The sequence below is a fragment of the Adiantum capillus-veneris genome, chromosome 8 (assembly GCF_014529385.1).
Source record: "Adiantum capillus-veneris isolate H3 chromosome 8, ASM1452938v2, whole genome shotgun sequence".
Lineage (NCBI taxonomy): Eukaryota > Viridiplantae > Streptophyta > Polypodiopsida > Polypodiales > Pteridaceae > Adiantum > Adiantum capillus-veneris.
Window position 1 is genome coordinate 131,142,938 of NC_140938.1, and position 144,179 is coordinate 131,287,116.

Sequence of the window (144,179 nt, forward strand, 5' to 3'; positions counted from 1 at the left end):
AGGCACCATTCATAGGAACTTGAGCAAGCTTTATTTGTGGTTTAATAGTAATAACAACCTTTGTCCCCATTCCTACCCGCAAATAGGCTCAACCATGGGTGCATTGCTCACCTGTTGCCTCCAGCTCGACAACATTGCAAGGTCCGTTATCTGCATCCAATTCTCCATGCGTATGCATTTGCTTGGTCCAACACATAAAGCCTACGACTTTCGTTTCTTATAATTTTTGGAGAGACCACAATGCCAACTCTCCACCATACTTTTGTATGGCATTTCTGCATGACGTGCATTGTATAATTAACATTTTCACTTTGTGACGTTTAACTATTCACATAGGTTTTATGTAGCTTGACACAAACATTTGTTCTCCGGCTTGGACAATTGGACAACACCCGTACACGATTATCAGGTTGGTAGTGCAATTTAATTTTTATAGTATGTTGATAGTTTTTGTATTTTTTGAGCGTCGATGCTTCTTCTAATTTTAGTTCAGCTACATGTTTTCCTCACTAGTACATGCTCAATCTCTATTATCATATCTATAGATGCATCTAATATATTAAATAGCTGCATACTTCTTTTCTCATAGTTGGGCAATTCAACCTATGTATTGCAATACTCAATGCACTCTGTACATATTTACTTTGTTTCTAGGTGTCCTTGTTTGGCAAAGCATTTGCAGGCCAACATGCTCCTCTGCATAACCATTCTTTAGCATGAGGACAACCCTTTATCCCAGCGTTTTCCTTCTCATATATGTTTTGCACGTGGTTCTATAATAGACAACCAAGACAACTATCTCTCTCTCTCTCTCTCTCTCTCTCTCTCTCTCTCTCTCTCTCTCTCTCATAACAGGTCTTGAGTTCAACTCTCACTCGTCGGATAGATCTTAAAGGTCTCTTGGGATAGTTTCCTACGACGTTAAAATTCTCTTCTTCTTCTTCTTCTTCTCTCTCTCTCTCTCTCTCTCTCACACACACACACACACACACACACAAGGACACTACCCTTGATTTAGAGTAAGATGGGTCCCCGGTCTAAAGACTAAATGGCCAATATTACCAGGATGAATGGAAATCTGGAAACAACTACCAAAGTAGGTCAAGGTTTAAGCATAATGATTAAGCTGCAACTCTTTGCTCAATTCAATCACCCCCTTTAGTAGCCCTTTGTTGTATACTTGACCTTATGGAACACAACTTGCTTCTTTCCAATGCTCATCAAGTCCCAAGCTAAGCTATTGTTGTTGCCTATCAAATGGTTCTACTCATCCGCTCGTGTTCCATAACAAAAGCTGATGTGATAGCAATCACAACCAACTAAGCAAGTAACCAACTGCACTCCAAAATCTATCAGAACACACATTGACGGTGTTAGTAAAGAAAAGCAATGCCGAATCCCGATTTTCAACCATAAATTCCCTCTTAAATTGAGGTGTCATTTAGTGACGAGGCCGCCCTCATGACTAAAGAACACGGGGTCTTAAATGACTCCCCAGTGATGGGATCCACATAGGAGAAGTCCAGGCACAAAAGCAAAGAAGCACGATGCCGTCCGATCTGGAAAAAGTAAACTCGAGCAAAATTTGTCGGGCAAGCATAAGTAAATGTAAACACATTCACTTTTCAATGAAATGCTCACGCGCCATGATACCCGTCTGAGTTCGAATTTTGGGGGGGGGGAGAGGGGACTTGCCGCCCATTTTTTTTTCATACCGTTTGATCTCCTCGAGATCAACGCCCTCGACTGTCCGCTGTCGATCCCATGACGCGTCTTCACTAAAGACCCAGGCTAGGCGACGTGTGTGTGTGTCAGCATTGACGGGTGGCACTTCAAAATAAGAAAATGTGAGGCGGCGACTTACACAAGTGCCAAGGTGGCGTTCGCTGCTGAAGGCCTGAAGCTTCCTGCGCCTCGGTTCTATCTGCGCGTTCAGCTCCAATGGCCTCCTGCATGTTAGCTTTAGGGTTCTTGATGAAGCTTCTGTTTGCTGCAAGCGTCTCTGCATCATCATATTTGCGATTGCAGCACAAGTATACTGAGCTTGCCGGCTCTTCCAAACACGGCCCCATGACAAGTTCTCACTTCGAACACGTGCACTCCCATGATGTCCTGCGGCAACGCCGCCATCTTCTTGGAGCCACCGCCTTTCCTCTTGGAGGTTCTGCAGACCCCACGACAGCAGGGTATAATGATCAGGTTTTCTCTGTTGGTGCATTACGAAGTTTGATTGGTGCTTGCATAGGTATGTGTGTAGCAATGTGTATGTTTGTAGATTGACCTTGACACCTCCCACTTTTATAGATGTACCCTTGCTCGTGCGTGTGTGTGTGTGGTCTAGATCTAGGTTAATGATCACTTGTCATTCCAGGACCATTTTGACGGTTGGATGATATCCCTGGACCTGTGTTTGATGATTATAGAGAATGCTTGGATGATATTCCTCAATCCATTCTGCAAAGTTTGTGTGAACTAATTGTTCATATGTATAATGCTTGCATAAACTGCATCAAGGACCTGTTTGCATGCCATCTTAGTAAGCATACATGCTGAATAACTAGTGACTATTGTCATGCTTTCGTAAGTATATATAAATTACTTTTCCCTAAGAGAGGGGCATGTAGTAACTTGATGACGTGGGGTGGTCACTGATGCGCACATCCTGTGGGCTCCACATACGTGGCCCTCTGCAAGGACAATTTTATGAACAACGGGTTGTATGTACTAGGGATGGTTGTTGAGGTGGTGGCAAAGCAGCAATGCAAATGCTTTTTTAGCCTCTACTTAAAACAAATTTGAACTCTATGGCCCTTTTGCGTCATTATGATGAGTTCTGACTGAAATCTGATGGTCATGCTGTGTGCAACCAGAAGATATGCATCTACTTAAGTGCCTGGACATGCACGGTCTGCAAACAAACTCACAAAAGTGCCATAACACTTCCTAATCTTGGTTGACTGAACTGAACTGAACCGAACCCATGTCATGAAGTAGCTTGTCCACGTACATAGAGGGTTAGATGTGCACGTGACATCCCCTCCTTTTCAAAGTAAGGTACAGTACCAAACTGTATGGGGTTGAGGGAGATCGCCAATAGCGGTTGGAATTCTGGAAAGGACTCTTCGCCGGCCACTCTGATGCGTGGTTCATGTGATACTTGAACTTCATAAAGGTCTGCAACGCTTGCTTCTTTGGGCCGCGTCGAAAGCGACAAAGTCTTCTGTGGCTCCTTTAATGCTTCAACTTCGTCTATAGTCATGCGTCTACCTTCTTCAAGAATCTCCGAGAATGAAAATTCCTGAAACCACTTTAACATAAAAACATGAACATACCCATTCCATGTAAAGTGACTGGAAAAATTCTAGTCTTTTGAAAAGACTGTGCATGCAATGTAGATGAACATATAGATGGAGTGCCAAACCGTTCATCAAACACACGCACACAATGGGGTCGAATCGTGACTTTTTGATCTAAATCTATCAAGTGTGGCAATCGGACCAGTGCTAATGGAAGACGGACGGGTAGTAGCTTATGAAAGCCGGAGAAGACTATGCAAGTCTATGAGAAAGCACTCTGGGCGTGATTCATGCGCTTTCTAGTTGGAAGCACTACCTTTTAGGTGCTGTTTTTGTTGTCTAAATAGACCATCAGATCTTGCGATACTTCTTGACACAGTCAAAGCTATTTGAAAAGCATATGCGATGGGCAAACATTCTTTCTATGTTCCACTTCTAGATTATGCACGTGGAAGGCAAGAAGAATGTTGTGGCTGATGCGTTATCAAGAAAGCCACAAATTTCAGCTGTGTCAATTCCTTATCATCATGAACTTGATGACATGAAGGAACAATATGCTACCGATGAAGATTTTGCAAGGATTTTTGAACAATTGCAAGAGGGGCAACATCATGAGCACTAACTCCTCAGAGATGATTTTATGATGATGCATGACAGACTTTGTGTCACTAGACCATTGCGACAAAGTCATGGAAGAGAGTTATGTCTCACCGTTTGCAAGGCATCTTGGTATTGATGTGACAGTTAAAGCGGTAGAGACGTTCTTCTGTTGGCCTACCTTGAGGAGAGATCCTTTGTGCGAGCACGCATGATTTGCCAAAAGTTCAGGTTTGACAGGCAAAAGGCACCAAGGTTGCTACAACCACTGCTGATTCCGGATAAGCCATGGAAAAGCGCTATAGACTTTATCTTTGATCTTCCAAGAACCCCAACAAGGAATGATAGTATATGGACTATTATCTGCAGCTTCAACAAGTAGGCCCGTTTTATCCTTGTTAGGAAGAGGATAAAATCTAATCAGATGGAACGCTTGTTCATGTACAATGTGTGTAAATACCATGATATGCCACAATTTGATTGTCAGTGATCGTGATCCTTGCATGACAAGTTTGTTATGGAGAGGATTGTTTGAGAACATGGGCACTACACTCAAGTTCTCGTCTTTCTTTCATCCACAAATTGATGGGCAGGCAGAAGAGGCTATTTCTATTGTCTTGGATTTGTTGAAATGCTATGTGTTAGATAATAAGGGCAAGTGGAAACAGTATTTGCCTATGCTTGAGTATGCGTACAATAATACGGTGCATTTGTCGACTGGCAAGGCACCTCTCGAGATTGTTGAAGGTGGCAAAAAAGTTCCTCCCATTTTAAGATCTCGATATGTTGAGAACATGGATGAAATGTACAAGAAAATTAAAGTTGCCTTGGAAAATACTCGGGCAAAACAGAAAAAGGCTGCTGATCGTCACCGTCGTGAATTACTGTTATCACCTGGTGATTGGGTTCTATTAAGGTTCGAAAATGCAAGGTTAAAGAAGATGAAGGGCAAGGAACGGCTGTTTCCTAAGCTCAGCACGTGTTGCTATGCGCCTTTTCAAGTGCTTGACAAGATCAACGATGTGGCTTACAGGCTGAAATTGCCTGATGCGTGGAAGATTCATAATGCGTTTCACGTGAGTCTTCTAAGACCCTTCGTGGGTGATGTGCCAGAAGATATGCTAGATGAGGATCAACCAGAAGTTGAGGAACTTGATGAGATCCTGGTACCTGAGCAAGTTTTGGCACATAAGGACATAAAAGTTAAAAGGACAGGTTGCAAGACGCTAGGATGGAAGAGCATGAACTGCCAGAGTAACCAAATGTTTTACAGCTTTACCTTGAAGCCTTTGGGTTACAGCCTACGTATGCCCCAACCCAACGTGTGCAAAGGAGGGGTAATGATAGAGCTAGCACATCAAATGTACATATGAATTCGGTGTAATAGATGGAAATGACAAAAGTATGAAGGTCTCATTAAGTCATTTGTATCTATGTGTTACCTCCTTTTCTTGTGGATACATGCGACGATAAAAGAGTGCTAACAACAGAAGATCATCAGTGGCGTGTATTTATGGTGTGCAATCGAAAACGTTTGCAATTTCAAGAGGGGAGTATGTCACGAGGACGTGGCAACTGCTAACCTTAGTTGTTGGTTTCTTTCCAATGATTTTTGTTTAATTTTTGAGACCCTCTTTTTGAAGTTGCAAATGGTCCGACATTGTTGGCCAATGTGAACGGTAGTTTCACCCGCAGACGGGAAGTTGGTCGGCATTGGAATTCGTATAGTAAAAGGATGTCTAGGCTCAGTTCAAGATCATGTAGGTCGCCCCGTCGCACTCAGCAAGTTGGTGGATACTAGGAAGTGAACTCAATAAAGGCATAGTGCCAAGGTGTTTAAAGTATAAAGAAATATCGAAAGGGGCACCGATTTTGGGGCCTGGTTGTCGGAGTTTGCTCGGAGCATTCTAGCTTCCGAGCTGTGTGTGTGCTTTAAGTGTTAATTCCCGTCACAGGTTACCTTTCCAAAGTGCTCTCTGTGTGTGTCTAAATTAATGAATTTCGGGTGAAAGTCAAAGTCCACCGCCCTACGGGCCGGTTTCACACACTGACCCATTGCCCTTTGTGAGTTGGTTCACACCGACCTTTGTGGACCTATGCAGACGCCTTTCCTCGGCAAGGCTCTCTATTTCATTTGGTTGGTGGATGATTTTAGCCGCTTTACTTGATAATACTCGCTACAGCACAAGTATGAGGCATTTGGCCTCTTCAAGAATTGGCGTTCTCATATGGAGAAGGAAAGCAATCAAGTGTTAAGGACTATTTGATTGGACATAGACGGGCAATTTACCGCCAAAGCTTTCATTCAGTTTTGTGCGGACAATGGCATCAAGCGAGGGCTTGCGAATACTAGACCACCTTCAAAGAATAAAGTTGTGGAGTGGAAGAATAGGACAGTGGTAGAAATGGTATGGACCATGGGTGAGCATCAAGACTTGCTAGAGTCTTTATGGACAGACAGTTGCGATGGCAGTTTTGTACCATAAACCCATCTCCAACCTCTTCAGTTCCTGGGAAAGACCCCGTACAAAGCCTATTTTGGTAAGAAGTGCGACGTCTCCCAAGTCTAGGAGAATATATTTTTTCGGCTACAACCCTCTTCCCGAGGGATATTGATTCTATGGTCTAGAGAGGAAGGATGTTGTACTAAGCTGTGATGTTGTCTTCGACGAGTTCTTACCTTCAAAGGGGGCTACCTCTCCCAAGGCTTCCATGATGACCCTTGATTTGCCGATACTTGGAGACCCATATTTGGTTTTACCTCTTGATAAACCGAGTTCTCATCATAGTGCAGAGGTAGAGCCATATATACCAGTAGATCCTCCTTTGGGGAGCAAGTCAGACAAGTACCGAAGTGGCTATTGGAGACTTTGCGACATTCAGAAACGCAAATTCTCGACTCGATTGGCGTAAAGCTAGTACTACGTGACGGTCTCAGCGACTTCGACTTGCTGAGGCAGATGGGACTTTATTTCAGGTGAACTATGCTTTGATGTCGACTCTGATCAAGGACAAAGATCGTTTGACAGTTGAGGAGGGGATTTCACAACCGAATTGGAAGTTGGCCATGCAAAAAGAACTTGATTCCATAAAAAAGAACAACACTTGGGAGATTATTCCGCCGCCTGCCAAGCGGAAGGTGATTGGTGTCAAATGGGTCTACAGGACCAAGTACAAATGTGTTCTTTGGACAAGCACAAGGCAAGACTAGCTGCCAAGGGCTACTCTTAGAAACCTGTTGTGGACTATGACAAGACCTTTGCACTGACTGCATGGCAACCATTCGAATAGTTTTTTCCCTTTCTGCCTTATTCGGATGGCCGGTTTTCCTAATGAATGTTGTTTCGGCATTTCTCAATGATGACTTAGAGGAGGAAGTGTTTGTGGAGCAACCTCCAGGGTTCGAGGATCCACACTCCCTGTTGATATCTTCACCAAGCCTCTTCCACAGCCTTCATTATCCTCACATGCCAGCTCCCTTGGACGTGTTTCCCGTCATAGAGTTGAGAGGGGTGTTAGAGTTCAGATTTTTGTCTAGTGGTGGCTCGAGCATCTCCCAAGAGAAGATTAGAGAGTTAGGGCTGTTTTGTGGATGTGCGCGGCCATATTTGAGGGAGACGTTCTTGTTCTGTTAGACTTACACCATTCTGCTGCTTCATATAGGTCTAGGGCATACTTGTACGGCTAGTATGTCTCTGGGTTGGCCACCCATAGTATGGGTTGTACCTGGTCCGCCCGCCCGAGTATGGGGCTGGCTGTCCACCTTGTCCTGGTGCCCTCATATATATTACTTTTCTTGTTGGGTCGTCGGAGATTTTATTTGGCATTGCCCTACCTCCCCTTGGGCACCTATTTATGGGGGCAGGGGGGTACCCACCTCCCTCTCATCTGGTTATTGTGTATTGGGTCTTCTACTCATGGTAGTAATGGGGGGCTGATCGCCCCCTCTTCACCATATCTTGCATTTGTGGTCTCTCTCTCTCTCTCTCTCTCTCTCTCTCTCTCTCTCTCTCTCTCTCTCTCTCTCTCATGGTAGATTGGTTATGCCATTTCCCTCTTGAATAACAGGTCTTGAGTTCAACTCCTCGTCAGCTAGATCTTTGAGGTCTCTTGGGATAGTTTCCTACGAGTTAAAACTGTCTTCTTCTCGGGAGTATGTGTGTGCGCACTAATAAAAAGAGGAAAATGGTATAACCTTTCTATCACCCAAGTGTGGTAGATTGGTTATGCCATTTCCCTCTTGAATAACAGGATTTGAGTTCAACTCCTCGTCGGCTAGATCTTTAAGGTCTCTTGGGATAGTTTCCTACGATGTTAAAACTCTCCTCTCTCGGGTGTGTGTGTGTGTGCGCGCATGTGCGCTAATAAAAAGAGGAAAATGGTATAAACTTTTTATCACCGAAGTGTGGTAGATTGGTTATGCCATTTCCCTCTTGAATAACAGGTCTTTGAGTTAACTTCTCGTCGGCTAGATCTTTAAGGTCTCTTGGGATAGTTTCCTACGACGTTAAAACTCTCTTCTCGGGTGTGTGGGTTGGGGGGGGGGGGGGGGGCGTGTACTAATAAAAAGAGGAAAATGGTATAACCTAGATTGGTTATGCCATTTCCCTCTTGAATAACAGGTCTTGAGTTCAACTCCTCGTCGGCTAGATCTTTAAGGTCTCTTGGGATAGTTTCCTACGACGTTAAAACTCTCCGTCTCTCTCTCTCTCTCTCTCTCTCTCTCTCTCTCTCTCTCTCTCACGCTTCCGCACACGCGCACTCACATGTTCTTGGGGATGCACTCCATGGTGTTGCTCACCCGGTAGGTTGGCATGAGGTGGGACCCCCGTTCCTAGGGGTTTCGGGGTCAGAGTCTCGAGTGTTTTGCAGTTCTGCTACTAAATATGTGTGTCGGGTTACATTAGTGAGTTTACATATTTATTAGCATTTTTTGCCATTTATTAGGATCGTGGGGTTTAGCAGTAGGTAGGGCAATTTGCAACCCATCCCCTTGTACTTTTGGCATGTTGAGTGCAAAGATCCAGCGTTTTGGGCTACACCCTCTCTCTAGGGGTTCGGTGTTTCTCTCCATCTCTCTCTCTCTCTCTCTCTCTCTGTCTACCGTTCTCCTCTTGCGATCTCCCTCTCTCTTGCTAGCGCTTTCCTTGCCTTATAGTATGTACACCCTCTCGGTGTGTCATTGCTTGTAGTGAGTTCCCATGCCTGTTTGGTGGGTAGTATGTGCTAGGAGGAGCTTGAGTACGAGAAGATCCATCACGATAGATCCGAGCTCTGTTGGCTCTCCGGTTCAGCGAGGAGTTTTGCTCGCGCTTGCAGACAAGTTCATCACCTGATGCACCCTTTTCTGTTGCACCTTTGACACAGATTTCAGCCCTGGCCTTGTCGTGAGTGTGCAGATCCAAGTCAAATCAGTCCAGTTTTTTCAGTTATCAGCCCTCATCCTCGCAGATTCAAACATCTACTTTAAGATCTCATCAACATCTCAACATCTAGGACCAAATGTATCAGCATTTGTGCAATCTAAAGGAAATACCTCTCTAGCAATGGAGAGGGGGGCCCTTGGAGGGGGGTTTGGGACCCCATGTGATGTTAGTCTTCTCTCTATGACTCACAAAATCTTCACTCACATATCATTCTCTCGTCTCTCTAGTCTTTGTACATCTCTCATGAAGGATAAGGAACCTTGAGTACGCACTTAGAACTCATCCTGAGAATTCACCATCAATCACTGCTGCTACACATTACATTGGTATCAGAGTAGATTCTACGGCATCGTTGTTGCCATGGTTCAAATAAACAAGCACGGCACTAGTTTTTGAAGTTCAAGGATAGTGGAACCTACGAGGTAGTGTGGGTCGTGGAAGTTTTCTTCATAGATTATGTAATAGAATTGGACACTCGAAGCCAAAGATCTACTGCAACACTTGAGAAACTGCAAATAACTGTGCAAAACTTGGAGAGAGAGAGAGAGAGAGAGAGAGAGAGAGAGAGAGAGAGAGAGATGCCGCGGCGTAGTTCGCGCCTAGAGGCATTGGCTCCAAAGATTGGCGCCCCTTCTCGGTATTTCTTTACTGTTAAGCTTCACATAGTACAATGTCTGAGGGTCCTCCTCTTAGTGCTCCCAAACCCTAGGCACACTTCTAAAGGCCCCCGGTTAACTCAAAAGCAATCACATGAAACCTACAATTCTAAAAGCTATAGGACCAAATGCTGGCACTTAAAAAAGCTCAGTGCAATTTGCAGAATCTTGTACGGCCTGCAATGTCAGCAACGCGTTTTGCGGAACGTCCGTATAATCCAGCCACCTCAGCATGTCCACACGATTTAAGTGTTGTTATTTTAAAAACAGCGTTTAGGCCCCTCAACCAAATCCTGTAAGTTGGTAGGGTTAGGTTTTTCCGTTTTGGGCCTCTCAACCGAAACTTGTAAGCCAACTTCTTCTGCTTCTTTTCACTAGGGTTTTTGGTCCTCTCGCCCATATTTTGTGACATACCCCCCTCTTGAAAGAATTGTAATCGCCTTTGATTACGCCTGCAAAACAAACATAGGACAAAAAATAGTTCAGTAGACAGTGATTCTAAGTACGGACGTACTAGATGTCACAAACTGCTGACGTGCCAAACCTTGAAGAAGAGAGCCAACTTGCAGATGCCGGCCGAGGGGCCTAAACCCTAAGAGAACAAGTAATAGAAGAAGTTCTACCAACTTATGGGGACCCCGTCCGATGGGGCCCCGAGTGACATAAAGGATTTAAATAAAGCTGGACTCTCAAGACTTGCGCAAACTGATGACGTGGCAGATTTTCGAAAATTGCACTGACATGATGACGTGGCAGGTTGTACGGAATTCCGCGTTTTGCGCTGGTTGATGACGTGGCAAGATTTTCGTAAATTGAGCTGACAGCTTTTTGGCTTTGCTTTTGGACCAGATGCTTTTGAGTTTGAAGGCTTTTTACTTTAAACTGCTTTTGGGGCCTAGGGCCTTTAAATATGAGGTTAGGGCTCATTCTCTGGCATGCTTCCTGGAGAAGGTGCAGAGTCTGGAGTACCGGCTTGTACTGTGTTGATGCAATGTAAAGAAATACCGAAAGGGGCGCCAAGGTTTGGGGCCAATACTCTCTGGGATGGAATTCCGCCACTCCGTGTCGCGTGTGGTCTCTTTCTTTCAGTTCAGTTGTTATTAAAGTGCTAAAAGTCTGTTCAGTCTGTTCTTTTCTATTGGCACGTGGTGCCCGTCTTGTGACAGTGGTATCAGAGCATCAGACGTGTGCGTTTCTGAAAGCATACAGGTCCTACAAAAGAGCAGATAGCTATTGGAATTTTACGAATTTTATTTGAGGTATCTTCGCCCTCCAACCTGGACTTATTAGCCACTCCTACCCTTACGTCATCGCGCATCGGGCGTGCTCCTGTCTTCACTGCTCATGTCTTACAGGGCATAAGCCATTAAGATCACTTGCAAGAGAAGAATCCAAGATTTGTTTCGAGTTGTTGTTTTTCTCAGAGGCAGTGCCACACAGATGTTGATATCTATAGCTGCCAAGCAGCACACTTCCAAGGACTTGGCAAGCTTTCGAGAAAATTTTGCTAGAAGCTATATGGTTTCTGACATTTCCCCATCTTCCTTCGGAGTGCAACTTCTGGCAGAGTGGGGTATCCTGAAATGCTTGCCATGGAAACCCTAGCAGATTATAACTTGAAATTTCTCGACATCTCCCAGTAGATGTCTCTTCACGAGCTTCACGAGCAGATGATCTTGGAGGTCCAGTGCGATTGCTATCTTGGGACTACCATCGCCGCCAAACAAACACTATTTGTCCAAGAGCCGATGGACCATGCTTTGCTCGGCTACGACCTTATGGAATAAACCTAACCCTAATTTTTTTGGTGCAAGTTTCAAGATGGAAAGTCATCGACTTTTCGAGCTCGACTGATGTAGAGATTGCTTTTTAAGTTTGAAATCTGTTTGAGAACTTGTTTGGTGATCCTGTTTGGAATTTGTTTGAAATGGATGGTATCTGTTTTGAACCTGTCTTGGTGCTGATTTGAATTGTTTGACTCTGGTTTTAATACTGGTTTCAATGACTGGTGGTTTTACTCCTGGGTGGAGTAGTGAGAAATTATGTTTGAGAATGCTTGTTCATACTCATGGCCCGGACTCTTGTGGTTATTTGCCGGGGAAGTATTGAATGATTGAAAAGTGTTTTTTTTAAACTCATGGCCCGGACCCTTGTGGTTATTAACGGGGGGAGTATTGTTGTTGTGACTCCAGACCCGGACCTGGATGGTTATGTGGGAGGAGTATTAAGAAGTCTGAGCAGTGGTTACTCTCAGCACCTCCAAACGACGCAGGCTGCGGTCTGGGGGGCATTGGTTGTAAAAGGCCTCTATATCACCCGGCCCGGACCTTTTTAGGTTATGCGGGTTGAGTGATGAGGGAGTCGTTGAATATCTCCCGGCCCGGACCTTGTTAGGTTATGCGGGAGGTGTCACCAGTGTGTGACTACTATCTATCCTTTTTGTTGATTTCTTTCTTATTATCTATTTATTTTCACTTTTTGGAAACACCCCTCGGGAAATCTAACTGCCCTGCATTGCATAGCTAGTGTGGAACTGTCCAGAGGGAGTCCAAGCCTGAGGGCAAGAGAGCACTAAGGTTGGACAAGGACTATGGTTAGCCAAAGTGGGATCATTGACTAGCCAAAGTGGAATCCTTTGCTACAGAGGCTACATTTCACTTCTGGATGTGGCCGCAGTGTACAAAGAGGGTCGGATGACCTAGAAAGATACAATGGCAGCATCTCCTAAAAATTAGGGAACTGCTATTTTGGGACCTGAAAATGTCTTCGCGTCATTACGTGCAGTTTGACATGGGGATCATTTTGTTACTCTGTGGCCAAGTCAACAGAGGCTGCAGGTGAGATATTTTTAGACCCGAGGGTCTAAAGCGAGAAAATGCACAAATGAGTGACACTTGGCACTCTGAGGCCAGTTTACTACTTATAGAGAAGGCAAAAACGTGATTTATAGTTGGGAGGCTCATTTTGCAAGTCTCTGTCACAGGTTAAGAGCTATGGAGTGCTTGCTTTCCCTCTTATGCACAGTGCGGTGCCAGGAGTGATGCCCTGCACGCTACGCACTGCCCTCTCTCTCCCCTTTGGCAGTATGTTATGCCCCTCTAGTGGGCTCTTCATTTGACCAATGTACAGTTGTGTGGGTTCATGCGCGATTGCCGAGGCAAGAGCCTCTTGCACAGGTACTGGATTAGCTAGCGGCTAATCCCCCCGCAGGTACAGGTGAATTCGGAGAGGTTTCACGCCAGAAATCTCGTCCGATTCAAAGGGCAAGTAGCCCTACAGGTGCGGGAGCTCGAGGACTTGCTAGGGATGCGACCGGCACGCGGAACGGAGCCCGAAACAGTGAATTACAGCCTGCTGTGTATTTTTGCAGGTTTAGGGTTTTGGCCCTAAACGGACCCTAATACCCCCAGGAGGTTCGGGGACGCAAGGGGACCGCTGTACAGGCGATCTGGCGCATTTTCAGGGCTGAAAACAGAGAATTCAGCGTGCTGCAGATTCTCGCCAGGTTTTGCAAAGTGCCCGTATGCGTCGGGAAAGTCAGTCAATGCGTGGGAATACTGACCGTGAAGGGTTCTAGTACAGTTATGTTGCCGAAATCGGGCTGGAACAGAGGAAATTCAGCCGAGTTTGTGCGGGGCAGCTTGTAGGAACCACAGCGTTTATTCCCTCTTTTGAACAATAAAGAAATACCGAAAGGGGCGCCTAAGTTAGGGGCCAATCTGGTGTCCGTCTACTCATACAGGTGCAATCTAGCAGCCTGTATCCCTCTCCCCTTTATTGTGTCTTGAAAGTACAGGTAAAATAGACGACTAATAATGGGTGAAAGCTAAATCAAGGTTTAAAGTAAAGTCTACCGCCCTTTTTGGATTGAACAGGCCGGTTTCATGGTTCCATCGACGGGATTAAATCACTTTTTTTCATAGAAGTGAGCCTTGGTCAGTTTTGGACTTGAAGACACAGGGAATCATAGACCAGACACAGGGAATTGCAATTATGGCTGACAGACCAGATGATGTGACTGAAGAGGTTTCCTCTTCACAGGGTCAACAGACACATGAAGTGGGTGAGTCCTCAAGACCACCACAGACTGATGATGATATATTCAGGACCCAGTTGGCTACTGCTGTGGCTATGTTTACACAAGTAATGCAGAATCCGAGGTTTTTAGTCTTTCTGCAACCTCCGGTTCCGTCTCAGCAAGTTGGGTCACTGGATCATATTCAAAAGCCTGTTAAGGCTCGAACACAGGTGATTCATACCGCACAGTCAATGGAAACACCTGTACACTTGACGGAGAACATGCAGTCTCCACAACGTATGCCTAAGGTGCAAGAACAGGTGGCTGAGATGCCAGTCTTTCAAGCTGTACCAATTCAGCCCGCCACCTTTCAACCGCCTATAGCTGGTTCTAATGGGCAGGGAAGCAACTTACAGGCTATGCAACAAGTCTTCCCACCACCTTCAGTACACCTTGGCTATTTTGGAGGTGGATCCGTATTCCAAAGCATGGCTGGTCATGCACCTGGAAATCAGTTTTATACGCTAGGAACAGCGTTTGCGGGTGCTCAAACGATGATGCCTAACCCCATGTACAGTGTCATGGGTATGCAACCAGGGTTTCAAAGCACTCAGGGACAATTTGGGATGCCACAAGCAAATTTTGGTATGGCTGGAATTACAAATCAGCAGCCAAATATGGCGTTTCCAAGTCAAGTTAATAGCGGCCAAGGAACACAGATGAACTCTAATAGTGTTCCCATGTTTCAGTCACTTCCATATGACAATTTAACGCCGCTGGAGAGGCCAACTCCGTACAAAGAAGGTGGCAAAGGTGTGTCATTCACGACCTTTACAGGGTTTGATGACAGGAAGAAGGCTCTTTCATTCCTCCAGCAGTTTGACAAGGCCTATGCAGGGGGAAACTTTACAGAGGCTTCAAAGGTCCGCAAGGCAGCCACTTTCTTGATAGGGAATGCGGGACAATGGTGGACAACTTTATTGCTTCAAGGGCAAGCTCCGTCCACATGGATTTACTTCAAGCAGATTTTTGCAGTAGCATGGTTATCTGATGACTTTGAAGCAGATGTCATGACAGAATGGCACCGGCTTAATGCTGCCACTTGCAGAAATCTGGATGATTACAATCGGAAGTTTTGGAAAGCTCTACTTCCAGTAACTTCCTATAGGTTTGTGCCATTGACAGAACAGATTGAAAAATACTGTTGTGGCCTACCCAAAGGATTGAGAAAATACTGCACGAAGACAAAAGTCACTACTTTGACGCAGCTCATCGAGGTAGCAAACACTGGCAATGGTTTGCTCAAGGGAGAAGATTGTGAATTTAACACTGGCGTCAAGGCAGGATCAGGCAAGAAAAATTCAGCCAAGAAGCACGTTCCCAATGAGGCTCCTAAAGGGACTCAGGAGTCGGCCAATGCAGGGAAAGACAAAGCTACGGCTGAATCAGAAAAAGGACCAGCAAAGAAATGGAAAAGACGTTTTCCTCGCAAGTCAGAAGAGCAAAAGAAGGTCCTGAGGACAGAGAACAAATGCTTTATATGTGAGCAGCCTGGCCACATTGCTTACAACTGTCCTACAAAGAAAAGGCCAGCTGATTCTGAAGACAAGGAAGACAAGAAAGGAAAGAAGCCCATGGCTGGTCTAGTGCCAGATATGGTGGGCGACAAGCCAAATTCAGATGCAAGTGAGCTTTGCAGAGCATGGGGAAAGGTTAGGGATCAAACAGTGCTTATCTTCTTTGATCCAGGTGCCAAAGCCAACTTTATTTCCCCAGAATTGGCTTCAAAGTTGGGAATCAGACCTGAAGAGATGGGGTATACAGCAGAGGCAGGTTTGGCATGTCCTGGCCATACAGAGGCTGTGACACCCATCATTGGAAAGTTGCGTCTACATATCCAGTCCTATGTAGATGCTGAAGAATTTTACATCATGCCACTGGACGGATGTGATGTGTTGTTAGGTATTCCTTGGTTGTTTCGTGTACAGGGAATCATGGATGCCTACAACAAAAAGATCACTGTACAGAGCAGGGGAAAGACTCACATTCTGGATGTAAAGCTTAAAGGGGAGTCTATTCCTACTGTATCAGCTTCTGCTATTACTTCTGTAATGAAAAAGCATCTTTCTGCGTACTTGGTTTTTGCACGTGAAGTGTCAGATTGTGATGAATCAAATTTATCTGTGCTAGATAAAGAAAGGTCAATGTTTTTACAACAGTATAGTGACTGTTTTTCCGATTCATTACCGTCTCAATTACCGCCAGAGAGACCCGAGGACCATGCGATAGATTTGGTGCCAGGCTGTAGCCCACCAAATAAGCCTCCGTATAGGGTTAGTGCGGCTCAGCAGAAAGAGATAATGGGCCAAGTACAGGAGCTGTTAGAAAAGGGGCTGATTCAGCCCAGTTCATCTCCATTCTGTTCTCCAGTGTTGTTGGTGCAGAAAAAGGATGGCTCATGGCGTATGTGCATCGACTACCGTGCACTAAACAAGAATACCATCAAGAATAGGTTTCCTATACCTAGAATTGATGATATTATGGACAAATTAGAAGGAGCAGCTATGTTTAGCAGGATAGATCTAAAGAGTGGGTATCATCAGATCCGCATTAGATCAGAGGATGTGCACAAGACTGCTTTTAGAACAACGTTTGGCCTTTACGAATTTTTAGTGATGCCCTTTGGTCTCACAAACGCTCCTGCTACGTTTAATAGGATGATGGACAGAATTTTCCGTCCACACCAGCAGTTTGTTGGTACATTCTTTGATGACATGATAGTCTATTCAAAGAATGAAGAGGAGCATAGGCATCACTTGGCCATTGTGTTCAAAGAGCTACGCAGTCATAGGTTGCTCATCAATGCAAAGAAAAGTGAGTTTTTTCTGGAAGAGATTCACTTTCTGGGACACATTGTCTCAAAGGATGGTGTCAGAATGGATCCTGCAAAAGTCGAAGCGATCAAGTCATGGCCAAATTTGAAGACGGTGCATGATGTCCGAAGCTTTTTGGGACTATGCTCCTATTACAGAAGGTTTATCCGAAATTTCGCTGAGATTGCTTCACCTTTACATGCTCTTCAAAAGAAGGCAGTCACCTTTAGATGGACACAAAAAGAGATTTCAGCTTTTAATCTCTTAAAGGAAAAGATGACTTCAGATCCAGTCATTGTGTTGCCAGATCTTAGGAAGTCATTTGTGGTCCAGTGTGACGCCTGCGGTAGTAGCATTGGTGCTGTGCTAATGCAAGATGGCAGGGTAGTAGCCTATGAGAGCAGAATTTTGCAAGGGCCAGAGATGACCATGCAGGTCTATGAGAAAGAGTTACTGGCTGTGATTCATGCGCTCTTAAGTTGGAAACACTACCTGCTAGGTGCAGACTTTGTTGTCCAAACGGACCATCAGACCTTGCGATACTTCTTGACACAGACAAAGTTATCTGAGAAGCATATGCGATGGGCAAATATCTTGTCCATGTTCCATTTTCAGATTGTGCATGTGGAAGGCAAGAAGAACGTTGTGGCCGATGCCTTGTCAAGGAAGCCACAAATTTCAGCTGTGTCGATTCCTTATCATCATGAACTTGATGATATGAGAGAACAGTATGCAAATGATGAAGATTTTGCAAGGGTCTTCGAGCAGCTAATGGATGGACAACGTCATGAACACTATCTTCTTAAAGACGGGTTCATGATGATGCATGGCAGATTGTGTGTCACAAAGCCATTGCGACGCAAAGTTATGGAAGAGAGTCATGTCCCACCGTATGCAGGGCATCGTGGTATCGATGCTACAGTTAAAGCGGTTGAGACATTCTTCTATTGGCCTACATTGAGAAGAGATGTGGATGCCTTTGTGCGAGAATGCCTAATATGCCAAAAGGTCAAGTTTGACAGGCAAAAGGCACCAGGGTTATTGCAACCACTACCTATTCCAGATAAACCATGGGAAAGTATTGCTATGGATTTTATCTTTGATCTTCCGAGAACGCAGACAGGAAACGATGGTATTTGGACCATTATTTGCAGATTCAGCAAACAGGCTCATTTTATTCCTGTCAGGAAGAAGATAAAGCCAGATCAGATGGCACGCTTGTTTATGAGCAATATTTTCAAGTATCATGGCATGCCACAGTCGATTGTTAGCGACCGTGATCCACGCATGACAAGTTTGTTCTGGAGAGGTTTGTTTGAGAATATGGGCACCACGCTCAAATTCTCTTCGTCATTTCATCCTCAAACAGATGGGCAGTCAGAAGAGGCAAATTCTACTGTCCTAGATCTGCTGAAGTGCTATGTGTCAGAGCATAAAGGAAAGTGGGAGCAGTATTTGCCATTGGTGGAGTATGCATACAATAATACAGTGCATTCATGAACTGGCAAGGCACCCTTTGAGATAGTTGAAGGTGGCAAGAAAGTTCCTCCCATACTGCATACAAAGGACAAGATATTTGAAGCAGACAAGTATGTTCAGGACATGGATGAAATGTACCAGAAGGTCAAAGTGGCCTTAGAAAGGACTCAGGCAAAGCAAAAGAAAGCAGCTGATCGTCACCGTCGTGAAGTGGTATATTCACTTGGTGATTGGGTGCTTTTACGCTTTGAAAAGGCAAGGTTAAAGAAGATGAAGGGCAAGGAAAGACTGTTTCCAAAGCTCAGCATGCGTTATTATGGGCCTTTTCAAGTATGTGACATAATCAGTGATGTTGCATATAGGCTGAAATTGCCTGACAGTTGGAAGATGGTTCCAACTGTATGTCACCAGTGTGTGACTACTATCTATCCTTTTTGTTGATTTCTTTCTTATTATCTATTTACTTTCACTTTTTGGAAACACCCCTCGGGAAATCTAACTGCCCTGCATTGCATAGCTAGTGTGGAACTGTCCAGAGGGAGTCCGGGCCTGAGGGCAAGAGAGCACTAAGGTTGGACAAGGACTATGGTTAGCCAAGTGGGGTCATTGACTAGCCAAAGTGGAATCCTTTGCTACAGAGGCTACATTTCAGTTCTGGATGTGGCCGCAGTGTACAAAGAGGGTCGGATGACCTAGAAAGATACAATGGCAGCATCTCCTAAAAATTAGGGAACTGCTATTTTGGGACCTGAAAATGTCTTCGCGTCATTACGTGCAGTTTGACATGGGGATCATTTTGTTACTCTGTGGCCAAGTCAACAGAGGCTGCAGGTGAGATATTTTTAGACCCGAGGGTCTAAAGCGAGAAAATGCACAAATGAGTGACACTTGGCACTCTGAGGCCAGTTTACTACTTATAGAGAAGGCAAAAACGTGATTTATAGTTGGGAGGCTCATTTTGCAAGTCTCTGTCACAGGTTAAGAGCTATGGAGTGCTTGCTTTCCCTCTTATGCACAGTGCGGTGCCAGGAGTGATGCCCTGCACGCTACGCACTGCCCTCTCTCTCCCCTTTGGCAGTATGTTATGCCCCTCTAGTGGGCTCTTCATTTGACCAATGTACAGTTGTGTGGGTTCATGCGCGATTGCCGAGGCAAGAGCCTCTTGCACAGGTACTGGATTAGCTAGCGGCTAATCCCCCCGCAGGTACAGGTGAATTCGGAGAGGTTTCACGCCAGAAATCTCGTCCGATTCAAAGGGCAAGTAGCCCTACAGGTGCGGGAGCTCGAGGACTTGCTAGGGATGCGACCGGCACGCGGAACGGAGCCCGAAACAGTGAATTACAGCCTGCTGTGTATTTTTGCAGGTTTAGGGTTTTGGCCCTAAACGGACCCTAATACCCCCAGGAGGTTCGGGGACGCAAGGGGACCGCTGTACAGGCGATCTGGCGCATTTTCAGGGCTGAAAACAGAGAATTCAGCGTGCTGCAGATTCTCGCCAGGTTTTGCAAAGTGCCCGTATGCGTCGGGAAAGTCAGTCAATGCGTGGGAATACTGACCGTGAAGGGTTCTAGTACAGTTATGTTGCCGAAATCGGGCTGGAACAGAGGAAATTCAGCCGAGTTTGTGCGGGGCAGCTTGTAGGAACCACAGCGTTTATTCCCTCTTTTGAACAATAAAGAAATACCGAAAGGGGCGCCTAAGTTAGGGGCCAATCTGGTGTCCGTCTACTCATACAGGTGCAATCTAGCAGCCTGTATCCCTCTCCCCTTTATTGTGTCTTGAAAGTACAGGTAAAATAGACGACTAATAATGGGTGAAAGCTAAATCAAGGTTTAAAGTAAAGTCTACCGCCCTTTTTGGATTGAACAGGCCGGTTTCAGGAGGAGTGTTCATCGGCGGCTTTATGTTTCTATGTCTTGTAACATGCATATGTGAGCATTTGTCTTGCATTGTGATGTGCCAACCATTGAATATTCCTAATTGGATGAGATTGCTTGGGTATGTAATTCTAGTGCTGCGTACATCAAGACACCCGTGGAAGATCAATACGGTCTGGGTGTGATGGCTAATTTTACTACGCCGGAATATCAAGAGTTTCGATTTGGACGAAAGGAGAAGCTAACTCCTTGATCAAAAGAGCCGAAAGGAGAAGCCAACTCCTTAACAAAAAGAGAAAACCGATTGTCCCTCTGAATGACCCTCCTTGAGTTGTTTTGCAGATATGCTGTAATCGTGGACGATTACTCTCTCTCAAGAAGGGGAGATGTCACAAACTGCTGACGTGTCAAAGCCCTGAAGAAGGGAGCCAACTTGCAGATGCCGGCCGAGGGGCTTAAACCTTAAGAAGAACAAGTAACAGAAGAAGAAGTCCTACCAACTTATGAGGACCCCGTCCGATGGGGCCCCAAGTGACATAAAGGATTAAAATAAAGCAGGATCCACACACACAGACACAAAAGGTTGGCGTAGCAGCTGATGACGTGGCAGATGTACGGAAATTTCGGAAATTGCACTGACATGATGACTTGGCAGATTGTACGGATTTCCGCGTTCTGCGCTAAGTGCTGTATGGAATTTTGTGATTTACGTTGGCAGCTTTTTGGCTTTGCTTGTGGACCATATGCATTTGAGTTTGAAGGCTTTTTTACTGTAAGTTGTTTTTGGGGCGTAGGGCCTTTAAATACGAGGCCATGGGCTCATTCTCGGGCATGCTTTCTGGAGAAGGTGCAGAGTCTGAAGTACCGGCTTGTACAGAGTTCAAGTAGTATAAAGAAATACCAAAATGGGCGCCAAGGTTTGGGGCCAATACTCTCTAGGGTGGATTCTGCCACTCCGTGTCGCGTGCTCTCTCTTTCTCTCTCTCTCTCTCTCTCTCTCTCTCTCTCTCTCTCAGTTTAGTTGTAATAGACTTGGACACTCCAAGTCAAGAATCTACCGCGACACCACAAATAATCACTTCAAAACAGTTCGTTGTTCACAATTGATTCGACATTGGGCCGGCGGAGTTCCGTGCTTAGAGATATTGGCCCCAAAGACTGGCGCCCCTTTCGGTATTTCTTTTTGTATCAATCTGTGTTCAAAGTACAAGAGTGTCGTTGGGACTCACTCGCAGGCTCTGTATCCAGATGCTTTGAGAAGTGAGAGCCCAATCTACTTATTTAAAGAGTTTACAAGGGATGCTAAAAGCAGAGACCAAAAAGCTTCAAAAGCTGAAATCAAAAGCCTTGTAAAAATAAAGCAAAAGCTTCCTGCCTCTCACAAGCTCTCTCTTTCTCTCTCTCTCTCAGTCTCGGAAAAATAAAGCGAATAAAAGAGCTCTCTCTCTCTCTCTCTCTCTCTCTCTCTCTCTCTCTCTCTCTCTCTCTCTCTCTCTCTCTCTCTCTCTCTCTCTCTCTCTCTCCCCCCAATTGCGGAGCAAAAAGCATGCCCAAAAGCTGTGCAAGGCTGCCGCAAATTGCGCCGCCTTTTACGGGCTGCCACGTCAGCAGTATGGCGGCTGTCCGTACGGATCCTGCCATGTCAGCATTTGACTGCAATTTTCGGGAGCTGCCCTTGACCAAGGGAGTGTGTGTGTGTTAGGGTTACACCACGTCACACCTCTTGAAAGCATTGTAATCTCCCTCAATTACGCCTGCAAAACAGACATAAGCCATAAACTGTCTTAGCAAACACTGACTGTTAGTACCGACGCACTAGGAACACACATGTAGCACATGTACCAATCGACATTCATGTCACATGACATCACAAGACATTACTTTGACATTACAGGACATCACATGACAAATCACATTCAACATTCATTTGGATCTTAGACCATGATTTATTGGCAATGCAGTTAGCAATTGCATCTAGATCCACTCAGGACCTCATAGATGCCCGATTGACTAACCCCTACTGCAACCATGTCTATTCGAGATCATTCTTACCAAAATGCTGCAGTCATTTCGTCTATCAGTTCCTGCACTTATAAACAAGTCAAGAACAAATCAGTTTCATATTCGGGAATTCCATTTCATAAAGTCATTACAGTAGAATACTATCAGCTCTCAGTATCCCTGAAGCTCATGGAGACATCAGTGAATCTAGTATTAAAATTTCGTGGCATCTGTTGACAAATGAGTGGAGTAACTCCTCTCTTGTGCATACCCACTGCACCAGATTTCCGGCCAAGCTGAATTCGGGGCTCCAATTGGAATAGACTATGCTAAACCAAAAGCTTCAAGGTAAAGTTTTACAATTTGAGGAGTATCTGCTAGGTCCTCCTCCATCCACTTCGCATCCAATGCAAGATAGTTCTTGAATTTAACCAAAAACCGCCTCATTACTTTACCCTTAATCTTTCTGTCCTTATGTGCCAAAATCTGTTCAGGAACTCATTTTCTTCCTGTCACGTGACACATCCAACCCTATGTGTCCGTGGACAAGCTACAGTATGATCAGGGTTCAGTCAGTTCAGTCAGTTTAGATTAGAAGTGATCTGACACTTTTGTGAGTCTATTCATAGACCGTGCATGCCCAATCACTTAGTGTAGATGCGTATCCTCTGGTTGCACACAGCATGATCATCAGTATTCCCATTAGATTCCATCAGGGGAATTTTCCAGTGCATTTAGCTTTTTTTCATAATTTTGACGTTTTTCACTTATTAATTTAAGTGACTTTCCAACAAAAGTAGGTAGGGCAATTTTGCTAAGTTTGTATATAAGCAAACTAGAGCTAGCACTATTTGGCAGAAGAGGCAACATGAGCCAAGCTTAGCAGGCAACTTCTCAAGCAAGACCTTGGTGGATTTTCCCTCCAAGCAAGACCACCTCTCATCCCTAGTGTTTTCCAGAACCACAAATCGCCTCCCCTTTTGGCTGGCGTTTTTCAGCATGCAGCGATTTTCAGCCATAAGAAAACCTGCAAATTCAGCCTTAAAAGAGTAGCAGATTCAGCCCAAAGATCATCGGTTATCAGCCCTACAGTAGACGCAGTTTTTCAGCCTTAAAGACAGCAGGAACCAGCGTTTTCCGAAGCGTTTTCAAGCAGGCCAGATTTCAGCCCATAGCGTTTTTGGACAGCAGATAAAAGATTGCAGATTTCAGCCCTAGTGTCGTCGTCGTCATCACGGTCATCATCGCCGACATAGCCTAGACTTGCATGAGTCTCATGCATACCATTTGGACCAGATTGTGCAATCATAAGTAGACCACTCTCGCCGACGAGAGTGGGGCCTTCGGAGGAGGGTTTTACGTCTCTGGTGTCGTATCTCTCTTCTCTCTCTATCTCTGAGTCTCATACACTTGCACGCACAGTGTCCATTCACTTTGTTTGTAATCATTGCACTCTCTCATTAAGAACGGAAGGCTCTCCCTTCCATAGGAACAAAAGGAACCTTGAGCACAGTTCGGAGCACTCATCTTGAGCAAAGCGCAAACATTCATTCCGCTGCACCTAACACTTCCACTTCGGGTTGCTCATCAGGCTCCCTATCTTCGCGCACATCACCTCTAAAAGGCCGTAGGAGACTTAATTTCTGTTCAAAGTACAAGTGTGTAGCTGGGACTCACTCTCAGACTCTGCATCTAGATGCTCTGAGAAGTGAGAGCCCAATCTACTTATTTAAAGAGTTACAAGGGATGCTAAAAGCAGAGCCCAAAAAGCTTCAAAAACTGAAATCAAAAGCCTTGTAAAAATGAAGCAAAAGCTTCCTGCCTCTCACAAGCTCTCTCTCTCTCTCTCTCTCTGTGAAAAATAAAGCAAACAAAAGAGCTCTCTCTCTCTCTCTCTCTCTCTCTCTCTCTCTCTCTCTCTCTCTCTCTCTCTCTCTCTCTCTCTCTCCCCCCAATTGCGTAGCAAAAAGCATGCCCAAAAGCTGGCAAGGCTGCCGCAAATTGCGGCGCTTTTTACGGGCTGCCATGTCAGCAGTACGGCGGTTGTCCGTACGGATCCTGCCACGTCAGCATTTGGCAGCAATTTTCGGGAGCTGCCCTTGACGAAGGGAGTGTGTGTGTGTTTTAGGGTTATGCCACGTCACAGTTTGTGACATCAATTGTTATTGAAATGCTAAAAGTCTGTTCAGTCTGTTCTTTTCTATCGGCACGTGGTGCCCGTTTTGTGACATTCGATGGTGTGTTGCAGGGGATCAAATCAATCGTATGATCTTGATTGAGATCACTTCGGAGGTAGCTTGTCATGAGACTGTGACAACCACTAACTTTAGTTGTTGGTCTCTTCCCTTGATTTTTATTCAATTTTTGGGACCCTCTTGTTGAAGCCACAAATGGTTGGAAATCGTATGGCTAGTGTGAAATGGCCGATGGCGGAGAGTTTCACCCGCAGCAGTGAAGGCGAGGTCGCCACTAGATGGTTGGAAAAGGGTGGCTAGGCTCAATTAATGTCATTTAGGCCGCATGCGACACTTTATTAGTTGGTGGGTACTAGGAAATTAACTCAAAAGAGCATGAGGGACACTTGGCGGCCCAGAGCAATCTGCCAGACACACTAGCAAGGAGGGGGCACCCAAAATTGATGAAGGCAAGAGAGGGGGACTGATTTTGATCATTGACTATTGTGTGTGTGAGTAGTTGGTGCAAGTGATCACAGCTTTAATGCAAAGCTTGCCTTCTCCTCTTGTCTCTCGTGCACCTCTCCCCGGTTTCAATACAGAATCATGATGCCGAGCTTAAGAGATATTCATGTGTGTGTACAGTTCTATTGCTTCATGCGCGATTGCCGAGGTAGGAGCCTCTTCCATAGGTACAAGATTAGCCGACTGCCCCAGTAGGTACAGGTTGTTCTGAAGAGATTTCTCGCGAGTAATCTCGTCCAAATCAAAGTGCAAGTAGCCCTACAAGTGCGGGAACTTGAGGGCTTGCTACGGATGCGACCGGCACATGAAATAGAGCCTAAAACAGAATATTACAACTTGCTGTAATTTTCTGCAGGTTTAGGGTTTCGACCCTTCAGATGCCAAAAAGTGCCACGAGCTTCGGGGAAGCTAGGGAACTGTGGAATAGGTGTTCTGGTGCATTTTAGAGGCCCAAAACAGAGATTTCAGCTTGCTGTATTGTCTCGCGAGGTTTGTCAAAGTGCTCTAATGCGCGTGGGAAGTCACCTAGTGCATGGGGATTTTGTCACGATGACGTGGCAATTGTTAACTATGTCACGAGGACGTGGCAATTGCTAACTTTAGTTGTTGTTTTCTTTTTAATGGGTTTTGTTTTGAGACCCTCTTTTTGAAGTAGCAAACGGTCGGACATTGTATGGCCAATGTGAACGGTAGCTTCACCCGCAGACGAGAAGTGGTCGACACTGGAATTCGTATAGTAAGAGGATGTCTAGGCTCAGACCAAGATCATATAGGTCCCCCCGTCGCACTTAGCAAGTTGGTGGATACTAGGAAGTGAACTCAATAAAGGCATAAAGTCAGGGTTGGACTACCAGTAGAAAATATCCGACAGTTGGGCCACATTGCATTTTTGTATGCGGTTCCAATGAGGATAGATGGTCAGATGACCACAGGGAGCCCAACGGAATCATTTCCTAAAATTTAGGGAACTGCTATTTTGGGCCGCGAAATGTGTTCGTGTCATTACCTCCGGTAAGACTAGGGGAACACTTTACAACTCTGTCGCGAAGTCAATTGGGCGACCAGTCGGGAAATTTTTAGGCGGCAACCCCGAAACGGGCAAAAGCTTGTAAATGCGCCAAGTGTCACTTTTTCATGAACTTGCCTCATGCAGAAAAAAGGGCGCTGATTTTTAAGCTGGGAGAGGCTTCATTTGGGTTTTTGTCACAGGTTAAGAGCTATGGAGTGCTTTCTTTCCTTCCCATGTACAGTGTGTGTTGGGTTCAAGCCCTTATTGGTCAAGCCCGTGAGAACAAGTCTCAAGGCATGCAGGTATAGACCATTAGTTAGTTGAGTTTGCATGTGGAAAAGGTGAGGTAGGCATCATCTTGCAAAAGCTATGTAAAGACTCTTTTTATTAATAGAATTGAGCAGAGAGTAGCGTGTGATTTTTGCTCTGCATATTGTGTCGAATCCTTTTCTCTCGTCCCTCTTCTTGCTCTGCACACTTTGCACCATCATGGTTCCCTAGCACAAGCTACAACAACTGGTATCAGAGTCCTACTGGGCCTCGGCGCTCGACAAGCAAACCTCGACAAGCTCGCGGGTACAATTGCTTAACAGCAGGAAGGAAGCACAGTCGACTTGCAGAAAACTGGACAAGCCCGGCATCAATGAGGTCGCCCTGGCCTTGTGATGAGTTTTCGTCACACTCATGCTTGCTAAAACTCCCTACAGCGTCTGCCTTGAAGAAATCCGCCATCGCGCTGTTCTTTTGCTGCAGAAAATTGATTTTTTTATTATCGAAGATTATCACAATATTTCGATTCACATTTCATTGACCACTTAATTTGGTTCTAAGGGTTTACATAGTCGGGATTCCCACCCTTGCAAAATCCATTGTGCTACACTGCTTACAAGCTGTGCTCGGTGTTCGGTTATGGTTTGCTCAAGCATTCGATCATGTTGATGACGACTTCAAAACAATAAATTGATATACAGTATAAGTCATATCTTAAAGCTTCGACACCTTTGCTTCGAAACTTTGAAAGTTGATTGGAATTTCTGCTACAAGTTAAATCTGACCGAACCTTTACCTTCTTTTCTTTTAAAGATCTCAACATGGCATCAAAAGTCGACAAGTTCAATGGATCCGGCTTCCACACTTGGCAGATCAAAGTTAAAGGCTATTTGATGCGCAAAAACTTATGGAACATGGTCAAGCCTCTCGCAGCTGACGAATCTGGAACATCCGCTGCAGTTACAAGGGCATTATCGGTTGAGCTACAAAGGAAAGACGAACAAGTTTTTGGTATTATCCTAACCTCCTTAGAAGACAATTTTATTCATTATTTGGACGATGTTGATTCTTCAAGTGTTGCCTGGATAGAGTTAGAGAAGCTTTTCGGTGCCAAAGCTAAGTATTCAAAAATGAGTTTAAAAATGGAATTATATTCCATCCGCATGCGTGAAGATGAAAACATTGCAGCTTTAGCCAATAGATTGAAGAGTATTAGAACTCAGCTTGTTTATGTTGAAGCTTCAGTACCAGAAGAAGATCTCATAGCCATTTTGTTAAAAAGTTTGACTGACAAATTTCATCATATTGTTACTGTTTTAAAAGAGAAAGATCCGCTTCCCTCCTTGGATGGTATCATTAATTCATTGCAGGAAGAAGAACGCAGGGTACCTAGTACCAATTCTACTATCATTCCCAGTGCATATGCAGTCACTAAATGTGCTGCTACAGCAACATCATCTCGACCATTCAATGGAACCAGAACTTGTGCCATTTGTGGGCACAACAATCATCAGGCGAAAGACTGTTTCAGGAAAAATCCTTGTGTTCACTGTGGTAAAACAAATCATCCGTCAAATAAGTGCTTTCAAAAGGGTAAAACTCAAATTCATGTGGTTGAGGGAGACACTGAATCTCCAATATATTCTGTTGATGAGGAAATTTATTAGATCTAACTCTTTTCATGTTGTTTAGTCAAAATAAATTGTATGGGTTATAGACACTGCCACAAAGATAAGTGGTAAGACCTCCCAATTTTTATCAGTTCTCAGCCATTTTTGTTGTACTCTCATGAGGTTACTGGGTACACCTTAAACCCAAGGTTTGGCAGTGAACCAAAAACTCCATTTTTGGTAGCTACATATTTGGCCTACACCCTATCTGTTCAAGGGGGGGTTACTGATCTAGCACCAGGTTATGGATACATCAGAAATCCTTGGTTGTGAGAAAACCTAAAACTCACGGTTGACGAGTACACCAAAAACTCGAGGTATCGTGAGTTGCTTGTCCAGTTCGGGCTTGAGGGAGGGATTGTTGGGTTCAAGCCCTTATTGGTCAGCTTATTGGTCAGCCCGTGAGAACAAGGCTCAAGGCATGCAGGTATAGACCATTAGTTAGTTGAGTTTGCATGTGGAAAAGGTGAGGCAGGCATCATCTTGCAAAAGCTATGTAAAGACTCCTTTTATTAATAGAACTGAGCAGAGTAGCGTGTGATTTTTTCTCTGCATATTGTGTCGACTCCTTCTCTCTTGTCCCTCTTCTTGCTCTGCACACTCTGCACCATCATGGTTCCCTAGCACAAGCTACAACAGTGTGGTGCTAGGAGTGATGCCCTGCACACTACACATTGCTCTCTCCCTCTCCCTATGTGCAGTTATGTGATGCCCCACAAGAGGGCTCTTCATTTGACTGATGTACAACTGTGTGGGTTCATGCTTTTGTGCTGAGGCAAGAGCCTCCTTGAGCAGGAACAGGGGTAGCTAGCTGCTACTCCAAAGCAGGCACCGGTGAGGGTCATAACCTCACCGTACAGGTGCAAATTCAGCGCTGTGTAGGCGCAGAAAATTGACCGTTTTTCAGCCATACGGACGCCAGAACCCTTGGGAATCGTGCCCCATTGGCAGAGGACAGCTAGGGGACTGTTTGGGGCTGAAAACAGGGCAAAAACCAGTAAATACAGCGAGCTGAATTTACTGTTTTTGGGCAGGAATCAGAGGGTTTACACCAGCGCAAGTGCGAGCGCAAGTGAGATCCAGCAGGGGAATTGATTTCGCGCAAGTTTTGGGATTGTTATGTTGCCGAAATTTGGCCAAATCAGGTAGCAGGTAAAGGATTCCAAGGACTCTACTTTGTAATTTACCCTCTCAAAGAATAAAGAAATACCGAAAGGGGCGCCAATTTTGGGGCCTATAGGTTGTTAGCGTCTGCTCAGGGCATTCTAGCTACCGAGCCGTGTGTGTATTCAAGTGTTAATTCCCGTCGCAGGTTCTCTTTGCAAAGTGCTATGTGTGTGTGTCTAAAGTAAAGAATTTCGGGTGAAAGCCAATGCCTACTGTTCCACGGGTCAGTTTCAAGGTTCCGTTGCCGGGACATGAATCACTTTTTTCTCAAGAGTGAGCCTCGGTTTATTTAGGTAAAGACAGAGTGTAGGAACGCGGGATTACACTATGGCCGACAAAGGGAAGGGCATTATGGAAGAGGGTTCCTCTTCAAAGGACAGATAGGAAATCCCTATGGTTTTCGAGATTGGCGAGAGCTCATGGCCACGTTAGTTTGTACCTCCTGTCAATGTGAATGTCCCTCCATTAGTACAAGGCTTTATGACTGGGCAACTTGAGGATGATGCGTTCAGGACTCGGTTAGTTGCCGCGGTGAATGTCTTTTCGCAGCTGGTGCAGAACCCAAGGTTTATGGAGTTCTTGCAAGTGCCACCAGTGCAACAACAATATGTGCAACCTACGCCGCGTACGGAGCTTGTTGAGGCTCAATCCAGGTACTTCATGCGGCTCAGGAGGATAGGGAACACTCGTATGTTGCTGAGTCAGGAGCTCCAAAATAGGTTCCTCCCGTGCTTGAACAAGTGACTAGAACGCCTATTCCACAGGTTATGCTAGTTCAGCGTGCCACCTTTCAGAGCCAGCATGCTGTCTTGAATGAACAGGGAACTGGATACCAGGCTATGCACCCAGTTTTTCCACCACCCATGGTACATCCTGGGTATTTCGGGGGTGGATCAGTGTTCCAAAGTATGGCTGGTTATGCGCCTGGAAGTCGGCCGTACATGCCAGGAACAGTGTTTGGGGGTATGCAAGGCATCATGCCAAACCCCATGTATGGTAGTATCGGCATGTAGTAGGGTTCTCACAGCAACCACGGCCAGTTTGGGGTGCCACAGGGTCATTTTGGCATGGCTGGTTATTCTGGACAGCAGCGCACCTCTGACGCAAAATGTGAATGGCCAAGATGTGCCGATCATGCCTACTACAGTGCCCATGTTGGAGACCATTCCTTATGACAACTTGGAGGCACTAGAGAAGCCGAAACCTTACAAAGAAGGTGGTCCAACGGTAAAGTTCAGTACCTTTAGTGGTTTCGAGGATAATACAAAGGCTCTCACTTTCCTCCAGCAATTTGATACAGCTTATGTAGGAGGGAATTTTACAGAGGCCTCGAAAGTTAGGAAAGTTGCCACTTTCTTAAAGGACAATGTGCTCACATGGTGGACAACATTGTTAATGCAAGGACAGGCACCCGCCACTTGGGTTTACTTCAAGCAAATGTTTGCTTCTACTTGGCTGTCAAATGAATTTGAAGCCGACGTCATGACAGATTGGCAGCAGCTTACTTCAACGTCGTGCAAGAGCTTGCTGGAGTACAATAGGAGGTTTTGTAAAGCGTTACTCTCCGTGACCTCCTACAGATCTGTGCCATTGACAGAGCAGATAGAGAAGTATTGTTGTGGGCTGCCTAAAGGGCTTCGCGATTACTGTACAAAGAACAGAGTGGCTACCCTCACTCAGCTTATGGAAGTTGTGAACACTGGTCTTGCCTTGTTGATATGAGAGGACAATGGATTTCTGAGCAAATGACAAAGGTGGGCAGCAAAATAAAAATTCAGTGAAGAAGCCCTTTGTGAAAACGGCTCCTGATGCGTCACAGGGGTCAGAAAAGGCCACCAAAGACAAGGATTCAGCCGGCACTTCTGGAGCACAAGCAAAGAAACAAAAAAGGAGGCCTTTTGTGCGCAATTCGCTCGAGGAAAAGAAGGTCCTAATGGCTGAAAACAAATGCTTTATATGCGAGCAGCTTGGTCACTTTGCTACCAATTGTCCACAAAGGAAAAGACCAGCTGATTCAGATGATAAAGAAGACCAGAAAGGCAAGAGCCTAAACCCACGGCAGGTTTAGTGCCAGACATGGTGGGTGACAGGCCCAGTATAGATGCCAGTGAGTTATGCAGGGCATGGGGTAAAGTTAGGGATCAGATGATGGCACTCATCTTCTTTGATCCAGGCGCCAAAGCCAACTTTATCTCACCAGAGTTAGCTATGAAGTTGGGCATCAGAGCTGAAGAGATGGGATACACAGCAGAGGTAGGGTTGGCATGTCCTCGCCACTCAGAGTGTGTTACTCCCATTATTGGAAAGTTGCGTTTGCATATCTAGTCATATGTGGACACAGAAGAGTTCTACATCATGCCGCTGGAAGGATGTGATGCCTTGTTGGGGATCCCGTGGATGTTCTGAGTGCATGGAGTCTTGGATGCCTACAACAAAAAGATCACTGTACAAAGCAAAACTCACATCTTGGATGTAATGCTAAAAGGAGAGTCAGTCCCTATTGTATTTGCTTTTGCTATTACTTCTGTAATAAAGAATCATTCTTTCTGTGTACTTGATTTTTGCACGTGATGTCTCTGATAGTGATTAGTCAAATTTATCTGTGTTAGATAATGAAAGGTCAGCATTTTGCAAAAGTTTAGTGACTGTTTTTCTGATTCATTACCGTCGCAATTGCCGCCAGAGAGACTTGAGGACCATCGGATAGATTTGGTGCCAGGGTGTAGCCCACCAAATAGACCTCCCCACTGGGTTAGTGCGGCGCAGCAGAAAGAGATTATGGGCCAGGTTGAGGAGGAGTTAGAGAAGGGGCTGATTCAGCCTAGTTCTTCACCCTTTTGCTCCCCAGTGCTCCTAGTGCAGAAGAAGGATGGCTCATGGCGCATGTTTATTGATTACCCTGCGTTGAATAAGAATACCATCAAGAATAGGTTTCCTATTCCTCGAATTGATGATATTCTCGATCGTTTAGAGGGTGCTGCAATTTTCAGCAAGATAGACCTTAAGAGTGGGTACCATCAGATTCGTATAAGGCCAGAGGATGTGCACAAGACTGCGTTTAGAACGACATTTGGTCTTTATGAGTTCCTAGTGATGCTGTTTGGGCTAACAAGTGCTCCTGCCACGTTCAACAGAATGATGGACAGGATTTTCTGCTCACATCAACAGTTTGTTGGGACGTTCTTCGATGACATGATAGTGTATTCGAAGAATGAAGAGGAGCATAGGCGTCACTTGACCATTGTGTTCGAAGAGCTGCGTAGTCACAGGTTACTTGTCAATCCTAAGAAAATTGAATTCTTCTTGGAAGAGATCCACTTTCTTGGCCACATAGTCTTAAAGGATGGTGTTAGAATGGATCCCGCAAAGGTTGAAGCTATCAAAACACGGCCAGACTTGAATACGATGTCAGAAGCTTCTTGGGATTGTGTTGCTACTATAGAAAGTTTATCAGAAATTTTGCAGAGATAGCATCGCCTCTTTACGCTTTGCGAAAGAAAGAGGTCACTTTCAGATGGACCCAAAAAGAGATTTCAGCTTTTAGTCTCTTAAAGGAAAAGTTGACTTCAGATTCAATAATTGTTTTGCCAGATCTCAGGAAGTCATTTGTGGTCCAGTGTGACGCGTGTGGCAGTAGCATCGGAGCAGTGCTAATGCAAGATGGACGGGTAGTAGCTTATGAAAGCAAAATTTTGCAAGGGCCAGAGAGGACTATGCAAGTCTATGAGAAAGAGCTCTTGGCCCTGATTCATGCGCTTTCTAGCTGGAAGCACTACCTTTTAGGTGCTGACTTTGTTGTTCAAACAGATCATCAGACCTTGCGATACTTCTTGACACAGTCAAAGTTATCCGAAAAGCATATGCGATAGGCAAACATTCTTTCCATGTTCCACTTCCAGATTATGCATGTGGAAGGCAAGAAGAATGTTGTGGCTGACGCGTTATCAAGGAAGCCACAAATTTCAGCTCTGTCAATTCCTTATCATCATGAGCTAGATGACATGAAGGAACAGTATACTGCTGATGAAGATTTTGCAAGGATCTTTGAACAGTTACAAGAGGGGCAACATCACGAGCACTACCTCCTCAGAGATGGTTTTATGATGATGCATGGCAGACTTTGTGTCACTAGGCCACTGCGACATAAGGTCATGGTAGAGAGTCAGTCCCACCGTCTGCAGGGCATCGTGGCATTGATGCGACAGTTAAAGCGGTAGAGACATTCTTCTATTGGCCTACCTTGAGAAGAGATGTGGATGCCTTTGTGCGAGCAGGCATAGTTTGCCAAAAGGTCAAGTTTGACAGGCAAAAGACACCAGGATTGTTACAACCACTGCCGATTCCGGATAAGCCATGGGAAAGCATTGCTATGGACTTTATCTTTGATCTTCCAAGAACGCCAATAGGGAATGATGGTATATGGACCATTATCTGCAGGTTCAGCAAGCAAGCCCATTTTATCCCTGTCAGGAAGAAGATAAATCTGGTCAGATGGCACGCTTGTTCATGTACAATGTGTTTAAGTACCATGGTTTGCCACAATCGATTATCAGTGATCGTGATCCTTACATGACAAGTTTGTTCTGGAGAGAATTGTTTTGAGAACATGGGCACTATGCTCAAGTTCTCGTCTTCGTTTCATCCACAAATTGATGGACAGTCAGAAGAGGCTAATTCTACTGTCTTAGATCTGCTCAAATGCTATGTGTCAGATAATAAGGGCAAGTGGGAACAGTATTTGCCTATGCTTGAGTGTGCGTACAATAATACGGTGCATTCCTCTACTGGCAAGGCACCTTTTGAGATTGTTGAAGGCGGCAAAAAGGTTCCTCCCATTTTGCATACAAAGGACAAGATCTTTGAGGTAGATCGATATGTTGAGAACATGGATGAGATGTATAAGAAAATTAAAGTTGCCTTGGAGAAGACTCAGGCAAAGCAGAAAAAGGTTGCTGATCGTCTTCGTCGTGAATTGCTGTTATCACCTTGTGATTGGGGTCTGCTAAGGTTCGAAAAGGCAAGGTTAAAGAAGATGAAGGGCAAGGAACGGCTGTTTCCTAAGCTCAGTGTGCGTTACTATGGGCCTTTTCAAGTGCTTGACAAGATCAACGAGGTGGCTTACAGGCTGAAATTGCCAGATGCGTGGAAGATTCATAATGCGTTTCACGTGAGTCTTCTAAGACCCTTCATGGGTGATGTGCCAGAAGATATGCTAGATGAGGATGAGCCAGAAGTTGAGGAACTTGATGAGATCCTGGTACCTGAGCAAGTTTTGGCACATAAGGACAGAAAAGTTAAAGGATAAGTTGCAAGACGTTATTTGGTGAAGTTCAAGAACTATCCGTCTATGGATGCACAGTGGATGGAAGAGGATGAACTGTCAGAGTCACCAAATGTATTGCAGCTTTACCTTGAAGCCTTTGGGTTACAACCTACTTATGCTCCAACCCAACGTGTGCAAAGGAGGGGTAATGATAGAGCTAACACATCAAATGTACATATGAATTTAGTGTAATAGATGGAAATGATAAAAGTATGAAGGTCTCATTAAGTCATTTGTATCTATGTGTTACGACCTTGCTTGCGGATACATGCGATGATAAAAGAGTGTTAATAGCACAAGATCATCAGTGGCATGTATTTATGATATGCAATCGAGGACGTTTGCGATTTCAAGAGGGGGGTATGTCACGAGGACGTGGCAGTTGTTAACTATATCACGAGGACGTGGCAACTGCTAACTTTAGTTGTTGGTTTCTTTCCAATGGGTTTTGTTTTATTTTTGAGACCCTCTTTTTGTAGTAGCAAATGTTCGGACATTGTATGGCCAATGTGAACGGTAGCTTCACCCGCAGAGGATAGATGGAACGGCACTGGAATTCGTATAGTAAGAGGATGTCTAAGCTCAGAGCAAGATCATATTGGTCCCCTCGTCGCATTTAGCAAGTTGGTGGATACTAGGAAGTGAACTCAATAAAGGCATAAAGTCAAGGTGGGACTACCAGCAAAAAATATCCGACAGTTGGGCCACATTGCATTTTTGTATGCGGTCCCAATGAGGATAGATGGTCAAATGACCACAGGGAGCCCAACGGAATCATTTCCTAAAATTAAGGGAATTGCTATTTCGGGCCGCGAAATGTGTTCGCGTCATTACCTCTGGTATGACTAGGGGAACACTTTACAACTCTGCCGCGAAGTTAACTGGCAACCAGTCGGGAGATTTTTAGGCGGCAACCCCGAAACAGGCAAAAGCTTGTAAATGCGCCAAGTGTCACTTTTTCATGAACTTGCCTCATGCAGAAAAAAGGGTGCTGATTTTTAAGCTGGAAGAGGCTTCATTTGGGTTTTTGTCATAGGTTAAGAGCTATGGAGTGCTTTCTTTCCCTCCCATGTACAGTGTAGTGCTAGGAGTGATCCCCTGCACACTACACATTGCTCTCTCTTCCCCCTACGTGCAGTTATGTGATGCCCCACAAGGGGGCTCTTCATTTGACTGATGTACAGCTGTGTGGGTTCATGCTTTTGTGCTGAGGCAAGAGCCTCCTTGAGCAGGAATAGTGGTAGCTAGCTGCTGCTCCAAAGCAGGCACCGGTGAGGGTCATAACCTCACCGTATAGGTGCAAATTCAGCGCTGTGTATGCGCAGAAAATTGACTGTTTTTCAGCCATGCGGACGCCAGAACCCTTGGGAATCGTGTCCCATTGGAAGAGGACAACTAGGGGACTGTTTGGGGCTGAAAATAGGGCAAAAACCAGTAAACACAACGAGCTGAATTTACTGTTTTTGGTCAGGAATCAGAGGGTTTACTCTAGCGCAAGTGAGATCCAGCAGGGGAATTGATTTCGCGCAAGTTTTGGGGCTGTTATGTTACCAAAATTTGGCCAAATCAGGTAGTATCTAGCGGGATACAGGTAAAGGATTCCCTTGGCATTGGAATTCGTATAGTAAGAGGATGTCTAGGCTCAGTGCAAGGTCATGTAGGTCCCCTCCTTTAACATAGGGGCAAAACTCATGTTTTGGATGTAAAGCTCAAAGGGGAGTCTGTCCCTACTGTATCTGCTTTTGTTATCACTTCTATAATAAAGAATCATCTTTCTGTGTACTTGATTTTTGCACGTGATGTCTTAGATAATGATTAGTCAAATTTATCTATGCTAGATAAAGAAAGGGTCAACTTTTTTGCAAAAGTTTAGTGACTATTTTTCTGATTCATTATCGTCGTAATTGCCGCCAAAGAGACCTGAGGACCATCGGATAGTGCTAGGGTGTAGCCCACCAAATAGACCTCCCTACAGGGTTAGCGCGGCGCAACAGAAAGAGATTATGGGCAAGGTTGAGGAGTTATTAGAGAAGGGGCTGATTCAGCCTAAGTTTTTACCCTTTTGCTTCCCAGTGCTCCTAGTGTAGAAAAAGGATGGCTCATGGCGCATGTGTATTGATTACCCTGCGTTGAATAAGAATATAATCAAGAATAGGTTTCCTATTCCTAGAATTGATGATATTCTCGATCGTTTAGAGGGTGCTGCAATTTTCAGCAGGATAGACCTTAAGAGTGGGTACCATCAGATTCGTATAAGGCCAGAGAATGTGCACAAGACTGCGTTCGGAACGACATTTGGTCTTTATGAGTTTCTAGTGATCCCGTTTGGGCTAGCAAATGCTGTTGCCACGTCAACAGAATAATGGACTGGATATTCCGCTCGTATCAATAGTTTGTTGGGACGTTCTTCTATGACATGATAGTCTATTCGAAGAATGAAGAGGAGCATAGGTGTCACTTGACCATTGTGTTTGAAGAGCTGCGCAGTCACAGGCTACTTGTCAATCCTAAGAAAAGTGAATTCTTCCTCGAAGAGATCCACTTTCTTAGGCCACATAGTCTCAAAGGATGGTGTTAGAATGGATCCCGCAAAGGTTGAAGCTATCAAAACATGGCTAGACTTGAAGACTGTGCACGAAGCTTCTTGGGATTGTGTTGCTACTATAGAAGGTTTATCAGAAATTTTACAGAGATAACATCACCTCTTTACGCTTTGCAAAAGAAAGAGGTCACTTTCAGATGGACCCAAAAAGAGATTTCAGCTTTTAGTCTTTTAAAGGAAAAGTTGACTTTAGATTCAGTAATTGTTTTGCCAGATTTCAGGAAGATCTTAGGAAGTCATTTGTGGTCCAGTGTGACCTGTGTGGCAGTAGCATTGGAGCAGTGCTAATGCAGGACGGACGGGTAGTAGCTTATGAAAGCCGAATTTTGCAAGGGCCAGAGAAGACTGTGCAAGTCTATGAGAAAGAGCTCTTGGCCGTGATTCATGCGCTTTCTAGCTGGAAGCACTACCTCTTAGGTGCTGATTTTGTTGTCCAAACAGACCATCAGACCTTTCGATACTTCTTGACACAGTCAAAGTTATCCGAAAAGCATATGCGATGGGCAAACATTCTTCCTATGTTCCACATCCAGATTATGCATGTGGAAGGCAAGAAAAATGTTGTGGCTGATGCGTTAGCCACAAATTTCAGTTGTGTCAATTTTTTATCATCTTTAGTTGGATGACATGAAGGAACGGTATCCTACTGATGAAGATTTTGCAAGGATCTTTGAACAGTCGCGAGAGGGGCAACATCATGAGCACTACCTCCTCAGAGATGGTTTTATGATGATGCATGGCAGACTGTGTGACTAGGCCATTGCGACATAAGGTCATGGAAGAGAGTCACGTCCCAACGTATGCAGCACATCGTGGTATTGATGCGACAGTTAAAACGGTAGACATTGTTCTATTGGTTTACCTTGAGGAGAGAGGTGGATGCCTTTGTGCGAGCATGCATAATTTGCCAAAAGGTCAAGTTTGACAGGCAAAAGGCACAAGGGTTGCTACAACCACTGCCGATTTCTGATAAGCCATGGGAAAGCATTGCTATGGACTTTATCTTTGATCAAGAACGCCAACAGGGAATGATGGTATATGGACCATTATCTGCAGGTCAGCAAGCAGGCCCATTTTATCCCTGTCAGGAAGAAAATTAAAATCTGATCAGATGGCACGCTTGTTCATGTACAATGTGTTTAAGTACCATGGTATGCCACAATCGATTATCAATGATCATGATCCTCGCATGACAAGTTTGTTATGGAGAGGATTGTTTGAGAACATGGGCACTACGCTCAAGTTCTCGTGTTTGTTTCATCCACAAATTGATGGGCAGTCAGAAGAGGCTAATTCTGTTGTCTTGGATCTGCTGAAATGTTATGGATAATAAGGGCAAGTGGGAACTATATTTGCCTATGCTTGAGTATGCGTACAATAATACGGTGCATTCGTTGACTGGCAAGGCACCTTTCGAGATTGTTGAAGGTGGCAAAAAAGTTCCTCCCATTTTGCATACAAGGAGAAGACTCGAGCAAAACAAAAAAAGGTTGCTGATCGTCACCGTCGTAAATTGCTGTTATCACTTGTGATTGGGTTCTGTTAAGGTTCGAAAAGGCAATGTTAAAGAAAATGAAGGGCAAGGAATGTCTGTTTCCTAAGCTCAGTAAGCGTTACTATGGGCCTTTTCAAGTGCTTGACAAGATCAGCGATGTGGGTTACAGGCTGAAATTACCTGATGCATGGAAGATTCATAATGCGTTTCGCGTGAGTCTTCTAAGACCCTTCGTGGGTGATGTGCTAGATGAGGATCAGTCAGAAGTTGAGGAACTTGATGAGATCGTGCTACCTGAGCAAGTTTTGGCACATAAGTACAGAAAAGTTAAACGACAGGTTGCAAGACGCTATTTGGTGAAGTTCAAGAACTATCCGCCTATGGATCCAAAGTGGATGGAAGAGCATGAACTCTCAGAGTCACCGAATGTATTGCAGCTTTACCTTGAAGCCTTTGGGTTACAGCCTACGTATACCCCAACCCAACGTGTGTAAAGGAGGGGTAATGATAGAGCTAGCACATCAAATGTACATATGAATTCAATGTTATAGATGGAAATGACAAAAGTATGAAGGTCTCATCAAGTCATTTGTATCTATGTGTTACGACCTTTCTTGTGGATACATGCGATGATAAAAGAGTGCTAACAACCCAAGATCATCAGTGGCATGTATTTATGGTATGCAATCGAGGATAAAAGAGTGCTAACAACCCAAGATCATCAGTGGCATGTATTTATGGTATGCAATCGAGGACGTTTGTGATTTCAAGAGGGGGGTATGTCACGAGGACGTGACAGTTCTTAACTATGTCACAAGGACATGGCAACTGCTAACCTTAGTTGTTGGTTTCTTTCTAATGATTTTTGTTTTATTTTTGAGACCCTCTTTTTGAAGTTGCAAATGGTCGGACATTGTTTGGCCAATGTGAACGGTAGTTTCACCCGCAGACAGGAAGTTGGTCGGCACTGGAATTCGTATAGTAAGAGGATGTCTAGGCTCAGTGCAAGGTCGTGTAGGTCCCCCCGTCGCACTTAGCAAGTTGGTGGATTTTAGGAAGTGAACTCAATAAAGGCATAATGTCAAGGTGGGATCACCAACAGAAAGTATCCGACAGTTGGGCCACATTGCACTTTTGGATGCGGTCCCAATGAGGATAGATGGTCAGATGACCAGTGGGAGCCCAACGGAAGCATCTCCTAAAAATTAGGGATTGCTATTTTGGGCCGCATGCCTTCGGACTGACAAGGGGAACATTTTACAACTCTGTCACGAAGTCAACTGGGCAACCAGTTGGGAGATTTTTAGGCGGCAACCCTGAAACGAGAAAAAGCTTGTAATCGCGCCAAGTGGCACAATTCTGTGCACTTGCCTGATACAAAAAAATTGGTGGTGAATTTAGAGAGAGAAGGCTCATTTGCAAGCTTCCTGTCATAGTGAGGTTGGCTACTGTGGCAGCATTTGTTTTCTCTCACTGACTCCATGAGGATCATCTCATGGAATGTCCAGGGATTAGGAGGGCCCTAGTTTTAGCATCAAGAGGGGTCGGCTGTGTCAGGAGCTTCAAAGATGCCTTGTGGGTGGTGAGATTGACATTCTTATGCTACAGGAGTATCATCTTTGTGAAAGCCGCATTCGACAATGTGGTCAGATTTTGTGTGGTCGCTATGAGACGTTTTGGTCAGCTGCATTTGGACTTGAAGGCCTCCAGGGAGGGGTATGTATGACTATTGCGGACTCTTTGTAGCAAGCCATTGTGGGCAGAGGGATTATTGTGCCAGGCAGGGCTCAGTAGATCTCTATGCAGTTTCAAGGTTGCCTTGTGGGCTTCCTGAATATCTATGCGCTCAATGTGGTGAGTGCACGTGTAGAGTTTTGGTCTCATATTGTTGAGTCTCTGCCGCAGGCAAATCAATGGTGCATTGGGGGTGACTTCAACATGTTGAAGGACCCTTCTGACAGGATTGGAGGTAGCCATGCTACTATGCATGGAGTTGAGTTGGCAGCTTGGGAGAGGTTTTGTATGATTGTGGGTTTCAGATGTGTGGCTGCATTCTAGCTTTGTGAGGCCCCTAGACAGCTTGGCCCTCTCTCGTTCGGACCGCAGAGTGGGAGGAGTGAATCTATCTCGGATAGATCGCTTCTATACTAGTGACCACTTCTGTGACTTGGGTGGGACAGCCTGCATTCTGCCTGGGACTTCTTTTTCGGACCATACACTAGTGATCCTCACAGTGACAGATAGACAGGAGGGAGAGCACGATGCTATGTATCCTTGAGAGGGTTTTGCAGGACTCTCCTGTTCACAGAGTGGCCTTTGGACTTGCTCAACTTAGTCGGCTTTTTCTTCAGGAGTCCATGGCCCGCCTGGTTGCAGCGACAGAGGAGCAGCAGCGCCTCTGATGGGGCGTTGCTTCCTTGCAGAGGATGTAGGAACAACATCCAGACAGTCCTTGGTTGGAGGAGCAGTTTCAACAGGCTCTTTAGGAGCTTGCCAGCACAGAGGAGAGGCGCCATGAGTTTGCCTTCCATCGACAGGCATCTCAGTGGACCAAGGTAGGTGACAGAGTGACGGGTTTTCTTTGAGGCAGTGGGACCTCGACATATGCATGCCAGGGTCAGCCAGTTGAGGAGGCCTGACGGGTTAGTTGCTACAGAGCCTGAGGACATGCGAGCAGTTTTGCTACTGACTTCTACCGTGACCTGCTATTAGCAGAGCCTTAGTCAGAGCGTCAGGATGCATGCAGAGAGCAGGCTTGGGCACAGATGCCTTATCTTGTGACTGAGGAGATGTGACAGAGGCTTGAGCTGCCTCTTTAGCTAGAGGAGATCCACGTGGTCCTCTGAGCACTTCCCAACAATCAACAATTGTTAAACATTGAGTGTTCCTTGAATGATGAGCTCTCCACAACCGACTCGACATCCTTCTTTCTTCGGTTCTTAAAACTCTTGTTGTTTTAATTTTATTGGGGACACCCATCCTCTTTTTCTGCATGGAAGCATGGTAACCACCCCTTTATCCGATTTTCTTGAGTTAGCACCATGTGGGAAGGACCCCTTTATTTCAAGCAATTGTGCTCAGCGCTATTAGTGGGAAGGGGGTCTTACCCTCAATTAGAAGGGGAGGGTCTCAAGGGCGCCCCATGTGAACATGGTTGTACGGGTGCGAACCACAAATGTTGCTGATGACCATACACCAAAGTCTTGGGTTCTTAAGTTCACAAGGAACTTGGATTCTTGTGATTCTTGGGTTCTTGAGTTCTTGAGGTTCTTGAGGTTCTTCTTTTACTTGCAGTCTGTGCTAGAGAGAATCTTCTCTTACCCGAGCTCTACCCTTTCCTGCGGGTGCACCCCTTGGCGGCCTTGCGCTCACACCAAGGTTTCTTTTTCCCACCTCACGTCGATTGGCCGGCCGCTAAGTGAACGGTCCGCTCTCAATGAGTGAAAAGAGACACAAGGGGAGGCTGGACAAGCCCTTCTTTCTTGGGTTTCTTGTCACTCTTCAAAAACACAATTAGGAATCGACACGCCCAAGTGGACTTGGGTTACGTGCGACCGCAACAAGCAAAAAAAAAATATTGTGGTTCTTTCCTTGAGTGATACAGAACACTGCCAAAGCTTTGATACCAACGTAAGGTGCAGCAGAAGTGAATGTTGAACTTTGCTCAAGATGAGTGCTCCGAACTGTGCTCAAGGGTTCCTTTTAATTACGCAAGGGAGAGCCTTCCGTTCCTTTAGTTAGTGAGAGAGTGCAAATGATCACAAACAAAGTGGTAAACACTGAATGAAGGTGGTGAGACTGAGAGAGAGAAGAATACGTCACCAGAATGTTGTCAAACCGTCCTCCAAAGGCCCCACTCTCTATGGCGAGAGGGGTCTACTATTGATTGCACAAATTTTTACAATGCAATGGACTTGCCGATGATGACGGCGGCGGCAAGACGGGCTGAAAACTGAAAACGCTAGGGGCTGAATTCTGCAAATCTTGTATCTGCTGAATTTTGACTGTGTTGGTGACGACGGCGATGACGACGACATGATGATGATGCGCTGAAAATGCAGATGCTGAAATCTGCGAATAGCGGGCTGAATCTGCAAACGCTGGCTGATCTAACCGTGCGGAGAGGATCTGCTGCGGGAAGGTGAGATCGGCGAGGTTTGGGGGCTGCGGTACGGAGGCTAACTGCTGAAAACTGAAAACCTGATGCAAATCTGGGATGTGTCTTCAAGGAACTGCAAACGCTAGGGCTGATTTGCAACTCCAAAAATGCTAGAGCTGATGGGACATCTGCTGCAAAAATGCTATGGATTTTGCTGTCGCCAGGCTGATCTACAAGTTGCAAAACGCTGGGGCTGATCTGCACTTGAAGGAAAACGCTGGTCTTTGGTGGCTTATGTCCTCTTGCCGGTCTTGCTAAGAAGGTGCTCTTCAGATGGTGTTTGCTGCATCTTCTGCTAGAAAGTGCTAGCGCTAGCTTTTTATATATAGATCCTTAGCCAGATTTCCCTACCTAGTTTCCCAACAAAGTCACTTAGTAATAATAAGTGAAAATTGGCTAAAATAGGGACAATAGGTTTCTTGTATTGTAAAATGCTCCTGATAGATTCTGATGGCACTGTTGATGATCATACTGTATGTAACCAGAGGATATGCATCTACTCTAAGTGCTTGGAGATGCACGGTCTACGAAAAGACTCACAAAAGTGCCAGAACACTTTCTACGCTAAGCTATCTAAACCCTTGTCATGAAGTAGCTTGTTCACATGCACATAGGGTTAGATGTGCACATGACATCAACCATAGGGGGAGACTCTCCTAATGAAAAATAGCCTATGTATAATGAGGGCTAAATCAAGAGATGGGAGGAGGGAAAAGCCACACAGGTGGATGGTAGTGCCATTTGGGCTCACCCTAGACCATGGCAAAGAAAGACCCAAGGCACTAGAGTCACAAGAACGCCTCTCTGTGCTCCCGCATGCAGTCGGGGCTGCCTTGAAGTCTCTCGAGCTGACCCCTAAGAGTATGGATCGACTTTAGCCAAAAGTCACGAACAGTCTCTGCTGGTGGGACAATGTCACAAGACGGGCATTACGTGCCAATAGAAAAGAACAGACTTTGGGCACTTCAATAACAACTAACTGAAAGAGATGACACAGGACACAGAGTGGTGGAATTCCACCCTAGAGAGTGTTGACCCCAAACCTTCGCGCTCCTTTCGGTATTTCTTTATATTGATTCAACACAGTACAGGCCGGTACTCCACGCTTTGCACCTTCTCCGAGAGAGCCCTAGCCTCATATTTAAAGGCCCTAGTCCCAAAAGCACTTTACATGAAAAGCCTTAAACTCAAAAGCATTTGGTACAAAAAGCAATCAGCGTGATTTACGAAAATTCGTACAGTTCTGCCACGTCAGCATAGCCAGCGCAATTTGCGAAAATTCGTACACCTTGCCAGGTCAGCAACGCAAAGTCCGAAAATCCGTACAAGTCGTCAATGTGAATTTCGAGAATCCGTACAACTGCCATGTCATCTTCTCCGTGCATGTGTGTGTGTGGGCTTCCTTTATTTTAATGTCTTTTTGTCACGGAGTGGGTCCCATAAATTGGTAGGACTTCTTCTTCTTCAGTTGCTTCTTCTTAGTGTTTAGGCCCCTCGGCCGTGATCTGTAGGTTGGCTCCGTTCTTCAGCGGCTTGACTCGTCAGCAGTTTGTGACATCCCCCCTTCTTGAAAAGACAATAATCGTCCGTGATTACAACATATTTGCAAAAACAACTCAATTTAGCTCAAAAAAACTTCCGACGGACATTTCGAGGGATAATCGGTTTGCTCTTTTTTTGTTAAGGAGTTGGCTTCTCCTTTCGTCTAGATTAGAATTCTTAATATTCCGGCGTAGTAAAATTAGCCATCACACCCAGACCGCACTGTATCTTCCATGGGTGTCTCGATGCACTAAAATTACATACGCAGACAATCTCATCCAATTAGGAATATTTAGTAGTTGGCACATCATAATGCAACACAAATGCTCACATATGCATGTTACAGAACATAGAAACATAAAGTTGCTGATGAACACTCCTCCCGAAAATCTAAAAAGGTCCCGGCCATGAGATATAGAGGCCTTTTACAACCAAACGCCCCCCAGACCGCAGCCTGCGTTGTTTGGAGGTGGTGAGAGTAACCACTGCTCAGACTTCTTAATACTCCTCCCGCATAACCATCCAGGTCCGGGCCATGAGTAACAACAACAATACTACCCCCGTAAATAACCACAAGGGTCGGGGCCATGAGTAAAAACAACACTTTTCAATTCATTCAATACCCCCCCCCCCTCGGCAAATAACCACAAGGGTCCGGGCCATGAGTATGAACAAGCATTCTCAAACATCATTTCTCAGTACTCCACCCGGGAGTAAAATCACCAAGGAAAAACAGGTCACTTACGGAAATGGCACGATGTATGGTCAGAAGTCAAGCTTTGCCGCATTCTTTTTGGCTTTAGGCCATCATGTCTGCCACTTATGTACTAAACAGGTGTCCTATGAAAGCTTTGCAGTCTATTACTCCATATGAAGCATGGCATGATAGAAAGCCTTCTATTGAGCACATGCCTGTTTTTGGTTGTTTGGCATATGCTTTGGTGCCACAAACACAACGCAAAAAATTGGATGATAAGACTGTTAAATGTGTTTTTGTTGGTTATAGTGCTGAAAGCAAAGGTTACAGGTTGTATCATCCACAAACAAAGCGTATTCTGGTTTCACCGGATGTTGTGTTTGTGGAAGATTCTGTTCAGCCCTTGCTGTCGTGGACTAACGACAGTAATGTAAGCTCACAGGACATTTATGACTATTTATTGCCTCTCTTTGGTGGTGGAAGTTCGAATGTAAATTCCAATGAGACATGTGTACAGCTTATGGGGGTTTCTGAAAATGTTATAGATCAGCCAATTACTGATGTAGATGTACATGATGTACTTGATGAGGAAAGGGTTGAAAATGAGCAGGCTAGAGGTATGCCAAAATGGCTGGTGCACACTTTGCGTAACAGTAAATTGGATGCACCTTTGTCTAGTTGTACTCGTTCAAGCTCTCGTCATGCATCTCATGCATCAGATTGTTATGCTTTGGCCGTGTCTACCTTACATGATGAAGCACAAAATTCAAAAAATTGGATGGTTGCCATGCAATCAGAATATGATGCACTTATAGAAAATGGCACATGGACTTTATGTGATTTGCCTCCTGGCAAAAAGGCCATTGGTACAAAGTGGGTTTACAAGTTGAAATGCAAGCAGAATGGTGAGGTTGATCGCCATAAGGCTCTACTTGTTGCAAAAGGCTATACGCAGCAGAAAGGCATAGATTATAAAGAAACTTTTACTCGCACTTGTCGTATGACTACTGTTCGTTTTCTATGTGCATTGGCAGCTCATTTTGGTTGGGATGTACATCAATCAGACATTGTTACTGCTTTCTTGGATGGTGGCATATTTGAGGAAGCTTATGTAACACAGCCTCGCGGTTTTGTCAAGAAAGGACAAGAGGATAAGGTGTGCAAATGTAACAAAGCTTTGTATAAGTTGAAGCAATCTTCTCGTGCTTGGTATGAGAAGGTTGACACTCATTCGGTCAAACGAGGCTTTCGTAATAGTCCAACAAAAATCACATTATATGTAAAGCGTGAGGGTGATGTACTTCTCATTGTGGTTATTTATGTAGATGGTTTGCTGATCACTGGACCAAATGAGAGACATATTACTGAATTTAAGGCTGATTTGAATGCTACTTTCAAGATGAAAGATTTGGGGCTGTTGCATCATTGATTGGGTCTACAATTTAAGAAGTGTGATGGTGATATTGCCTTGTGTCAGAAAAGTTACATAGAGACATTGTTATGTAAGTTTGGACTTGAGGATTGTAAACCTATTGCCACTCCCATGGAAACAGGTTTGAAATTGAGTCTTCATGATGCTGGTGATCCTGCAGATGTCACTCTTAATCAAATTGTTGTTGGATGCCTCATTTATCTATGCAACACGAGGCCGGATATTCAGTTTGCAGTCTCACAGGCCAGCAGATTTATGCATAGCCCATGGTCTAAGCATTGGCAGGCTGTCAAGAGGACTTTTCGCTACTTGAGTGGCACTTTACATCTTGGCTTGTTTTATCCCAAGGGTGGATCATTGCCGCCAGACTTACATGCTTTTTCGGACTCAGATTGGGCTGGTTGTGTTGACACGTGAGTGTCCACAAGTGGTTTTTGTTTCATGCTTGGCAGTTCATGTATATCATGGTTAGCCAGAAGCAACGTACTGTGGCCACTTCTAGTTGTGAGGTTGAGTACAGGGCACTCTTCACAGCTACGGTTGAGTGTGTATGGCTCAGACGCCTTATGGCTGATCTGGGTGTTGGACAAGACACTGCCAACACTATCTACACTGAGAGTCAGAGCGCATTGGCAGTTGCGAGGAACCCAGTTCTTTCATGCTCGCACTAAGCACATTGAGGTGCATTACCACTATGTCAGGGAGAGGCTCTCAGTAGGAGAGATCAACTTGGCTTATGTACCAACACAGGACAACCTTGCAGATCTTTTCACAAAGGCGTTGTCTTGTGAGAAGTTCGAAGCTTTTCGTAAAGCTTTGGGCTTACTCCACTTTGTGGACTGATCATGTCCTCGGGGCATGGCACTTCCCTTTACTCATGTGCCAGCTCTCGTTGACTGCATCACTTCAGGGTGGATTTGATACCATATACATGTGGTAGTGATGTGTGTGAACACACTAGGACCGTTGGGGCATTTTTTCCCTCTTTAGGAAGTTTTTTCCCCCCGTGCATTGTATATACGCCCATCACTCTAGGGCTATCTATCTTTCCATAGCACACTAAGTAAAACACTCTCTATTGTGTGCCTTGAGCTTCCTTCGTCTTGTCCAAGCTGTGTGTGTTTTCCTGCAACCCTAATTCCAACAAGAACGTCGTTCAATTCAAAGGGTAAGTGACCCTACAGGTGCGGGAGCTCGAGGCTACTCATAGGAGTGATCGGCACGCGAATCGAAGCGGAAAACAGAGAATTACAGCTTGCTGTAATTTTTTGCAGGTTTAGGGTTTTGGCCAGTTTTGAGGCCTGTTGGTCCAAGAGCTTCGGGGAAGCTAGGGAATCACCGAACAAGCGTTTTGGTGCAAATTGGAGGCCAAAAACAGAGATTTCAGTTGCTGTAATTTCTCGCCACGTTTTGTAAAGTGCTCTAAAGTGTGTGGAAAGTCATTATTTACTTGGGATTTTGTCCGTGGAGACTTGTACTATGGTTATGCTACCGAAATCGGGTTAGAGTAGGGGAATTTCAGCCTACTAAAAGTGGGATAGCTTGTAGAAGTTTATAGGTTTTTGTCAAGTGCAATAAGATTAAAGCAATACCGAAAGGGGCGCCAATCTTTGGGGCGAATAGGGTGTCGTTTTCTACCTGGGAGCGCTCTAACTACCAAGTCGTGAAGTGTTGAATTCTAGTTATAGGTTTATCTGTGAAGTTTCTTTGTGTTGTAAAGTACAATAAAGTTAAGAGATATAGATCTGGTGAAAGCCAAAGTCGACCGCCCTTTAGTGAGTCTACGGGCCGGTTTCTACCCCTCGTAGAAACTGGGGTCCACCTAGCCCCTTCACATTCCATGAGACAATCCTCATGGGGTCAATGAGAGAAAACCAATGCTGCCCAGTAGCCAATCTCGCAATCTTCGAGGCAGGCTTGAATGAATGGGGAGTAATGCGCATTTGAGTGACCTTGAGATAGCCGTGTTTGGAGTGTCTTGTGTGACCCATACCCAAGGGAGGCGTACAAGCCGTAGAGCTACATCCTGTGTCCAAGTCCTCATGAACATATACATAACAGGGTGCACTCTCAGTGTTTGCAAAGAAGTACAGCACAAAGTGTCTACATCGTGCTGCATTTGGTGGTGTCATAGAGAACTTGGCCAACGGCCACAGAGTCTATATAAACTCAGTCACCCCCAAGCCTCCCGTGGTGCGAGAACTTTAAAAATTAAACATGGAGCCAGTCCATCACTGTATGCATAGTCCACTTTGTTTGATCCCTGCCACACAATGGGAAGGAAAAATCAACCACTGAGTATAGGGCCTCTGCACCTTTTTCTGCCAAAAATAGAACATGTACTCTAAAAGAAGCCGCCTCGTGGTCAGGAGAAAGAGTTACCGAGAAAACGTGTGAAGTTGTCGTCAAAGAAGTCCAAGCGGCGGTGGCGGATGTCAAAACTAGTCAGCATGCATGGGACTTCCGCAAAGGGCGACGTCTGCACCAAGAGGGGTATATGCAAGTAGGGGTGCTGGCATGCTGCTCTTGCACCAGGATGCTCGTGGAAATGCACTGTGAAGAGACCTTCAAGTTCCGAAGAGTGGCCTGTCCCCCTTGGGCTGGCGGCGGGGCATGGGAAGGGTCAGGAGACGGGGTGGAAGGACTAGCGAGAGGGACGGGAGAGGCGGATGGAGGAGGTGAAGGTAGAGGCGGAGAAGTGGAGATGGTAGGCAGGAGGAGGAGGAGGGGTAGGTAGTAGAGAAGTTAAGGTGGGAGGGGCATCCGCCAGCTCATCCTGCTGTAGCGGGTCAAAATGGTTCCCCACTGCTGTGGGCTTGTGCAAGTCGACCAAGAGGGGCGCCAGAATGACGCTCTTGTTCCTGACACGACGGCCATGATTTTGCTGCCAGCCCTCACCTGTCTATGAACCTGTTTCAGAAGAGGTAGGGTCTGTGTTGAGGGTCGAGTCCTCCTCCGTGGACAGGCCTTCGCAAGATGGCCCGTGTGTTGCAAATGAAACACTAATTCGGGAGCCCCAAATACTCCATGCTCTGACGGAGCCAACCACCACTCACCCCATGTAGTGAAACTACCTTCGGGAGTGCGTGGGTGTCTCGAACGAGAACCCGTACTGTAGGTATGCCTTCTGCCCTGGCAGCAACTGAAGCTGCCATGCGCAGTGTCTCCAAAATGGTCCCTATCTCGGAGCCTATCCTAGAAAGTAACGGGAGGTACTCTCTCGTTAGGCCGGGGAAACATACCAAAATGGGCAAGTCTGCTTCCTCAACAAGAACATCGGTAACCGGATCGAAACCATGGCGCCACTGTTGAAAATGAGGCTTGCTTGCTCGGATGGCTAGGTGGTTCATTGCGATGACCTTGGATTGCAGTACTGTTCACTGTGCGAAAGAGTCAGAGAGAGAGAGAGATGCATTTATCACGGTGTTATTGTTTCTGCATGCAATGACTTTGCCGTTGTCTGTCATAGAAACTACTAATAGAGACTTCATTCCAGGTTGTATTTTACGGAGCTCCAAATCGGAACGCCAGCAGCGTCGTACTTTGCACAAGTGGATACAGGAAGTGATGTGTTGTGGCTTGGGTGTGCTTCTTGTAGAAATTGTCCCACAAAGTCTAATTTAGGGGTACGTATTTTAGGAATTCATGACATTATTGTTTTCGCTGCAGGGTCTGGAATGCTTTTTTTGTGAGACCTTTGGGCATATTTGTATATTGTTGCAGGTTAAACTGAGGCCTTATGATCCATCAGATTCAGAGACCAGTTCTGAGCTTTCCTGTACAGCAAGCTTGTGTACAACCAGATGTGTAGCTGGAAACCCCTGTTTGTATCAGTTGGCATATGGGGATGGAAGTACTTCCGAAGGCTATCTTGTTCAAGATGTTCTAGAACTACCAAGTCTAAAAAATCTCACAGTCAGTGCAGATAGTGCCAACCTTGTATTTGGGTCAGTACATTAAGATTTCACATATGTTGTTCTGCCATCCATGTTGAAGTTTGTTGATTCAGAAATAGAGAAGGGCTTGCAAGTGAAAATGCAGTCCCGTTTTTGAAGCTTAACTGTTCGTGATGTGAATGATGTTTGGTCTCTGTAAGGAATCTTAGACAACGACCCAAGCCACACTATATACTCACCACCAATACATCGCTGTACAATTTGTAATTTTCTTCCACTTCAGATTGCTCTAAGCTTGAAGTGGACTTCCTTAGTTCATGCTCCATGATTCCATCTCTTTTCATATGTAAGAATATCCCCTTGTGGATTCTAAAGATTTGGTGAGAGTTGGCAGACATAATAGTGGACACTGACCGAACCTTGGGGTCACTTATGGTCAAAAGAAGTAGAAGAAACAGTAGGAAGCCCAAGTGCCATATCTGATCCCATCAGCCCGGTGTTTTGGCATTCCACAGCAAGTCATGATCTGGCAGCCCAGGGAAACCACCTCTCTAGCCTCCCAGCGGAAAAGGTTTCGTTCAAGACCTCAGCCAATATAGGCGATCGTTCCACTGTCATTTGGTCGCAGTGAAGCGGCTGATCCAGTCAACATCATCTGCATTTTTGGGAGCTACAGGCCCTACAGTTTATAGATCGGAGGGAATGGAAGTCAGAAAAGTTTTAAATGTTCTTCCGAATGAAATATGCTAGCACTTCAAAGATAGATGGTAGATGATTGCAGAGGATTGAAGCGCACTGGCTGCAATGTGACCAGTCTCTCCTCAAGTGTAGCTTGTCCCTTGGTTGTACCACTCTGCCTTCTGTTCCAGTGTCAAATTAGGCTCAAAAGACCGCTTCCGGTTCAGAAACTTATTAATTTTCTTTTTGATCGTCTTGGACTCCTCATCTACAAAATTCAATGATCCCATGAGCAAATGGTAGCCATCCTATGCATGGGCCACTAACCTTGTAGCCTTCTCCTTCAAGCAATAATTCTGCAACTCCTTGCTCCATCTGCTCCTCAAGTGGGACATTTTGAAGTAAAGCCACTGGTAGAAAGTGTCCCAAAACCTGGTCATAAGCTAGAAGAGTGTTGATCTTCTTTATTCATAGGTGGTTCCAAGCTATGAGAATCTTTGCCTTGTAAGCAGGTATTGACCATATCGACGAAACAATCGTTTGAACCCACCCAAGTGTATGGTTGCTATCCATGAAGCAGTAAAGTCGACCTCCACTGCTGTGCATTCCCATTTAGAAAAAGAGGCAGCTTTTCTAACCTTGGAAGCTTTAGTGAAGCTGCGTTCAAAGAAAGCTGTATCAAATGGTTGTATAAAAGCTAAACCTTCATTTGCATCTTGAGGCTGTGAAAAGGTATCAAACTTTACATGCTTGCCTCCTTCCTTGAAATCTTTCTGGGCCTCCCAAGGTGTCAACTGTTCGTATATATGGTGGCATAAGATAGTTGCCATTAGTCCCAAAAGTCATGTTGGCGGCATCCCTCCATCATGTGTCCCAGTCATCCTTTTGTGGGATATCCATAAGGGTTTCCAAACATGCTTTGCATGGTTCTGTACATCCCTCCCATGGGCCCTGGCATCCCCACTCCATAGTTGCCAAACATCCTTGTGACGTAAGGCCCAAAAGCATCTACACCCACGCCGTAGGGTCCATACGCATCAACACCAGCTTCATATGGCCCATATGCACTGGTAGCCATTCCAGGGTAACTCTTGGCCTCCATAGCTGAGAGGGTTGGATTCCTCTTCAAAAAGCAGAGAAAAGGAGATGCTACTTGCATATGCCGCCACTGCATCATTTGCTGCTGCAATCTGCAGGTGTTCTTGAATCTCCTGTAATCACCCATCAATCGGATGACTCATAAAAACACAAATAAAGGCTTGAAAGAACTTAAATGATGACAATGTTTTCTTGTAGACGATAACGAGAGCGGTGGAGTTCCGTTCCAGAGAATATTGGCCTTCAAGTCCAGCACCCCTGGACCCTCAAGTCCAGCACCCCTGGAGGCATTTCTTTATCATTTGATCAAGAGAATTGTGCGACCATGCATCTCTGCCTTGCACTGGCACTAAGGCCTCTTCTTTATAGGCACTTGGCCTTGCCAAGAGCAATGAAAAACTATTTTGAATACAGCTGTTGCTTTTACATCCAAAAGCTTGATAGCCAACTACTGAATTTACCGACTCTCCCAGAAGCTGCCAACACGTGAAAACCGCCATGTCATCACTGTTCGTACGTTGCGGTGTAAATTGGCCTAAGCTGAGATGATGATGATGATGTATTTACGTCCTCGGGGGGCCAGAATGACCCATGGGACCCAAAATCTCATATATGAGACTCCCCCCTTTCCATGTGAAGGAGGGGGCGTGTCATGATTGTGTGGTGATCTTGTTTGTGAGTGCGGTGTGATGTTCTAGCACGTTGGCAAGATAGATGCCTAGTGCTACTGGAGAGCGATGTGTTCTTGAGAGAAGCTCCTCAAATGTAGTACATCCTTGAATAAGTTGAGGAAAGTCGACCGGAATGTGCGCATATGTTGGACATTCAAGGGTTACATAGTTGCATTAAGTGCATCTACTCATGTTTGCATCAATATTCAGCCATCCTCCCGTTTCACTTTTGAGCATGTGTGATCTTGTCCGCATCAAGGTGATGGCCCGTCTCGCACGGTAGGACATGGGTGTCCTGATATGTATTTGGGTTTCCCCGGTTTTGTATTCTTCCCAGTATCGTGTATTTATGTGCTTGCAATAGTATTCAAACTTGGACCTGTGCATTGCATTCTTCCATTTGCTATGAAGGGCCTCAAGTAATTGTAGTTCAAAATTTAGTTCGTGCTCACGCTCGGTACCTTCCTCTACATGCATGTCCACATATGCTCCCACATTCCAGTTAGAGAACCATTTCCTGATGTCCTCAACAAGGCTAGAGGTGAGAAACTTGCTTTGTGGTTCTTTTGCGGCTTACATCCTACCTCCCATGCAATGTGAGGCAAACGGTTATTAGGCATCAACTTCACCTTCAAGAGATATCTATGCATTCTTTGCAAAGCAAGCATTTCCAATGGTCTTTGTCTAGTCTCCAATAGCATCACTGAGTATGGTGTTGTGGTTTTTATCCCCATATGTCTACATAAGAACTTTTTCCGAATTTTCTCAATGTCATTCCATGTGCTGGCCGAAATACTTGGTCCCCATACCTCTACCCCATACAATAGTATTTGGACCACACGCGCATTGAAAGCCATGGACTTTATTTCCCACCTTCTAGTGACGCTTTGTTTGCACATGTTTTCAAACTCGTAATACCTTGCTTGTCTTGCTTCAATTCTTGTTTTTGCACATTGCCCCCATCTATGATTTGAAGGTATAATGATGCCCAGGAGTGCAAGTTTCTTGCCCTAGTGGAACTATGGTAAAATCTAATAGGTAGGTTTTCTTTTTGTTTTGTTTTCTTTCAGCTTGCAATTTCTACTCTGTTATATGTGTGTGTGTGTGTGTAGAGGTGGTTTAGCATGCTCTGTTTTCTTCATACTCTATCAACCGACTTTGGGGTCGGTGAGTGCTTATGGGTGTGTGTGTGGGTGGGTGTGTAGGTGTGAGTGAAGTTTGAATTTAGAGTATGTTTCTCTTGTTGGAAAGCTTGGTTTCTTATTTGCTGTTATCTTCCCTTGTGTTCTTGATCCTCGGAATAGGGAGTCTGTTCTTGACGGTGATTTTGTTGAGAGCTCTATAGTCAATCAACTTTCTCCAAGATCCATCTTTCTTAAGAACCATTAACACAGACAAAGAGAATGGTGGAGTATTGGGCTTGATAAAACCCTTCTCAAGAAGCTCTTTCAGTTGGTTCATAATTTTTTCATTTTGGGCTCGATTGACTCGGTAATGTGTCCGGTTCAATGTTGTGTTGCCTGGAATTGAATCAATCGTGTGATCTTTAGGACGCAGAGGAGGTTAACTCTCTTGGTAAGCCTTCAGAGAAACAATGAGCCCGAGCTTGTAGAAAATCTTGTCCTTCCTTCTGTAGGTCAGACATACTTGACCTTTGTCATTCAACTCTTTCAAGAAGATTGAGTAAACAAAAAAACTGAATTTCATTAATTTAGAAATGGCGGAAGCCGATACAAGTGGAACGGACTCGCCCTTGAGTTTTACATCAAGTACAGATCTTTACTCTTCTCATTCTTCAAGATAGCTTTTCTTGCCATATAGTCTAGCACTACGCAGTTCTTGTGGAACCAAGTGATTCCTAAGAGAACGTCACTCCCTTCCAAAGGCAGGATGTAGAAGTCCTCGTGCCCTAAATAGCCCTGACAATGCAACCGTAGTTTGCCAATGATAAGTATAATGGCAATATCTTGTCCGCGTGCTGCTAAAACTACCTCTGCCGATGGTCCTATTTCCTCTGGCGTAATTCCAAGTCGAGCCGCCAATTCGGTTGAGATGAACTTGGTCTTGGCTCCTAGGACCAATGAAGAAAATAAGGACTTCCTGGTCTCGCACTTTGCCCCACACTCTGTAAAGTTCTGTACTCTCGTCCATCTGATCAGGGTCAGTCCCCACAAAGTTTGCTACTAGTCTTGCTTTCGTCTTCCCTTTCCTTGCGCGCTCTTCTGTTACTTTGGAACTCTTTGGCTTGTCCTCTGGCTGTCCTCTAGGTGCCTTGTGTGAACACCGGGCCAACACATGCCCCTGTTCTCCACAACCGTAACAATTCCTCTCCTTGAAGTACTTAGCTTGCTGCCAACACATGCCCCTATTCTCCACAATCGTAGTACTCAGCTCACTGCTCTGCTGACAAGTAAGGGTGTGAACGTTTCTTTTTTTGAAGCTTTCCCCTTCTGTTACCGTTGTTCGAATTCTGTCCGTTCCGCGCTGTCAAAAGTTGATCAGTAGGATACGTAAGAGTACCCGCGTGCATTGCAAACCTTTGTTTGGCGCCACTAGTTGTTGCACGGACTTGGACTCTTGCAGCAAAGAATAGTCATGTATCTCTTTAGGTAGACCACAATAAAATCGCTCAATTTTCTGTTTAAAAGTGATCTTTTTAAAAGAGGAGGCCGGTAGAATAGTGTTTGGTAGTAAATGTCCAATGTGTCTTCCTTGGTCATTCGCAGATGATTCCAAGCGGTGATCATATCACGTTCGTACTCTTGAGTGAGCCATGAAGAGGTAAAAATGCGCTTGAACCAGTAGCCATTTCATTGATGCTTCCCATCGTAGCAGTAAGGTAGACCGCCATCTTTGCACGTTTCCCTTCAGATAAAATGTTGGCCTCTTGACCTTGGAGTGCCTTGATTACCGTCCTCAAGAGTAGGCTATGTCGAACTGTTGGATGAAAGCGAGGACCTTTTGGGTATCTCGAAAACCCGAAAAAGTGTCAAATTTTAATGCTTGCCCACCCTCCTTGAAATATTTTGTCTTGTTGCCTCATCGAGAAAATCATATCGATTGGCCGTGTAAAAATACTTCCTCTTTGTAGAAAACGTTTGCTCATTGGAGTCCAAACTTTGAGAGAAAGATGAATCCTCATCCGATTCGTCAAAATGCTTACGAGATGTCCGGTGGGGTTTGCTCTTCTTTGCCTTCTTCTTGCTTTTGCTATGCCGCTGAGTCTTTCTCCTCTTCCTGCTCTTTCTGTCCTCACCACTAGACTCAGAGGAAGAACTGTTTGAGCTCTCAGAAGAGGATGAGGATGAACTGGAAACACCCTCAAAGTGCACACACTTCTTTGTCTTTCGTGCATTCTCAAAAGTAGATTTCCGAACCAAGTAGCCAAGATAGTGTGCTGCTCGATTCTGTCACGTCGGTTGCTTCTTGGTCTTCATGAGTCGACTGATTTGCCTTTCTATTGCTTCATCAAATTCACCCCCCGAGTACACCCTCTGAGTAGGTGTTGCCAATATAGGTGTTTTCTTTAGAGCTGACTTCAAAGGTGAACGGATGGCCGTACGCCATTGGAAATGCATTTTGTCAATCAAGTGCTTGATCAAAAATCTCGCATACTGAGGATCTTTTGAATACTCGAGCATCTACTAGGCATAGGCATTGACCTGCTGTTGACGCTGCATCCCCATTCGTTCATACTCTGTGGGTAGAGGTGGCCCATACTCCCCTTCCAAGTCTGCAGAAGGTGGCCGGCGTCCGTTTGAATCTTTAGTGCTATCCCTCGAACCTGAGTGGTCAGGTGCAATAGCTTCCTCCTGACGGGATTCGTCAACTGAATCCATATGTGCCGTGATAAAAGGGACCGGATTCTCCACAGAAGGCAAAATCGACTGCGCTATGATACCACTGTAATAGAATTGTGTACCCTAAGCCGAGAATCTGATGCAACATAAGTGAGAGAAATTGAAAACAACTTAACAAACTGAACAAAAGTGAGAGGAAGACGACATGGCACAATGAAGTTCCGCGCCTAGAGAGATTGGCCCCAAAGATTGACGCCCCTTTTGGTATTTCTTTATTATTGAGGCTTCATAAAGTACAATGTCCAAGGGTCCTTGTCTCTACCGCGCTACACAGCGTACAATTGGCAAGAGAAGAGACCGTGGCACTTTATTTATAGGCCCCAGGCCTTCAAAAGCAGTGTACATGAAAAGCTTCAAGTCTAAAAGCATCTCGTTCCAAAACCTAGCGCCAAAAGCTACCAGTGCAAATCGCAAGAATCCGTGTAGGTGCCACGTCAGCAGCTGACGCATTTGCGGGATGTCTGTACAATGATACCATGTCAGCAGTTCTTACACAAATTGGGATCCTTGCTTTATTTTAGGGTTCTTGTGTCCCTTGAACCCCATTGGACATGACTGCCTAAGTTGGAACAAGTTATACAACTGAATTTCATTTTTGGCCTTTGGAATTGGTTTTGCAAGTTGTTGTAACTTGATCTGCATCTCTCACTAGGGTTTGGACCTCCCTTGGTCCGGAGTGCGTTCAATCGTCCATGCCACGTCATCACTTTGTGACAACATGATCCAATGAGCCATTCCCCACGTCAATCGGATTGTCGAGTGGGCACATGTGCGAGAGTTTCACCTAGAAACTTACCCCCCCACCAAACTTATTAATAAATCATTTTTATGATTTATTTGTTGGGTTTGGTGGACGGTTTTCCGGTTAATAAACTACAAATCTCACCCAGGAAGGAGCCAAGGGAGCTAGCGTTTTCTATCAGAATTGCCTAGCGCTAGCATCAGAGCAAATCCGCCCCTAGTGTTTTGCCTACAAATCAGCCAGCGTTTTCTGCAAGTCGCCATTAGCCTCTGCATTTTGCAGATTTCAGCCTAGCGCTGCCTTTTCCCCTGCAATCAGCCCTAGCATTCTCAGTTTTCAGCCCTTCCCTCACCGGATCGGCGTGGATCTGTGATCGCTAGCCATCTTCGTTGCGGTCCGGTACTTTGGTAGCCCATCGAGCCTCCTCTCGGCCCTTCCCTCTCTGGCATCGAGTGCTCCATTGCTGTCCATCATTGCCGTCATCGAGATCTGCGTTTTCAGCCTTGCTTTACACGACAGAATTGTTGCGTTTTACGTGCGAGATCTGCGTTTATTTTTTTCCGAGAAAAAGATCCATTAGTTAATAAAGCTTCCCATAGGGCTACAAACCACCACTACTAGAGAGGGCTACATCAAAAGCATGGGGAGACTCTCCCAGTTAGTAAACAAAATATGTACATTGAGGCTAAATCACAAAATGGGAGGAGGAAAGAGCCACACAGGTGGCCGATAGTGCCATTGGGGCACACCTGGACCATGGTGAAGAAGGGCCCTGGGTGCTAGAGTCGTAGGAAAGCCTGTTTGCGCTCCCGCATGCGGTCGGAGTTGCGCTGAAGTCTCTCAAACTGACCCCTAAGAGGATGGATCAACTCCAACCAAAAGTCACGAACAATCTTTGCCGGTGGGACAAGGCGAGCCTCGAAGGTGCGGAAGCAACGAGCCCGCCAAATGAGCCAGAGTCTCAGGCTAAGACAAGCTCCCAACACACTTCTCTCTCACTGCACCACTCCGGGGGTAAGCTCTGTGTGGCAGGTGAAGTGTAGGTCGACCCTTTTGGAGCACTATCATCCTGTTGGTGGAGGCTAGCTCAAAATGGAGCGCAGGGCTCGTGAGGGTGGACTAGGATGCAACACCCCAAGTGTATTATCGCGTCGTGGAAAGAGTTGGCATTAATCGAAGAACCCGAAGCCAAACTCGCTGTGCCATGCAGGAGTCCCACAAGCAGTGACACTGACTCTCCAAAGGATGGTCACAAATTGCACAGGCTGCCAAAAAGCCATTGTGTACTAGCCAACTCCACATTGGTGTAGCTCTCTGTGCAACTAGCCACTAGAACAAATTGACTCGCCTTGGCTATCTGGAGTCCCACAACGGCTCCCGAAAACCAGCTGTGAGTTCCTCCGCCTGCCAATGAAGTGCTGCAGCCTCTCTTTCTGCTATCAGTATGTGGCGCCCCAGTCGAACAATGTACTAAAAGAAGGGGATCCCACGGTGATCGTCTGAAGAGAAGGGGTCTCTCGAAAACCACTCTCCAGGGTCCCACTGCACTCGTGTCAAAGGGCAGCTCTCCCAAGCCCAAAGCCTCCAATGGCTTGTCGCAAGATCTGTTGGGTCAGGATCTGTGACACAGGTCCTCCCACAGATGCTTACTACTGAAAATAGCACTCTGTAACCTGTGGAGTCTCTATTGAGACTCTGTGTAGTTGACCCTCGCCTTGGATCTCAAAGAACATGGGCGGTACGAACTCCGACCAAGCACGAACTGCGATGAGGAGCTCCAATAGCGTGAAGGCCCCTATCTATCTAGGAGCTGCTGGCTATAGGGGTGAGCCACTCAGCTGGCAAAGCCTCTGTAATGTCGTGGCCCATGCTCTGCACTTCTCTCATGCCCCGTAGCTGGATGCTCTGTACCTCCTCAGGCAAACCTCGAAACTAAAGCCAGTCGCCTAGTGTGTGGGTTGGGCCCTCTGCCATGGGACCCCAAGAAACATGAGGCCTACTACCAACCAAGTGGCCTTTGTGAGTGCTAACTATGGGGTTCCAAACAAGGGGTTGTCTCAAGCCCACCTCAGTGCAATTGGGTTGGTGCTACTCCATGCCACTCTGTAGCTGCTCCCAAAAGCGAAGCAGACTCGTAGCAAATCGATCCTGTAGTCTCCTGCTCAGACCAACTCTACGCATCTTTGTAATGATCCACATGATGGAAGGGCTTCAAGGGCGTCCTGCATGAGGCACTCGAGCTCTAAGTCGTTGAAGCAACAACTCCTTTCAAGGCTCTGTCACGAGGACATGGCAACTGCTAACCTTAGTTGTTGGTTTCTTTCCAATGGTTATTGTTGAGACCCTTGTTTTGAAGTAGCAAACGGTCGGACATTGTATGGCCAATGTGAACGGTAGTTTCACCCGCACACGAGAAGTGGTCGGCACTGGAATTTGTATAGTAAGAGGATGTCTAGGCTCAGAGCAAGATCATATAGGTCCCCTCGTCGCACTTAGCAAGTTGGTGGATACTAGGAAGTGAATTCAATAAAGGCATAAAGTCAAGGTGGGATCACCAACAGAAAGTATTCGACAATTGGGCCACTTGCACTTTTGGATGCAGTCCCAATGAGGATAGATAGTCAGATGACCAGTGGGAGCCCAACGGAGGCATCTCCTAAAAATTAGGGAACTGCTATTTTGGGCCGTGAAATGTATTCGCGTCATTACCTTCGGTATGACCAGGGGAACATTTTATTACTCTGTTGCAAAGTCAATTGATGCACCAGTTGAGAGATTTTGAATCAAGAAGCCCAATGCGGGGAATTTGTATGTATGAGTGCCAAGTGGCACTTTTTGGTCAATTTACCAAGTCTGGGAGAACAGAACTCGTAACTGACTTTTTGGAGCAGTTTTGGAGGTTGATAACGGTGATTTTCAGCCATTTCTCTCCTTTTTTGAGCTTCCCATGACTTTACCTAGGATCAAGGAGCTCATTTTCAGCATTGGAAGGCATCAAATGCGTGTTTACAGGGCTGTTTTGTTGCGTTTTCAGCGATACGCAGGTTTTGGCAGCCATGGAAATCTTTCCCTTTTGCATCTATTTGTTCACAGATGCATTACAGGTCAAGAGCAGTAGAGGGGGCGCTCGATTTATGCTGGGGGGATGCTTCATTGAGAGTTTGTCACAGGTTAAGAGCTATGGAGTGCTTTCTTTCTCTCCCATGTACAGTGTGGTGCTAGGAGTGATGCCTTGCACGCTACACACTGCTCTCTCCCCCCTATGTGCAATTATGTGATGCCCCACAAGGCTCTTCATTTGACTGATGTACAGTTGTGTAGGTTCATGCTTTTGTGCTGAGGCAAGAGCCTCCTTGAGCAGGAACAGGGGTAGCTAGCTGCTACTCCAAAGCAGGCACCGGTGAGGGTCATAACCTCACCGTACAATGCGTTTTTAGCGCTGTGTATGCGCTGTAAATTGACTGTTTTTCAGCCATACGGGCGCCAGAACCATTGGGAATAGTGCCCCATTGGCAGAGAACAGCTAGGGGACCGTTTGGGGCTGAAAACAAGGCAAAAACTAGTAAATACAGCGTGCTGAATTTACTGTTTTTGGGCAGGAATCAGAGGGTTTATGCCAGTGGAAGTGAGTTCCAGCAGGGGAATTGGTTTCACGCAAGTTTTGGGGCTGTTATGTTGCCGAAATTTGGCCAAATCAAGTGGTATCTAGTTGGATATAGACAAAAGATTCCGAGGACTCTACTTTGTAAATTTACCCTCTCAAAGTATAAAGAAATACCGAAAGGGGCGCCAATTTTGGGGCCTGCAGGTTGTCGGCGTCAGCTCGGGGCATTCTAGCTTCTGAGCCGTGTGTGTATTCAAGTGTTAATTCCCGTGGCAGGTTTCCTTTGCAAAGTGCTCTGTTTGTGTGTCTAAAGTAAAGAATTTCGGGTGAAAGCCAACGCCTACCGCCCCACCACGGGCCGGTTTCAGGCTCCTTCCCTGGAAGTAGTCCTCTGACAACAAATTTCCCAAGAAGGGCTCTGCTGTGCTGTGTTGTGCTGGGTCTATGATCCCCAACCCCCTTGAGAATATGGTAGAGTGATGACTTGCCAGGCTACTTTGGCCCGAGCTAACTATGTGTCGTGCCCTGACCAAAGAAATTTCGTGATCAGCCTCCCTAACTGGCTTATATAGGAGCTTGAGAAGATCCAGCAAGATGTGATATACCACATAGTAGCCACGACAACTCTGCCTGCAAAAGGGAACCGCGCCAAACTCCAATGTAGCAACTTCTGGACAGGAGGAGGGGAGCTGTGTGTGGCTTATGGGACAAGTCCAGGCCAACCTGACAACCCAAGTAGCGAACTACAGTCCCTGATAGAATCCATTGGAAACCTTGTCGACCAATCAAGTGTAGAAGCACTGCCAACCCAGAAAGCAACTGTCTTGCTCCAATTGATCAATGCACCTGATGCACAAGAGAACGCCTCAAAAGCCTGCTCACACCTGTGCATATTGGTCTCTTGGCCGTCCCAAGTACAAGGCTGAGTTGTCGCCACACTAGCTATGCAATGCAGGGCAGTTAGATTTCCAAAGGGGTGTTTCCAAAAAGTGAAAATGAATAAATAATAAGAAAGCAAGCAACAAAAAGGATAGATAGTAGTCACACGCTGGTGACAATAGACGTGCTGTGTGTATAGACTCGCTACTCAAGACGACGATGCTGGACCATATAAGAAGAAGATGATCTCTATGACCCAACAACTACTCCTCATATCCCACCTTAGAGATCCACCAACGGCTCATAACTGTCAGCCATCTATGTCTATCTCTAGACTGAGTGGTGGAGGTGACCTGGCCACGATGTCCACTAGAACCACCGTCGTATCCCTGCCATGTGTCACTGCCCAGCCCAGAGAGTTCGTCCAGTGTGAACTTGATTAGACTAACTATACTAACTGTGTGTCCTGTGAAAGTGACACTGTAGCGTGCTACATGTTGCCCGCCACAAGACCGCTCACCGTCTCGGTGAGAGGAAATACTGAAAAAACTGTGAAAGAAAACCACTAGGTAATGCATCTGTATGTCTTTCTTGAAGTATGTGCTAGGCCCAACCATGACCCTACATGCCTGAAAAGTGGAGTTGAAAACACTGCATTGCTTGCAAACGCTTTAAGTCTTTGAATAGGCAGGAACCCAATATGATTGCATAGTCCAAGAATCCCAATTGGCAAAACAGAATGAGGCTCCACAACAAAGAGATATGCTCGGGCCATGTATGGGAGGGGCAGGGGGTGGGTAGGGGGTCGAGGGGAGACTAGGTAGGGGTGAGTGGGGGGGGGGGGGGCGAGGGCTGGTGAGGGGTGGGTAGGGGGGCTAGATAGGGGCGAGGGCAGGGAGGGGGTGGGTAGGGGCAAGGGCAAGAGAGGGGTTGGGTAGGAGCGAGTAGGGGGAGGGTAGGGGCGAGGGCAAGAGAGGGAGTGGGTAGGGGCAAGTAGGGGGAGGGTAAGAGAGGGGGTGGGTAGGGGCGAGGGCACAGGGAGGGGGTGGGTAGGCGCGAGTGTATGAGGGGGTGGGTAGGGGCGAGTTGGGGGAGGGCAGGAGCGATTTGGGGGAACCAATTTGGAATAGGGGACAGTTGGTGAGGGCGAGGAGGGAGCAGACCATTATGAGCATGGTGCGGGTTGAGGACAGAGCGAACTATTATGAGCAAGACAACTATCAGGAGCAAGGAATTCATCAAGCAGGACGGGCTCTGAAGGGAGTTTGCTAGACACAGAGGATAGGTTTGTTCTGGTCGGGAAGCAGACACCAATGGGGCTTTGAGGGGGTGTGAACTCCTACAAAGGAGATTTCTTCCCGCTTCTATGATTCTTCATAGGCTCACCAAATTCAAAGTCTTTCACCAAGGGCGCATCAGGAGTAGCTTGTATGACCTTCAACCTTTGAGCTGGCTCAGGTGGTTGAGCTGGCTCAAGTGGCTCATTAGGTTTAGTTACTGTGGAAACATTGGAAGAGGGTGTACCTTCAAGCAAAGAGTGAATAGAGACTCCATAACAAGGCATAGATTTGGTAGCATCCAACCACTCCAACAGATCCTGATCTGACCCGTCAGGGGGAGAAGGCTGGTCCAATTGGAGGCTGGTTGCTAGGGACAAAGAACTATGTTGCACGATGGGATCCATGCCTCCTCCTAGGCGAATGGGTTGCATCGGGGAGCCAGGAGTATGTATCCACATGGCATCGTTTCTTCAATCATGAAGTGCTTTAGTGTATCGCAGCATGGTCTACCGATGAGCAATAGAAATCTGCCCTCCACCTGTGGAAGACGAACCACAACAAAATCCAGTGAAATCTTATACCTGTAGAGGCACCTTTTTCGCTATGCCCACAGGGTATACTATCTTGTGGTCGGCCAATCTTATTGTAAAAGGGGAAGGTTGAGTGGCTGCAGGCCTAAAGCCATCATAGTGAATTCAGGCATCATATTGATGCCAAATCCACCATCCACAATTACTCCTGAAAATTGCCGACCCAAGACGGACACTGTCAGGCGAGGGCTTCTATAATCAGTGAGTGGAGCTGCGGGATTGGATATCATATAGGACTCTGATGGTCGCACGGGGAGGTGCCTGGCACTAGGACCTGCTCCAGGGTAAAGGGATTGAATAACTGCAAGGGTGTCACTTCTGAAACTCGCATCTAGCCGCAACATCTCATAGAGGGAAACTTGTTGGAAAGTGTTCTTCAAGACTCTCTCTGCTGTAAGCTTTTCTTGTTCTACCAGTGGTTTCTCTGGTACCTTGATCTTCTGTAGATCTGAAACTGCTTCATCAAGATCGGAGAGCAAAGATTTGGATTCTTATTTGTCACTGACTGAGGGCTTGGCGCTAGCTGAAGACAGAGTATACACTGTTTTGAGAATGTGTGGGTGAGTTGAACTTGCTGGAATGCTAAGACTAAGAGCGGCTCTCTGGGCCGGAGTAAGGACACCCGATGGCTCCTCTATCAGTTGCAGCTTATTTTGTGGGGTAACTACGTGGGTAGAAGAGGGCGGCTAAGGAACGGTGCTAACTGCTATCAGATTGAGCTTGGGAAAGGTAAACTCATTCTGGCTTTGACTTGGGTTCGAAGTGGTGGATGCAGGAAGTTTAGGGCAATCCTTACTGGAGTGATCCTTCATTTCAGGGCAATGACGATAGGGAGGGGACCTTTCGGGCAGAGGGCATTTGCTTTGGTAATGACCATATTCCCCGCATCTGTAGCACAAAATGGGCCGATTCAATGGGCGAGTCGAAGGACGAGGTGGTCCTTGCTCCTGGTGCATGGAGTTGGAGGTGGAGGCATAAAAGCTGTGAGGGGGGAGGGAGCATGGGTGTGATAGAAGCTCTGAGAGAGAAAAGTGCTCTGCATACCTTGCATAGGAGGGGCTAACAATAAAGGTGGCATGTGGTGTGGATGGCCACAGGGAGAAACCATATTGGATGCAGGTGCTAGCCCTTGTTGAAGAGTAGGACCAAGACTTTGCTGTATTTGTCATAATCCCTTGAGGTAGTAGTAGTCCTTGTCCTCATGCATAGCTTTAGTCTCTTGCTGAGACCGAAGCTCTTCTAGCTCTCTCTTGATTTGATTCAAAGCCTCTTGATGTGGGGGCCTCTCCTATTTAAGAGAGATTGATTTCCCTTGTTGAAGAGCGCGTTGTAGTTTTAGGGCTTCAAGTTCCCTACATAAAGAAGTCAATGGATTAGAAGGACTTTCCGAAAACACAGAGGGGGTCTCTATGTGAGGGGAGTTGGTGAACAGCTTCCTAGCCCCCTCTATCCTAGTAGCAACCGCGACAAACTCCTCCAGAGTGGCGTTGGGTCGGAGACTCTCTCGCAGTTTTTGCTGAGAAGGTTTGGGAAGAGCCTTCTCCACCCACTTCTTAACCATAAATTCACCGGCTTGCTAGGGAAGCTTGGCAACCAGAGACTTGGTTTTAGTCATGAGTTCTGCAAAAGTTTCCTCTGGCTGGAGCACCATGTTGGGCTGAATGCTGCACAGAACTGTTGTCTTAAAGCTGCCCAAGTTGAAAAATGGTTCTCTGCAAACTGACTGTACCATTTGTCTGCTAAGCCATCTAAGGTAGATGGAAAGAGAACCAAATAAGCATCTTCTTGGTTAAGACGACGACCTCTACAGAGAGATACAAACCTCCTTGCATGGTCGTCTGCATCTTTTGAGGAGAGTTCTTTGAAGGTAGGAAACTTGATGTTTACCTTGGCCAACACACTGGTCAACGCCTCCATGGCCTCTTGCTCAAGAGCTTGTTGCTCAATAGCTTGCTGTAACAAAATGGGGGGGAGCTTCACTGGGGAAGGTGACTTGGAAGATGTCGAACTTGATGGAGGAATGGATGAGGCTGTATGTGGAGGTATGGGTGATGAGGTTGGTGGACTTCTACCAGGTACCAAGGGTTGACGCCTTCTGTTGTAGTACTTCAGAGGACTTAGTAGTGCGCGCTCAAATGACCGCCTTGTATGTGTCATGCAGTGACCACAAACCCAACCAAACTTTGGGCAAGAAGACCCTTAACTGGTTGAACACAGGTCTAGACTCTACTAGACTAGGCGAGTGACTAGACCACCTAGCAGGACCAGGGGCGAGAAGGGACTAGATTAGGGACAAGGAAGGCCTAGACCCGGACGAGAGCTGGTTGGACTAGGGCGAGAGAGGACCAGACCAGCTGGACCAGGGGCGAGAGGACCAGATTAGCAGGTTGCACAGTGAAAGGCAAAGTAGGCGAAGCTAGGTAAAACCAGCTAGCTTCTCGATTTGTACCTCAACAGAGAGTGAGACTTGAGTTGAGGTCCCACTGTGATTGCCAAAAATGAGAGCACCTGTAGCATGGATAGTGTGTCGTGCTCTCTACAGTAGGTGCTCCTCAGTGCTATGTGCGTGACAATCTCACTCAAACAACTGAAAACAAAGGAACACAAGATAACAACTGATCACACAGAGAGACAACAACTGACCAAAACATAGGACTCGACTATCTCAAAGAACCGATACAGACTCTGGCGTGGTACTACACTCAGCTCCAACCCAGAAGTCACAGGTACAATGGGGGTGTCGAGGCTCAGATGTGCAGGGATGGTGTAGACATGGTGTGTGTATAGACTTGCTACTCAAGACAACAACGCTGGACCATATAAGAAGAAGATGATCTCTATGACCCAACAACTACTACTCATATCCCACCATAGAGAGCCACCAACGGCTCAGAAATGTCAGCCATCTAAGTCTATATCTAGACTAAGTGGTGGAGGTGACCTGGCCACGATGTCCACTAGAACCACCGTCGTATCCCTGCCATGTGTTGCTGCCCAGCCCAGAGAGTCCGTCTAGTGTGAACCAGACCAGACCAACTGTACTAATTGTGTGTCTTGTGAAAGTGACACTGTAGCCTGCTACATTAAGACTAGTCTTGATGCTCTGAAACGTAAGCTAAATTCAGCTTTTGCTATGAAGGATTTGGGTGGTGCAGAGCACATTTTGGGCATGCGTATTAAAAGAGTAGAAGGCTGAAATTACTGTTTTTAAAGAAAAACACATTGCAAAAGTGCTTGATAGGTTTAATATGGCTGATGCTAAGCCTCTTGGAGTATCTTTACCTCCATACAATAAGCTTAGCAAGGCAGATTGCCCAAAGGATGAGGTGGCATTGAAAGCAATGAAGGGAGTCCCTTATGCATCAGCTTGTGGTTCTCTTATGTATGCTATGGTTGCCACTTGTCCCGACATTGCTTATGCAGCGGGAGTTGTTAGTCGATACATGTCGAATCTTGGCAAAGCGCACTGGGAAGTCGTCAAATGCATTCTGAGATATTTGAAAGGTACACAATCAAAGTGTACTTGTTATGGCAAAAGTGACTTTATAGTTGCAGGGATATTGTGATGCCGACATGGCAAGTGACATGGATACCAGGAAATCTACCAGTGGATATGTATTTTCTATTGCTGGTGGTGCAGTCTATTGGTGTTCCTGGTTGCAGAAAATTGTGGCATTGAGTGCTATTGAGGCTGAATACATTTCAGCCACAGAAGCTTCAAAGGAAGCTATTTGGTTGGACAGATTTGCAAAAGAACTTGGCATGCTTGCTCATACACCCGTGTTGGGTTGTGATAGCCAAAGTGCTGTCTACTTAGCCAAAAATGTCATGTTTCATGCGCATACCAAACACATAGATGTGCAGTACCACTTCTGTTCTCATCAAGAGTCTTGCTAAGGCTCAACATCAGCATTGCATACAGCTGGTGGGAGTTGGTTAACTTAAAGGCGTCATTTATGCCTTTAAGTGAGAGGTTGTTGGGTTAAAGGCCCTAAATAACCCCTTATGTACACATTTTTTTACTTTGTCCAGGTTCAATGTGAACCTGGACACATTTTTAAAAGTCACTTATAAAAAAAGTGGAAAACCCACAACTCAACATTAGTGAGTTTTCCCAAAAACGTACGAGCTCTCTCTCTCCCCCTGCTTGGATCCCTAGCGCTTCCTCTCTGCTGCACTGTGCCTCGTGCTTCTTGCCCCAATCCTGCACTACATTGCGACGCGCACCTACCGGTACCCTCTGCTTCGCGCTTTATCTTTCTCGCCATGGTCCAACCAAGCTCTCGTCCTGGTCTAGTCCTTCCTCGTCCTTGGTCTAGCCAGGTGGTCTAGTCACTCGCCTTGGTCTAGGAGAGTCTAGATCGGTGTTCAGCCAGTTAAAGGTCTTCTTGTCCAAAGCTTGGTTGGGTTTGTGGTTATTGCATGACACATACAAGGCGGTCATTAGAGCGTCAAAGCGCACTACTGAGTCCTCTGAAGTACTACCATAGAAGGCATCAACCCTTGGTACGTAGTAGAAGTCCACGAACCTCATCACCCATACCTTCACATACGGCATCATCCATTCCTCCATCCGGTTCTACATCTTCCAGGTCACCTTCCCCAATAAAGCTCTCCCATTTTGCTACAGCAAGCTATTGAGCAACAGGCTTCTGAGCAAGAGGCCATGGAGGCGTTGACCAGTGTTTTGGCCAAGGTAAACATTAAGTTTCCTACTTTCAAGGGACTCTCCTCAAAAGATGCAGACGACCATGCAAGGAGGTTTGTATCTCTTTGTAGAGGTCGTTGTCTTAACAGAGAAGATGCTTATGTGGTACTCTTTCCATCTATCTTGGATGGCTTAGCAGACAAGTGGTACAGTCAGTTTGCAGAGAACCACTTTGCAACTTGGGCCACTTTACGACAACAGTTTTGTGAAGCTTTCAGACCAGGGGACTTCCAGGAGGAGGTCTTGGATGAGTTGGCAAACCCGAGGCTCCAACCAAATGCAACTTTTGCAGAGCTCATGACTAGAACAAAGTCTCTGGTGGCTAAGCTTCCTCAACAACCGGGTGAATTTATGGTTAAGAAGTGCGTGGAGAAGGCTCTTCCCAAACCATCCCAACAAAAAATCCGAGAGAATCTCCGACGTGACGCCACCCTGGAGGAGTTTGTCGCGGCTGCTACTAGGATAGAGGGAGCTAGGAAGCTGTTCACCAACTCCCCTCAGGTAGAGACGCCCTCAGTGTTTTCGGAAAGTCCTTCTGATCCGTTAACTTCTTTACGCAAGGAAGTGGAAGCCCTAAAGTTACAGCGAGCTCTTCAAGAGGAGAGGTCCTTCTCTCTTAGACAAGAGAAGCCTCCACATTACGAGGCATTGAAAGAGATCAGGCGCGAGCTAGAAGAGCTCAAGTCTCAGCAGGAGACTAAGGCTAAGGCTTGGTGTAGCTCATGCCGCTCTCGAGGGCACCCTCCACAGGAATGCCCCCTTCGGGTTTACTGCCACGTGTGAAAACTCTGGACATGAGGACAAGGACTGCTACTACCTCAAGGGATTGCGAAAAAATAGCAAAGTCTTGGTCCTACTCTTCAACAAGGGCCAGTACCTACATCCAACATGGTTTCTTCCTGTGGCCATCCACACCACATGCCACCTTTATTGACAGCCCCTCCCATGCAAGGTATGCAAAGTACTTTTCCGTCTCAGAGCTTTTATCATACCCATGCTCCCTCATCACCTCAAAGCTTCTATGCCTCCACCTCCAACTCCATGCACCAAGAGCAAGGACCACCTCACCCTTCGACTTGCCCATTGAATCGGCCCATTTTGTGCTACAGATGGCGGGAATATGGTCATTACCAAAGCAAATGCCCTCTACCGGAAGGGTCCCCTCCCTGCCGTCATTGCCTTGAAATGAAGGATCACTACAGTAAGGATTGCCCTAAACTTCGTGCATCCACGGCTTTGAACCCAAGTCAAAGCCAGACTGAGTTTACCTTTCCCAAGCTCAATCTGATAGCAGTTAGCACCGTTCCTCAGCCGCCCCCTTCTGCCCACTTGGTCACCCCTCAAAATAAGCTACAGTTGGTAGAGGAGCCATCGGGTGTCCTCACTTCGGCCCAGAGAGCCGCTCTCGGTCTTAGCATTCCAGCAAGTTCAACTCCCCCACACATTCTCACAACAGTGGATACCCTGCCTTCAACTGTTGACAAGCCATCCCCCAGCGCCAAGAAAGAATCCAAACCTTTGCTCTCTATTATTGATGAAGCTCTCTTGGAAGCAGTTTCCGATCTACAGAAGATCAAGGTACTAGAGAAACCACTGATAGAAAAAGAAAAGCTTACAGCAGAGACAATCTTGAAGAACGCCTTCCAACAAGTCTCCCTCTATGACATGTTGCGGCTAGATGTGAGTTTCAGAAGTGACACCCTTGCAGTTATTCAGTCCCTTTACCCCGGAGCATGTCCTAGTGGCGGGCACCTCCTAGTGCGACCATCAGAGTCCTATATGATATCCAATCCCGCTGCTCCCCCTCACTGATTATAGAAGCCCTCGCTTGACAATGTCCGTTTTGGGTCGGCAATTCTCAGGAGTGATAGTGGATGGTGGATCTGGCATCAACTTGATGCCCGAGTTCACTATGTTAGCTCTAGGTCTATAGCCTACTCGCCCTGCTCCCTTCATAATTACATTGGCCGACCAGCGGACAATCTACCCAGTGGGTATAGTGGACAATGTGCCTCTCATGTAAAAGACTTTACTTTTAACTTGGATTTTGTTGTGGTTCCTCTTCCCCCGGTTGAGGGCGGATTTCCCTCGCTCATCGGTAGACCATGGTTGCGACACACTAAAGCACTTCATGATTGGGGAAACGATGCCATGTGAATACATACTCCTGGCTCCCCGATGCAACCCATTCGCCTAGGAGGAGGCATGGATCCCGTCGTGCAACATAGCTCTTTGTCCCTAGCAGCCAGCCGTGAATTGGAACAGCCTACTCCACCTGACAAGTGAGACGAGGATCTGCTGGAGTGGTTGGATACTACCAAATCTATGCCCTGTTATGGAGTCTCTATTCACTCTTTGCCTGAAGGTACACCCTCTTCCAATGTTTCCACAGTAACTAAACCTAATGAGCCACGTGAGCCTACTCAAAGGTTGAAGGTCCTCCTGATGCGCCCTTGGTGGAAGCCTTTGAATTTGGTGAGCCTATGAAGAATTATAGAAGCGGGAAGAAATCTCCTCTACAGGAGTTCACCCCCCCTCAGCCCCATTGGTGTCTGCTTCTTCGACCAGAACAAAGCTATCGTCTTTGTCTAGCGAACTCCCTTCACAGAGCCCATCCTGCTTGATGAATTCCCTGCTCATGATAGCGGTCTGCTCCCTCCTCGCCCCTATCTATCCCTATCCCCTCGCCCCTACCCACACCTTCACACCCTCTCACCCCTATCTACCCCCTATCCCCTCGACCCTACCCTCCACCTCACACTCACTCGCCCCCTACCCACCCCTCGACCCCTGCCCAGGCCTTTCCCTCCCCCTCACACTCACTCCCCCCCCCCCCCCCCCCCCCCCACTCACCCCTCGCCCCCTGCCCAGGCTTCGCCCCTCGCCCCCCTCTCTCTCCCTCGCCCCCCTACCCACCCGTCGCCCCTATCTTCTCCCCCTCGCCCCCGCCCCCTAACTCACCCTCGTCTCACCATCCCCTCTCCACCCCTCGCCCTCCCTACCCACCCCTCGCCCCTATCTTGTCCCCCTCGCCCCCCCTACGCACCCCTCGCCCCTATCTTCTCCCCCTCGCCCCCTCTCACCACCCCTCGCCCCTGGGACCCCCCCGCCCGCCCCTCGCCCCTAGTTCCCCCCTACCCACGTGGCCTTGCTTTCCTTGACCCCCTCTCGCTCCTAGTCCCTAGTCCTCCCCTCGCCCCTAGTTCCCCCTTGCCCACCCCTCGCTCCCTACCCACCTGGCCTCGCCCCCTGCCCAAGCTTCGCCTCCCTTACAAGCCCCCTCCGCCGCCATCCCCCAATGGTTTGTCAACTCTGGCAGCATCAAGTACAGCAAGGGCCACTACATCCCCTCTGACGAGCACCTCTCCAACGTCCTTGACCTCAATGGAGATTCCCCTAGCTCCATCACCACCTCCTTCCCTTCTCACTTTGGCCTCTCCTATCAAATCCTCTTTGACTTTGTTGCAAACCCCGAGGCGTCATTTGGGACAGTCTTTGAGGCAGAAGCAACGTTCTTTGTAGCAGTTTTGGATAGTGTCCAAGGAACAATTCTTTCAAATCAAGCTGTAGTGGTCACTCCATCGCTCAATCAAACTTTGTCCAACATCACATGGCAAACAGGGAGTGCAACTTTTGTGGCTGTTGGCAATCGTAAAAATGTGACGTTTATCAGCCAAATATCAGGCGATTATGGAACTTTACTTGACAATGTCCATGTTTAAGAGATTAAACAAGAGAATAAAGCGCTTTTTGAAAATGTAACAGGACAACCAACTACAAAGTACACTTTACAATTACAATCAGATGGTAAGGTCGATTTGTTTCAGTCCTTGATTGGTGGGTACTGCTTTGTGGAAATTTTTCAAGCATGGTCTCAGCACCTATCTACTGCATAGTGGAAACTGCTTTGTGGAATTTGTTCATTCAAGCATGGCCTCAATGCGTTAGCGTCGCCTGAGGCAGATTGCCCTACCTCTTCAATCTCTGCGTTTTGTTCATGCTCTAGAGCTGTGGCAGGTTGCCATAAGTCTTTACCAGATTGTTCAATCCCTCCATTTCATCACTTCTGCTCCATATAACTTCTTCTTCAGTCGAGTTGAATTGCAACATTAACTATTAGTTTCAGTGTCTCTTTAGTTCAGTATTCTCTCACCGAGACGGTGAGCGGTCTTGTGGCGGGCAACCTGTAGGAGGCTGCAGTGTCACTTTCAGAGGACACACAGTTAGTACGGTTGGTCTAGTCTGGGTCATACTAGACGGACTCTCTGGACTGGGCAGTGACACGTGGCAGGGATATGGACGATGGTCTAGTGGACATCGTAGCCAGGTCAACCACCACCATTCAGTTTGAAGATAGACTTAGATTGCTGACATTTATGAGCCGTCGGTGGCTCTTTATGGTTGTACATATGAGTAGTAGCTGTTGGGTCATCATTATCATCTTCTTCATATATGGTCCAGTGTCGTCGTCTAGAGTAGCGAGTCTATACACAGCACGTCTGCACCATTCCTGTACATCTGAGCCTAGACACCCGATTGTACTCGTGAGTTCTGGGTTGAAGCTGAGTGTGCTGCCACGCCAGAGTCTGTACTGGTTGCTTTGAGATAGCCGAGTCCATATGTTCTGGTCTGCTGCTGTGCCTCTGTGTGGATTTGCTGTTATCTATTGTTTCCTGTGTTTTCATTTTGTTTTGAGTGAGATGTCACGCACATTGCACTGAGGAGCACCCACTGTAGAGATCATGACACACTATCCGCGCTACACTGATTGAGCCCAGTTTATCCCCTTTTTGTTCGCCTGTACTCCTAGTGTAGAAGAAGGATGGTTCATGGCGCATGTGCATTGACTATTGCTCCTTGAATAAAAAACAAGTTCCCCATACCGAGGATAGATGACATTCTTGACCGGCTTGAGGGAGTGTCATTGTTTACAAGGATAGACCTAAAGAGTGGGTACCACCAAATATGCATTAGGCGAGAAGATGCCCATAAGACTGTGTTCAGGTCAACATTTGGTCTCTATCAGTTTCTTGTCATGCCATTCGGTCTGACAAATGCTTTTGCCACGTTCAATAGAATGATGGATAGAATACTTGGACCACAAAGAAACCACTTTTTGGGAGAGATTCACTCCCTTGGGCACATTGTTTCAAAGGATGGGGGTACGCATGGATCCTTCCAAAGTGGAAGCAATTAGGTCATGGCCAGACTTGAAGTCCGTACATGACATTTGAAGCTTTCTAGGCTTATGTTCCTACTACAGGAGGTTCATCCAAAATTTTGCTGAGATTGCTTCTCCACTCCATGCACTAAATTCTATCCTTCAAACACTTGAAAGAGAAGCTGACTTCAAATCCGGTGATCATTTTGCCAGATCTTTCGAAACCTTTTGTGGTTCAGTGTGATGCATGTGGCCACACTCTTGGTGTAGTTCTAATGCAGAATGGCTGAGTAGTTGCATATGAGAGCAGAGTTTTTTTGAAGACCGAAAGGAACTTGCAAGTTTATGATAAAGAATTGCTGGCAGTAATTCATGCCCTCACTAGTTGGAAACACTATCTGCTAGGGATGATTTTGTTGTTCAAACAGATCATCAAACCTTGTGATATTTTCTCACACAAATGAAATTGTCAGTGAAACACATGCAATGGGCAACCATCTTGTCAATTCCTACGAAAGGAGATTGTGATGCTGAGGTAGATGCAGAGTGGGAATTTAGTGCAAAGTGCACTTATGATCCTTCTGTACATGATGCATGCATGTCAGTTGTTGTAGATTCACATGTGTGGTACTTTGATAGTGCTGCTACAAGCACATTACTTCATATCGTGACTTGTTTACCTCTCTCGAGTCTGTCCCTCGTGGGAATATGGTCACTTGTGCCAACAATCCCTCTTATCCGATCAAGGGAGTTGGAAATATTGTGATGACTATTGTGAATGGTAGTCATCACTTTATGTACCTAGGATAAAAAAAGAACCTTTTGTCTATATCTGTACTTGCTAGACTTGTTCCTGTTGTCAAATTTGTGGATGACAGATGTACAGTTCATTATCTCAGTTTTGGTGATCAAATTGTTGCATCTCGCATTTTGCAGATTGTGCATGTGCAAGGGAAAACGAACGTGGTGGCTGATGCGTTGTCACGAAAGCCCCAAATTTCAGCAGTGTCAATTCCTTATCATAGTGAACTAGACGAAATGAAGACGCACTATGCTGAAGATTCAGATTTTACAAGGATCTATGATCAGCTTGTTAATGGGCAACATCATGAGCACTATATGCTTAAGAATGACTTTCTCATGATGCATGGAAAGTTATGGGTTACTAAACAGTTAAGGCGAAAGGTTATGATGGAAAGTCATGCTCCACACATGCTGGGCATCGTGGAATGGATGCGACATTGAAAGGGGTTGAGGCATTCTTCTATTGGTTAGCTTTTGCCTAGTATGTCAAAAAGTCAAATTTGATAGGCAAAAGCAATCGGGATTGTTGCAGCCATTGCCGACCGTGATAGGCCATGGAAAAGCATAGCGATAGACTTTATCTTTGATCTTTCAAGAACGCAAACAGGCAATGATGGGATTTGGACTATCATTTGTAGCTTCAGTAAGCAGGCCTATTTCATTTTTATTATGAAGAAGACAAAGCCAGAATACATGGTCAAGATATTCATGAGCAATATCTTTAAGTATCACGGGATGCCCCAGTCAATTATCAGTGAGACAGGGATCCACGTATGACGAGTCTTTTCTAGAAGGCATTGTTTGAGAACGCTAAAGTTCTCATCTTCGTTTCTTTCACAAACTGATGGACAATCAGAAGAGGCAAATTCTACTGTCCTAGATCTACTCAAATGTTATGTGTCAGAGTACAAGGCAACTTGGGAACATTATCTCCCATTGGTTGAATATGCTTACAATAACACTGTGCATACGTCAACAGGCAAGGCACCATTTGAGATACTGGTAGGAGGGAAGAAAGTCCCACCCATTTTGCAAACTAAGAACAAGATATTTGAGGCAGACAAATATATGCAAGATATGGATGAAACATGCATGAAGATAAAGATTGCTCTTGAGAAGACTCAGACTAAGCCAAAGAAAGTTGATGATCGTCACCATTGTGAACTTGTATTTTCACTCGGTGATTGGGTACTTTTGCGCTTTGAAAAGGCCAGGTTAAGGAAAAGGGAAGGCAAGGAACGTTTGTTTTCTAAGCTCAACATGTGATATTATGGTCCTTTTCAGATTTCAGAAAAGATCAGCGATATAGCTTACAAGTTGAAGCTACCAGAAGACTGGAAAATACATAATGCTTTTCATGTCAACCTTTTAAAGCTCTTTGTTGGTGATGTGCCAAAGAATATGCTTGATGAGGAACAACCCGAATTGGATGAGATTCTTCTTCTTGAAAAGATATTGGCACATAAGTAAAGGAAGGTCAGAGGGAAGAGTTTCCATCATTCAACTCTCAGATGCTCCTAAAGATGTCTGTGGGGTGACTGTGTAACTTGGAAGACCGAACTCGCTGCTGCTGCCGCGTCCAACTCTCCACCCCCCCCCCCCCTTGCCCTTGCACGCCGTCGCTGCCCCAATCTCCCCACTGCCCTTGCCGCATGCACCTGCTGCGCGCTGCCCAGCCCGCCCGCTGCCCTCTGCTCGCCTATCACCCTGCCCTCTGCCCTCTGTCCACTCGCTGCCCTCTGCTCGCTTGTCACCTTGCCCGCCCTTCGTCGCTGCCCTACCCGCTGCCGCCCCGCCTTTTGCCTCAGCCCGCTAGTCCCGCCTCCCAATCCCGCCAGCCACGCATCCTCGCATCCTCGCATCCTCGGCCTTCTTTCATAAACGACTCTTCGTTTTTTCTTCACAGTAGCAGACAAAAGGACTCCTCCGAAGTCCCCTCGCCCGACCCCGCTGAGCCCACCATTCGAGTTGCTCTTTCACCGACAGAGCGAGCGAGGCTAAGTTGTTGGAATTAGGGTTGCAGAAAAACACACACAGCTTGGAGAAGACGAAGGAAGCTCAAGGCACACAATAGAGAGTGTATTACTTAGTGTGCAATGGAAAGATAGATAGCCCTAGAGTGATGGGCGTATTTACAATGCACGGGGAAAAAAACCTCCTAAAGAGGGAAAAAATGCCCCGGCGGTCCTAGTGTGTTCTCACATATCACTACCACATGTATATGGTAACAAATCCCCCCTGCAGTGATGCGGTTAACGAGAGCTGGCACATGAGTAAATGGAAGTGCCATCCCTTGAGGACATGATCAGTCCACAAAGGGGAGTAAGCCCAAAGCTTTGCGGAAAGCTTCAAGCTTCTCACGAGACAATGCCTTTGTGAAAAGATCCGCAAGGTTGTCCTGTGTTGACACATAAGCCAAGCTGATCTCTCCTGCTGAGAGCCTCTCCTTGATATAGTGGTAATGCACCTGAATGTGCTTTGTGCGAGCATGAAAAACTCGGTTCCTCGCAACTGCCAATGTGCTCTGACTGTCAGTGTAGATAGTGTTGGCAGTGTCCTGTCCAACACCCAAATCAGCCATAAGGCGTCTGAGCCATACAGACTCAACCGTAGCTGTGAAGATTGCCCTGTACTCAGCCTCACAACTCGAAGTGGCCACAGTAGGTTGCTTCTTGCTCAACCATGATATACATGAACTGCCAAGCATGAAACAAAAACCACTTGTGGACACTCGCGTGTCAAAACAACCAGCCCAATCTGAGTCCGAAAAAGCATGTAAGTCTGGCGGCAATGATCCCCCCTTGGGATAAAACAAGCCAAGATGTAAAGTGCCACTAAGGTAGAGGAAAATCCTCTTGACAGCCTGCCAATGCTTAGACCCTGGGCTATGCATAAATCTGCTGACCTGTGAGACTGCAAACTGAATATCCGGCCTCGTGTTGCATACATAAATGAGGCAGCCAACAACAGTTTGATAAAGAGTGACATCAGTAGGATCGCCAGCATCATGTAGACTCAACTTCAAACCTGTTTCCATGGGGGTGGCAATAGGTTTGCAATCCTCAAGTCCAAACTTACATAGCAATGTCTCTATGTAACTTTTCTGACACAAGGCAATACCACCATCACACTGCTTAAACTGTATATCCAAGTAATGATGCAACAGCCCCAAATCTTTCATCTTGAAAGTAGCATTCAAATCAGCCTGAAATTCAGCAATATGTCTCTCATTTGGTCCAGTGATCAGCAATCATCAACATAAAGAACCACAATGAGAAGTACATCACCCTCACGCTTTACATACGATGTGCTTTTTGTTGGATTGTTACGAAAGCCTTGTTTGACCAAATGAGTGTCAGCTTTCTCATACCAAGCACGAGGAGATTACTTCAACCCATACAAAGCCTTGTTACATTTTCACACTTTGTCCTCTTGTCCTTTTATGATAAAACCGCGAGGCTGCGTTACATAAACTTCCTCAAATATGTCACCATTCAAGAAAGCAGTAACAATGTCTGATTGATATCCCAACCAAAATGAGCTGCCAATGCACATAGAAAACGCACAGTAGTCATACGACAAGTGGGAGCAAAAGTCTCTTCATAATCTATGTCTTTTTGCTGTGCATAACCCTTTGCAACAAGTCGAGCCTTATGGCGATCAATCTCACCATCCGGCTTGCGTTTCAACTTGTAAACCCACTTCGTACCAATGGCCTTTTTGCCAGGAGGCAACTCACAAAAAGTCCATGTGTCATTTTCTTTAAGTGCATCATATTTTGATTGCATGGCCGCCATCCAATTTTCTGAATTCTGTGCTTCATCAAAAGACAGAGGCCTTTCAACATCATGTAAGCTAGACACAGCCAAAGCATAACAATTTGATGCATAAGATGCATGGAAAGAGCCTGAACGAGTATGACTAGACAAAGGTGCATCCAATTTACTGTCACGCAAAGTGTGCACCAGTCATTTTGGCATACCTCTAGCTTGCTCATTTTCAGCCCTTTCCTCATCAAGTACATCATGTACATCTGCATCAGTAATAGGCCGATCTAAAACATTTTCAGAAACCCCCATAGGCTGTACATTTGCCTCATTGGAACTTACATTCGTATATCCACCACTGAAAACAGACAACAAAGTGTTATAAATGTCCCGTGAGCTTACATTACTGTCTCTAGTACATGACAGCAAGGGTTGAACAGAATCTTCCACAAACACTCCATCCCGAGAAACCAGAATACGTTTTGTTTGCGGATGATACAACCTGTAACCTTTGCTTTCAGCACTATAACCAACAAAAATACATTTGACAGTCTTATCATCCAATTTACTGTGCTGCACTTGTGGCACCAAAGCATATGCCAAACAACTAAAAACACGCATGTGCTCAATAGAAGGCTTTCTATCATGCCATGCTTCATATGGAGTAATAGACTTCAAAGATTTCGTAGGACACCTGTTAAGTACATAAGTGGCACACATGATGATCTCAAGCCAAGAAGAATGCGGCAAAGCTTGACTTTTGACCATACATCGTGCCATTTCCGTCAGTGACCTGTTTTTCCCCTCAGCAACACCATTTTGCTGAGGTGTATAAGGCACTGTACATTGGTGTTTTATCCCACGACTAGCCAGAAATGCATTAAATTCATGAGACATATACTCCCCTCCTCGATCGGAACGGAGGGTGCCCATAGTACATTTCGAGACATTTTTAGCCATAGCCAGAAATTGTTTGAAGCACATAAAAACTTCGGACTTAGCTTTAAGCGGAAATACCCATGCATGCCTGGAGTAATCATCAATGAAAGTCACAAAGTATAGGTAATTGCCCAAGGACGAAGTTTGCATGGGCCCACAAACATCTCTATGCACAAGCTGCAACCTACATGTGGCCCGAACTGAACCATCCTTTGGAAACTTAGAACGCTGCATCTTACCAAAAATAAAGCCTTCACAAACATGTTTGACAGGTGCTTCAAGAGGCGGCAAAGAAGCAACCATATCAGATTTCTACAAATGCAGCAAACTGACACAATTCAGATGACCAAAACGTGCATGCCAAAGTTTTGCATCTGAAATAGCGCTTGAATCTGCAACAGCATTTGCAAAATTTTGTCCACACTTGTCATACAAAGTGAGCTTATACAGCCCACGACACAAAAGGCTAGATGCAACAATTTCATCACCAAAACTGAGATCATGAACTGTACATCTGTCATCCACAAATTTGACTACAAGTCCAAGTCTAGCAAGTGCGGATACAGACAAGAATTCTTCTTGATCCCAGGTACGTAAAGTGCATCAACAAGTGTGAAGGAACTGCCATTAGCAGCAATGAGCACAATCTTTCCAACTCCCTAAACTGGATAAGAGGCGTTGTTGGCACAAGTGACTGAATTCCCATGAGAGAGAGACTCGAGAGAGGTAAACAATTCACGATGTGAAGTAATGTGCTTTGTAGCACCACTGTCGAAATACCACACATGTCAATCTATAGCAAATGACAAGCATGCATCATGGACAGCAGGATTGTAAGTGCACTCTGCGCTAAAAGCCCATTCGACATCAACATCAGCAACACAGTCTCCTTTCACAGAAGACTCAACAATGGCTGCATTTGTAGTGGAACCAGCATTTGCAGTGGAACCACCCTCTTTCTTCTTAGCCTCTTTGGCCTTCAACTTAGGACACGACTTGATCAAGTGATCATTGGCTTTACAATAATGGCAACGCATCTTCTTTTTGCCCTTATCACCAGAATTTCCAGACGAATTGTTGCCAGCAGAAGCATTAGGAACAAAATTTTTGCCACTCGCAGCAGAACCATAAGAAGTGGCTGCATTGTTGTTACCACCCATTCTTTGAGAAGCAATAAAAGCCCGTTCAACGGCACGCTGTCTAGTCCTGTTTTTTTTGGAAAGTGACTCTTGCAACAACAATGTGCATAAAGCATCAAACTTGACAACTACTGGATTTCCTTGGGTCATAAGTCTCCAAGTACTAGCAAAAGTCTGGTAAGAATCTGGTAAGGCATTAAGAACAGTCTACACAAGGGAACTGTCTGAAATAACTTCACCTGTAGAAATAAGTTGCTCATTGATATCCTTGACACTAGCAAGGAAAGTGTCCATATCATCTTCCTCATGCATAATCTTCGACTCCAGCTCTTTACGCAGCAAAGCAATTTTAGCCTCATTGCGGCTTGCATAAAGACCTGCTAGAATATCCCAAGCCTGTTTTGCAGATTTTGCTGAACGGATGTGAGGAACAATGGTGCGCTTTACAGACAACGCAATCAATGCATGAGCCTGTGCATCCTTAACATCCCAACGAGCTTGTTCTGCGATAGGCAAAACAACTCTAACAACAACAATCCTTGCAGCAAGACCTGCAACATCCTCAACATCGCCTACATCCTCAGAACCAAGACGTACATCAATGCCCTGCACAATATTCCAGACGCCCTTTGACACAAGAACATGTTGCATCATAGAAGCCCACATCAGAGTTACCCGGAATGCGGAAGGGGAACGGCGACGGGCCTCCCTGCAGAACGGGGGAACGGGAATGGGCCCGGAACGGGAACGGCGCGGAACGGCAGGCTAAAAAAACACCCAAATATTATTTTTTTTAGCGTTATGTGTTTGAATACAAGTAGTATGAGAGTCCTTTGACTCTAATACCCACAAAAAACACGATTCGAAGACCATTTAACCTTATTATGACTTGATTGGGATGTGAGGCGCCCAGAGTACATAGCCAGATGAACAACATAGCCAGATGAACAACAATGAGCAAACACAATGCCCATAGTACATACACAATGCTCTCAAATAATTGCAAGAGTAGTAGTCAGAGATAACACTTTGGAATTAATTATGGCTAACATAGTAACAAGCCTCAAGGGCCGCCAGCGGCCAAGGTGCTACAAAAAAACCAAAGGGGGACAAAGTTCAAACCAGACTTCGGTGACCACAATACCAAAAGACTGAAGGTGACAAATACCATAAAGATGCTAGTAGCTACAAATGGCAAAGAGGGCAAGGCTCAAGCAGCCATACAAAAAGGTGGATAAATGGCAAAGACTCAAGACTCAAGAGCCACTAGCCTGAGAGGCCTCCCAATCCGTAGTAGCCGGCTGTAATTCATGCACATCCTCCCATTCCTCATCATCGAGGTCTAGGTCCGGCTCGATCTCAGCCACAGATGAAGTACCTGGTGTTGGTGGATGTGCATCTCCACCCGCCTGAGAAGCCTCTTGCTCCATCTCCCACTGTGTAAAAGGATCTGTCTGTTTGTCTGTACTCTTGCAAAGCATTTTCAAATTTGCGCTGACGAAGACAAGATCATTAGCCTTCTCCACTCCAAGCCGATTCCTCTTCTTGGAAGCAATGTGGCTAAAGGTACTCCACAATTGCTCCAAGCATGAGGTACTAACTGACTGGCTGAGAATACGGATCGCCAATCTCTGAAGCTCAGGGCCATCATAGCCATAGTCCTCCCACCAAAGCACTGAACCTATTTTCCTGCGATCAATCTGAGCATCTGGACTGCCAAATGACCCTCGCATCTCTCTGTACTGTCTGAGCTGATCTCTGACAATGCGTCGCCCATCTCTGTCTAGAACCATCTTGTTTAAGATCTCTGTAAATTGGTTCATGACCTCCCTATCTGTCTCTTGCCCTGCACCTTGGAACTCTGGATCCACCATGTACGCTGCCCCGTGTAAAGGAGAGGCATATGAATTCCACCTCGAGCTGCAAAGCGCATGGATCTCCTCATATCGCTCTGCGTTCGGCTCAAGCTGTGCAAGCTGCTCAATCATGCGGTCCATTGCCTCATAAATCTTGCCAATGCAAGGATCCATTCCATCCAGAACTCAAAGCAAATGAACCACCGGTTTTACCTGTGCATCTAGACTCTTGAGCTCCTTCCAGAACTCAAGATCCTCTGCCTTATCCTTGCACAAAATCCCTGCAACTGTCTTTGCATAGGGGGAGGTGGTGAACTCATCACTGATGAAGACCTGTCGGACCGCATTTTGACATTCAGACAGCCTGCGTACAAGAAGAAAGTTGAATACGAAGCGGGTATCTAAATACTTTAGAAGCACTTTGCCGCCCGACCTCTTGAGGTACTCTCTCCGAACCAAGTTGTGATTGTTGATGAAAGTAACCATCTTCACTGCATCAGCAATGACTGGAGCAATCCAGTCTAGCTTGCCGATGTCTTTCAGAAGGTTGTTCAAGCAGTGTGCCATGCAAAAGCACACTGTCACATGCGGATAGTGGCCCTCTATGATAGCTGCTGCTGCCCTGTTTGATGTCTCCCCATCTGTGACAAAGGCCACCATGTGTTGCTCACCGATGGTTTCTATGGCCGCTGTCCACTCTGCAGAGAGGACATCGGCGGACTTGCCACTCTCAGTGGCATCATGAGAGTGCACAAAGTACATCTCTCCACTGGAGTATGCAACGAGACCATGGATAGATCTCTTCCTTGTATCGCTCCACCCGTCAGCAATGAGGGAAACGCCATGTTTTGCCCAAAGACGCTGAATGTTGAGGGTTGCTTGCTCCACGATAGCCTTCTCTCGATCGAGCAAGGTGGTTCGGAGAGCCTCTGAAGATGGCGGCACATAGCCGGTGCCATACTCTCCTATCTGTTGCACCATGACTTTCCAATACTCCGACCTATTTCGATCAAACATAGAAGAGGCTAGTATCAAAAAAGTGGAAACGACGATAACGGAAGAAATGAGAGAGAAGATTGATGAATCATAAAACAATGTACATACCTCGCTGCGACAAATGGGATATGGTCGTGATAGAAGAATCGGGCCACGGCCGCATCCACCTCTTCTTTCTTCTTTGGGTCCCAAGAGGTGGTAAGGGTCTTTTGGCGACGAATTGGACCTTTTGAAGATGCACCAACACCTACACCGGGTAGAGAGGAAGAAGGGAAAATGAGGGTCTTTGGATCAATACCTTTGCGTGCCGGCTTGGCTTTATGGTTGAATTGCCGATCCTTTTCCTCGAGCTCCTTCCTCTTCTCGATGGTTACGTTGGCACAAAATTTCACCTCATGTCCCGGCACTCGAAGAAAGTGTGCCCTCACTTTGTCATGCCCCCCTTTCCGCGTGTAAGAGCATAGCTTGCATCCCCATGCACGAGAACCTCCCGCCGCCGACAAGGTGCCCTCCGAGGTCACTTCATCCCACCACGACCATTCCTTCGCCTTTTGAGTGTTGCCCGCATGAACGGAGGGGGTTGAACGAGAAGAAGAGGCCATGGATGATGGATTATCCGTGAAAGAGAGAGCTTGATCTTGAACTTTGAGAGAGAGAGAGAGAGGGATTGAGAGAGAGAGGCTTGCCGCTTGATTCCGTGAGAGCTTGAGCCTTGAGCCTTGAGCCTTGAAAGTTGAGGGTTAGAACTTAGAAGTTAGCCCAAGAGAGAGAGAGGTTGAGAGCTTGAGCCTTGAGGCATGCCGCGGCGCCACACTATGGCTTGAGAGTTGAGAGCAAGCTAGGGAGAATGAGCTTGGCTTGAGAGTTGAGAGCAAGGCTCAAGCAAGGGAGAATGGGCCTTGAGGCTTGATGAGTGTGTGAAGAATGGGGGAGGAGGGGGGCATTATATACTTTTTTGACTGCTGAAAATGGCCGTTGGCTGCCTAACAGTCATTTTTTTCAATTTCAAAAACTGCTGTTTATGGCCGTTAGGGCCGTTCCGGACGTTCCGTCCCGTTCCAGCCCGTTCCGGTCGTCTCGTTCCTTTGACAGTTTCCAGTCGGAACGCCGTTCCGTTCCGACGCGTTCCAGAAAATCCCGGCTGGCCGGAACGCCGTTCCGGCGTTCCAAGGCCCGAAATGTCCGTTCCCTGGTAACACTGGCCCACATAGGGTAGTTGTCCCCATCCAACCTGTCCTCAACAGCAAACATCTTGAACACATCTGTGTTGTTGTTAGCCATGGTAAAAGTTGCACCTGATGTGAAAACTGCCTGAAAATAGGAGAAACGGAGCGGGAACAACATGTGCTATATAGCACAAACCGTAGAAGACTATAAGGCACCTGTTATGCAGAAAACGGCACTGACAGAAATTCTGCACAAAATGACGAAATTGCCTGTGCAGACCTGCCTGTAGTGGAAACGGAGGCCGAAAGTATTTGTCGACCTGCGAACGCTCGCCAAAGCTCACTGAAATCGGAGAAAGTGAGCAGGCATGTATTGGAGCAGCTGGCGACTAAGCCCGGGAGGACACAACCTGCTCTGATACCAATTGTTGGAGAGAAACACACACAGCTTGGAGAAGACGAAGGAAGCTCAAGGCACACAACAGAGAGTGTATTACTTAGTGTGCAATGGAAAGATAGATAGCCCTAGAGTGATGGGCGTATATACAATGCATGGGGGGGAAAAACTCGTAAAGAGGGAAAAATGCCCCGGCGGTCCTAGTGTGTTCCCACACATCACTACCACATGTATATGGTAACATAAGCCGCAGAGGTAGAGCGCTTGTAGGCGACTTCTATCATCTGCAAGATTCTCGGCACCGGACCTAGCAGAGGAGAGCTGCGTGACCTTCTCTAGGCCCGCCTTCTCGCAGAGGTGGGCAAGATCTTGGACATTCAGATCCTCGGACGAGGCTATTATCACATCGAGTTTGAGACCTCCGAGATGGCATCCAAGGTCATCGCCATAGCCCCTTGACCATTCGAGCAGCTCGAGCCCACTTTCGACAATGGAGACATGGTTTTGACCCTGCTACAAATGCCTTGGTAGAGGAGGCATACATTCCCATCTCCGTCTGCTTTCCTGGTTCGCGGAGGGAGTACGTACCACTTTTGTTTAGGATAGGCTCAACGATTGGGAGTGTCCTGGAGACACCTCACACAGCCGCCTCAGTAGCTGCCAAGGTGGCCGGCATTCCCTCAATTCGCATTCTGGTTAGGGACACTCACTCTCTCCCGAAGGTCATCCTCGTTCCTCGGGTGAGTGGGGGTTGGTTTAGACAGTGCGCATACGAGTGCTTCATTTGTCGACAGATGGGCCATCTTGCGAAGGCCGGTCCATGAAGGAGGCCCCGACCTACACCACAGACTCAACCCCAGCTTGCAAGGGCTGGCCAGCAGCCACAGGCAGAGCCACCCTCCGAGCCTGGGGCTCCAGCGGAGGAGGGCAGCAGGTTCCTGGTCCACGACGGCAGGGGCCACAGTGACAGCTTGGCACTGAGGGTGGTCCTCAGGCGCTTGCCCAGCAGGAGTGGGTTCCCATGGGAAACCGATTCGGTCCTCTTGAGCAGGACGAGGTCCCTGCTCCAGCCTCCACCTCAGCTTCACCCTCTTCTCCCGAGTCCCCCCCCCTCCCCTCACCCCCCCCCCCCCCCCCCCCCCCCCCCCCCCCCCCCGCCTTCTGCTCCCTGCCTCTCCTCCTCGCCCCTCTACCTCTGCTGATCCCCCTCGCCCTCTTCTCCCCCACTTCTCCCTCCCCCGCCTTCCCCTGCTTCTACATCCCCCCCCCCCCCCCCCGCTCCAGTTCCACAGTCGCCCTAGGAGGGAGGGCCATCCCCGGCTGCTAGGAGATCTCTTGGCAACGCCTTTGCCACGAGTCGCTTGGTGAGAGAGGGACAACCTTTTTTGCGACCCCTTTACAGGTACAAACGTCTCCCTTTGCAGTAGTCCTCGTGGTCTGACGAGCTTTGACATTCGGCACCGTTGGGACTTCGACTATGACTTTACACGCTTTCTCGGCGACTCCTCAACAGACCATGAGGCAGCCTGCTTCCGAGTTCATGTTCTGTTCCTTGCAGCTGGGGGATAGAGACCTTGGACTCAGCGGTTGGCTTCTCTTTTCCCCTTTGTGGCAAGGACGAGACTGAGTGGACTCTCGACTCAGTGTTGGGAGTGGTTGCATACACAGGCCCTAGAGTTCTCTCACCACATGGGAGATCTAGGAGTTACAGACATGCTGCAGACTATGTGGCCATTGGCCAAGTTTGCTGTGACCCCTCCAAATGCAGCAGGGTGTAGACACATTGTGGTTCACTACTTTGCTGATACGCAGTGCTCGCCATGCTATGTACACATTCATGAGGACTCCTGGACAGAGGAGGTTGCTTTACGTATGGCTCAATCTACTTGGGCTTGGGCCAGGCACTCTTTGCAGTCATGCCTATCTAGAGGAGGCTCGGATGCGGATTACTCCCCATCCAAGCTAGCCTCGAAGATAGCACGTGTAGCTGCTGTTGCAACATCTGTTCTCTCTCGCTCCCCATGAGGATCGTCTCATGGAATGTGCAGGGTCTAGGTGGACCCAGTTTTAGTGTCAGAGGGTCCGAATGTGTTAGGAGCTTCAGCGTTGCCTTGTGGGAGGCGAGATTGATCTCCTTATGCTACAGGAGCATCATCTGTGTGAGAGCCGCAGTAGACGTTGTGGTCAGCTCTTGCGTGGATGATATGATACTCTTTGGTCAGCTGCTTTTGGGCCTGGAGGCATCCAGGGTGGGGTATGTATAACTATTGCGGATTCTTTGTAGCAGACCATTGTGGGCAGAGGGATTATTGTGTCAGGCAGGACTCAGTGGATCACTATGCAGGTTCAGGGTTGTCTTGTGGGCTTCCTGAACATATATGCGCCCAATGTGGCAAGTGCACGAGCAGATTTTTGGTCACATATTGTTGAGTCTCTGCCGCGCAGGCAGAGCAGTGGTGCATAGGGGGTGACTTCAACATATTGGAGGACCCTTCTGATAGGATTGGTAGTAGCCATGCCACTGTGCATAGAGTTGAGCAGGCAGCTTGGGAGAGGTTTTGTATGACTTTGAGGGTTTCGGATGTGTGGTAGCACTCTAGCTTTGTGAGGCCCCCAGACAGCCTGGCCTTCTCTCGTTCGGACCGCAGAGTGGGAGGAGTGAATCTATCGCGGATAGATCGCTTCTACACAAGTGACCATTTCTGTGACTTGGGTGGGATAGTTGGCATTTTGGCAGGGACTTCCTTCTCGGACCATGCACCAGTGATCCTCACAGTGGCAGACAGACAGAGGAGGGGGAGCACGATGCTTCACATCCTTGAGAGGGTCTTGCTGGACTCTGCACTCAAAGAGTGAGTAGAGGCTCTCTGGATAGAGAGCTTGGACATGCAGGATTCTCCTGTTGACAGAGTGGCCTCAGGACTAGCTCAGCTTAGTGGTTTCTTTCTCTAGGAGTCGTTGGCTCGCCTTGCTGTAGCGAGAGAGGAGCAGCAGCGTCTCAGATGGGGCGTTGCTTCCTTGCAGAGGATGCAGGAGCAGCATCTAGACAGTCCTTGGTTGGAGGAGCAGTTACAGCAGGCTCGCCAGGAGCTTGTTAGCACAGAGGAGCGGGGCCATCGACAGGCATCTCAGTGGACACAGGTGGGTGACAGAGAGATTGGTGCTTTCTTCGAGGCAGTGGGACCTCGGCATACGCATGCCAAGGTCAGTCAGTTGAGGAGGCACGAGAGGTCAGTTGCTTCTGAGCCAGAGAACATGCGTGCAGTTGCTACTGACTTTTACTGTGAGTTACTGTCTGTAGAGCCTTAGTCAGAGCGTCAGGATGTATGCAGGGAGCAGGTGTGTGCACAGATGCCTTGCCTTGTGACTGAGGAGATGTGTCAGAGGCTTGAGTGCCACTTCAGCTTGAGGAGTTGTACACGGCTCTTAGTGCACTCCCTCATGGTAGCTGTCCAGGTGAGGATGGCTTGACTCCCAGTTTTTTCTTGGAGTACTGGGACTTGCTTGGCCCAGATCTCTATAGTGCTTTTCAATACATCTTGCACACACGAGAGATGCCTGACAGCATGAGTGAGGGTCTCATCTACCTCATTCCCAAGGAGGGTGGCTCCTTGGATGAGATTCGACAATGACGCCCCATCACCATCCTCAACTCAGCCTACAAAATTCTTGCCAAGGCTTTAGTTTGAGGATCCGCCACTTCTAGAGAGCCTTATACATGGGACTCAGACAGGTTTTGTCAAGGACCGGAGTATCCTTGACACATCTCTACTTTTTGGGAGGCTTCTGGCCTAGCGCGGCTCTGTGGTGAGGATTTGGTGATTCTTCTTCTTGATTTTGAGAAGGCCTACGACAGAGTTGACTGGGACTTTCTGGAGGGCACTCTATGCAGGATGGGCTTCTTAGATGCTTGGATCAGAGGGGTGTCAGCTTTGTACAGACGCGCACACAGTCAGGTACTTTTGTCAGGAGGTAAGGGTGATCGTTTCATGCTCACACGTTCGGTCAGACATGGCTGCCCTCTTGCCCCATTCCTCTCTTTGTTCTATGCTGAGGTGATGAGCAGGTTTTTGGTGTCGCAACAGGTTGGTCTACGGGGCTTAGCACTCCCTATTACGGGAGATGAGCTCCTGGACACTGAGTTTGCTGACGACTCAGCCTTGTACTTGGATAGCCAGGAGGCCAAAGTCCACAGCTGTGAGCAGGCTCTTGAGATCTTCTGTTGTGCATCTGGCGCACTGATCAACTGGAGAAAGGCAGGTGCTTTCTCGATTGGTAGTGCTTCTGTACCCGATTGGATGCCAGGTGAGGGTTTCAAGTGGATCTCCCCAGGGATTGCAGTTCGGTACTTGGGCTGTCAGGTTGGTTTGGACTTGTCTCGAGAGCAGTAGATTGCTGCCCTCCTCCTGTCTATCAGGAGGAAGTTGTTATATTGGAGCTCCGCACGACTTTCTTTGGCTGGCAGAGTTGTAGTGGCCAACCAAGTGTTGTTGGCTACTATGTGGTATATCACTTCTTGCTGGATCTTCTTGAGTTCTTGTATCAGCCAGGTGAATAGGCTGATGAGAAACTTCCTTTGGTCAGGGTGTGACACTCAGACAACCCTGGCCAAAGTGGCTTGGCAGGTCATCACTGTTCCTTGTTCAGAGGGAGGGCTTGGGATCATCGACCCAACACAGCAGAGCAGAGCCCTTCTTGGGAAGTTCGTCGTCCGAGGACTTCTTCCATGTGAGGAGCCGTGGAAGGAGTTCTTGCTACAGCGCCTTCGTGCTTAGGGTGCCTCAAGCAGGTGGCCCCTGGCAACCTTCGATCAGATGGATCTTCACAAAGATGCGCAGAGTTGGTGTAAGCAGGAGACTGGAGGACCGCTTCGCTGTGGGTTTGCGTCGATCTTGGGATCACTTGCGGCGAGGCCTGGAGCAGTGGCAGCCTTATACTTGCACGGAGGAGCGTCTGCGACAGCCCCTTGTTTGGAACCCCATGGTTGGTTGGTAGTTTGCCTCATGTTTCTTGGGGTCCGATGGCAGCGGGTCCAGCACGCTCTTTAGGTGACTGGTTACACTCTTTAGGTGACTGGTTACAATTTTCAGGCTTGTCAGAGGAGCTACAGGGCTTTCAGCTTCAGGGTATGAGAGGGGTGCAGAGCATGTGCCAGGACATCTCAGAGGTAGTTCCAGCTGAGTGGCTCACACCTCTCGAGTCAGCAGCGCCCAGATGGATGGGAGCCTTCACGCGACCGGAGGTTATCATCTCAGTTCGGGCTTGCTCAGTGACTGCTCCCTCCCTGTTTTTCAAGTTACAGGGTGAGGGACGCTTACAGCGAGTTGCAATAGAGGCCTCGCAGGTGGCAGAGTACTGTTTTTAGAGAATCTGAGTGGTGGGCATCTGTGGGAGGACTTGTGTCATCGATCCTGACCCAGCTGCTCTTGAGATTGGGCACTGAAGAATGTGGGCTTGGGAGTGCTGTCCACTGGTACGAGTACAATGGGATCCTGGAGAGTGGCTATGGAGGGATCCTTTCTCTTCTGCAGACCACCCAGGTGTCCCTTTCTTTCAGTACTGGCAGCACAGAGACCTCATTGGCAGGAGGAGGGTCTCACAACTGAGTTTTTGGCAGCTTTTTGGGAGAGGTTGTGGGACTCCAGACAGCCGAGGTGAGTCACTTTGTTTCAGTGGCTGGTCACACACAGAGCTACAGCAGTCGGGAGCTGGTTGGTGCATAGTGGTCTCTCGGCCGCATGCGCAGCTTGTGACCATCTTGTGGAGAGTCAACGTCACTGTCTTTGGGACTGTCCCTTGGCACAGCAGGTGTGGCTTCGTGTCTTCGGCTGATGCTTGCTCTTTCCACAACTCAGCAGTACACTGGGAGGGGCAGCTGCTTGGTCCGCTCTCACGGGCCCGGCACTTCAGTTTGAGCTATCTTCCACCAGCACGATGATAGTGATGCAGGGGGGGGCGACCTACACTCCAGCATGCCACAGAGCTTACTCCACAGGAGTGGTGCAGTGAGAGAGAGGAGTGCGGGGAGCTCATCAGTGGCCTGACACTCTGGTTCATCTAGCGGGCCTGTTGCTTCCGCATCTTTGAGGGTCACCCTGCACCACCAGCAGAGATTGTTCGCGATCTTTGGTTAGCGTTGATCCATACCCTCAGAGGACAGCTCGAGAGACTTCAAGGTAGCTCCGACCGCATGAGGGAGCGCAGAGAGGCCTTCCTTCGACTTTGGTGTCTTGGGCCTTTTTTCACCATGGCCCATGGTGTACTCAGATGGCACTACCGTCCACTTGTGTGGCTCTTCCCTCCCCCCATTTCTTGATTTAGCCTCATTGTACATATACTGTTTCTCATCGGGAGTCTCCCCATCATGGTTGTTGTAGCCCTCTCTCGAAGAGGTGGTTGTAGCCCTATGGGCAGTTTCATTAACTAATAGAAGGATCTTTTTCTCGGAAAAAAAGGTCAGAGGAAAGGTTGCAAGACGTTATCTGGTGAAGTTCAAGACTATCCATCCTTGGATGCTAAATGGATGGAAGAGTCTGAATTGGTTGATTCACCTCAACTATTGCAACTATATCTTGAAGCCTTTTAGATGGAACCCACAGTGACTTGATGTAGCCCTTTGGAGCTAGGTGAGAGCATGGTTCATGATGCTCAAAGGAGTAGTTAAGCAATTGTATCTACTCTTTCCATACAGAATTTGGCTAGAGAACTTTGTGCTTGAGAGTACACCAGCAGACTTCTATGCTTGATATATGTGTGGTAGCCAGGTTGGTGAGATTGTTACTCTCATCTGTTCAAACCTCAAAGGGCTCGTCCCTAGAGCCAAGGACGAGGTATGATGCCTCTGTGACTACTACCTTGAGCACGTCAAAAGCACTTTTAGTGGCCTCGGTCAAAACCACACACTGATGACGAGTCTTGACACAATGTAACATGTCAGACAAGTCACAATGGTGCGGCAATATGTGCAAACTTTCCAACATGTGACCTATATGCTTGACACACTGCAAAAAATGAACGCACATCATATGCAATCTCAAGCATAGGCCCATCTCTTACCTTACTCACTTTTGTTGGGTCTAGATGAATACCATTGAGAGAGATGATATCGCCCAAGTACTCACTCTAGTCAGAAAAAACTCTGGCTTCTTATTTGTGGTATAAACGGTTAACAACCAAATGGGCTAATCATGTTATTATTACACCATACTTAGCGAGCGATGCTTATAAAAAAAACAAATGCTAGAGGGCCAAGTGTGAGGATACGTCTTCTTGCCACTTGTTAATCATCTAGAGGCCCTTTTTCTAAAACTCTACGTCTAAAACTATCTCAAATGCTTGATAATTTGATGTGGAACCTTTGGCAAGCTGGACATTTGAAAGATTTTGCACCTTTTGGCTTGGGAATTTTTGTTGGGACTCGCCAAAAGTAGAAACTTTCCCTAAATTTACAGAGTTGAATCCTTTGTGTTCCAATTCTTGAAATAGCACAAGTAGATTCTGCAATCGTCCTTTATGGATGTGAATAATCCCCCATTTCCAAAGCTTGTACAACTTGATGGAATCTGACGGATTTTGCAAATTGTATTCCATACGTTTAGGAATGGACAGAAAGGATTGCACTAGCAAGCGACGATTATGGATCTAGGGATCATATCTTTGTAGGGTTGGCATGATTAAAAGTTTAAAGAAATGATATTTGAATGGTGTTATACAAAGATGCAACTCAAAACCCCTGTATACGTTGACTCCATGTTGAAGAGAATGAGGTTGTTGTAATTACCTCCTCCAAGAGGAATCACTTATTCACAGCTATGCTTATCCTTCAAGGACTTCCCTTTATCCCCCCTCCCCACAAATTTAAACGTCATGCATCTTACCATGGCCTCAATGCAAACAGGGTAAGCAGTGGGATTCTCAGGCCTACATCATATTTACATTCCTAAAACAACTAAGTATTTGTGAGCCCTCTACAATGATTTAATTGAGTTGAAGTCTATCCGATTTGTCGCCAACATGCATTGAGGAACTTTTTATGGTGTAACTGTTTGTTAAGATGGGCCAAATGGTGATAGTATGCAGTGGAATTTGAATGTAAAGTTGGTCTGAGTGCTTGTTTGTTACTTATTTAACCTGATGTAAGCACACAATGTAGCATGTTTTTTTCCGGTAATTTAGTGGTACAAATTTCTGCAAGCAAATTTACTTTTTAACGAGTATGTGTGAAGCTTGGCCAAAAGTATGTGCTTGCTATGGAAACCATCTCAATTGGGTAGATTGGTAGTTTTGACACTATGCTTCTTTGGCATCAGTTGTGCAGTGTCTGCAAGTGGCGGATTGCAGAAGCGTGATCAAGCATTGGATGGCATTCTAGGACTTGGTCAGTCAAATTTGTCGTTGGTTCTGCAATTGGCAAATCAGAAGAAGACTCCTCAAACGTTTGCTCATTGCTTGGAAGGTGAAGGAAAGGGAGGAGGCATTCTTGTGATTGGTGAAGTGAACGAGTCGGGTTTGTCTTACACACCCTTGCGAAGCAATCAGTTGAGTCACTATGTAGCAAAAGTTTAAACTGCATGAAGTTGTGGCTGTGCTAGTCACAGTCATGAACACTTAATTACCTTTTGACGAGGACCGTCAAGGGAATGAGGCAAATAGATTCTGATTTTTCCTTCTTTTTTAAGAAAAAGATTATTGTTCCACCTAAAGAGAGATTCTGAGGTTTTATGTTTATTCCTGCAGGTTGCATTACAATGTCAATTTGAAGAGCATTCAAGTCAATGGTCAGCCGATTCAGTGGGATCAGTCTTCAAGCACGAGTGGGGAGATAACGGGTACCATTTTTGATAGTGGAACAACACTCGCTTACATCCCTGAGGCGTCCTACCTTGATTTGCTTCAGCAGGTGCTTATTGGAAGAAGGTACTTGCAAAAATGTGTGAGAAGATACTTGCCTGCTCATAGTTGACTTATTTTCTTGCAGGTGTTTCCCACGCAAAGCATCCAACATCTGAGCGATTTAGATTTGGACTGTTTTGTCTACCATGGAAGGTTTTAAGACCCTCTGTCTAAAGTAGTGCTCTGTTTTATTTGGCTGGCTGTAGTAATAACAATCTTTCTGCTGGACAGCGTGGATGATGAGTTTCCAACAGTTATTTTCACTTTTGAGAGTGGAGCAACGTTGAGGGTATATCCTCGTGATTATTTCATCCAGCTGGAATATGGCAAGGTAATTTGCCTATTTCCTTCGAATCTTAGCTACAACAAGCAATTTTCTAGATCAGGTGACTGTGTGTTGGGACTTGGAAAACCTACACTTGAGAAATTATAGAGGTATACCTCATGTGCTTGTGCACCACTGCTCGAAAAAAACCTAGGTTTAGTGTAATCAAATCTAAAAAATTTGAGATTTATGTCTAAATTTTTCATTTAAAGCATGAGAAAACCTACAAAATTGAGGAAAATTTAGTATGAAAACCTTTTTAGCTCAATAGTTTCTCATGTGTGAAAAACTTCAAATATAGTCAATATACCTCCATAATTTAGAATATAGTCAATATGCCTCGATTTTCTCATGTACCTCACGGGAGGTCGGCACTCGTGTGTGTGGCTTCTCTCGCAATTTTCTTCCTGTTACCTTGTTTGGTGACTCAAATTATTCGACAATTTCTGATGCCTTCTTGATGTTGGCAGGATACTCTGTACTGCATGGGCTTTCAAATTTCGCCTTCTGGAAGTCCCCACTTAATAATTTTGGGAGGTGATTTACATTTTTAATTTCTAGATCAGGAAATGATATCACTAATAGTGGGCCTTTGTGGAATCTGCAACCTTAAAACATTTTGTGGCGGTTTCCTGACAGACATGATTTTGAAGGACAAGCTTGTTGTCTATGATCTCGAAAATCAGCGAATTGGTTGGGTCGATTTCAATTGTAAGAAATACTATGGCGGAAATTTTTTTCAAACAGTACAAAATTGAAGCTCTTTGCTGGTTTAATGGTCTTGACTTTTAGGATTTTATGTGAAATGCAGGCTCTTCTCATGTGACTGTGATGACATCAACAGGACCGCCTACTGAAGTTTTCTCTACTACAATTGGCAGTGCACATGTTGATCATTTTCCAGCATTGAGATTGACGACAGCGTTGTCCATGTTATTTTTTCTCTTGTTAATAGTTTGAGTGTTTTCCCCTCTTATACTGGCTTGTGAATAAGTATCGAGATTTGTAATTTTTTGTAAAACAAATATCTTGGATCTTGTCTTGTTTGAAATGAATAATACCATTCTTCCGTTGTAGTATCGGGTTCAGGTTACAACCAGGGCTTTGGGAAAAGATAGGTTCCCTTTATCCAAAGCCTGTTCAACCCCAAAAACTACTTTCTTAGTTAAGGAACTAAATCTCTCTCAAATTTTGCAAATCATAGTTAAAAGGTTTATATAGATATTTCCTCGTTGAATGTGACAATTTTCTTCTCAAATCTCAATGAGAAGGATTTGAAGCCCGGCTCAGCATTTAGTTTTTTCAAGCCTTACTTTCTCTGTGATTTTGCAGATGAGAGTGTTTTGAAGACTGAAAAAAAATGGTCCAGTTGGTAGATGGGCAATTAATCTCTCTCTCTCTCTCTCTCTCTCTCTCTCTCTCTCTCTCTCGGCTATCATTTTGTCAATTGAATTTGGAGCTGCTGATGCAATTGTAGTGGTGGAGAAAGAGGACTTCTCCAGAGAGGGTGGCGTTGATACCACTAATGAGCTAGAGTGCGTGCCTCTTTAACATTACCGAATCCTATGGCCATTTGTACAACTCACACTGCTGTATTAGGCCAATTTGTGTGCACAACCTGGATGAGTGCTGCTATTGTTGCCACAGGTCGATCAGTACGCATCAAAGTCGAACCTTAGCCATCAGGATTTTTAAAGCACATGCCCTGCTTGGTTTGGAACAGAAGGGGCTGTTTTTGAACGACAGCTGGGCCCTGCTTATGATAGGAAGAGGCTGACTTTGAACATAACCTTGGCCCTGATTATAGGCAAGAGCCTTCCCTGCCTCTCACAGGAAAACAGAACAGGAGAGCAGCTCTGGATAGAGGTGAGCATTTATTAGACACCATTGAAAGCAGAGCACATTTTATAGAGAGAGATGCAAAAAAAAAAAAATGGTATCGTTGAACTTGTTATGTTATTTTTTCAGAAGCTAAAATGAACTCTGTGTATGAACGAGGTGAGGAGGTACTATAAGGCCTGTGTCAGACGAGGGCGGACGCGGTGCCTCTAATCTGACGTAGGCAAATGGTGAGCGCCTAAGGAAACGCAGTCACATAGAGCGGACGACCATGATTGTGGTATGTCGACATGGTGGCCACGTCGTGTCCAGAATCCCCTTCAATGTGGGCAACCCCTCGCCCCAGCTCTTCTCGCGCGAGTTGATTTGCTTCATGATCGTGCGCAGACTTAGTGTAGCACTTTTTCTCAAGCTTGTCCTCCGCTTCAATGTGTGTGATGACGGACGCCCGTTGATTCAAGAAAAAGTGTCCCCACCCAAGTAGTGACACGTCACGCATGGCCGTCGGGCATGTGTGACAGCGGCATTAAGGCCTTCTAAGTTAAGGGGGCATACAATCACATGGCATTTTTGTTGTGTTATAATATAAAATTTTGTTATACATACATACTCACAATGGTGTACATGTTAGCATTCTAAAACAAAATAAAATGAAAAAAAAAAGTCACATTGACAGACAAACAAACAAAAGATTTTTTTATGCTTTCGTAGGAAGAGAGAGAATCAATAAGCATAGAAAATAATGAACAACTCAATGTAATAAATCTTTATAAAGTCCTTAAATGTAATGATTTTTTCGAATTAAGATATTAAGAAAAAGTTCATTGAGTCAATACTGGACATCATGGGATCAAACTCTTATGAATGCACTCTGCCTTTGTTCTGCAAAGCCCTTTTGAGTATGCCAAAGAAGAGAATGGAGCTTTTTAAAGAAGCATTTAAAAGGTTACGAATTTCTCTCTCTTCAAGACTTAAGGCCCTTTAGACACGTCCATCAATTAGAATTGAATGACCTTCACTATAGATACTAAGGCCTTTAGCATGCCAAAACGTACAGGTACAGAAGGGTGCGTTCAAATTGCAAGGGTGTGCATGCCTCAATACCCCTTCTGCACTTTGCAATCCATTCACACAACTGGACAAGCAAACATTATGTTATAATTGCAAAGTTTAAAGCAGCAAATGGAGATGGACCTCTTGGTTAGACTATTGGCTTTGGATCTTTAGGGTCAAAGACCAACACACACCCATGTTCCTCGCTATAAAGTTCCAAGGGTTGGAGGTTGCTCCTATTCATGGTGGGTTCAGAACTCTGTCAACCCTTTTTTGGTGAATAGCAAGTTGCCACGCCTATTGCGTAGTTCATTGTCCATGCAATCTGAAAGAGGGACAAGATTGAAAGAGAGATGTATGTGGCTATTGAAGCTCACAAGAATGATATGAATGCACACAATGGTCCTACAATGCGGAGTGGTATGTGAATTTTGAGTTGAAGTGTACACAACATTAATGAATCACCTGGTCATTTGACAACTTAGCAAAATTTTCCAACACCATAACTGAATTGGAAACAAGGAACAGACATAGGCGGAGTTCCCCTCTCAAATATATTGGCAACCGGGCCCGGTTTCTCATGGTATTTCTTTTTATTTATAGAAAAGGCAACCAAAGCAATCTGCTGATAACCACTTGCTCCATAAGTACTAACTACCATTGGCTAATTGTTGGCACATCATCAACAGTGGTGTCGCATTTCTCGTTGCGTTTTGCGTTGAGGGCCGCACAACAATAGTCTTGGCGGTCTATCCTCGGGCTGGGTGAGGTTGAGTTGGGTCGGTCTACCACCCCCATTTTGTGACACCCCCCCACCTCTGAGCTTGCATTGGTAGCTATTCTAAGCCAATATCTTTGTCCACACTTGGTTTCAGATAGCGTTCATCAATCACAAGGTCGGAACTGGATTTCACATATCTCTGTTCGACAGTTTTCAGAGGTCAGACAGAACCCGCAGCATCTACTCAGATCATTCTTGCAAATTTTCTTTGACAGTTTGCAGCAGAAGTGAATTCGATTTTAAAAAAAAACTTAAATGTGTGTAAGTGCTTGTTCCCACGTTTTCTCGACTCTTTCCAACTGGTTCCCGACATCTGCTCACACGAGAGAGAGAGAGAGAGAGAGAGAGAGAGAGAGAGAGAGAGAGAGAGAGAGAGAGAGAGAGAGACCATGACTTCGACATTGACACCTTGTCATCGGCATCGGGGACTCTTGTCCGGCGGAGGGAGGGAGCCTCGTCATTGGTGATTCACCATCGGCATCGGCGAGAGCGGATCGGCTCTCGGGTAGTCTCTGACAACGACTCAATTTTTGCCATTCTTCAACGACACGGTCCATCGGTTTCGACACCGGTTTCTATGACTTGGCCCAAATGACACTTCTCATTACGCGACGGATTTTTGACATCCAACCCGTCAGTAGCGTTTTTTTCATGGACAGTTGTGCTTGCAATATGCGTGGGTGAGGTACCTATATCATAGAGGAGGGATACTTGACATCGGAGCCGAGCGCACTGATTAGGCTCTATGACACAATTTTCAGTTTCGACTTCTTTGGCGGCTATCCTACCGTACTTTTGTCCAGTAGAAAAAATCGGCATGGATATTCCCATTCTACACCGACATGCATGTTACAAGGGATTTTTTGAGCCCACATACAGCTGCTTCTCTAAGGTTTGAGACATTTATGGACACATCGCTTTTCATGCGAATTTGACAATCATTTTGACAGTAGTTTCTACGGACAGATGAATGCTTGTTTGAGCACAGAGTGCTATTGAGCTCTTTTGAGAGCAGATATCCCCATAGGGATACTTTTTAATTCACACAATAGTTTTTGGTGTCTGTTCGTGTGCAGTCACTCATGTACATTAAGTTGCGGTTATAGCCTATTGTAGTTCATGTGGAGTCATTTTTTCGCTATTTTGGCTATTTTTTTGAACGTTTCTGAGACTCGGACTGGAAGAGCCCTTTCGGAGACTCTAACTAGTCGTTTTGAGTCTGCTTTAGCCTTTTAGTGAGTTGTTGCGTGAAGTTTTCTTTGAGATTGGGTATTCTCGAATGTTGAGATACCTTCGGTGATACAAGTAGATGGAGTTCCCCTCTTACGATACCCTCATTATAGGATATATATCTGGACAATTTCTTTTGCTTTTGACGCTGAGTTTGCGATTACACAATATTTATTTTTTAGCAGTTTATGTCGAGTGGTTGTTTTGAGCAGCTTATGCGCTTACTTTTGTCCTGTCGAATTTGAGAGTTTTTTCCCCGTACAAAGGAGACTTTGTTGGATTTTTTTCATGAATCCATTTTATTCATTCTTATCACATTCGGCTATCTTAAAGAGTGATCTTACTACATTTGATTTGAGTTTTTGCTCTTGTTATAGGGAAAACTCTCCCAAAATTATCTTAGGAAATTCACCATAAGTTTTTTGGCCACGTTCTCTTGAGTCATGGCCGCGAGTAATGCTTTCGAAAGAGAAAAGTACTACATCAAAAAGTTTGATGGCACAAACTTTGCTATTTGGGGGCAGTGTATGCAAGATGTTTTGATCAACAAAGGCTTGATAGCACCCTTACGTGAAAGAAGAGAGAATGTGTACATTGATGAACAATGAGAAGAATTGAATGAGCATGACATGTCGACCATTCACCAGCACCTTGGTGAATCCATTTACTTTACCATAATGGATAAGACCAATGCCAAAGATTTATGGGATGCTTTATGTGAAACATGGGATGCCAAGAATATCTTGAACAAGGTTTTCTTAATGAAGAATTTTATACGCATGAACATGAAAGCGGGCACTAATGTTAGTTCTCACTTGAACGAGTTCAACAACATATTTTCACAGATTACTTCAAAAGGTCTCAATTTTGGTGATGAAATGAAGGCCATTTTCTTGCTACATTCGCTACCATTGTCATGGGATACCTTCAACACAACCATAATCAATCTTACACCTAATGGCAAGCTAGTTTTCAACTATGTTGCTAGTTTGTTGCTCCTTGAGAAGATTCGATGTCAATCTCTTGATGCGAGTGGGTATGGTGATGCGTATGTGGCTAGTGGCAATTGTGACAAGCAAAGACAATGTGGTCGTAGCCGCGGTCATTTTCAGAATCGCAGGCAAGGTCGTAGCAAGAGTCGCGGCAAAGACATGAGAAATGTTGAGTGTTACTACTGCCATAAAAAGGGACACTTGAAGAAAGATTTCCGCAAATTAGAGCGTGATGAAGGCAAGGAAAAAGTGAAGTTTGACAAACCCAAAAGCATCGTAAAAATTGAAGAGATTAATGTGGTTGAATCTCTAGCCATTGAGACAGTTTTTTTGACGTGCCAAATAATGTGTTGATTTTCACATCGGATTTAAGTCCTGATGCTTTGCATAGAAGTGCTTGACAGATCTATAGGGGGAAGGTCCGTTGTGTGCTCTTTGTCCATTGCAGGTGGTGGAACATTGACAACTAATGTCTGAGTGTTGATGACACTGATAGCCACATCCTTCTTTTGCTGCTCGATGATATGTGCTGCTATCTGGGCGGTCAACTCTTCATGTGCTTTTTCCATTTTCTCTTTATGCTTTGTTTTTTCTTTTTCTTTCTGGCTTTGAATGGCCTGATGTCCCACAATCAGAATCTGAGGGTCATATCTTTCTTGGGCCAATTCTTCTTTGAGATATTTTAACTCTTGCATTGTTGATGGCGGAGGCGATGAACTAGAGACGGGGGCTGGTGTGTCTTACATTGCCAAAAGTTCTGTCAAGGTGCTTTTGACTGCACCGTAAGACTCCCCCAACTTTACATTCATTTGGCATTCTCTTTCAAATTCCTCTTCTAGCCGTTGTTGATCAACTTGTAGTTAGGTGTTCACCTTGTATTTCCAGTTTGAATTTCTAAAGGTTCCACATCCGTCTCCTCCCTTTGTTGTTCTTCTTAACCCTTGTCCTTGTTCTAAGACTGAGAGGAGTCATCCGATGATACGAGATCATCGATTTTCTGCCTCTTTGACTCATCTTGTGCTCTTTGTGTATCTTTATGCTTAAGCTCATTGTGGATCCGTTGCCGCATGGTGCCGACAAGTTGCACATTAGCCATGGTTGTCCTCCTCTTGTACTGCTTTATATTTTCTAATATTTTTGCCTTTCATTGCTCCAATGGCTTATCTTGATCATCATCTTCTTCGTACTGTGCATTTGTTTCCAGCTTTTTCTTCTCCTCTATTATCTTCTTTCGTAGTTCTTCTCTTTGCACCTAAGCCTCTTCCATGGATCTTTGCATTTGAGAGATATGAATTTGTTCTCTTTGTTCTATTGACTTCCATTTGACGTGCACTCAACGGAGAGTGTACTGTTCCTCCTCTTTGTTGTCTTCTTCATCCTTAGATGTATAATATTTTGAAGGTGTGTCTCTATTTCTTGGTTTGACTTCCCCACTGAGGTGTATATCTGACTCTGTTTCTTCATAATCAGATGTTTGTCTTCAAGAACTTTGCCCTCTTGATTTCTTTTCTTGTGGAGCCATTGAGGGTTTCGCCACTGGTCTAACTGCATGATTTGATTTGTGTAGGAGGTTGAGTTGAGACTTAGATTGTGGCAACTCGTCTATCATCGCAAGTACTTGATGGGAGATTCTTGTTAGCACTGGCCCTTTGTTCATGTAAGTTTTGTTCTGTTTGCTGCCTTTGAGGTTGTCTTTGACTAGATTTGCAAGTATGTAAGTTCCCAAGCCGCAATGAATCATTCTTTGTTCTCAAACCCTATGGCCATCACCACTGCAATGTGCAAGTTTTTGGTTCAATGTACCTTGGTGGCTTTTGGACCTTAAGATGCTGGGATATGAGTCACAGTGGCAACTCCATCTCTGAGTACACCAAGTCCTTGTAAGTGAACGTGTGCCCTTGCTGCTTGACAAATGCTTTGTCATTATCTATGGCTTATTCTTGAGCAACAACTTATGACTTCTAGGTGGTAAATGGAGTGCTTGGTTGATCAGGTCGGAGGTGATACTTATCCTCTCCATTGTACTGAATTAAGGACATGAGCTCATGTGTTCTCTGAAAGTTGGTCCCTCATGGTTGTAGTTAGAAGAAAGTGTCCATCTGTAGACACATGGATCCTTCAATGACTTCATGTTGCTGATGCAATGTCCAAAGCTCCTTGAGAAAGATGGTAGCCTTTACTTTTGCCCCACTCGCGGCTTCATTTCCTAATAAAGATATTGTCAGGTATTTAGCTCCTCCTTCGATATGTGGGCTTTCTCATTTGCCTGGGAAGATTGTAGGGGGGCATGGATCGCGATCCATGTTCAATAGCCATTTGAGGTGAAATATGGGGAACCTGTTCCTATAGCATATCCTAGCACACTGGTGAAGTTATCTTCTAGTTTGGACAAGTTTTTCTCTAGTTCACCTAGTTTCGCAAGTTATGGACCAGTTGGGTTTGACTTTGCTATAATTCGTTTTCGTTAGTAATTTGGATCTTTGATTGTGATCAATCTCTTTAGCATTTGTCTCTTTTGATGATTTGAAGTTTCTTCAAGAATCCCAATCCTAGTTGTCTGTTGAATTCCATCCCGTTTGGAGTATGTTTGGACCCTCCAAGACCTCTCACAAGTTTGACTCATTTCTTAGGCACTTTTTGGCATTTCTTTAGTCACAACAAGTTACAAAACTTCTTTTGATGCCACATCTTTGCCCAAGACTACAAGTTCTGCATTTGACACTCTGACTTTGCTAAACAATTAAGCATTTGAAATGTTCAAACACTAAAAATTTGACACATTTTCCAATTAAAGACCACTACACACAATCTGCATCCATGTCTTGACCAATCTGCTTAACACTAGGTTGGTAACCTAACACGACATAAAAGTGTCCTTTCAGGGTTTTGAAAAAAACCTCCAAAACCATAGTAGATCCACTCATTTTGTAAAATCCTTTCATGAGGTTATAGTTCAAGGCCTACTACACATGGAAAAAATAAGAAACTTGTAAAATTTCTCATCTTTTGTTCACACCAAGCCTCCAAAGTTGATGGACCAGTACATTTTCATCAAAACAGTCATTTCTTACGTTTTGTTGCATAAAAATAAGATTAGGGATTTTTGTAGGACTTGAGATAAATTCCCTACTTAACTTCAGTGGGTTGGTGATAAGAACATATGATTGATTCTCACTCACTATTTTTTGTTTTGCCAAAAGAAATAGGTACAAAAAAGTTGAATTTTTACCATTCTGCAGACCTATCATCAAAGTTTCTATAGCCACGCTCAATACAAATAATATATGCATGTTTTCTTAGTTCCCTATTGTCCTTTAGGTTCATAAGGAGCCATGGAGCATGTCAAAAGAATAATACATCTCTTACCAAGGGGAATCTTGGGGACAAAGATGAAGTGCTAAATACAGCAAACATGAAAAAACTGGGTTCAACATTATGAGTTGTAGAATCCCATAGAAAGTATTCGGTATCTAGCCAAATTTGATCCTTATGACTAGATATGGTTACTACCTACGAAATGCATGTAGTTTTCACAAGAAACTAACAATATTGAAAAAGCTATACTTGATATACTAGAATGTTTCATTTTCTTCTATAATTGGAAAAATCAACCATCGTTGTCTACTATGCAAAATAGGGAATTAGGTGCCCCAAAACTCAAGGAATATTAGCTTTATGTTATAATATGCGACATAGAAAATCAAAACTGCATTTGGATGTCATAAAAGCCACCAAAAAAATCATAGAAGAGCTAAAATTGGCTAAAAAATAGGATTTGACAATTTTTGTAATTTGGTCATAACTTACAACTTTAACATTTATTTCTCCCTAGAAGCATCAGGACATGTTGAGGACTACTAAAGATAGTTCTCTAGCATTATAGACCTCACAAACATGAATTCTAGAGTGGTATAGCTGCAAAAAGTTAAAAAAAGACAAAAACAGGACCCGTTTTTTCACACAGTTTAGGTTGTGAAATGTTGTGCAAGGACAAGGTTAAAGATGGAATTGATATTCCAAAAAATGTCGAGTTTTTTTCAGCTCATGAGACAACATTCTATATAGATAGCACCTCAAAATCCATTTTGAAACTCTTGGCATAATTCAAGGAAAATGGTCACTTGACAGGACATAAAAGTGTCCCATTACCAACCTAGTGTTAAGGGAGTCAAGGATCACAATCCATGTTTTGACACCATTCTACACAAAACTTATAGGGAAGGTGCCATACATATTTCCTCAGCTATTAGTGCACTTTTTACTAAATTTGGGGCTGAAAATGACCATTGCGAGACTAAATCCCAATTTCCATTGTTTTTTAATGACTTTAATGTCCATTTTATGTCAAATTTGTAGGGCACATTTCGCAAGGTAATACTAAACTGAATGTATTGAAATTTCCGTGTTATGATATGTTGGGGGACATGGATTGTGATCCACGTTCAACAAAATTTTTCATCTCTGATCACTACAGTGTTTAAACGCTTTCAACAACAGTCTTTTGCACCCCTTATTTGTTTTCGACACACCAAAGGGCCCACAGGGGGATGTGCTTATCTCTTCCAAATATTAGCCATGTTACATGGTCGGGAAAGGTCCGTGTACCATTGGGTAAGATCTACGCGTAGGCATCACCATGGACACCTAATTGATGCACCCCTTATTTTTGCAAATTGAAATGGGGGGTCATGGATTGTGATCCATGCTCCACCCCATTTGGTAAATGTAATTGCTTAGCCTGATTTTGCCAAGTAAAAGGAGTCTTTTGGTGAAAACATTACTGAGATTGGACTTCATTTGCCATCCCAAAAGTCTTCAGATAGTTTGGGATTTCTCACTTTTGATTTGATTGATTCAGTTTCTGTGGTTATTTTTGTGTACATTTGACCATACACGGCTGTTTATATACTGGTAAGGAGCATACCTGTGAAGTGCCCCAGGTGGTTGTAGCAGGCAAAAATTTGGTAGCGAGCTCTAGGTCAAAAAGCTCTGTGTGTGTGTGTGTGTGTGTGTGTGTGTGTGTGTGTGTGTGTGTGTGTGCATGCGTGCGTGCGTGCGTGTGTGTGTGTGTGTGTGTGTGTGTGTGTGTGTGTGAAGGTGTCTGACTGCAATGAGGTCTAATTTGCCCATTTTTGCCTATATCTGGTGTGGTAGAAGTGTCACGGGTTGCTGTAGTAGCAGGCAAAATTCTGGCAGGGAGCTCTAGGTCAAAAAGATCTCTCCCTCCCTCTCTCTCTCTCTCTCTCTCTCTCTATATATATATATATATATATATATATATATATATATATATATATATATATGTGCAGGTGTCTGACTGCAATGAGGTCTAATTTGCCCATTTTTGCCTATATATATTTGACTTATCCCAAGTACAATGTGCATGCTTACCTTACTTGCCCACATTTCTCATGTCATACTACCGACAGCTCATCATTTGGACACCAGGTCATTAGTTGCTCTTCATTTTGCAATTCTGGTCCGCTGTAAGTTGGCCCGAAATTTGACTTTTGCGAAATCCTTCCATATTTGACATGCTCGAAGCTCTTGTATGTAGATTGGTGTTTGCTGTCAAAACTTGATTCCAAATTTTTTGGCTCTATTTATTAGCTTTTTATCATTATTAGGTTAAAAATAAAGGAAATTATTAAAAAATATTATTAATAAATTTCAGTTATTTGCCTGATAGGAGAAAAACTCTATTAAAAGTCTACAAAAGACGAAAACTTAAGCAACAAAACACACTTTATACACTGTACACATAATCTCTCAACATCTTTTATCCTAATATCTTGCAATATGATGCTCCAACTACTATAGATATTGTAGCTACCGTTACTCCCCCCTTCCCATTTCGAGTCGCCCTAGACAAAGGTTTGTGCTATGTGCATGGGCGAAAACAATGTGTCTATGCAAGACCGTGAAATATGGCCCTATCATGCTTATAGAAGAGATGCATGGGGTAACACAATGTTGTGCAAGAAGTGGGAATTGAACCAACTGTTCATTGGTTTTTGCTAGCAAGGTTACATCCCTTTTACATTTTTGAACAAAAGTTATTGAAGATGAATTGCCTGCTCTTGAATGCTTGGTTTGGTGAATATTATTTGTGTGTCCAATTGCTGATTTAGCTTGACTTTAGTGATCAATTTCAAGCTTGTTTTGGGAGACTATGACAATTTTTGACCGTTTGATGGTTTCTGACTCCACTCCCGTTTTGTTGCTCTTGGATCCTTTGGCTTGTCCAAGTTTTCTTTGGGAATCCATTCGTAGTTTGGTAAGCGTGTTGAAGCATGAAGTTGTCAGTTGAAGTTTTGCCATTGGCATGGTTTAGGATGTGATGTTCTGTCAATTAGGAAGCTGGACTGCAACGAGGGAAAATATTGATTAGCACGCAATGTTTTGGGTATCCATTACTTTTGTGGCTTTGATTCCATGATTGACTTTCAAATTAAAACTTTTGTAACCCTTTTTCCACGAGTATTTGCAGGTAATTGTTGTCAAAATGCAGACAATTGGTCTCTTTTGTTTGAGTCGTCTGAATGTTGTTGTTCATCCCATATGTGATCTGTTTGTGTGAAGGGCGTGGCATAAGGCGTATCCTTGAGATAGTAATTCAATGTGTCGTCTCGCAAATGTGGAATATCCTTGTAAGTATGCAACCACAAAACTTCCAAAATGATTTTCTTGTTGAGATCTGTATCTGTCATGATGTAGAACCAATGTGGGCAATGACTACCATCTATGTTAATTGAGACATTGGCTTGTCCCAAACTAACCATGGTTTCTCGGTTCACCGCTTTTAGTTCAATCTGAGTTGTTTCAATTATAGATTCCGATAGTTTCAGGTAGGTTGAATTCTGCATAGCATTGATACGTGCTCTAGTATCCACAAGAGATGTTGAAAAACAAAATACCATAAGCACGGGGAATTTTATTAGAAAGAAATAGAAGTTACATCGATAGGCTACCGTGCCAACCTATAGATTAAAAAACAAGGTAATTCAAAAAATCCTACAAGAGTTACATTAAGAATACTGGGCAGGGCTTCAATTTCATTTTACAGTTGAGTAATGAACATATTCCTTTCCTTGACTTGAGACTCCAAGTGGCTAATCTCCATGTATTGACACTTCTCCCACCGTTCTCTAGTGAGAATCGTATCCAAAGTTGAGGAGGAAGGTTGTTAGCCTTCAATCATCCTTTGGTAATGGAACCCCCCGAGTCCTTTAAGATTACTTTTTTAGTATTGAATAACGTGACCTGGTCAGCAACAACCTTCAGGGCGTGTAGATTGACATCACCCAAAAATATTCTCAGACAAGGTGTCTAGTAAGCTCCCTCAAATATCAAAACATTTCTCTGCCTCCATGAGATCCAAAGAAATTCAACCCTAGCTTTGTTCCAAAAGATTGAAAGAAAGCCAGTGTAGTCTCCTAAGCAGTTGTTTCCAGGAAGGAGTGAAATTTAACACTTTGACTAGCGGGGCAAGCACCTGAAAGTCCGCAGGAAAAATTAAAAAGAGGTGAAAAATATCCTCCATTTGATGGTCACACCTTTCACATCTACCGTCAGCCTTGGACCAAATGTTTGTAAACTTGAATTCCCATTGTTTCTGGAGAGGGAGATCTTCCATCTCTTGTTAAAAATGAGGTAGAGAGGGGGGCTCATATTCGGAGATTTGCACAAGGGGATCCACCCTTTGACACATAGGCCTTGAGATTCATAGGCTGAGTAGAGTGGAGAGTCTATTTTAGGTCCTTGGGGAAGATATCCATTCTAAAATTTAGGAGAATTAACTCCTAAGGGCTAGTTCGATACCGTAAGGAAAGGTCAAGGTCAGTCAACCAATCCTGGTTAGCATGATCCCACAACTGGTGCCAGTGTGGCAGACCTCTATTGTGTAAGGCGAGAGCTCTGCTAAGATGTTGGGGGGGGGGGGGGGGGGGGGGAGAGCCGGTACTTGAAAGGAGGGCCACATATGGATTCCCCAAGGGGGATGGATAAGTAGTGTTTAAAGAGGACATTGGGTGTGAGATCTCAAATAGATTGTTTGCCAAAAAGTATACATTGAAGGGGGAGGCTGGCCCATCCCTTGTTCTCAGAGAGCTTGATTTATTTTATATTTGATAACAAAAACATTTCCCATTCCTCTTCACGTGAATGCAGAGCGTTTAAAATGAGCTTGACTGCCATCTTGTTCGCCACAAAGCTTAGATTGTTAATACCTAGACCTCGCTTGCCTTTACGTAGGATTCATATTTCCCATGACAATTTTTTTGTTTTAGCAATAAAGGGGTCGCCAGTCCAATGAACATTTATGCAGATTTTTGCTATCCTATCTAGGTGGGTATCATCTGGTCTCCAACACCCAAAGAAGAAGAGCACATATGCATTCAAGAAGAAGCTGATCAATAGCACACAATTCGCCAAGGAGTGTTGAAACCCTATCCACGTGTTGAGTTTGGTACAAAAAGGTCACAGACCCAATCCCATCTATCTTTAAGGGAGACCCCAAAGCCCATAGGAATACCAAGCAACCTAAAAATCTAGCCTTCCCGAATAATTTTGCAGCCATTATTGATAAGCCACTCTAGAAGGGGTGAGTGCAAAAATACTCCTATTTTGGTGTGTTTCAATTTAGACCCGGAGGCTAGACAAAAAAGATCCATGACCACCCAAAATTCTCGAATAGAAGGCTCATGATTAGCTAGAATAACATTTGTATCATCAACAAAATGGGGGAGACATTGAGAAGACTTAGAGTTGGGGAGGAAAATCCCTTTGATAAATACCTTTTCTCATCCTATCCTTGACCAAGCAGTTAAGACTATCAACAACAACTATGAACAAGAGGGGAGCCACAGGAAGCCTTAAAGAGTAGAATCAGAAAGGTCAAAAGACTCAGACAGCTGACGATTGAGAGACACTCTGGCTCTAGCATTTTCAAACAAAGTTTTCACATAGAGTATGAGACAAGGACCAAATCCCATAGCCTCCAAGCTCCGTAAGATAAAGGACCATTCCAACCAATCATAGGCCTTGTCAAAATCTATTTTAATAAAGACAAAGTCCTGACCTAACTCAACTACATATTGGAAGCCCTCCCAGAGGGAAATCACTGCTTCCACAAACTTCCTTCCCTTTATGAAACCCTTCTATTCGCTAGAAATCCATTTCATCAGCAAAACCATAATCCTGTTAGCAATAGCTTTGGCATAGATTTTATAGGCAGTACTCAACATTGTGAGAGGTCTCCAGTTGGTCAACTCGTTCTTATCTCCCCTCTTGTGTAATAGTTTAATGAATCCAGTGTTAATTGAGCAAGGCAGACCTTGGTGAGATGAGGACTCTTCCCAAATAGCTAACATCTAGGGTGCTACCAACTCTTTGAAAATGGAGAAGAATCCAGCTGGTAGGCAATCTAGCCTAGGGGTCTTGTTTGGCTTGAGGCTGCTGTCTATAGCCAAATAAATGTCAGGAGTGGCCAGAGGGGCGTCAACAAGAGAAGTCTCCTGAGAAGAAATCACTCTTGAATGATGGGAAATCACTTCAATACGATCCTCTGCCACTTCTAAGGATAAGTGCTCGATTGGAGTGAACATATTACTGAAGTGATTCCTTGCAAACTCAGGTTTTTGACTCCAAGAGGTAATCGGAACATCTTCTTTGAAGAGGGGAGTTTTCTCTTTTTCATTCTTCCTCTTGATTGACTTGAACATTTCGTTAGTAGGTTTGTCAACCTTACCAGACAACCATTGCTTGAAAAACAGAGAGGAGTGTTTGAGCAAGATAACCTACTTCCTCTTTGATCCTGGTCCTAAGAATGGATATCTCAACCTAGTTAGGGGGGGTTTGGGGGACATTTTCTAACTTGACAAGGACATCATACAGCTTGTCCCTGCGTCTCCTTATGATCTGAGTGACCTACTTTATAGTTTTCACTAGAAATTCTGAGTTTTGTTAACAGCCTGGCTCCAATATCTGAGTTTCCTTAATAGCCTAGCTCCAAGCTCTTGAAGGAGACTTGTTCTCTTGGAAGGATTGAGTCCAGATATTTGACATGGATTCTTGTACCACAAAAATCTTAAAAATGGCAAGATCATGTGAAACCACTGGTTCCTTATCTTTGAGCCTTTGTCATTAAAGGTAATGGAGAGGAGATAGTGGTTTGATCGACAAGAGGTATATCTTGGTTTGGCTTTCACTCAAGAAAAGGAGTTAATTGTGGAAAGATCCATATAACACTTGTCTCGCCTGACCTTATCTCCTTTAGAGTAATTTTTCCATGTGAAGTCACCCCTTGTTCCAATATCCTGGAGACTCATTTTGGCTTTAAATGCTTCCCATGCCTTCAACTCTGCTCCCTGAATCACCGTACCTTGCACTAGAAATCTGTCATTGTGAGACTTGACCATATTGAAATCTTTAACTAGAATGATGGGACCTTGGAGGTCATGGAGCTCCTTCCACATTCGAGTACAATCAGTTACAAACCCACCAACATAGATAGCAACCAACCTAGCCTTGGCCACAGAGGGGACAATAACTGAGCACCAGTTGTGGCATACTTGGATGGAAGATAATTTCTTTACTTGCCTCCATCATTGCCACATATTCTGCTTCCGTGGTATACAATGAGACCACTTCTGTAGCTTATAAGCCCAAGTTATTGTTGTGCCTCCAACTGTGAAGACATAGGTAGTAGTGCTCCTTCGAGTGTCTTTGTCACCTACCATATCTGCATCAGCATACCCTTGCAAGAAAATATCAGTGTCTTAAAAATACAAAGCATTTGTTGTTGTCCCTTTTAGATACCTAAGTATCCACTTCACAGCTTGCCAATGCTCTTAATGTGAGTCGTCCATGAATCTACTCACAACTCCCACTGCATGTGTAATCTCTAGCCTTGTTCAGACCATAGCATACATTAGAGAACCTACCGCTGTAGCATATGGAACTTTAGACATATAGGCTATCTCGTCTTGTACCTTTGGACACATATCCTTGGTTAGTTCAAAGTGACTAGCGAAAGGTGTAGGAACCAATTTTGCATCTTGCATTACAAACCTTTCTAGTACCTTCTTGATGTAATCCTCTTGAGATATCTTTACTGTCTTCTTTGTCCTATCCCTTGATATCTTCATATCAAGTATCCTCTTTGCAGTACCTAAATATTTCATTGAAAAAGATTTAGACATATCCTCTTTTAGGTTTTTGATATCATGCATGTTAGCACTTGAAATCAGCATGTCATTAACATACAACATCAGGATGATGAACTTCCCATCTCCCGAATTCTTTGTGTAGACGCAGTGATCTGAGTTGCATCTCCTAAATCCGTGATCCAACCTCCATTGATCAAACTTCAAGTACCATTGTCTTTATGCTTGCTTTAGACCATACAAGCTCTTTTTTAATCTGCAAACCATTTTCTCCTTACCTTTTACTGGATACCCCTTTGGTTGAAGCATGTAAATTCCCTCCTCTAAGTCACCATGAGAGAACGCCATATTTTCATCCATTTGTTGAAGATTTAAGTCATGAGAATCCACGAGGCTTAGGAAAAGCCTAATTGAATTCATTTTATAACTGAAGAAAATATTTCTTTGAAATCGATACATTTCTTTTGAGAAAACCCTTTTTACCACAAGCATGGACTTGTACCTTTTCTATCCACCTTCTTCTTCCTTCAACTTGTATACCCATTTGTTCCATAGTAGCCGCTTACCTTTAGGCAACTCAACCAACTCCCATGTTTGGTTGTGGTGTAATAAGTCCATCTCCACTTGCATGCTCATCATCCATTCTTCTTTGGATTCGTGTTGTATAGCTTCTTTGTATAATTCGGGCTCGTAAGAAATGGTTGAAGGAAGGAACAAACCTTTTTGGAGGTCTACTTAGCCTCGTAGATCTTTGGGACATAGGTTGAGTCTCCTCATTTGGTTGACATCGTTGCACGTTGTCATCGCTTGTACTCCTTGAATCTTCACAGTCCTCAAGCTCCATGTACTCATCACCTATATCTTTGGTTTGTTTTCTTTTCAAGTAGCATATTTTGTTCATAAAAAATAACATCCTTACTCCTAAAGATTTTACCATCTTTGGGATTCCATAGGCGATACCAAAGTCCGCTTCTCAATAGCCAATAAAGAAACACTTTTTTGGACTCTGCATCTAGCTTTGACCTTAGGCTTCTATCTATGTGCATAAAACCTCGCACCCAAAAACTTTGAGAAATTTATAATTCATCGGTTTACCTGTCCATGCCTCTTCTAAAACTCCCCCATCCAATGCCATTAAGGGTGACTGGTTGATTAAGTACACAAACATACTTACTGCTTCCGCCCAAAACTGAAGCGATAGGCCTGCATGTAGCAGCATACTTCATGCTCGCTCCATGATTTTTTTGTTCATCCTTTCCAAAATGCCACTTTTTTGAGGTGTCCTTGGGGTTATCCTTTGCCTCCAAATGCTATTGATAGCACAAAAGCTTTCAAAATCTTGGCTGCAATATTCACCTTCATTGTTGGATCTGAGGCATTTTAAGCTTGGTACTTGCTTCTAAGGTCAACTGGTCGGACATCCCACTTACTAATAACCCATCCACTAACTTAATCCATGTATATACTTATTCTTTAATACAACAAAATAAGGAGCTGCAACAGGATAACATTGTTGTGCGCCATTGTTGTGCGCTCCACCCAAAGTAGGTCTCTCTCTCTCTCTCTCTCTCTCTCTCTCTCTCTCTCTCTCTCTCTCTCTCTCTCTCTCTCTCTCTCTACTCTCGCACTTGCACTCGCACACGCTACTCGTGGCACCTTCAACTGCTATCAGATCAATGTTTGTGCTTGTCGTTTTCGCATCCCCGCGCGTGCACTTTCAAAAGTGCAAACAGGTTTTCGATTTTGGCATCGGCAAATTCAGCGTTATGAGAGCGTTTCCATCATGTGTCCTGCGGTTTTACCCCTCTTTCAAAGCTGTTCGTGCAGTCGAAAGCTTCATCCGAGCTACGCTTCAGGAGTTATATTTTTCAACTCCACTTTTGCTAGAGGTACAGGTACAGGTACAGGTACAGGACACAGATGCAGGTTGTTCAGAGACTATTTTGGGATGGTATATAGCCGTTCTATTCCTTTGTTTGGTTTAATTCCGTTTCCAAAGCTGTTTTTTCTTTAGCATCTTTGCTTTTATTTCGTCTCGTTTGGCTTTCCATGATTTTCTTTGAGTCCTAACTGACCCATTTTCAAATTTGGTTTGTTTTGGAAGTTTTAAATCATCCGGTGCAGGTTAATTTCTTGCTGGTTGTTGCTGAGCTTGAAACTCTAATCACCACTTTGAGTGGAAATGTTAGCTCAGACTTGGATCCAGTCGTGCACAACCAAATTCCAATGACATTGACAGTTTCCTTTCCCAGGTTGTTAGGATTCTTTGCACAGTTAAGTGATCTCTCCCACATGCATCATAAAATCCAAAAAAATTCATTTGCTGACCTTTATGTGATGCCCAATGGTTGCTTTCCCATTCATAGCATGGGCCCTCTGGTAGAGCTGGTGGTGGTGCCCCCATTGGATGGCCTACCCTAGGCAGATATCTTCTAGGCTTATAGTTTTGGTTTTCTATGGACATGAGCATGTTTCCATCCATCGTGAATTGATTTTTGGCAGTTTGAGCCACATATGAAAGTTTATTAGCTTCAACAAAGCTAGCCTAAAATAGACTTTCCTCATTAGCATAAGGTGCATCCTCAAATTCCCTCACATGGTTTTCTATAGGTTTCTCATAGTAAAAAATTGGTGGCATCATTGATAGTGTTATGAGTGACTCCGTTAGCTGCTTGTAATGCACAATGGCACTAGTTTCATGAGGCAAAGGTGGCTATTGTCCTGCCATAGGATTGCGGTTTGTCTCCTTGTACTGCGTTGTTCGGTCCAATTTGATACCTCGAAGGTGGCAACAATTGTTGTACTAGTGGAGGTCCATACGACCTTCCCTCACATAATTTTGATTATAGAAGCATTCATTAGTATCATGATTTGTGTATTCGGCTCAATGGCACACCACTTCAACACTCTTGGAGCATTGACGGCTTATGGTTACTATAGTCTCATGTTGGGGTTTTGTCTGCAGGTCTGATTTATTTTGCAAGATTCTTCCTTGACTAACTGATCCACGTTTTGTGTGATTAAAGCAAGAGCACTATGTTTTGTAGTTGACTCACTGGTGGTAGAAGAGGCACTGTTGGCGTTTGTCTCTACGTCCTCCATTACCTCTCAATATATTTTGCAGTTGTCAACCAGGTACAATGCTTCCCTAGTGACTTGTTTGAATGTTTTGCATGACTTCAAGTGTAAGTCCTTTTTGAGATTTTTGTTTCTTAGGTCCTCTAAAGAGAGAACCAATAAGCAATCGCCCTGTGTGGTAACTCTCGCACTGGACATCTTTCGATGTAATGCTTGAAGCAAAGTGAAGCTTCTTTCAACTTTTCATTTTTATTTGTTTTAAAAGCATAGATTTGAGAAACCGTTTTGTGCTTGATTCCCATCTTAGAGAATTCCTCGACAAACTCTTGCAAGAGTTAATCAATGTTCAAGAAATCTCTACTATTTAGTGGCTAAAACCAAGTCAACACCGTCCCTTCCAATGTCAAACCAAAGCCTCCATGTTGCGTATAGACATCCACGACTTGTTCCGCCCTTAAGATTTGCTTAAATATGGAAACATGAGTGTATGGATCTCTCTCGGGGGATTCACTTCTTAGACATGTAAGTTACCACGTGAGTTCAAATGAATGGGCTCTTAATTGCCAAAATTTTGAAATTTTAATAGGATTATATTAATAGAAGGGGTTTTTTAATTGATTTAAAAAAAAAACCCATAAATTTTTGAAGAAAAAGGGGTCATTTTATTACCTTAATTATATAAGTAAAGGGGTTTTTTTAATACCCTTTGAATGCACACTATATGAATACTTTCTTTAAGGTGCACCCCGCGAGGGATCTCTCGATCTGTTGTACCTCTTTGGCACACATTTAGCCACTGAGAAGGTAGCATTCTTTGAGTTTCTGCTACCATTCTCATCATTCTAGATTCTCCTACCATTACATCTCCCGTCTCATAACCACTGATCGGTGTTTTGGAAGGGGTTCAACCAGTCGCCCTTTCCTTAGGTCTTACAAATTTTGACTTTTGGTTCTGATATCTGAGACCCTTGTGCTTAAAATTGTGTTTCGGATTCACTACAACATGTCGCGCAGAAACATGCGTAGATATCGACGAGACAAAGTTAGTTTTATAACTAAAAAGCGTTGAAATAGGCATCGAAAAAGACGCCCGTCTCGTGTCGTCAGTATAAGCATCGATATATGTAGCATCGAAATATGCTATGGAATAAGCGTCTAAACAAGCATTTGTATATGCACTGATAATTTTATAGCATATTTCGACGGTTCTTCCGAAGTGTATACTGACGTCTATATCGTACTCTGTATCGACGACCAAACCTGCAAATTTTTTTTGGGCAGAGAGGGATGGGAATTGATGTTGCACGTACTGCAGCAAAAGAAAACAGCCCTCTCTATCCAAAGGAAGAGTGCACAAGCTACCGCACTCCGCCTACAAGCTGACGCTAAAGAGCGAGTGTTTGGCAATTAGCAAAATTATAAGAATAACATAACCACAAAATCAAAAGCGTTGATCATGGCATAACGGCATAATTTTTATAACCATGATTAAAACATGAGGCAAAAATTGCAAAACCATAAACATAACCCGTTTGCCATACCATAACCATTACCATAACTTGCTTGTCATACCATAACCATAACAACCATACCATCATTGCAAAACCATAACCATAACCATAACCATCACATGATTTCCATACCATCATAGCAAAACCATAACGTTAACTTGACTGCCAAACCCTAACCATAACAAATGTGCCATACCACAAACATAAGCACTACAAATCTGTACATATGCAAGCAATCACTGAGTGAGACTGTATCAAGAAGACCACAACTACAAAAAAGATTGTACTAAGAAGATTGTATAAAGATGACTGAGTAAAACTGTATTAAGAAGACCCTCATGTAAAGTGTGAGCTTTGTCCTAAAGTGTGAGTCAAGGAGAGGAGAGTGAATTTATCCCACATGCTGTGGAGCAAGGCTGTAGAGCTACTTAAAGCTCATTTCATGAATGAATAAACACAACTCTATTTTGCACTACATGCTTGTCTATGGTGAGCTTGTGCTAAGCCAAGTCAATACTCAAGATTGTGTTTATGAGTCTAAGCTAATTTTATCTTGGATCCTAATTCACTTGAGTGATAACCTTGCTTACACACACACTCACACATTGAAGCTATGTTTCTCTTTCATCCACCATAGCTAGCTCGATCCCATTCCCAACATTTGGTATCAGAGCTTTAGGTTATGCTAGCTAGATTTAGCATTATGCATTAGTGTGTGTTAATCATTCGCATCTCCATTAGATCGATTAGCATTTCATTGCTACGGCCCATTGATTTTTTCATAACTAGTTGCATCTCTCACTAATTAAGCACTAATCTAGCTATGTGTGGGCATGTCCTTGGCACACCCAAGAGGCCACTACCCTCCATGGCTAGGTAGACTTGATTAGGGAGAGGATTAGCATCCTTTTGTGTTGCATTTTAGATTGCCCCTTTTGTATCAATTTTTGCATCATTTGCCTCTTCAATTAAATTCATTGAACTCATTTTCTTTTCGCATTGCGCACCTCATCCTGAAGTGCTCATTTCAAGATTATCATAGAGCTTCCAAGCACTCAAATCCGAGCTCAAGAACCCCCTAAACCTCATCCCCTAAAACCTTACTAAATAAGGCATGTGTGTGTGTGTTTTGTGGGAGAAGCCCTACAGAACCGAGCTTGAAATATCCTCTTTTTGGCCTATTACTCACGTGGAGCCCAATGGGTCCCTTCGCTTAGCTTAAACACCATATTTGGTGTGGATTTGGAGGGTTGTGGGTTCAACTCAAACAAGCAAGGCCGACGGATTCTTGGCACGCGGTAAATTCCAATTCTTTTTTGAAGGCGGGTCCGCCACCGGCCTGTTGCGTGTCGAAGAAGTCGTCCAACGGTCCTTGTTGACTGCTCACCAGCAACAACCGGCCGCAAGCACCTTCCCTCATTGTCCGGTCGTGGACTTCAACCGAGGCGCCAAGCTCCCCTTGATAATCTTTCGGATCCGCCCCTCTTAGGCCCCCCTTCCAATGCCTGCCCAAAGGCCGTTGCCCAACTGCCTGGCCTTGCCCGTCGTGCTTGTTGGCGGTAGCATGGATTCCTGCGGCATCATCCCGTTTTCCCAAAGCCTTGTAAGAGGAAGTTCTCACTGCCTCTTGAGCCTAGCTCAAGGGGCCATTCCCACGAGCAGGATCCTTAAGCCTAAGGCATGCTACCACAGCTAGCGAGCAACAAAAATTTAAGAAAAGCTAAGGGCTCTTTCCCGCACTGATGAGCCTCGAATGCATCCTTTCCAAAATCTGTCAAGGCCAGTCAAAGCAAATCTTCAAAGCATCACCAAGCATCCAAAGGAGCACTACTTCATTGTGAAGAGGGGCTTCACCGACGGTGAAGAGGAGAAAGCAGCAGTGGAGAAAGCAACAACAGAAGCAACGAAGGCAAGAGACCTATCAATAGATCAACTCACATGGTAAAAGACAAAAGGGATGAAGACGAGAGCAACATTGTCTTTTATGAAGACCCATTTTGAAGATGCAGACTCTCTACTTGTAGGGGAGGAATTTTTCCTGTGTGGATTTCATCATCTTGTGTGAATATCACCATCCTTTGTGGATCTTTCCTGTGTGGATTTTATCATTCTGTGTGGATATCACCATCCTGTGTGGATTTTGTTAGCCTGTGTGGATATTACCATCCTGTGTGGATAGCAACTTATCATCCTGTGTGGATTCTGCATCTTCAGTATCTTGTCCTAGTCCAAACCTCAAGGGGAGGATTGTAAAGTGTGAACTTTGTCCTAAAGTGTGAGTCAAGGAGAGGAGAGTGGATTTATCCCACATGCTATGGAGCAAGGCTGTAGAGCTACTTAAAGCTCATTTCATGAATGAATAAACACAACTCTATTTTGCACTACATGCTTGTCTATGGTGAGCTTGTGCTAAGCTAATTCAATACTCAAGATTGTGTTTATGAGTCCAAGCTAATTCTATCTTGGAACCTAATTCACTTGAGTGATAACCTTGCTTACACACACACACTCACACATTGAAGCTATGTTTCTCTTTCATCCACCATAGCTAGCTTGATCCCATTCCCAACACCTCATGGTAATGCCTCCCAATCGATGTCCTCTCCCTCCTCCTACAGCTGGAATCAGAAGGGCAACAAGTCCATGTTGGTACCCATACTTGTCCTCTCGGCATGTCGAAAGGCGCTTCACGGCAACTTCTTGCAAAATTATGATCTAATCATGAGATAAATCTTCAAATAACATATATATTTTCAATAATTTAAATTATATATATAATACTTACAAACTCATGTCAAAGCGTGTCATAGCCTCCACTCCTAAGATGTGATGCTCTAGCAGACTCCAAACGTGCTCTGGATGCATCTCTCTGCTGCTGGAATCTCTCAGGATTATCTTATGTCTCTTGTGCAATCCCCGTTCACTCCTCTGCGTCCAACAATGCCGGCTTTGGACTGCCGGCATTGTACTTGTCTCTCGCCTCTGACCAACGATGTGAAATTAAGGCCTTCACCATGCTCAAAATCTAGGAATTTGAGACCGGATCGTACCCCTGTGTCGTCATGTACTCTCTCTGAATGGCCTCGACGATGTAATTATTTTTTCATGATCGATATTATCCCAAGCCTCCATCACAGAGTGACCAAATTGAATTGTACAGAGCTACTGAATCCTCTGTTGCATGGCCTTTTCGACCCTGTCCACCACAACAGCCCCATCCCTGCTCTTATACACCTTGCTAGGATCATACTCGTGTGATCCCCAAGGTGTATGTGGTGTGCCAATCGGTGAACTATCTACTGAACAGAGTGGCGGAAGTTCTCTCGATGGTGTGGACGCATCGGTAGAACCGCTACCACAACAACCACGACCTCTAGAACGACGCCTACCTCGTCTCGAGGATGAACCACCCGTCGGTGTAGGGGACACACGAGTCCTAGGCGTAGGGGGCACACTTGACTGAAGTGTGGGGTTGCTTGGTGTAGGGACCACACTAGTCCCGGGCGTAGGGCCGACCGTAGTAGGTCTAGAGGAACATTAGAAAATTTCGGAGGTCATTTGGAGGGCCTTGTAAGAAATTGTATTTCTCTCTCTATAAACTTTTTTTAAAATGCACTTGCACCTTGTGAGTACGTCCAAGAGGACAACCAGACACTTTAAAAAGTAGATTTATATTCCCAATCGTCCTTGAAAACGGTCACTTTTTTATTTAATGCGAGCGTCTTTTTCAGGAGGCAGGTGCAGCACATTCAAGGCAGCTTACGTCATCACTGAAAGTTGAAAAGTCACAAACTATCAAATAGTGATAGATTTTGAGGCTTTTGACACCACCAATGCGTTGGGAACGCCAAAATACCCTAAAAACGAATGTCTACTTGTCTCATTCTGACATCCGGAGAGGCAAAAAATATCAAAAAACCCCAAAAAATGGGCTTTTTACTTAAGGCGCGCGAGGAGGCATTCTAAAATGCTAGAATGCCCCTCTGCGTGTCGTTAGTACAAAGCTCCTTTTAGTGATTTTTGGACAATTATCTTTCAAGAAAGCCTACCCATGTTTCTCTATTGCAGTTTTGCACCATGCTCTCAATCTCTCTCTCTCTCTCTCTCTCTCTCTCTCTCTCTCTCTCCCTCTCCCTCTCCCTCTCGCTCTCCTTTCTATAGCTTAGCATATTTAAAGAGAGAGAGAGAGTGAGAGTCTCCCATTACTAACGGCGCGCGTGGAGCATGTTTTGACCTCAAAAAACACCTCCTCGCGCCGTTAGTATAAGGTAACAGAAAGACTCTCTCTCTCTCTCTTTCCCCCGCCTTACTTCCTCTCCCTATAACACTCACACATACACACATAAACACATACATTGGTGGATGCACAGTACTAAAGGCACGCATAGAGACATGCACACCGGTTGTGCCTCTGTGTGTGTGTGAGAGAGAGAGAGAGAGAGAGGCTCTGTGTGTGTGTGTGTATGTTATATTTGTATGTCTGTGTGTTTGTGAGTGTGTGTGTCTCTGTGTGTGTCTGTGTGTGTTATATTTGTGTCTTTGTGTGTTTGTGTGTATGTTATATTTGTCTCTGTGTGTGTGTGTGTGTGTGTGATCAAAATGCACTTTGTAGAATTGTAACAATGGGTGTGCGTGCTCACTCTTATAGACCCGAAATTATGATCTCTAAGGCTAAGATGATGAAGAAAAAACCTATGTGATAGATGGAGGCCTTTTTAGAGATTTTTTGACATTTTTCTCTCAAAAAGCTCCCTAAAAGAGGAAAAAAGGGGCTTTTTACTAACGGCGCGCGATGAGGCATTCCAAAATTTTCGAATGCCCCCTCGCGCGCCGTTAGTAAAATATTCTTTTAGGGGTTTTTGAAATTCTTTGCCTCTTTGGATGTCGGAGTCAGGCAATTGGACATTCATTTATAGGATATTTGGGCGTTCCGGACGCATTGACAGTATCAAAAGTTTCAAAATCTTCCACCACTTGATAGTTTTGTAACTTTTTGAGTTCTAGTGATGACGTAAGCCGTATCAAATGCACCGCATCTACCTTCTGAAAAAGGTGCTCGCATTAAATGAAAGAGAGTGATCGTCTTCAAGGACCACTAGATTATGAAATGAGGAGAGGGACACATTTTATATTTTTGTTAATATCGATCTATTTTTCTACGTAACGTAGGCTCTTCTCTCATTGGAGGAGCTTATTTTACTCTCTCTTCCAAAAGGCCCTCCAAAAGACCTCCGAAATCTCCTAATGCCTGCTACCCAAAGGTGATGTGCCATTACGATCTACTCTGGAGTGACAGAAAAACTAAAACTAGGAGAGTATGGCTCATTTTCATCGGCTATGGCTAATCAAATAACACCCAGAAAATACGTTAGTTTACAGAAGATACGCTTAATCAATACAAATAACAAATAAATGAAGCTACAACACAAATGAATGAATCTAAAGTGTATTGTAGACTAACAAAAAGAGTTTTACAAAAGAGTTCCTAGCAAAAATCATTAGTTAATCTCTCATCTTCTATGAGATCTGATGCACCAAAGATGTCTATATCAATCTATACTTTTGCATCTTAGTCATCTAACTCTACTTCTTCGTCGCTCTCTGCATCAGCTTCAGTATTTGACACCTCATCTCTAAACTTCAGAAAATTGCTCACTGTTGACATCCACCTCAAAATATAAACTTAAAGTTTCCGTCAACGTCCAATCCTTCACACACTTGCTATGTGGAGCAACTTGAACGACATAGAGCTAGCAGGGTTTAGACAGATCATTCTCATCATTTTCTATCCATAGTGGATCGTGTGTGAACACAACTTGTTCACAATACTGCGGAAGTACGAATGTATCCCGCGCATCTGTCCACACCCGCCTAGAGTTCACTTGAATCAATCCACTCTTGTCTTTACGCACAACTGCATTAGGGCTGCTGGTAATAACTTTGAACCACTTGACATCAAAGATAAACATATCAAACTTTCTAAAGCTAATCTTCAAGATGTCTTGGATGTAGCCAAAGTATTCAAGTTGGCTAGTCTCTGTGTTCTCATCCCCGGCATTACTCCTACTTTCTTGGATGAAGCTTGCCTTAACACCACTATCAAAAGAGACCCTTTGTTCGTCGATCCGTTGCACTATGAACTGTTTCCCAGCAACCACAAAGCTCCATATTTGTGATACTCTAGCCACAAAATTGAAACAGACTAAAAGTTATTAAAGCAATGTGATCATGTGGAGCTTAAAAAGGAAGTTGTGAAAATATACATGCCAATGGAGACCCCTTGACATCTCCTCTTCCTCTTCAGTAATCAATACTCCATTCCTCTTTTCCTCTGAGACTGTCGCATCTAACCATCGCCAAGTTGGAAAGTCAGGCAATTTTTGAAGATGGTCTAGAAAAGGAAGGTTTCTAGTGGCACGATTGCACTTGAATTACAGGCGATCTGTCAAGCATTGTGCTTTTTCCATTCGTACCTCTCTAGCCACTTTTGCATGATGTCTGAGTTGAGAAGGAAAAATCTCATAATCTTTTCTCGCATTGTGATGTCCATCTTCCTAACGATGCCTTGTCCCTGCGGCTCGTTCCCTATCACCTTGACGTTGACCTCAGTAGTCCACATTTGGAGCATCTCTGGATCAATTGAGACAAAAAATTTCACTAATGAGGACAAGAGACTCTTGTACAAGCCATCCTTCGGCCACGCTACCCTCGGGGCGAGCCCTTTGACAAACAAACCCCTTTAAAGTCTTCATAAATCTCTCCAAGAAGAACAACTGCAACTTCATCGACCACATGCACAAGTACATGCATTTGGGTGGTAAGAATGTTCGTTGGAAAGTACTTCTCCACCATGCACACTGCTTCAATAGCATTTAAGCGTGCTGCATCGATGTTGCCTTCTCTTATCTCTTTTGAGATGATCCAACGTACCAACTCACTGATTTTGTAGATTGTTCTTCTAATGTCATCTGTCAAACAACCCTGTATGGCAATTGGTAAGATGAACTGTAAAATTTTGTGCCAATCGTGGGATTTAAGACCACTGAGATTGTCATCTCTCGTAAAAGCCGTTTTCAAACAACGCATGCACCCTGTGGGAGTCTTGAATGAAGATATAACCTTCCTAACTTGTTGCTCTTCTGCACGACTCAAAACCCTTGGACCTTTTGGTATAGAAAACTTTTCATTGGGTTTAAGTCGAGGCCACATCTCTGGCATTCGACCCACAGCCTGCAGATAATCTCTTTGGGCCTTTCTCTCCCTTTTTCCAGTGATGGTTTTCCATATGATCTCTCCCACATTATTGAAGATGTGCATTGGGTCGAGAAAATGATTAATCAACAAGTCACTCTAGTATGGGAATTATGGAAAATAGAAAGTCTTTTCATTCCAAGTGGCATCCAATCTCTCCTCTCCAGCCACATGTTTTTCCAATCGTTCGCTTTCAGTGGATGCATTTCATGTTTGCATATGTTTGTTCCATGTAGCTCATGTCCTTCATGCAAAAATCTACCATGCTCCTCGTAAACTATCTCGCTCAAATGCTCAGAGCGGCGGAAGCCAAGTCGAGCACCACATTTCGGACATGCATGATTGCTCGAGTAAATCAAACTTGAAACATCACAAAATTAAAATATAAAAGCGTTGGTATAGCCAGGAATCACATGTGTGTGAGGGTTTCAAAGGCACTTACCTGCACACTCACCAAAGTCTGGCCAATCGTGCATGGTACACATGAGAATGCCTTGCACATGTACATTCCGTCGTCCGATTGGTTGGGACATATCAACTACATCGATTCTCGTCCACAAGAATTGGAGCTCTTCTATAAGTGGTGCCAAATAGACATCCATGTTCTTTGCTTTATACTTTCTTGGGACGATCAATGACAACAATAGATGGCCCTTCTTGATAGCTAGCCATTGTGGAAGATTATAATTAACCATACAAATAGGCCATGTGCTCCATGAAGAACTTCGTAATACGAATGGGTTTACTTCCTCTATTTCCATACCAAAGCGGATACATCGAGGCTCGTTCTTAAATGTAGGCTAACTTTCCTCTATGTGCTTCCATGCACAAGAGTCAACAGGTACCCGCATCACATCATTTGTCAATCTAGTATTTGAGTGCCATGTCATCAAAGCGGCTATGGACTTGCACTTGAACATGCTCTTTATTCTTGGAGTGATAAGAAAGTGTCGAAGGACTTTTGCAGGGATAAATTTTCCTTGTGTGTCCTCCTTGTACCTGTTTCATCTGCAATTGGGACACTGTTCCAAATTTTCATACTCATTGCAATAAAGTATAAAATCATTAGGACATGCATGTATTTTCTGATAATCCAAGCCCAAATTAGTAAGAAGATTTTTAGCGGTTGGATGGGTAGGGGGCATGTGATTCCCTTTTGGCAAGATTTTCTCATTGAGCAACCCGTCGTTACATGAACAAGTCATCCCCATAATCACATTATTGAAATGTAAGCACTTTATCATACTTAAGATACAATGTATTTACCTGAAAAGCTCTGTGAACTGAGGGGTCAGAGCAACCGTAGACAGACTACAATTTAAGCATTTCCAACACGGTATGGAGAACTGAGATTTTTGCACAGTGTAAAGCGGCATGCATGCAAGACTTTGCATTATCGCTCCCTCTTTATTGTTGTTATTATGCCGTGAATATGAATAGGATGACTGAGGTTGGTCCACAGTATTGTGTTCAATGTTGTCGTCTTCTATGTTTTCAATGATGGGATCCATGTCAAAGAACGTGTCCAACATCTACTCCATCTCTACTCCTTGAAATGCCACATCAAATACTAGTTGGGAGGACTAAGTCGATGGCTGTGCTGGTTTGAAAATTGTCTTCTCTCGGATGAAGTTGGAGCAATATCTACTTGCAAAGTTTGACCTTCAGTCTCTAGACCATGAGATCAATAATGCAGGTCTTGTAGTCGCTCTATCAAAAAGAGACGATGATTTCGTATGTGTTGGGCACATATTTTTTGTTTTTGAAAGATTTGATGCTTGTAATGCGCACAAGGACACGTCATCCTATCATCCGTACTTTAGCTACCAATGATGTAACAAATAATTAAAACACTCTAGTTGTTATAACTACACACTACTAAGTACATGACAATACATTACAACCTCACATTCTCTAGCCATGTCCGATCCCCGCACACCTTGGTCTAGAGGTGCACGGAGATTAGGACCATAGGGTAATAATCTCGTCTTTATTGGTCAATGACTATATATTAATTTTCTTGAAGTATGTGTGCACTTTGGAAGTCCGATTGTGTTTTTTCAACTATTTGCTGCTAGCTCTAACAACCTCACATTCTCTAGCCAGGCCCAATCCTCGCACACCTCAGTCTAGAGGTGCACGGAGATTAGGACCATAGGGTAATAATCTCATCTTTATTGGTCAATGACTATATATTAAGGTTTTTGAAGTCTGTGTGCACTTTTGAAGTCCAATTGCATTTTTTCAACTATTTGCTGCTAGCTCGATCTCTAACAATCTCACATTCTCTAGCCATGTCCGATCCCCGCACACCTCAGTCTAGAGCTTCACGGAGATTAGAACCATAGGATCAACGACTATATATTAGTGTTTTTGAAGTTTGTGTGCGCCTAACCTAACCTATAACTGTTGGACGGATACGCCGCGACGGACGTCAGCATAGGGAGAACTCATCTAATATGTAATGTCAACTAAGGACGAAGCTCGACCCGCATGGAAGCAAGCATAAGGTGTCAACCTACACTCGACCAACTCCTAACTAATTCCTACAGAGGTCTCTACCAATTGTCTAAGTCACAGCCTTCAAGAGTGCAAGAGAGGAAACTTCCTACAACGCTTTCTAGGGCCGAACACCCATCAAACAATCTCGAAACACCATAGAACTTGAAGGAGACCCTACTAATACCAATAGATCGCTCTCCCTAAGGTCTATGAACCAAAATCCCGACCCAAAACACCTGGTGCAGAAACACGTAGGATGTCTGGCCAAAATCTGCAGGTCTTCGTTTCCAAAATCTAAAGTGCCTAATGTGTAGTTCTACTCAATGTGAACACGTGGATATGCTGCAATGCAAAATCGGACAACGTATGCTCACCCAAACAACCGATGAAGCTCGTAGAAGGAGCTCACAAAGCCGGACCGTATGCGCACAATGTTGGTATCGGCGCGTAGCTCTAGTCGGGGGCAACACGTTGCACTTCTCTGCACTCGATTCTGACCACCGTAGCACATGTAGCGTCAAGATGAAGCTCACACCCCCTCTCTCGTACACAGTACGCTCACTCACAGACTTCAAACTTGTTTTAAAATGACAAAAGGGTTTTTTTCATTAAGGTCAAAAAGTGGTATATATACCTTACAACTTCTCAAACCCTAAAGTTCCAAAATCAACCATCTACTCAATCTAACTATCAAAACTGGGATACAATCTGGAAACTTCTGTAAGTCCCAATATTTACAAGGTGAAAAATTGGGTTTTCCTCATTGAATGAATAATTACAAAAATAATAGTCCTCCGAGTAGTTAGATGTCGTGGGGTGTGTCCAGCTTCTAACATCCCCCCCCTCCTTGTTCATGTCGTCCCCGATATGGCCTTGATCAGCTGCTTCATCTTATCGTTTCCCGCATCTTTAGTAGTGATTCGTACCTGGCATGTAGGTTCAGCATTGTTGGGCCAAAGATATCTGTATTCATGGTGAAGAACCCTATATAAAACGCTTCTTCAAAAGACTGGAGGTGATAGGATGGTAGAAACATGATTCTTTGATACAACGCATGTACCACCTCCTTGGAAGGCTGACCTGACAGATCATAAGCATATCTGTATGTACCTGGAAGAAGAATATGTTGTCGGTCACCTGGCCTGGCTTGAAGGTCTCGAACACTGCTAGGATGGTTTTGCAGATTTTTCTCATCATAATGCATGTAAGGTTAGGTGAGCCAGTGAACAACTTCATGGCGCCCGTTAGGGTTATCACCATGTATTGGACACTTATTCTCTCATCTGCCTTCACACCCGGCAGCTTTGGGTAATTCAACCAAGTGGGTTGGCTTCTTTGCAAAATTTCCTGTGCCTTCCACGTCCTAACCCTTGGTAGAGGACAGAAGCTGAGGTTGTCTCTGATATGTTTAGGTGCCTCTACCAAGTGGATTAGGTATTGTGGGTACTTGGTAAGCCAAGTCTTCCTCCACTTTGGCTAAGAATCCACTATAAGCTTAACTCCTTCTGGCCTCGAGGTGTCTGCATGGTAGAGAGGTACTGTTGGCTCTTCTCTGATTCGCTTGTTTATTGTAGCTGCCTCATATTTCAGCAATGGATATGGGAGAGAGGGTTGAAGCTACTCGCGCCTGATATTGTTGGCGTCGATCTTCTGAATGGTCATAGATTTGAATACCCTCTGCTCCCATTCCATGGCTTCCTTTGTGCTTTCTCTTAGCTCTGCCTCTATTGCCTTACCCAATTTTTCCTCCTCTTCTTGTGTTAGATCCCGTGGCTCTTGAGAGGATCCTCCTATGCTTTCCTCTTGCATGTGTGTGCCCACAGGTTCTGCCACATTTTCGAGGTCGATGCCCTCATTGGCAGCTGGCCCTGAGCTTTCTGCCTCTCCTCCTTGCTGGCCTTTCAACTCCTCAATTTTCCTGAGGAGTGTTTGCTTTTCCGCTTCAGCTTGTCCGCCCATATTCACGAGGAGGTCATTAAGTTCAGCGTTTACTCTTTCCGTCTCCTCGAGCTTTTTCTTTATGCTTTCCACTTCTTCTTGCAGGGCTTTTTGGCCCTCCTCCATTCTTATTTGCATTACGATAGAACCTTCAGCCATCATTAACCTCTGCTTTTTCTCGAGAGTCGGCTCCTTCTGAAGTTCCTGCATTTTCTCTTCATATATTTGACTCTCGGAAATGATTTGAGTTAAACTCGTAGCTCTAACTCTAGCAGGTGATGCTCGCAGCCTCTGGATGGTTTGATCTTTGACTTTTAATTGGTCCTTGAGCTCAAGAATTTCATCCAGGCCTGCTTCTTGTTCTATCTCTGCTTTTTCCTTAGCATTTCTCATGGCCTCTACTTCTTTCGATTCTTTGGCCAGTTGTAGTGTCAGATTATCCCTTTCTCTTTTGGCATCTCGCAATGACTTGCTGAGCTGCAGACACTCTTCTTTAGCTGCTTGTATTCTTTTTGCTGCTGCCTCATTTGCTTCTTCCATTGCTTGGCAGTTTTGTAGAGCCGTTGCGAAGCTGGCTTGGAGGTTAGCTTCTCTCTCTTTATTCCCTTGGCTTTGTGCCTGCAGAGAATCCCTTTCCATTTTGGTATTTTCTTCTGTGTCTTTGAGAGTTATCATCTCTTCCTCTGAAGCCATAGATTGTGCCCTCAATCCGGCTAGCTTTGTCATCACCACGTCCCAATCATTGGAGGGCGGGTGCAGGTCTATCGTGTCGGTAGCAATTTCTTTTAGTTCCACTAGCCGGATGCCTTGCATCTGTTCTTTATGCCCTGTCCTCGCCAAGTCGAATGCGACTGTGGTGGCTTCTTCCTTTGTATAGCCTGCAGCTAGCAGGTCCAAAAATGTGTAGTAGGCCTCATCTAATCCTTTTTGCTCAGACTCAGGCTTGGCCTCTTCCTTTGGCTCAGGTTCTTGCCTTTGCTCTTGCTTCTCAGCTTGCCTTTCATCTTGTTTGTCCTCAGCTGCATTATCTTCTTGTGGAGGGCTGCTGGGAGGTGGTGAGGGAGGTGGAGATGGCTGTGGGCTGGGTTTAGGGCTTTCTCGTAAAGCTGCCGGTTTTCCCTTTAAGTCCCTGTCTGCTTTTGTTTTTATTTCTCTTTCTTGGCTTTCCTGTTCATCTAGCAGTTTCTGCCTTATCTACTCTACTACCTCCTCTGTGAAAGGGACATGGGGTATGTTTTCCGCTGCAGCATCAAGAATCTCGAAATTCTTGATATAATCTTCAAAGTGCTTCCTTTGTACTCTTCGGGAAGATCCGGACATAGACTCGAGAGATGGCTTCCAGAGTTCGTTTAAACTTACCCTTGAGGGCTTTTTTTGCTCGGAAACTCTCCATCAGCCTCTCGAGCCTTGCTGCTTTCTGAGACCTGGTTTCTTTGGCCGGCGCTTGAGCAAACTCCTTCTTTCCTTTCTTTTGCTCGGGTTGCTCCCCTTCAACTGGCTCTAGCCGTCTCTTCAATCTCGTAGCCACACTTGGTGCCCTTTGCGGCTCATCTTCCTTGTCTTCTTTTACTCTCAGCCAATCATTCTGAGATGGGGGGTCAAGCCACCTTCCTTTAGAGTGTAGTGCCCCATATACCACCTTGGTGATCAGTTCTCCTGGAACTATGTAGGTTGGCTTTTTGTTGCCCATCTTTACCAAGCTTTCATGTATGTATGCCGCATAGTTGATTATGTTTGGGGTGCCTTTTGTCATTGCCCAAGTAAACGTTGTGGCAATTGCACCTGGCGGCATCCTGTACTTCTGTGGCCTCTTAGTGCACATGTGGAAGTACTGGTTGTACAACTGGCTCATAATTGCCACCTTTGGGTTGGCAATGTCTTCAAAGGTGTAATTTTCCTTTTTCTCCTTGTACACCTTGACTTCATCCCTTCTTTTTGTTACACTGTCCCCCTCATTGGAGAGGTCGAGTGCATGGGCTACAACCCGCTCCGTGATTATGATCTCTGTATCTGGTCTGCCTTGTAAATCTGTCACCTTGGCCACTCCATCCTCTTTGATGCTTGTTACAGACTCCCATACTCTTTTGATGTCCACCCCTGCTACTGGTATTGCTTCGAAGTAGTTATGGAGGCCAATTTTCTCCAAGTAGCCGACCATTTTGCTTCGTACAAATTCATTGAGCTCTCTTGGCAGCATTGGTAGCTCTATTACATTGCCTTCATTGTCTTTGAACACTCCCTGGTAGATCTTTAGGTCGTTTGACTCTAAGAGATCTTCTTGTATCTAGGTGCTTGTGGGATTTAGTGTTCCCTCTGGAATGACAAAAGGTTCCACCTCGTCCAGATAATCTTTGATTTTCATTCTCTTCTTCTTTGCCGGTGACTTCGAGGTTGCCATAGATCCTGTTGCACTCAGTAATCCAAAGTTAGCGTTTTTTCCATATTAGCTGCGAAACTGAGTTTTACTTATCCAAATGACTTGAAAATTGAAATTACAGCCTAAAAGGAACTTGTGAAGCTGTGCATGTGCTCACAGTGCAAATTTGGCCAAAAATTTCCATCTAGACATCCTACGCGTAGGATGTCTTTTTTCATCAGAATTGGTTCATATTTGACATGCAGGTAGTGTAAGGCTCATGGAACATGGCTATAGGCTCGATTTGACTTTGGCTATCAAAAAGTGGATTTTTGGGCTGATTCAGGCTTTAGGTCACAATTTGGGTAGAATGTCCATCATAGGTAGCAATTGATGTCCAAATGGGTTGAAAATTGGTATATGGGCTCATTGCACCATGGTATTGGCTCCCATGATGTCATTCTTTGCACAGAAGGCTAAATTTATGCTGGAGACATCCTACGCGTAGGATGTCTTTTTCATCAAAATGACATGAAACTTGTTCTGTGGGTTGTCCTTGGCCTATGGAACATGGCCATGTTCTTGGATTTGAATTTGGACAAGATTTGATGCTTGTAGGGCTCTGTGAGGTGTTTTAGGGCTCAAAAAGTGTATCTTGAAAGTGTTGGGGGTCAAAAGTGATTAGAATTGCTTCAAAATTGACATATGGGCTCTTGATGATGAGGTAATTGGATTTGGAATGATGAAACATCCTTTGCAAGCCAAAAGGTCCATTAGACATCCTACGCGTAGGATGTCTATTTCATCAATTTTTCTCCCTAACCACACAGATTGTTTGCTGATGTGTTGGTGAATGTGCTGTGCAAGTTTCATGGGATTTGGATAAGATTTGGTAGGTCTTTGGCCCATTATTGCCTCTATGCCGTAACTTTGCGTTTTTCCATGCATATGAGGTCAAACTTGGTCCAAATGTGATGAAACTTGGTGTATGGCTTGTAAATGTCATTCAGAACATGTGCATGATAAAAAATGTTGGAGTCTGTGCAAAAAATTTCCCTTGAGACATCCTACGCGTAGGATGTCTCTTGGTGATTTTTTCAGTGCTAGTGTTCTCAGTGCTTGCCCTTTGCTCCCCTAAGTCTCTTTTGAGCCTAATTTCAACAAAAAAGTCAAATGGATAGAGTATAACTCCCTATGTGGACTTCAGAGCCTCCGAGCCGTTTTCTGACTTTTGGAGTGCTTTTTGGCGATGAAATTTCTCGATGTTGGTCTACATAGCTTCCCAATCCCTTGGGGATCCTTGCCGTATGGTTTTTGTCGACTTTGGCTTCACCGGAGCTCCATTTGGCAATTTGTCGCTCTAGAAGCACCCGTGGTTGCGTTTACATATTTTTTATGATTTGTGGTGGTCTACCACCATAGGACTTGGTTGTTGATGGTTTAAGAAAGCCGCTCGTGAAGTTTGGTGGCAAACGGACTTGCGGTTTGGCCGCAAGTGCATTTTGACGCTTTGTGTGTCTGATGCCATTTCTGAGGTTTAGTGCTGTTTCGGGTCACTTTTTGGTCATGCGGGTCATATAGACTTGTCGAGCATGTCGAGATGCTCCTACCCATGAATTTTGGTAGCATTTGGTCGCCGTTTCGCCGATTTCCCATTTGGTGGCCTCTTGCGGGTTTCTGTGAATTAGGGTTTTTTCCGATGGTTTCCCACTGCCTTTGGTTATCCAGGACTGGTCTCCTAGACTAGGGTAAGCTGCCGATGAAGTCTTGTTGCTTTCGGGTTAGCCGTTAGGCCGCCGTCTCTACTTGTAGGTCTCTACCGCTCGCTTTGTGTGTGACCCCTACGCTAGTTTTCGCGACATAATGACAAACATGCGCGAAAAGCTCAAGGTGGTGAGCCTACCTCTCATGTCTGGAGCTGGTCGGGTAGACGTGCGCGTCGTAGAAGCTGCTAGAAGGTCGATCCGCTCTCTCCACAAAGTCAATAGTGAGAATGAGCTAAAAATGGGGTGAAAATTTCTTATAATGAGGGTCCCCGAACCACTTTTCATGAAATTTGACATGTGCTCCTATCTTCTTGCAAGATGCGGTTTAGGCTCAAAAATTTCTTGATTTGGACTCCGTTTGCTCTGTTTACCAGAAATTTGGCATTTCGGTCAAAACCTGGCCAAAACACGCTTTCCACTCCAGTCTCATAATTGCACCCCCATTGTCCCATAGGTTGTCCTATAGTCACTGGTCATCCCCATATTTTTTGTTTTTCATTACGACTGTTTTTCACTTGCTTTTTGTATTTTTGAAGTTTTTTCTGCCGAAAATTAGCAAAATTAAAAGGAAAATAGCAAATCAAACCCAGAAAATCCCCAAAAATCATAATAAATCACAAACATCACCGCAACACATTATATACACTCACATGCAATTTTTATGGCCGGATTTCTCCGTTTTACCAATATTTTGCTTGAAAAATGGCTATTTCTACTTATATACACACACCTAGGGGTTTGATTTGGCATTTGGTCCCATATACCTGTAGATTCATGGTGTATAAGGGCATATGTACTTGGGTTACTCCAAAAAAATTTGCAATCAAACAACAACCCTTAAAATAGTCGAAAATCATGCCCTTTTTTGCTATTTCTGTCATTGGTTCCGCATTTGAGAGTGCCTCTAGAATGCCTCCCCCCCTCCTAGCCGGAGTCCTCCCGGACGACAAAGTATCGCCTCGGAGTATGTGCCGTGCATAGGTTGAAAAAGTTGTGCTAATGCCTGGCCGATTAATGTGGCCCTATTTTATGCATACTCTGTCAATGCATGGAAAAATTAATGTTGTGCAAGACAAGGGAATAAGCAAGATGCTTATTGGCATTCGCCGTCGAGGTTTCCTGTTTTCTTTGCAAGTAACAGCTGTAACTCTACTTCTCTCTGTTTAATTTTCTTTTTGGCAAGAGGCAATTGCTTTGCCGACACTGTTGATGGAGTCGTAGTTGTGTCTAAGGATAGAATTGGCTGGGATGTAATGGCTATGGGCGTTATGACCTTGGCGTTCCATTGGTATTTTGTTGCTGCCGATTTTTGTAGATGGTTTGGCACTTTCTTGTTTGCCACTGGTTTGTCTGTCATTGGCATCCACATATGTCGGTTTTCCCTTTTGAAATGCAGCTGTCTGCTTTCCATTGTTGCTTGTATGGAATGTAGTTCTTTTTGCTTTTGCTTTGGTATCCAAATGTGAGTGACATTTGGATTATTGCTAAGAATTTTCTTTGGTATCCACATCTGTTTTATGCCCTTGGTTTGGGGTTGAACCGTCTTCTTTATTGGAATCCGTTTGTTACATTGTTGTTTTTCTGCCATTGCATTTCTATCCTTCCGCATCCATACTTGTTTACCTTGTTTTGGTAGCCTAGATTTTTGCATTGTGGCTGTTGACTTCATCTGTCTGTAAGTAGTATGTCTGGCTTTTACCTGATTTTTGGTCTCTGGTTTCCTATTGTTCTTTGATGGAATTTGTGCCTTTGGCTTTGTTTCCAGTGATTGCATGGCTTGCAATTGATCATGCTTGTATTGTTGAGCAAAAGCTATCACCTATTGTTCATGTTCATGTTGAATCTTGACCGCCTTTGCTTTCCAATCTATCTGCACATTGTATGGTTTTTTGCCAAGGTTGCCCTAGCATCATTTGGTGTTGTGTGCTTTCATCTGTCACCATATAGAATTTGTGTGGATAAATATATTGATGTATCTGTACATGCAATATAGTCCATCCCAATGTTTTCAATGGGTGTGATGTGCTACTTTCCAGCACTTGAGGAGTAGGATGAAGTTGACGTGTGACTTTGAGCTGTTGGTATAACCCGTAAGAGATCAAATTTGCTTGAGCTCCCGAATCAAGCAATGCTATTGATTCAACTTGATTGCTACCCATTTTTACCGTAATTATTGGCTCCACTGTTTGCTCCTCCAGCTGCGTCAGTCGAATGGCATTGATTCGCAATGGTGTCCCACTTTGTTGTTGTTGTCGCATAAGCCATCTTTTTGCAATGCGTTCTTGTGCTTTGGCTTGAGCTTCCTCCCGTACTCTCTGTTTTTCCTTCGTTCTTTGTTTTCCTTGATGAATTTGTTGGAGCATCTTGTGTGTGAGTGGTAGATGATACCTCCTCAGTCGACATCCACTAATCCAGTTTGGCATTTCTTCATCTGCTAATGTAGCAAGCTTGACAGCTCCACTTTGTGATAGATCACTAATCACAAATGGTCCCATCCGTCGCTTTTTAAGTTTCTTGGCATGTTGCTTCAAGGTATAAACAAGTACGTAATCACCTGTTTTGAACTCTTTGGTACGCACATGTTTGTCAAAAAATTCCTTTTGTCTTCTCTTTTTAGCATAGATTGAAGCGACAGCTCGTAAGCGGAGTTCATCTAGCTTTTCAAGATCATCAATCCTTGAAGAGAGTTCATGCCTTGTCCATTCCAAGCTTGTTGCTACTCGTAGAGTTGGGATTAAAAACTCTATGGGTAGTATAGCATTTAGGCCAAACACCATGTTGTATGGTGTTGTTCCTATTGATGTTTTGTAAGCTACCCTGTATGCCCATAGTGTTGAGTGTAGATGCTGATCCCAATCTGTTCTTGATTCTGACACTATTTTAGTGAGAACCGTGCATAGTGTTTTATTTGTGGCCTCGGCTTGCCCATTGGCCTGTGGATGGTATGGTGTTGATTTCCTATGTATGACCATGAATTCCTCTAGTAGATATTCAATGACTTCATTGAGAAAGTGTGTTCCACGGCCACTAACAATTTCTATTGGTAACCCGTAACGTACAAAAACATTCTCATATAAAAATTGTGCCGTGGTGCGTGCATCAGCTTTTTGTGTTGCTTTGGCTTCGACCCATTTTGTGAGATAGTCCGTAGCCACAATGATATATTGGGTATGGGTGCGATATGCAAGGGGTGATCTAGGTCCCACAAAATCAATGCCCCATTTTGCAAATGCTCTTGCTCCCATCATTGGCCGTAATGGCATCTCATCTCTTTTTATTGGCATCTTGGTGCGTTGACATGCATCACAACGCTTTACAAACTCTTCAGCATCCATGTGCAATGTAGGCCACCAAATTCCTGCGGTTAAGACAATTTTTTCCGTCTTATCGCCTGAAAAATGGCCCCCACTTATTCCACCATGTGCATGTTCTAGAATCAACAGGTGTTCACTTTCACTTGCACAGATTCTAAGTTGATTGTCCTTTCCCCACTTATAGAGTTGGTTCCCAATTAATTGAAAGTCGCGAGCTTCCAGCTCTATTGCTTTTTCCCGTTCTCTTGTGATGTTCTCAGGGAACGTCCTAGTGGTTAAGAAGTCAATGATATATTGACTCCATGCAGGTGCTCTGTTCACCTGAAACAAAGTTGCGTGATCCACTGGGCGTTTGGCACTACATATAGTACAATTGGTAACATAAGAATGTGTATCCACATACATAGTTGGCCAATAAACCCATAACTGTTTCAGTCTCTGGTGTGTCTTCACTGTTGAACAATGAAATGCACAACCCTGGACATGTGCCTCTTCAAGGTAGCACTCGAATTCTTTTGGATTTATACATAATCGTAGGATTAGGTCAGATTCAAGATGATACAGCCATCCTGCTATCAACTGGAAGTTTTTTGTTTGTCGAATTGTTTGCTGTTTGGATCTACATTCCATATTATCAAACTCACTTCCGAAGGAAAGAATGCTAACAATTTCCTAAGACCATTTGGGTATCATTTCAATGTTGAAAAGATAAGCTTCTGGTATGTCATCATCTACTCCTTCAGGAGCTTCCCCGTTGTGTATCCTTGAAAGATGATCTGCTCGTAGATGGGTTTTACCCTTTTTGACCACCACTGTGAAGTCAAATTCTAGCAATATAATAAACCAGCGTACGATTCTCCCTGTATTGCAAGGTTTATTTACTAGGTATAAAAGAGCTTGATGATCTTTGAAGAACACAAATTTGTTTGCAAGCAAATAATGCCGAAATTTCTTTACAGCATAAATCATTCCTAACCCTTCCCTCTCGGTGGTTGTGTAGTTCTTTTCTGCACTGTTTAACTGTCGGCTCGCATAGAAAACTGAAAAATCCATTGTTTCGTCTCCAGGTTGAGCTAGAATACTTCCAATGGCATATGCTGAAGCATCAATGTGCACATGGAATATCTTTTCCCAATCTGGTGCTTTTAGTACATGTGCTGATATAAGGTTTTCCTTCAGCTTTTGGAATGATGTTTCACACTCCGCGGTCCACTCAAAATTGACTAGCAAATGATACAGAGGTTGTGCGATAACCGCATACATGTATATGAATCTTCGATAATATCCGCAGTGTCCCATGAAGGATTGCACTTGTTTCGCATTAGTAGGCCTCAGAAGGTCTACAATGACTTTGACTTTGTCTAGGTCTGTGGTTATGCCATTTCTTGAGACAATGTGTCCTAAGATTCTTCCTTGCTTAACCATAAATACACACTTTTCCGGGTTAAGATAGATTCGATATGTCCTGCACTTTTCAAAGACTTTTTGCAAATGGTCAATATGTTCCTCTCGTAGAAGAGAGTGTACACACAGGTCATCCATTTTAATTTCTAAGAATATTCTTAGGTATTCCTTGAATGCGTGAGTCATTAACCTCTGGAAAGTGGCTGGTGCATTAGTTAAGCCAAATGGCATAACTCGATATGCATAAATCCCCCATTCTATGGCAAACGCTGTTTTGTGTTGATCCTCCCTTGCTATTGCTAGTTGGTTGTATCTTGAAAACCCATCCAGAAAGGAATAAGCCCGTTTCCCGGCCACTCGCTCAAGGACATGTTCTGTGATTGGCAAGGGATAAAAATCCCTTATGGTTGCTGCATTCACCTTCTTGAGGTTTACACACACTCGCAGTTTTCCATTCTTTTTGGGAACTACCACAATGGGTGACACCCAATCTGTATGTTCAATCTCATAGATGAATTCCGCTTCCATCAGTTTATCAATCTCTTCTTTGATTCGTTTAGCAAATGTGTCATTATATTTATAAGGACGTTGTTTGCTAGGTTTTGCATCCGATTTCAAAGGAATTGTATGTTGGCATATCAACGGATCAACTCCTTTGAGGTCTTTATAGGACCAAGCGAACACATCTTTATACTTCTTGAGAAGTTATGTTAGCTGTTCTTCCTCCTCAGGCTCTAAATCGTTAGCTATATAGACCAGCTGAGGCTTTTCACCTGGTTCTGCGAGGTCTATCTTTTTTGCATTTTCAGGCCCATTGTAAGATTCCTGGTGGATTCTCTCCCTGATTGGTGGTATCATGATGATTTTTCTGTCTTGGATAGTAAATTTTTGATAGTGTGATGGTACGTTCATGTTGCCCTTTTTAGACTCCCCTTTACTATCACTATCTTCTTCAGTAGTCCATATCTCTCTCAAAGACCGTTTCAGTTCTTGGTATTTCTGTTTACGCTCCAGTTTGGTCCACTCTTGGTCTTTTGTCGTTTCTTTTTTTGATTTTTCATATTTTTGTGATTTTGTTTTGGTTTTAGATTTTCGTACTTGTTTTATTTCCTCTCGCGTTCGTTCTATTTGATTTTTTGAGAATTTTCCTGATATTTGATCTTTTACACAATCCTCTGCTTTTACAAGCATCAAATAGTGAGTTTTACCTTTTTATCCTGGGAAGCAGGTTCTCTCTTGCTTTAGTTCCTGCTCGTTTCCTCCTATAGCGTTCTTGGCGTCTAGGGTGTTGATTAGCAAAATCATAAAACTTGACATTCTTGGCTGAATCATTTCCACGCTCACTTGAGGTGTCTGAACACTCGTTATCTGCATCGTCATTTACTTCCAATTTTTCAGAGGAGTTGTAAAACTCTTCTTGTTCTGGTGGTTCTACTGTCTCTTTTTCTGGTATAACGCTTACCATGTAATAGGGTAGCACATCATAGCCATCCTTATCGCAAAATTTTGTTGTTGGACTGTCGGTAATGGTACAGACATACAATGTTGCTAGTATGTGTTCCCATTCTAGAGGTTCCAAGGCATCTTCAGGGAAAGGTTCCGGAATATACTCCTTGTCCTCAATTGCTCTTTCTAAGACGCATTCCTCTTTTCTTAAGCTTCCACAATGTGAAGCTCCGCACATCCATAGCTCTTTTGGTTGCCCTAACCATGCCGGTAGTTCCGATCCCGCTACTGTAGCCGAATCAAACCCTTCCACAGGTGTTTGGTTCACATCTTTGTAGCTATGGTCTTTCAGGTGTATTTTAGTTGTCGTTTCGCCATGTCTGAGGTATATGTGGTCATAACCCCAATCTTGGACCATCTTCAGTTGTTGCATGAATGGTTGTCCCAAGATGATCTCTTAACTGTTCTTTTTGTCGAAATCGACTATTGCAAACGTATGCTCATACTCGATTCCGCACGAAGTGACAATTACTTTTTCTAAGAGTCCTAGAGGCTTCTCCATGAACCCATCTGCCAATTGCAGTTTCATTCTGGTAGCCCTCAAAGCTGGTTTTCCCCATTTTTTCCAGATTTCCTTGGTGGCGATTGCAACCCCCGCTCCACTGTCAGGAATAGCTTTGGAAACTACTCCTTGGAATTCTACTGGTAGCGTAGTGTTTCCGTCTTCTCCCTCACAATATTCTCCAACCTTATTCAATGGGACTGGCCTAGTGTTTAGTTGAGGCCTGTCCAACTCTCTCATCCCTTCTTGTAGCTTCAAGGTGGGGTCTTTCACTCCAAATTTTTCTAGGCATTTTCCTACTGTGGTCCACATGTTTGGCCTTAACCTTAGGAGTTCTGCTAACGTGATTGTGCATGCCACCGGAGTGGATAACAACTCAATCAATCCTTGTGAATCCATCACCTTGTTAGAAGAAAGTCTTTGAGATGGGATTGCTCTCACTTCTGACTTAGCTTCGTACTCTCCCAGGTAAGAGGGTAAAGTTCTAAAAGAGTCTGGTTGGCTGTGCCCCGAACTAATTGATCCTTGGTCTCCCCCTTGTGAATGTATCTCAAAGTTCATGTGCGATCTTGCTGTTAAGTATGGAGCCTGATTTACCCTTGTAATTTTCTGTGGTAAAAGCGCACATTTGTAAGGCCCCCATTATGAAGAGAAGCCATCGTGCGTGAAGGAAAATCACTCACCGGAAACCAAAATTATCACGGACAAGAATCAGGGGCAACTTTAAAGGCCTCGGGGGCGGAGGCCCCCGAGACTTTTTTTTTCATCGGAATATTCTTTTTCGCCAGAATATTATGGCCGGACGGCAGCCGAAAGGTGGTCGGAAGTCAATGGCCGGTGGCCGAATTCAAAAGCGGACTTGTCTTCTCAAGGGCGGCCACACATGGGCGGATTGGAGGGTCCGATTTGGACTTATTTGCACAAGGGCGGCTACACATGGCTGTCTCTCATAAGAGAGGGCATCCCTTTTGGCCTATAAAAGGAGGCCATTTCTACACACATTTCATAGTGTGAAGTTGATGCAACAAGGTGAGTGTGAGGTGGTGAGAGTGAAGCAAGGCGGGAGCTCCATTGAGGGTATAATCCCTTTGTAAACTACTTCTTGTTTTGAAGTACTAAAGCCATTGAGTGGCTGCTTTCCCGTGGACGTAGCCGACATTGGGTGAACCACGTATATAGTGTGTACTCTCTCTCTCTCTCTACTCTATAATCTCGTGTATGTAAATCTGTCTCTCTCCATTAAGTAATCTACTCAATTATCTATTTAGCTACGTCTTATTTCCTAACAACTGGTATCAGAGCAAGGTTTGCTCGTAGCTAAATTATCTCAAGGAAAGGATTCCTTGAATTGAGTGGGAGTTATGGCGGAGGAAGGGAAGCTCAAGATTGAGAAGTTCAACCACAAAAACTACCAACATTGGAAGATGCAGTTTGAAGACTATCTCTACCAGAAGGACCTCTATTTGCCACTAGGCGGTCTTGCGAAGAAGCCCGCAACAATGGCAGATGAAGCATGGATTGCCCTTGATCGAAAGGCACTGGGAACAATCCGGTTAAGCTTGGTGTCAACGGTGGCCTTCAATGTTTCGGAGATGAAGACCACGGAGGACTTGATGAAGTCACTTGACGACTTCTATGAGAAACCATCGGCATCCAATAAGGTATTTCTTATGAAGCGCTTGTTCAATCTAAAGATGGCAGAGAATGGTTCAGTTACAGAACACCTAAATGACTTTAACACAAACATAATTCAACTTCGATCGGTGAAAATCAATGTCGATGACGAAGTGCGAGCTATCCTTATATTATCATCTCTACCGGATAGTTGGGACAGCCTTGTGATGGCTGTAAGTAATTCTATCTCTGGTATAAATACTCTTAAGTTTGATGATGTTGTGGGTGTTCTCCTAAGCGAGGAAATACGAAGGAGAAGCACAGGAGAATCATCAAGCGCTGCATTGTCAGTGGAAACAAGAGGAAGGCCTAAGGAGAGGTTCAAAAGCCAAAAGGGTCGTGATCGCTCAAGACGGAGCAAGTCACGAACAAAGTCAGTTCTTGAATGTTGGAACTGCGGCAAGAAGGGCCACGTCAAGAAGGATTGTTGGTCCAAGAAGAAGAAGGAGATAGAGTCTCAAGATAACAAGCCAACATCGGAGGCCAATGTGGCAGGTAAAGTAGAGCAAGATGCTCTAATTCTCTCATTAGACAATGTGTCTAATTCCTAGATAGTAGATTCCGGGGCTTCATTCCATGCGACACCACACAAGCAACATTTCCAAGACTACACCAAAGGTAATTTTGGGTATGTATACTTGGGAGATGATGAAGCTTGTGAGATTGTCGGCAAAGGTACAGTTTCTGTCAAAACTGCTAACGGAAATCAATGGAAGCTTAAAGATGTTAGGCATGTTCCTTCTCTTCGCAAAAATTTGATCTCTACAGGAAAATTGGACGATGAAGGTCACAACATTGCATTCGGAAACAAACGGTGGAAGATCTCAAAGGGATCTTTGGTGGTTGCCAAGGGTGAAAAAGTCGGTACACTTTACTTGTGTACTATTAGCACGCAACCTTCAGCTTGTGCAGCAACTACAAAAGTTGACAGTGCGGTGTGGCACTATCGACTTGGGCATATGAGTGCCAAAGGAATGCAAATCCTTCAAACAAAGAAGCTTCTACCAGGTTTGAAAGAAGTGGACTTAGAGTTCTGTGAAGATTGTGTTTATGGTAAACAAAAGAGGGTAAAATTTCAAAAATCAGGAAATGAAAGAAAAAATAAAAAACTTGAGTTGGTTCATTCTGATGTTTGGGGTCCTGTAAGTACACCATCACTTGGTGGCTCATTGTACTATGTAACATTCATAGACGATGTGACTAGAAAAACATGGGTTTATGTCATGAAGAATAAATCCGATGTATTTTCCATATTTCAAAGGTGGAAAGCCTTTGTGGAGAATGAAACAGGTACCAAGGTTAAATGCCTCAGATCCGACAATGGAGGCGAATATTGCAGCCAAGCTTTTGAAAGCTTTTGTGCTAGCAATGGCATTCGGAGTCAAAGGACAACCCCAAGGACACCTCAACAAAATGGGATTTCGAAAAGGATGAACACGACAATCATGGAACGAGCACGAAGCATGCGGCTACATGTAGGCCTACCGCTTGAGCTTTGGGCGGAAGCTGTAAGTACGTCTGTGTACTTAATCAATCGGTCACCCTCAACGGCATTGGATGGGGGAGTTCCAGAAGAGGCATGGATAGGTAAACCGGTGAATTATGCATTTCTTAAAGTGTTTGGGTGTGAGGCTTTCATGCACATAGATAGAAGCCTAAGATCAAAGCTAGATGCAAAGTCCAAAAAGTGTTTCTTCATTGGCTATGGAGAAGGAGACTTTGGGTATCGCCTATGGAATCCTGAAGATGGTATAATCTTAAGGAGTAGGGATGTAATTTTTAACGAACAAAATATGTACAAAGATTACTTGGAAAGAAAACAAACAAAAGAAACAGGTGATGAGTACATGGAGCTTGAGGACGGTGAAGACTCAAGGACTGCAAACGGTGACAATGTGCAACAACGTCAACCAAATGAGGAGCCTCAACCTATTCCCCGAAGATCTACAAGAGCAAGTAGACCTCCAGCAAGGTTTTTTCCTTCCTTCAACCATCTCTTGATCTCAGATTCTGGAGAGCCGGAATCATATGAAGAAGCTATGCAACATGAATCCAAAGAAGAATGGACGAAGATCATGCAAGTGGAGATGGACTCACTACATCGCAACCAAACATGGGAGTTGGTTGAGTTGCCTAAAGGTAAGCGGGCACTTCAAAACAAATGGGTGTACAAGCTCAAGGAAGAAGAAGGTGGGAAGAAAAGGTACAAGTCTAGGCTTGTGGTAAAAGGTTTTTCTCAAAAGGAAGGTATTGACTTCAATGAAATATTTTCTCCTGTTGTAAAAATGAACTCAATTAGGCTTGTCTTAAGCCTTGTGGCTGCTCATGATCTAAATCTCGAGCAAATGGATGTAAATACGGCATTCCCTCACGGTGACTTAGAGGAGGAAATCTACATGCTTCAACCAAAGGGGTATGAAGGAAAAGGTAAGGAGAAAATGGTTTTTAGATTAAAGAAGAGCTTGTATGGTTTAAAGCAAGCATCAAGACAATGGTACTTGAAGTTTGATCGATGGATGTTGGATCATGGATTCACAAGATGCAACTCGGATCACTGCGTCTACACGGAGAATTTGGGAGATGGGAAATTCATCATCTTAATGTTGTATGTTGATGACATGTTGATTGCAAGTGCTAACATGCAGGACATCAAAGACCTAAAAGAGGATCTGTCCAAATCTTTTTCAATGAAAGATTTAGGTGCTGCAAAGAGGATACTTGGTATGAAAATATCAAGGGACAGGACGAAGAAGACAATAAAGCTATCTCAAGAAGATTACATTAAGAAGGTACTAGAAAGGTTTGCAATGCAAAATGCAAAACCAGTTTCTACACCTTTGGCTGGTCATTTTAAACTAACGAAGGATATGTGTCCAAAGAAACAAGAGGAGATAGCCTATATGTCTAAAGTTCCATATGCTACAGCGGTAGGTTCTCTAATGTATGTTATGGTCTGGACAAGGCCAGACATTGCACATGCAGTGGGAGTTGTGAGTAGGTTCATGGACAACCCAGGTAAAGAGCATTGGCAAGCTGTGAAGTGGATACTTAGGTATCTAAAAGGGACAACAACAAATGCTTTGTATTTTGGAGGAACTGATATTTTTCTAGAAGGGTATGCTGATGCAGATATGGCAGGTGACAAAGATACTCGAAGGAGCACTACTGGCTATGTGTTCACGGTTGGAGGCACAGCAGTAAGCTGGGCTTCAAAGCTGCAGAAAGTGGTTTCACTTTCTACCACGGAAGCAGAGTATGTAGCAATGACGGAGGCAAGCAAAGAAATTCTGTGGCTTCACATATTCTTAGAAGAGCTTGGATTCAAACAAGACAATTGTGTCTTGTACAGTGATAGACAAAGCGCTATCCATCTTGCAAAGAACTCAGCCTTTCATTCAAGGACAAAGCACAATGAGGTGAGATATCACTTCATACGCACTCTTTTGGAAGAGGGACAACTAAAGCTAGGAAAGGTGCATACAAGTGAAAATCCTACAGACATGTTTACAAAGGTGGTCAACAAGGAGAAGTTGAGCTTTTGCTCATCTTCAATCGGCATTCAAGGATAAGAAGCCAAAATGGAAAGCAGTCACAGGTTTGGTTTGGAGATTAGTCTCCAAGTGGGAGATTGTTAAGTATGGAGCCTAATTTACCCTTGTAATTTTTTGTGGTAAAAGCGCACATTTGTAAGGCCCCCATTATGAAGAGAAGCCATCGTGCGTGAAGGAAAATCACTCACCGGAAACCAAAATTATCACGGACAAGAATCAGGGGCAACTTTAAAGGCCTCGGGGGCGGAGGCCCCCGAGACTTTTTTTTTCGTCGGAATATTCTTTTTTGCCGGAATGTTATGGCCGGACGGCGGCCGAAAGGTGGTCGGAAGTCAATGGCCGGTGGCCGAATTCAAAAGCGGACTTGTCTTCTCAAGGACGGCCACACATGGGCGGATTGGAGGGTCCGATTTGGACTTATTCGCACAAGGGCGGCTACACATGGCTGTCTCTCATAAGAGAGGGCAGCCCTTTTGGCCTATAAAAGGAGGCCATTTCTACACACATTTCATAGTGTGAAGTTGATGCAACAAGGTGAGTGTGAGGTGGTGAGAGTGAAGCAAGGCGGGAGCTCCATTAAGGGTATAATCCCTTTGTAAACTACTTCTTGTTTTGAAGTACTAAAGCCATTGAGTGGCTGCTTTCTCGTGGATGTAGCCCACATTGGGTGAACCACGTATATCGTGTGTACTCTCTCTCTCTCTCTCTCTACTCTATAATCTCGTGTATGTAAATCTGTCTCTCTCCATTAAGTAATCTACTCAATTATCTATTTAGCTACGTCTTATTTCCTAACACTTGACTCAAATTCTTTAACTTATTTCCTACGTCACGGATTCTTTCTTTTCTCGTGCTATTTAGGAGGTAAGATCACATTCTTTTCTTTTCCCGTGCTATTTAGGTGGTTACTCATCCTATTAGCCTCATTGGCGTCACGGATTTGCTTCCACAGATCATCTAGACCGTTACAGTCTTTACCCATTTCTGCCAATATTTTAGGCTGGAACGTGTCACTTGCCCCATCAGTGGT

At 44.7% G+C, this 144,179-nt stretch overlaps 1 protein-coding gene across 3 annotated transcripts; it reads left to right on the forward strand.

Annotated features, from left to right (window-relative positions):
- The first annotated feature begins 1,803 nt into the window (after nt 1–1,803).
- On the forward strand, nt 1,804–94,812 carry LOC147452969 (aspartic proteinase 36-like). Of its 3 annotated transcripts, XM_086518518.1 has the most exons (11): nt 1,804–2,186; nt 49,785–49,914; nt 50,012–50,235; nt 92,829–92,896; nt 92,975–93,056; nt 93,256–93,418; nt 93,497–93,564; nt 93,643–93,742; nt 94,207–94,273; nt 94,376–94,447; nt 94,548–94,812. In XM_086518518.1, exons 1-11 carry the CDS (start codon nt 1,942–1,944, stop codon nt 94,694–94,696), a joined length of 1,368 nt encoding a protein of 455 aa, XP_086374644.1. In that variant the 5' UTR covers nt 1,804–1,941; the 3' UTR covers nt 94,697–94,812. The 3 variants fall into 3 exon arrangements, with proteins under 3 accessions (XP_086374644.1, XP_086374643.1, XP_086374645.1); XM_086518517.1 differs by having other exon boundaries at nt 92,829–93,056; XM_086518519.1 differs by having other exon boundaries at nt 1,971–2,199; nt 92,829–93,056.
- Nucleotides 94,813–144,179: the final 49,367 nt, after the last annotated feature.

What these genes read in the sequence shown, in the direction of transcription:
- LOC147452969 (XM_086518517.1), top strand. Translation starts at nt 1,942, where the DNA reads ATGGCCTCCTGCATGTTAGCTTTAGGGTTCTTGATGAAGCTTCTGTTT. An exon ending in AGTGCCAACCTTGTATTTGG is followed by an intron (nt 50,236 to 92,828) that starts GTCAGTACATTA and finishes CTTTGGCATCAG; the next exon opens with TTGTGCAGTGTCTGCAAGTG. An exon ending in CCACTTAATAATTTTGGGAG is followed by an intron (nt 94,274 to 94,375) that starts GTGATTTACATT and finishes GTTTCCTGACAG; the next exon opens with ACATGATTTTGAAGGACAAG.